We start from the raw sequence: 142,500 nt of genomic DNA, 5'->3' as shown, positions 1-142,500 counted from the left end.
TTGTTTGTGTATCTCTGATGTCTGTACAATGTTTTTTTTTATCATGTAGGTGATTGTTGTTAATACGATTTGAAATGTTCACCTATATACTATATTAGTCATGTACATGTCTGTTCTCAATTAGACTTGACGATTGGTATTAAAGTAATGATTTCATAACCAAATGGTTCAAATTTCACCAGCTCACAATTTAAACTGCATCATTTTGGTGAGGACCAGTTGGTGCTTTATTCTGTTAATAAGGTGATACTCAACTTGACTTTAGACACACAAATAGTAACTAATGGTACGATAATCATGAAGTAGCGATGCATACCATGAACAACTCTAGTGGTTATTTGTCAGTTAGGACGTGATGTCCCCCTGCTTGCTGGTGGTTGGGGTCGTTATGGTGATGAGTGCACCTGGGTGTACTCCTTGTCTTTAAGACTCAGACATTCAGCAGTGTCTCTCCCTCCTCACCCCCCATATGTTACAACCCATCCTACCCCATGATTTAGCCCAGAGCCGTATCTCTCTAGAGGACACTAATTTAGTCTATTAAATAGAAATATAGGCCTATTATTATAATGGCTGCATGCCCTTTTAAAAGGACAGATCTACAGTAGTAACTTAAACATTGTCCGCATGCATGAAGGGAGCTTTAACTTCCACCTAAATAAACCTAGTTTATACCGTCTATGAAATAAATAAATTGCATTAAAAGAGAGGTACCGCACATGATGCCAGATAGTCGCAGTGTTGTGCGTCTTTTCACAGATAAACTTGTAAACAGCTTTGATTGGCCGCTGGCGCACACGTGAAAGGAATTCCATGTTAACGATGCGGGAGCTGAGTAGGACCAAAGATTGGGGGCGGAGTGACCATGGGAGTGACGGACGGACCTATGGCGGACCGGACCGGACTCAGCGTCGGACAAGATGGCGGCCAGCTAATAATACCGATTCCCGATTCATCACGCTATTGTTTACAACTGTAATTGACCAACAACAGAAGACGCTGTATGTATGAATGATATTACCACGAATATATCAACAGGAGACGAGGCTCCGTTTAGCACTGAGAGAGGAAGAAGAAGCTCGTCTCTCTTGGACTCAGATGAACGGGTTGGTTAGCTGTGAAGCTAATGGAGCTAACGTTTATTTGAGCTTTGAAGAACAACTTTTGCCAGTAAAACGTTCAGGAGGAAAAGTTCCCGTGTCACTGTATGCCTGTATGGAAATGTCTAATGTCCAAAACCGGACAGGTTTGGTGAATTATCTTAGCGACTAACTGTGGCTGTTTAAGAGATATTTGAGCTGTTTGAAAGAAGATAGCAGTACAAGGAGGAAGCTTCTCTGTCTGAGTCCAGATCTTCAGATCTTCCCACTCCACTGACTTGACTGCTTCTGAAGAAGAAATGGAGTGTATCAAGTTAACAATTCAGTCTGATATCAGGCTAGAATCTTCTTCCAAAAAGAACAAGCAACAACGAAAGCTGTTGGACCCTGTTTTAAACCCTGTAGTGCGGTTACATAGAATAGCCGTACCTCCAGATTTCCAGCAGTGGTTGGAAGAAGTTCGTCCTGAACTGCAGGAGTGGAGCCCCATTCTGGACCAGGAGGGCCCAGAACCCCCACACATTAAAGAGGAACAGGAGGAACTCTGGAGCAGTCAGGAGGGAGAGCAGCTTCTGGAGGACCCTGTTTTAAATCCTGTAGTGCGGTTACATAGAATAGCCGTACCTCCAGATTTCCAGCAGCGGTTGGAAGAAGTTCCTCCTGAACTGCAGGAGTGGAGCCCTAGTCTGGACCAGGAGGGCCCAGAACCCCCACACATTAAAGAGGAACAGGAGGAACTCTGGAGCAGTCAGGAGGGAGAGCAGCTTCTGGAGGACCCTGTTTTAAATCCTGTAGTGCGGTTACATAGAATAGCCGTACCTCCAGATTTCCAGCAGCGGTTGGAAGAAGTTCCTCCTGAACTGCAGGAGTGGAGCCCCAGTCTGGACCAGGAAGGCCCAGAACCCCCTTACATTAAAGAGAAACAGGAGGAACTCTGGACCAGTCGGGAGGGAGAGCAGCTTCTGGACGACCCTGTTTTAAATCCTGTAGTGCGGTTACATAGAGTAGCCGTACCTCCAGACTTCCAGCAGCGTTCGGAAGAAGTTCCTCCTGAACTGCAGGAGTGGAGCCCCAGTCTGGACCAGGAGGGCCCAGAACCCCCACACATTAAAGAGGAACAGGAGGAACTCTGGACCAGTCGGGAGGGAGAACAGCTTCTGGAGGACCCCGTTTTAAATCCTGTAGTGCGGTTACATAGAGTAGCCGTACCTCCAGACTTCCAGCAGCGGTTGGAAGAAGTTCCTCCTGAACTGCAGGAGTGGAGCCCCAGTCTGGACCAGGAGGACCCAGAACCCCCACACATTAAAGAGGAACAGGAGGAACTCTGGAGCAGTCAGGAGGGAGAGCAGCTTCAAGAGGACCCAGAGACCGCACACACTAGAGGAACGGAGAACAGCAGAACATATGGGGCTAAGTAAGTGGTTGTGTTCACACACACACACACACACACACACACGCGCACACAGAACCAGCATGGACATTGCATGCGGCAGCGCATCCAGAGCACATGTTGTTAATTGGCTGTGCAGTGTGAAGTGGACTTACACTTTGTGTGCCTTCATGAAACCATGCAAGTCCTTTCATAGTTCCAGCAATAGTTTTATGAAGAAACACTTTCCCCACCGCCCTTCTACTGCAGGCTGCCTGCAATCCGCTTTTCTCTATAGAGGGGCAGGACATTGACATTACCTGTTGTCACAAAATCCTACTGCTTTATGCCAGCAGGTTGTTATGACATCTATTTTCAAGTCATTCCAAGTTAATGTTTGGCTATTGACTTGTTATTCTTCTCAGATCACATCACTATTTTAAAATTGTAATTACATTACTTCATGCTCAATGAAATTGCTGCGTCGGTGACACATTTAGGTGAAACCTGTTTTCCTTTGCATGTGTCTCCCTTCTACAATGTACTCACTAGTCACTAAACATAATTTTGGTTGTTTATAGCACAATGACATGAAAAATATAATGGCCCAATTCCACCGCAGGTAGTAGTGCGGTCCCGCTCCGCTCGACTCGATAAATGGTCTCATTCCACCGGTAAAAACCGGCCCAGCCCGGTTTGATTTGGGGCTGAGTCGTGCTACTTTTCGTCCCTGCCTCGTCGGGGTTCTATTCTGCGAACCCGGGTTCATACGGTGACGTGAAAACATTGTAGACGACTGATTGGCCAGGCAGAATCGTGTTTACTCTGTCTATCCTACTGACTGTCAATGCAGCGCTGCATACCAGTTTAGTGGGGGCTTGCCTTCTCTTCTGTTATGCTTTTCCATCAGTCTTTTGTGTTGCTGCCTTCGCCTCTGGTGAAATAAAATTGTGGCGGTGGTTTCAATTGTCCAAAAGTCCGCTGCTCTCAGGAAGCGCTTGTGTAGTTCAGTGCTGCGTCGGCTCCGCTAAGGTGAAGCTGCGGTCTTGCCTGGTGAGAGGCCGCCGGGGTAGAGGCTTCACTCTAGCGCAACCCCCGTCCCTCGCGCCCGTCCCTCGCGCAGCGCATGTGAGTTTTGACTAACAACAAAGTGATATCCATTCTCCTGGCCGATTGTCACATTTGCCCATGTACACTGTAGGTCATTTAGAGGCACCAGTATTTCATAAACAGTTTAAAAGTTCTGTGTGTGGATTTAATTGTAACGTTATATGTTATAGCCTACTTCGGAACATGGGCTGAGGGCAGATATGCGGTCGCTATGACGACCAGGTGTGAGCGGGGGCAGATGAACGGCGGTCGAAGCAGAACGTCCATCGGGTTGAAACAAGTAGAGCCGAGTGGTGACGGGCTGTGCAGGGCTGTAAAATGTGGTGGAAATGAGCCATTAGTAAGATCTAGGAATGTGTATTAATATAGTTAAGCAGTACAAGGAGTAAAAAAAAAAGTGTTTTTTTGGTCGTTAAATGGATCACAAAAAGAAGAAAAAGTAATGTATTTTTCCCACGGTCAGCGTAGCTGCAGCGTGAGCTACACTTGGCAATGTGAGGTGAGTCGGTCTGGGGGGAACGGATACTGAGGGACGGTTATTGGTGATGTGCTCATTAGGGCTGCTCGATTATGGCAAAAATCATAATCACGATTATTTAATGTGACTTTGGCAACATCATGCGTTTGCAAAATGTGTCTTTTTAATACTGGATGTCTTTGAACTTTAAATATTATTTAAGGGAAAAACGAGGAAATAAATTAAAATAAGTTATTTCTAGATAAATAAATAGGCTAACTAAAATATTAATATATAAAAAAATAACAGTTTTATCTCGATTATCTTGTTTTCATGTGCAAATGCACAGTCTCAAGATGAACAGCATGAAAGCAGTTTTTACCTCCGCCAACGGCGTTTGCTGGGAGGGCTGGTGTCTGTTTGAGAGTCAGGAGAAAAGAGAAACCGGACGGACAAACCCTGTCTTTTATTTTGTCACAGTCAACACACCACACATGAATGGCAGCCACTACACACACACACACATGCACTTGCAGGCCTGGTTTGACCCATCCTGGCTCGTCCTCCTCCATGGTCAAGCCAGGACCGGTGGGCAGCTGCAGTGAAGCGCCTGAAGACCAACTTCTTCCACCCGCCGCTGGTCAGATGAGGATCTTCTGCATGTTTTTAGTGTGGGCCCATAATGATGTTATATGGAGGAAATCCCAAAGGAGCATGGGGAGAACATGCAAACACCAACACCTCATTTCCTGTTTTTCTAACCATCCACACCACTGGGCCAATTCCTGAAATTTGGCCCAATGACAGATAAGCCTCTTCAGGGGCAATAGGCTTGAACCCCTGGTATTGCCGCTTGCGGCTATATTTCTTATTAGTATTGTTGTTTTTGGGGGTGTTCCCTGTCTTACCTTCTGTCTCTGTTTGATGATGTCAGAGCTGTCTTACCTTCTGTCTCTGTTTGATGATGTCAGAGCTGTCTTACCTTCTGTCTCTGTTTGATGATGTCAGAGCTGAACTGTCTTACCTTCTGTCTCTGTTTGATGATGTCAGAGCTGAACGGCGGGAGGAGAGACATCTGGCAGAGGAGGAGATCAACGCTGTCAAGATGACTTCTTCAGAGAAGGTGAAAAAATATCACTGTTGTTGTTGTCGCACTGATGTTGCAACACACACACACACACACACACACAGTCTCTCTGTCCTGATTCTTTCTTTATATCTTTCTCCATGGTAACAGGGAGACACCAGCGTACCCAGACATCACCGCTGTGATCAGTGTGACAAAACATTCACAAGACTTCAGCACTTAAAGGGACATCAGGGTGTTCACTCAGGGGAGAAGCGTTACTCCTGTCAGGAGTGTGGAAGCTGTTTCAACCGGTCAAGTACCCTAAAATCACATCAACGCATTCACACTGGAGAGAAGCCCTACAGCTGTAAGGAATGTGGGAGCAGGTTCAGTAGGTTAGGTAGCCTAAAAAGACATGAAAACATCCACACTGGAGCTAAACCCTACAGCTGTGACCAGAGCAGGTTCAGTCGGTTATCTTTCCTAAAAAAACACATCCACACTGGAGCTAAACCCTACAGCTGTGAGGAATGTGGGAGCAGGTTCAGTCGGTTCACTACCCTAAAAAGACATAAACGCATTCACACTGGAGATAAACCCTACAGCTGTGACCAATGTGAGAGCAGGTTCAGTCGGTTATTTACCCTAAAAACACACAAACGCATTCACACTGGAGCTAAACCCTACAGCTGTGACCAATGTGGGAACAGTTTCAGAGACTTAAGTAACCTAACATCACATAAACGCATTCACACTGGAGTTAAACCCTACAGCTGTGACCAATGTGGGAGCAGTTTCAGTGACTTAAGGAGCCTAACAACACATAAACACATTCACACTGGAGTTAAACCCTACAGCTGTGACCAATGTGGGAGCAGGTTCAGTTGCTTAGGTAGCCTAAAAACACATGAACGCATCCACACTGGAGTTAAACCCTACAGTTGTGACCAATGTGGGAGCAGGTTCAGTTGCTTAAGTAGCCTAACAACACATAAACACATCCACACTGGAGTTAAACCCTACAGTTGTGACCAATGTGGGAGCAGGTTCAGTCACTTAAATGCCCTAAAAAGACATAAACACATTCACACTGGAGCTAAACCCTACAGCTGTGACCAATGTGGGAGCAGGTTCAGTCGCTTAGGTCACCTAAAAAGACATAAACGCATCCACACTGGAGTTAAACCCTACAGCTGTGGCCGCTGTAACAAAGTGTTCAGTCGCTCAAATACTCTGAAGAAACACCGCTGCATCTAACTTGCTGAAGAGCGCCTCCACTGTCCGCAGCGCGAACAAGCTCCTCTGTCAAATAGGACATGCAGTACTATACACCAAGGTTATATAAGGTTTTTATTAGTTTAGACTTGTTTTCCATTTCAGTTAAGTTTTAATTAATTTTTAAAGCCTGTTTGCTAGTTTATTTTTTATTTTTTGAAAATGCATAGTTTCTATGAGTTTTAGTGTTTTCGCTTTTGTTTTTTCGTTCTTGTAATGTGGTATTTGTCAGGGGTGAGAATTCAAAAATGTCAAAAAAGTATTGTGTAATACATTCAACAAAACATACAGTACTATAAAAATGTCTTCACTTATCTTTACAGAACACTGACTGGGAGTAGACCAGGGTAAACCAGACTTTTCTTTGGCTATTACAGAGAGTGTGTGTAGCTACATTGCCACTAGGTGGCTTTATTATGCTTTGCGTCCAGACCTGAGTTTTATGAGTTGTATGTGTGTGTAGTCATGTTTCTTATATGGTCATGATGTCGGGGGACTCAATATAGATAATAAATTGATTTATTCTATTATGCAAACCCAATGAGTCCTCTATACGTTTTTAGCTCTTTTTGCAACTGCTGCACCTGTTGCTTAATGCCCTTTTCATACTCTTTTTTTTTAGGCCGGTGCTTGCACTGGCCTATAGGAGCACGTGTGTCCCAATCGCTGCAGTCACGATTCCTGGCACCCTTTCATCAAGATGGGCTTTTACTTTGAAATTTGTTTTATTTGACAAATGTCCGGTTTCAGACTTCCTGTCTGCCCTGATCTGATCTTGTTCAGCTTGACAGTCGCTCACGGCCGCAGATCCTGGTCCGCAGATCATGGTCCGCGAAGAAAAATAGAAATTGAGGCTATCCTGGTTTTCCGGCCAATTGGCCTCGAAATATCGATTCTGTAAAAATATCTAAATTTGTTTACTGTGTACTGTATAAACAGTTCGGTATTGGAAGTTCCAAAAGTTCGGTACCATCACTAACTGGTCGTTGTTGTGCTTTTGAAATGAAGTTGCGGGATTCCTTGTCTAATTAACGTTACACGCGATGCAACAAATAAACAAACACACATTTCCCAGTGTCTCTGCCATCACACTGGACATCAACAGTAGCTGGAGACGTCTCCCCTTCCTATGGTCATGATGTCAGGGGACTCAATATAGATAAATTGATTTATTCTATTATGCAAAACCAATGAGTCCTCTATAAGTTTTTTGCTCTTTTTGCAACTGCTGCACCTGTTGTTTAATCCACTTTTTATACTCTTTTTTTAAAGTTTTGTTGTGATGCTTTTAAAATGTCCATTTTATTCTCTTCTTTTATTTTCCTGTCAACCATTTTATGTGAAGCACTTTGAATTGCCTCTGTGTATGAAATGTGCTATACAAATAAACTTGACATGACTTGACTTGACTAGAGTGGGACAAATTGTGATGCTTTTGGAAGCTATAGAGAACCAAAGTGGAACGTCACTTCCTGCTTCAGCACTGTACCAGAAATTTTCGCCCGCCATTTATTTTCCCATAGACATTTTGTAAAATGCTTATAAAAATAGTTGTACTTGTTCAAACCAAACAGTTAAGATATATTTAGAAACAGGAGAGATCGCATAACATTTAACTCGTTTAACTAAAATGTAAAAAAAAATATGGGTTTAATTTTTTATTTTATTTTAATTTTTGGTCTGAGTGAAATGTTCTATGGTCTCCCCCGATTCTAAATAAGCATTTTACGCAATGTCTATGGGGAAATGAATGGTGGAAGAAAATCTCTGGTACAGTGCTGAAGCAGGAAGTATTGTATTCAGAAGCCCTAACAAAGGTCATTCTAGAAAGGAAACCAATGAAAGATGCATTTTATTTGAAACTCTGGTCAACAGGCAGGAAGCCAATACAATTCATCAATGCCTTTGCAGTGTGCCCCCCCCCCCCCCCCCCCCTTTCACACACACACACGCACAAGACATGGCGATTTCTCGACAATATTCCTATGATATAATATTCCTATATTATAGGCTAGATACTGAAATCTTTATTTAACTTCCAGGCAGAGATGGGGACTTGGACTACTTAAGTCCTCAAAGACTTGAGTCTTGACTTGGATTTGAGACTTTGAACACTCTTTATTTTTGTATGTATTCACATTAAGGAAAGGTCTAATCAAAATAATGTGAACTAATCAATGCTGATACTGTATTCTAATAGGTATGGAGCAGTGTTGGGCAAGTTACTTTCAAAATGTAATATACTACATATTACTAGTTACTTTAATTTGAAAGTAATCAGGTACTTTACAATATTACTGTCTGGGTCGAGTACTAAAGTACAATACTTTTGCATTACTTTCACCAAAATAACTGCAGTAGCAGAATGACATGGCTGTCCCAGAACCATCCTGAAATATAATTTAAACCATCAGTGTAAACCGTCCAAAATTCTAAATGTCATCCTTTTTCTTTATTGTCATCTATGGTGGTTAATTGCATAAAAACACAATTTCATTAGGAAATGATTGTATCTTCATTTAAATAGTGCTTTGAAAATGTAACTCAATTTGTAACTTGTTTTACTTGACAAAGTAACTGGTATAATATTACTGAAGTCCTATTGGTAATAAGTTATATTACTCAGTTACTGCTAAAAGTAATATATTACATGTAATATATTACTTTTGTAATGAGTTACCTCCAACACTGATAAGGAGTGAGGATAATACAGTACATGCTTTGAATTCCTTAGTTTTAGCTATGCAGTGTTCTAAGCAGATCGGATAGCATGCAGCAGATGATAAAACCTAGTTAAATTTCATATGAAAAGTCATGTTTTGTTTGGCATACCTGACTGTTTCCACTTCCTGTAGTCTTCCTCATGTACTGTGACATGTCCTATGGCTATGTTTGTGTTTAAAAAGGCTAAGACTCAATACACTTTGTTAGTTTGTTTTTGTATCTCTGATGTCTGTAAAATGTTTTTTTTTTTATCATGTACCTGATTGTTGTTAATACGACGACTTGTATTACATTTTGATATTACATTGCATAAAATGTTCACCTATATACTATATTCGTCATGTACATGTCTGTTCTCAGTTAGACTTGACAGGTATTAAAGTAATGATTTCATAACCAAATGGTCCAAATTTCACCAGCTCACAATTTAAACTGCATAATTTTGGTGAGGACCAGTTGGTGCTTTATTCTGTTAATAAGGTGATACTCAACTTGACTTTAGACACACAAAAGGTAACTAATGGTAAGATAATCATGAAGTAGCGATGCATACCATGAACAACTCTAGTGGTTATTTGTCAGTTAGGACGTGATGTCCCTCTGCTTGCTGGTGGTTGGGGTCGTTATGGTGATGAGTGCACCTGGGTGTACTCCTTGTCTTTAAAGGCTTTCAGACATTCAGCAGTGTCTCTCTCCCTCCTCACCCCCCATATGTTACAACCCAGCTCAAGGAAGTAACAAAAAAATCACGTTTAAATAAAAGTTCAAACAATCATTTATGAACTAAAACTAAGGGAAAATAACTATACAACAAAAAACGACAAACAAAAGAACAGATCAAAAGGTGCATCGGTGAGGAGGGAGAGAGACTGAATGGTATGAAGTTCTTCTGGGCCCAGGTGCACCCAATCAGCCTAACAACTCACAGGGTCATCACAAGGGTGATGCTTACTTGAGGGGGACACAAAGATGGTAACTGATGGTAACAGAATCACAAAATAAGGATACATTCTTAGTAGCACCTCAGTATGATGCACTACTTCAGGCTACTCAGTATGATGCACTACTTCAGGCTACTCAGTATGATGCACTACTTCAGGCTACTCAGTATGATGCACTACTTCAGGCTACTCAGTATGATGCACTACTTCAGGCTACTCAGTATGATGCACTACTTCAGGCTACTCAGTATGATGCACTACTTCAGGCTACTTGAGACAAAAATAGTAACTAATATGGGCTCAACAAGGAAGTAATGATTACATGCTACTTACTATCTTATTCAGAGCTCATCATGAATGATACATTGAGTAAGTGGCCATTATAGCATTCAGATATCCAGGAAGTAATCGTTAGATACTGGTATCAATACTGCTATGTAATAGTCTGTTCATAATGTCAGTACGTATAATGTCATTACGTAGCCAACTATCATAGATCTACTTGATTTCAGTCATTCAGGAAATCCCTGTTAACTATTCATTACAGTTCGTTCCTGATTTGTTGCTTACTCGTTCCTTGGTAACTAAGCACATTTTTGTGGAACCTTATTGTAAAGTGTTAGCACACTTTGTTATGACTTTTGATCGTCGTGGAGATTATAATTATCCTTTGTGTGTTTACATAAATACAACACAGGAAAGGAAAGATGGGCTTGTGATCCTTTAAGAAAAGCTCCCCCTCACCCACATATCCAACATCTATGAACAACGTTCTCCTGTGTCCTGTGCATCTCCTGAATGAACCTTATGTGTTATCAATGGCCTACATCACCCTGTCTCCTCTCCATCTCTGCAGAGCTGCAGCCAGCTGCTTGCTTAGCTGGCTGGCTGGATGACTGGCTGAGGTAGGACAGCAGCAGCAGATGATGATGATGTGTGTATTATCTGTATGATCCATCCACACTCATTAGATCACAGGATCTCTCCCCAGGTGATAGGCTGTCTGTATGATAGATCACAGGATCTCTCCCCAGGTGATAGGCTGTCTGTATGAGAAGGACATGGAGGATCAAATGGTCTGTTCCTGCTCCGTGCCAACACATGTTATCCAGGCACGAGTCTGAAAGGTGGATTAGCTGATCAGGTGTGTGTGTGGGGGGGGTCATCCTCTCTGCTCACAGCTGATATAATACAAACACATAGAGGCTACATTCAATACATTTCCACACAGGTAATTTGTTAGCTTCACTCTCATCTTTCAGCTAATAAAGGTTTTGAAACCCAGGTGGAATCTCTGGTAATTTATCTTAATTTATCCCAAATCAGGGGTGTTGGGGGGCGGGGGGGACTCTTTTCAACACTTTTTTATGCATGTTTTTGATATTTTACATTCCACCAGTGGCCTGCACAGCTGGACCTTTCTCCACTCTTGCTCTCAATGCCCCACCTTGTGGCCAAATTCTGATGCTGCATATCTTATTTTGACTCCGAGACAGAGAAGACTGGCTTGCAATCACTGGTGGGCAGATGAGTGCGATACTACATCACATGAACAGCTCCAGAGACCAATTCAGACTGTTCCTTCCACTCACTTTATTGATATGAGCTCCATGGGCATTTCATATTTTCAATAGCCTATCTAACATTTTTGAGCACCCATTGTGTGAAAAGCATAATTGCATGCATGAATTCAAACTTCTGTAGCTAGAGTGATCACTTTTACCCACCACCACCACCGAAGAAAAAACAATCCACACTTACCAGAGCATCCGTGACAAAGACAAAGGAACTGGTTGTGGACCTGAGGAGCCAGGAGGGCCAAGTCACCACGGTGACCTGGTTGTGGACCTGAGGAGCCAGGAGGGCCAAGTCACCACGGTGAACTGGTTGTGGACCTGAGGAGCCAGGAGGGCCAAGTCACCACGGTGACCCCTGTCTCCATCCATCATGGGGTGGACATTGTGGAGGACTACATTACCGGTACCTGGAAGTGTACATTGATAATAAACTGGAATGAGCAAGACCGATTCCACAGATGCACACAGAGCACCACAGGAATCAAACTCTTTAACTCCTCCCTCAGAGCGTCAGACTCTCTTCAGTCAGCCAATAATATAGCCTGGGACTCTCTCCACCCGTCCACAAATCAAAAACCGACTTTTGATCATCTGATTGTGAAATACAACTCAATGTGCAATAAGTGCTAAATACTGCAATTTGGGCAATAATCAAATTATCCAGACGGTTATTGTTCATGTCACTGCTCATTTTACTGATCGACCTAATCCACCTTACTCTTTATTATTATTATTATTAATTACTATCACTCACACTGCTGTATTTAAGAAAATATTATGCACCTGTATAAGAAGATATTACATAGGCCTACCTCATATTTCACCTTTTGCTAAATGGTAGGCTACTTGATAAGGATTGTAGGAGAAGGCACATAGCCTATTTGTGACACTTTATATACAGTATAGCTACATAACTTCTATTTTATTGTTTTATGGTATATGTGTAGGCCTCTATATGCCTCTGATAATGTTTCAATGTTTATATTTCCCTAGTACCAAGTTTGAGTAGCCTGGTAGCCTATTACTGTAGCATGACTCAATTTTCCCTCTGGGATCAATAAAGTTTTTAAAAAATGGGGGAGAGTTTTCCATCAGTGTTCAAGATGCAAAATTCTAACCCATTTATCCTATTAAATATAAATATAAGTCTATTGTTATAATGGGTGGTGCATGCCCTTTTAAAAGGACAGATCTACACGTAGTAACTTAACTTCCACCCAAATAAACCTACTTTATACCGTCTATGAAATAAATAAATTGCATTAAAAGAGAGGTACCGCACATGATGCCAGATAGTCGCAGTGTTGTGCGTCTTTTCACAGATAAACTTGTAAACAGCTTGTTTGATTGGCCGCTGGCGCACACGTGAAAGGAATTCCATGTTAACGATGCGGGAGCTGAGTAGGACCAAAGATTGGGGGCGGAGTGACCATGGGAGTGACGGACGGACCTATGGACGGACCGGACCGGACTCAGCGTCGGACAAGATGGCGGCCAGCTAATAATACCGATTCCCTCCCTTTCATCACGCTATTGTTTACAACTGTAATTGACCAACAACAGAAGACGCTGTATGTATGAATGATATTACCACGAATATATCAACAGGAGACGAGGCTCCGTTTAGCACTGAGAGAGGAAGAAGAAGCTCGTCTCTCTTGGACTCAGATGAACGGGTTGGTTAGCTGTGAAGCTAATGGAGCTAACGTTTATTTGAGCTTTGAAGAACAACTTTTGCCAGTAAAACGTTCAGGAGGAAAAGTTCCCGTGTCACTGTATGCCTGTATGGAAATGTCTAATGTCCAAAACCGGACAGGTTTGGTGAATTATCTTAGCGACTAACTGTGGCTGTTGAAGAGATATTTGAGCTGTTTGAAAGAAGATAGCAGTACAAGGAGGAAGCTTCTCTGTCTGAGTCCAGATCTTCAGATCTTCCCACTCCACTGACTTGACTGCTTCTGAAGAAGAAATGGAGTGTATCAAGTTAACAATTCAGTCTGATATCAGGCTAGAATCTTCTTCCAAAAAGAACAAGCAACAACGAAAGCTGTTGGACCCTGTTTTAAACCCTGTAGTGCGGTTACATAGAATAGCCGTACCTCCAGATTTCCAGCAGTGGTTGGAAGAAGTTCCTCCTGAACTGCAGGAGTGGAGCCCCATTCTGGACCAGGAGGGCCCAGAACCCCCACACATTAAAGAGGAACAGGAGGAACTCTGGAGCAGTCAGGAGGGAGAGCAGCTTCTGGAGGACCCTGTTTTAAATCCTGTAGTGCGGTTACATAGAATAGCCGTACCTCCAGATTTCCAGCAGCGGTTGGAAGAAGTTCCTCCTGAACTGCAGGAGTGGAGCCCCAGTCTGGACCAGGAAGGCCCAGAACCCCCACACATTAAAGAGGAACAGGAGGAACTCTGGACCAGTCGGGAGGGAGAACAGCTTCTGGAGGACCCAGTTTTAAATCCTGTAGTGCAGTTACATAGAGTAGCCGTACCTCCAGACTTCCAGCAGCGGTTGGAAGAAGTTCATCCTGAACTGCAGGAGTGGAGCCCCAGTCTGGACCAGGAGGGCCCAGAACCCCCACACATTAAAGAGGAACAGGAGGAACTCTGGAGCAGTCAGGAGGGAGAGCAGCTTCTGGAGGACCCTGTTTTAAATCCTGTAGTGCGGTTACATAGAATAGCCGTACCTCCAGATTTCCAGCAGCGGTTGGAAGAAGTTCCTCCTGAACTGCAGGAGTGGAGCCCCAGTCTGGACCAGGAAGGCCCAGAACCCCCACACATTAAAGAGGAACAGGAGGAACTCTGGACCAGTCGGGAGGGAGAACAGCTTCTGGAGGACCCAGTTTTAAATCCTGTAGTGCGGTTACATAGAATAGCCGTACCTCCAGATTTCCAGCAGCGGTTGGAAGAAGTTCCTCCTGAACTGCAGGAGTGGAGCCCCAGTCTGGACCAGGAGGACCCAGAACCCCCACACATTAAAGAGGAACAGGAGGAACTCTGGAGCAGTCAGGAGGGAGAGCAGCTTCAAGAGGACCCAGAGACCGCACACACTAGAGGAACGGAGAACAGCAGAACATATGGGGCTAAGTAAGTGGTTGTGTTCACACACACACACACACACACACACACACACACACACACACACACGCACACAGAACCAGCATGGACATTGCATGCGGCAGCGCATCCGGAGCACATGTCGTTAATTGGCTGTGCAGTGTGAAGTGGACTTACACTTTGTGTGCCTTCATGAAACCATGCAAGTCCTTTCATAGTTCCAGCAATAGTTTTATGAAGAAACACTTTCCCCACCGCCCTTCTACTGCAGGCTGCCTGCAATCCGCTTTTCTCTATAGAGGGGCAGGACATTGACATTACCTGTTGTCACAAAATCCTACTGCTTCATGCCAGCAGGTTGTTATGACATCTATTTTCAAGTCATTCCAAGTTAATGTTTAGCTATTGACTTGTTATTCTTCTCAGATCACATCACTATTTTAAAATTGTAATTACATTACTTCATGCTCAATGAAATTGCTGCGTCGGTGACACATTTAGGTGAAACCTGTTTTCCTTCGCATGTGTCTCCCTTCTACAATGTACTCACTAGTCACTAAACATAATTTTGGTTGTTTATAGCACAATGACATGAAAAATATTAGTAAGATCTAGGAATGTGTATTAATATAGTTAAGCAGTACAAGGAGTAAAAAAAACTGTTTTTTTGGTCGTTAAATGGATCACAAAAAGAAGAAAAAGTAATGTATTTTTCCCACGGTCAGCGTAGCTGCAGCGTGAGCTACACTTGGCAATGTGAGGTGAGTCGGTCTGGGGGGAACGGATACTGAGGGACGGTTATTGGTGATGTGCTCATTAGGGCTGCTCGATTATGGCAAAAATCATAATCACGATTATTTAACGTGATTACTCATTGACTTTTTGCATTTGCAAAATGTGTCTTTTTAATGCTGGATGTCTTTGAACTTTAAATATTATTTAAGGGAAAAACAAGGAAATAAATTAAAATAAAATAAGTTATTTCTAGATAAATAAATAGGCTAACTAAAATATTAATATATAAAAAATACGTTTTATCTCGGTTATCTTGTTTTCATGTGCAAATGCACATTCTCAAGAGGAGAGCATGAAAGCAGTTTTTACCTCCGCCAACGGCTGGCGTCTGTTTGAGAGTCAGGAGAAAAGAGAAACCGGACGGACAAACCCTGTCTTTATTTTGTCACAGTCAACACACCACACATGCATGGCAGCCACTACACACACACACACATGCACTTGCAGGCCTGGTTTGACCCATCCTGGCTCGTCCTCCTCCATGGTCAAGCCAGGACCGGTGGGCAGCTGCAGTGAAGCGCCTGAGGACCAACTTCTTCCACCCGCCGCTGGTCAGATGAGGATCTTCTGCATGTTTTTACTGTGGGCCCATAATGATGTTATATGGAGGAAATCCCAAAGGAGCATGGGGAGAACATGCAAACACCAACACCTCATTTCCTGTTTTTCTAACCATCCACACCACTGGGCCAATTGCTGAAATTTGGCCCAATGACAAATAACCCTCTTCAGGGGCAATAGGCTTGAATCTCTGGTATTGCCGCTTGCAGCTATATTTCTCATTAGTATTGTTGTTTTTGTGGGTGTTCCCTGTCTTACCTTCTGTCTCTGTTTGATGATGTCAGAGCTGAACTGTCTTACCTTCTGTCTCTGTTTGATGATGTCAGAGCTGAACGGCGGGAGGAGAGACATCTGGCAGAGGAGGAGAGGAACGCTGTCAAGATGACTTCTTCAGAGGAGGTGAAGAAATGTCACTGTTGTTGTTGTCGCACTGATGTTGCAACACAAACAAACACACACACACACACACACACACACACACACACACACACACACACACACACACAGTCTCTCTGTCCTGATTCCTTCTTTATATCTTTCTCCATGGTAACAGGGAGACACCAGCGTACCCAGACATCACCGCTGTGATCAGTGTGACAAAACATTCACAAGACTTAAGTACTTAAAGCGACATCAGAGTGTTCACTCAGGGGAGAAGCCTTACTCCTGTCAGGAGTGTGGAAGCTGTTTCAAACGGTCAGATTGCCTAAGAAACCACCAACGCATTCACAGTGGAGAGAAGCCCCACTGCTGTGAGGAATGTGGGAGCAGGTTCAGTAGGTTAGGTAGCCTAAAAAGACATGAAAACATCCACACTGGAGCTAAAGGCTACAGCTGTGACCAATGTGGGAGCAGGTTCAGTCAGTTCGGTACCCTAACTAGACATAAACGCATCCACACTGGAGCTAAACCCTACAGCTGTGACCAATGTGGGAGCAGGTTCAGTGAGTTATCTTCCCTAAAAATACATAAACGCATCCACACTGGAGCTAAACCCTACAGCTGTGACCAATGTGGGAGCAGGTTCAGTCAGTCAGCTCACCTAAAAAGACATGAACACATCCACACTGGAGCTAAACCCTACAGCTGTGACCAATGTGGGAGCAGGTTCAGTCTGTTAGGTACCCTAACTAGACATAAACGCATCCACACTGGAGCTAAACCCTACAGCTGTGACCAATGTGGGAGCAGGTTCAGTCTGTTAACTTACCTAAAAATACATGAACGCATCCACACTGGAGCTAAACGCTACAGCTGTGACCAATGTGGGAGCAGGTTCAGTAGGTTAGGTAGCCTAAAAAGACATGAAAACATCCACACTGGAGCTAAACCCTACAGCTGTGACCAATGTGGGAGCAGGTTCAGTCTGTTAACTTACCTAAAAATACATGAACGCATCCACACTGGAGCTAAACCCTACAGCTGTGACCAATGTGGGAGCAGGTTCAGTAGGTTAGGTAGCCTAAAAAGACATGAAAACATCCACACTGGAGCTAAACCCTACAGCTGTGACCAATGTGGGAGCAGGTTCAGTGGGTTAGGTGCCCTAACAACACATCAACACATCCACACTGGAGCTAAACCCTACAGCTGTGACCAATGTGGGAGCAGGTTCAGTAGTTTAGGTAGCCTAAAAAGACATGAAAACATCCACACTGGAGCTAAACCCTACAGCTGTGTCCGCTGTAACAAAGTGTTCAGACACTCAAATACTCTGAAGAAACACCGCTGCATCTAACTTGCTTAAGAGCGCCTCCACTGTCCACAGCGGGAACAAGCTCCTCTCTGTCCAATAGGACTTGCAGTATACTATACCCCCTAGTTCCTCATTGCGCGGCTCGTGAGACGCTGGCGGCTCCCGAACCTTTAGTTGGCGGCTCTAAGAAATTGCAATTTTTTTTTATTTCTTTTTTTAAGATTCCCCCCCCCCTGCTCTCCCCAAAATTTCAATAAACCTTTATGGCATATTATTACAATACAACAATACTGGTGTTGACAGTAATAGAAGGTGCCAAATCATTCAAAACAATAAGCATTTTGCTTTTTTGTGCCAGCGTGCAGCGCTGTTCCAAAACATGTCAACGTGTGTCGTTGCCTGGGAAACGCACATCCCATAATACAACTGTTTGCATCGCATCCCATAATAGTATGATGATACTTGGGATGCCATTGCGAACATAGATGCGAACAGGTTAGCTAAAACTTTAGCGTCGCCAGCGACGGCCCCAACCGTTGCGGTCGGGTACGTTTCGAAATCCCTCCAGGCCTGAAAGCATATATATATATATATATATATATATATATATATATATATATATATATATATATATATATATATATATATATACTGTGTGTGTGTAAAACAATAAAACACAAAAAAATGGTAGGCAGATGTGCATGGTTGGGGTGGCTTTTGGTGTTTTGCGGTAAAAGTGGATCTCCTATTGACTTGTCCTGCCAGTGCGGCTCTCATCGAAGAAATAGTGAGGATCACTGCTATACAGCAAGGTTATATAAGGTTTTCATTAGTTTTTATTTTTATTAGTTTAGACTTGTTTTCCATTTCAGTTAAGTTTTAATTCATTTTTAAAGCCGGTTTGCTAGTTTAGTTTATTTTTTATTTTTTGAAAATGCATAGTTTCTATGAGTTTTAGTGTTTTCGCTTTTGTTTTTTCTTTCTTGTAATGTTGTATTTGTCAGGGGTGAGAATTCAAAAATGTCAAAAAAGTATTGTGTAATACAAATTCAACAAAACATACAGACGGTACTATAAAAATGTCTTCACTTATCTTTACAGAACAATGACTGGGAGTAGACCAGGGTAAACCAGACTTTTCTTTGGCTATTACAGAGAGTGTGTGTAGCTACATTGCCACTAGGTGGCTTTAGAGTGGCACAAATTGTGATGCTTTTGGAAGCTATAGTATTCAGAAGCCTTAACAAAGGTCATTCTAGAAAGGAAACCAATCAAAAAAGATGCATTTTATTTGAAACTGTGTTCAACAGGCAGGAAGCCCCTCACCCCACACACACACACACACACACACACACACACACACACACACACACACACACACACACACACACACACACACACACACACACACACACCACACACACGAGACATGACAATTTCTCGACAATATTCCTATGATATAATATTCCTATATTATAGGCTAGATACTGAAAGCTTTTTTTAACTTCCAGGCAGAGATGGGGACTTGGACTACTTAAGTCCTCAAAGACTTGAGTCTTGACTTGGATTTGAGACTTGTGAACACTCTTTATTTTTGTATGTATTAACATCTAAGGAAAGGTCTAATCAAAATAATGTCAACTAATCAATGCTGATACTGTATTCTAATAGGTAAGGATTTTGTGACACTTTATTGTAGGCTCTAGCTAGGCTATGTCATTTCTATTTTATTGTTTTAGGGTATACGTACATATGCCTCTGATAATGTTTCAATGTTTATATTTCACTACCAAGTTTGACTATCATTGAGTGCGTTTACATGCACACCAATAAACTGATAACTGGGAATAATCAGTTTATGGCAATAATCAGATTTCTGCGTTTACATGCACTTTAATAATCCGACAATAGGAAAAACCCGGGTTTACATGATTCAGTCAATTAGTCAGATTTCTCTCCAGAAGGCGGCGGTAATTCAACTTTTTACATGCAACTTGTACATGCGGAGATGTATAAACCCACAAAAAACCTGATACGCTGTATACATGCACTCAAAAGACGGGTTATTGGCCAAAAACCTAGGTATGTTTATCGGTTTATTCATAACCCGATAACGGCCATAAACGGATAAAGCTTATCGGTTTATGCTGTTTACATGACCATTTGAATAATCAGGTAACTCCAGAAATCCGCTAATAAACTGTTTATTGTCTGCATGTAAACGCACTCACTGTAGCATGACTCTATTTCAGTTAGCGGTTTCCAGCAGTGTTCAAGATGCAAAATCCTAGCCCATTTAGCCTATTAAATAGAAATATAGGCCTATTATTATAATGGGTGCATGCCCTTTTAAAAGGACAAATCTACACCTAGTAACTTAAACATTTTCTGCATGCATGAGTATAAAGAATGGAGTTTTAGGCTAGTTTATACGGTCTATGAAATAAATTAATTGCATTAAAAGCACAAGTGGATAATAGGTAGCTATAACAACACACTCACACTGGACCTAAACCCTACAGCTGTGACCAATGTCGGAGCAGGTTCAGTGAGTTAGGTAGCCTAGAAAAACACCAACGCATTCACACTGGAGTTAAACCCTACAGCTGTGGCCAATGTGGGAGCAGGTTCAGTGAGTTAGGTAGCCTAGAAAAACACCAACGCATTCACACTGGAGTTAAACCCTACAGTTGTGACCAATGTGGGAGCAGGTTCCGTCAGGTACCCTAAAAACACACAAACGCATTCACACTGGAGTTAAACCCTAGAGCTGTGGCCGCTGTAACAAAGTGTTCAGACACTCAAGTACTCTGAAGAAACACAGCTGCAGCTAACTTGCTGAATAGCGCCTCCACTGTCCGCACCGGGAACAAGCTCCTCTCTGTCCAATAGGACATGCAGTATACTATACACACCAAGGTTATAATGGTTTGGGATTTTCTTTTCCATTAGTTTTTATTTTTATTAGTTTGGAGTGGACTTGTTTTCCATTTCAGTTAAGTTTTAATTCATTTAACTTAATAATACAATAATGCATAGTTTCTATGAATGTTAGTGTTTTTGTTTTCGCCACCTACATTGCCACTAGGTGGCTTTTTGTGATGTTTTTGAAAGCTATAGTATTCAGAAGCCCTAACAAAGGTAATTCTAGAACGGAAACCAATAAAAAAAAAAAAGCATTTTATATGAAACTGTGTTCAACAGGCAGGAAGCCAATAAAACTCATCAATGCCTTTGCACAAACACACACACACACACACACACACACACAAGAGACATGATCATTTCTCGACAATATTCCTATAGGCTAGATACTGAAAGCTTTTTTTTAACTTCGAGGCAGAGATGGGGACTTGGACTACTTAAGTCCTCAAAGACTTGAGTCTTGACTTGGATTTGAGACTTGTGAACACTCTTTATTTTTGTATGTATTAACATTAAAGGAAAGGTCTAATAAAAATAATGTCAACTAATCAATGCTGATACTGTATTCTAATAGGTAAGGAGCAGTGTTGGGCAAGTTACTTTCAAAATGTAATATACTACATATTACTAGTTACTTTCACCAAAATAACTGCAGTAGCAGAATGACATCGCTGTCCCAGAACCATCCTGAAATATAATTTAAACCATCAGTGTAAACCGTCCAAAATTCTAAATGTCATCCTTTTTCTTTATTGTCATCTATAGTGGTTAATTGCATAAAAACACAATTTCATTAGGAAATGATTGTATCTTCATTTAAATAGTGCTTTGAAAATGTAACTCAGTTTGTAACTTGTGTTACTTGACAAAGTAACTGGTATAATATTACTGAAGTCCTATTGGTAATAAGTTATATTACTCAGTTACTGCTAAAAGTAATACATTACATGTAATATATTACTTTTGTAATGAGTTACCTCCAACACTGATAAGGAGTGAGGATAATACAGTACATGCTTTGAATTCCTTAGTTTTAGCTATGCAGTGTTCTAAGCAGATCGGATAGCATGCAGCAGATGATAAAATCTAGTTAAATTTCATATGAAAAGTCATGTTTTGTTTGGCATACCTGACTGTTTCCACTTCCTGTAGTCTTCCTCATGTACTGTGACATGTCCTATGGCTATGTTTGTGTTTAAAAAGGCTAAGACTCAATACACTTTGTTAGTTTGTTTTTGTATCTCTGATGTCTGTAAAATGTTTTTTTTTATCATGTAGGTGATTGTTGTTAATACGACTTGTATTACATTTTGATATTACATTGCATAAAATGTTCACCTATATACTATATTCGTCATGTACATGTCTGTTCTCAGTTAGACTTGACAGGTATTAAAGTAATGATTTCATAACCAAATGGTCCAAATTTCACCAGCTCACAATTTAAACTGCATCATTTTGGTGAGGACCAGTTGGTGCTTTATTCTGTTAATAAGGTGATACTCAACTTGACTTTAGACACACAAATGGTAACTAATGGCAAGATAATCATGAAGGAGCGATGCATACCATGAACAACTCTAGTGGTTATTTGTCAGTTAGGACGTGATGTCCCTCTGCTTGCTGGTGGTTGGGGTCGTTATGGTGATGAGTGCACCTGGGTGTACTCCTTGTCTTTAAAGGCTTTCAGACATTCAGCAGTGTGTCTCTCCCTCCTCATCCCCCATATGTTACAACCCAGCTCAAGGAAGTAACAAAAAAATCACGTTTAAATAAAAGTTCAAACAATCATTTATGAACTAAAACTAAGGGAAAATAACTATACAACAAAAAACGACAAACAAAAGAACAGATCAAAAGGTGCATCGGTGAGGATCAGAATCAGAATCAGAATCAGAAAGACTTTAATAATCCCCGGGGGGAAATTGGGACAAGTCACAGTTGCTCGTTCACAAAACACACATAGCCTAAAATAAATACACAGTAGTAGTGCAGTAGTAAAATAAGCAGAATAAAACACAACATAGCATGGAATAAACAGTATAAACAGTATAAACAGTATAAACGTTAACCAGTATTAATGCGATAGGAGCAAAATAGTGGAGTACGTCTAAGTAAGCAAATACGTAGAGTAACTATACCTTACGTGTCAATTGACTTTATTGCACACTGAACTTATATTATTCGGCTTGCCCCATACGTTACACGTGGCTCAGCCAGGCACATTTTCCAGTTAGCCTATCTTTATTGCACACTGAACCTGTATTATTATTCGGCTTCCCCTATACGTTAAACGTGGCTCAGCCAGACACTTTTCCAGTTAGCCTATCGGCTGGCTCAATCTCAGGGAGACTGGGAGATGCTCCGAGGGGAGGAGGGAGAGAGACTGAATGGTATGAAGTTCTTCTGGGCCCAGGTGCACCCAATCAGCCTAACAACTCACAGGGTCATCACAAGGGTGATGCTTACTTGAGGGGGACACAAAGATAGTAACTGATGGTAAGAGAATGACAAAATAAGGATACATTCTTAGTAGCAACTCAGTATGATGCACTACTTCAGGCTACTCAGTATGATGCACTACTTCAGGCTAGGGATGTTCATCAATTATCGAAAATCGATAATTGATCGTTAAGGATTGGAATCGATCCTGTGGCATTTGGATCGATTTTTTAATTATTATTATTATTATTATTATTATTTTTTGGACTAGGTTTGGGTGGAATTCGTTCCTCCTCGCCCCACTCCATTGCACAGCCGACTAACGTGAGGTGGAGCTTCATATAGTCTCTAGTTTTCTGGCTGGGCACGGGCCTTTGTGCCAACAAAACTGTTTTAAAATTCACACCGGCATGCGCCGGGGACAGCAGTGTTGGAGAGGAGACACATTGAAATAAAGAGTTAATTGAGGAGAACACGTTGTCTTTCGTATTTTCTGCCATAGGCTTTCATTTTGTAAAAAAAAAAGAAAAAAAAAATGAAAATTTTCTAAGTATTAATATGATCGATAATCGATAATTGATTGTTAATTTTCACCGATTATCGATTTTGGAAAATTTTCAAAATGAACATCCCTACTTCAGGCTACTCAGTATGATGCACTACTTCAGGCTACTCGAGACAAAAATAGTAACTAATATGGGCTCAACAAGGAAGTAATGATTACATGCTACTTAGTATCTTATTCAGAGCTAATCATGAATGATACATTGAGTAAGTGGCCATTATAGCATTCAGATATCCAGGAAGTAATCGTTAGATACTGGTATCAATACTGCTATGTAATAGTCTGTTCATAATGTCAGTACGTATAATGTCATTACGTAGCCAACTATCATAGATCTACTTGATTTCAGTCATTCAGGAAATCCCTGTTAACTATTCATTAGCCTACAGTTCATTCCTGATTTGTTGCTTACTCGTTCCTTGGTAACTAAGCACATTTTTGTGGAACCTTATTGTAAAGTGTTAGCACACTTTGTTATGACTTTTGATCGTCGTGGAGATTATAATTATCCTTTGTGTGTTTACATAAATACAACACAGGAAAGGAAAGATGGGCTTGTGATCCTTTAAGAAAAGCTCCCCCACACCCACATATCCAACATCTATGAACAACGTTCTCCTGTGTCCTGTGCATCTCCTGAATGAACCTTATGTGTTATCAATGGCCTACTTCACCCTGTCTCCTCTCCATCTCTGCAGAGCTGCAGCCAGCTGCTTGCTTAGCTGGCTGGCTGGATGACTGGCTGAGGTAGGACAGCAGCAGATGATGATGATGTGTGTATTATCTGTATTATCCATCCACACTCATTAGATCACAGGATCTCTCCCCAGGTGATAGGCTGTCTGTATGAGAAGGACATGGAGGATCAAATGGTCTGTTCCTGCTCCGTGCCAACACATGTTATCATCCACAGCTGATATAATACAAACACATAGAGGCTACATTCAATGTGTTAGCTTCACTCTCATCTTTCAGCTAATAAAGGATTTGAAACCCAGGTGGAATCTCTGGCAATTTATCTTAATTTATCCCAAATCAGGGGTGTTGGGGGGCAGGGGGGAGTCTTTTCAACACTTTTTTATGCATGTTTTTGATATTTTACATTCCACCAGTGGCCTGCACAGCTGGACCTTTCTCCACTCTTGCTCTCAATGCCCCACCTTGTGGCCAAATTCTGATGCTGCATATCTTATTTTGACTCAGAGACAGAGAAGACTGGCTTGCAATCACTGGTGGGCAGATGAGTGCCATAATACATCATCACATGAACAGCTCCAGAAACCAATTCAGACTGTTCCTTCCACTCACTGTATTGATATGAGCTCCATGGGCATTTCATATTTTCAATAGCCTATCTAACATTTTTGAGCACCCATTGTGTGAAAAGCATAATTGCATGCATGAATTCAAACTTCTGTAGCTAGAATGATCACTTTTACCCACCACCACCACCACCGAAGAAAAAACAATCCACACTTACCAGAGCATCCGTGACAAAGACAAAGGAACTGGTTGTGGACCTGAGGAGCCAGGAGGGCCAAGTCACCACGGTGACCCCTGTCTCCATCCATCATGGGGTGGACATTGTGGAGGACTACATTACCTGGAAGTGTACATTGATAATAAACTGGACTGAGCAAAGAACACTGAAGCCCCGCCTCTAGAAGAAGGGACGAAGCTACTTTCTACTTTCTGAGAAGGCTGAGATCCTTCAACATCTGCCGGACACAATGAGGATGTTTTATGAGTCTGTGCTGATCAGTGCTTTCCTGTTTGCTGTTGTTGTTTGCTGGGGCAGCAGGAGGAGGGCAGTGGATCCCAACAGACTCAAACTGATCCACAAGGCCAGGGACGTTGTGGGGCTGGAGCTGGGCTCTCTGATCATTGTTGACATTGTCCATCATGGACAACGTCTCCCACCCACTCCATGATGAGCTGGTCGAACACAGCTAGGAGCACTTTCAGGGCAAGACTGATTCCACAGATGCACACAGAGCACCACAGGAAGGCCTGTGGCCATCAAACTCTTTAACTCCTCCCTCAGAGCGTCAGACTCTCTTCAGTCAGCCAATAATATAGCCTGGGACTCTCTCCACCCGTCCACAAATCAAAAACCGACTTTTGATCATCTGATTGTGAAATACAACTCAATGTGCAATAACTGCTAAATACTACAATTTGGGCAATAATCAAATTATCCAGACTGTTATTGTTCATGTCACTGCTCATTTTACTGATCGACCTAATCCACCTTACTCTTTATTATTATTATTATTAATTACTATCACTCACACTGCTGTATTTAAGAAAATATTATGCACCTGTATAAGAAGATATTACATAGGCCTACCTCATATTTCACCTTTTGCTAAATGGTAGGCTACTTGATAAGGATTGTAGGAGAAGGCACATAGCCTATTTGTGACACTTTATATACAGTAGCTACATAACTTCTATTTTATTGTTTTATGGTATATGTGTAGGCCTCTATATGCCTCTGATAATGTTTCAATGTTTAGATTTCCCTAGTACCAAGTTTGAGTAGCCTGGTAGCCTATCACTGTAGACTCAATTTTCCCTCTGGGATCAATAAAGTTTTAAAAAAATGGGGGAGAGTTTTCCATCAGTGTTCAAGATGCAAAATTCTAACCCACTTATCCTATTAAATATAAATATAAGTCTATTGTTATCATGGGTGGTGCATGCCCTTTTAAAAGGACATATCTACACGTAGTAACACCTAAATAAACCTAGTTTATACCGTCTATGAAATAAATAAATTGCATTAAAAGAGAGGTACCGCACATGATGGCAGATAGTCGCAGTGTTGTGCGTCTTTTCACAGATAAACTTGTAAACAGCTTGTTTGATTGGCCGCTGGCGCACACGTGAAAGGAATTCCATGTTAACAATGCGGGAGCTGAGTAGGACCAAAGATTGGGGGCGAAGTGACCATGGGAGTGACGGACGGACATATGGACGGACCGGACCCGGACCGGATTCAGCGTCGGACAAGATGGCGGCCAGCTAATAATACCAATTCCCGATTCATCACGCTATTGTTTACAACTGTAATTGACCAACAACAGAAGAAGACGCTGTATGTATGAATGATATTACCACGAATATATCAACAGGAGACGAGGCTCCGTTTAGCACTGAGAGAGGAAGAAGAAGCTCGTCTCTCTTGGACTCAGATGAACGGGTTGGTTAGCTGTGAAGCTAATGGAGCTAACGTTTATTTGAGCTTTGAAGAACAACTTTCGCCAGTAAAACGTTCAGGAGGAAAAGTTCCCGTGTCACTGTATGCCTGTATGGAAATGTCTAATGTCCAAAACCGGACAGGTTTGGCGGTGAATTATCTTAGCGACTAACTGTGGCTGTTGAAGAGATATTTGAGCTGTTTGAAAGAAGATAGCAGTACAAGGAGGAAGCTTCTCTGCCTGAGTCCAGATCTTCAGATCTTCCCACTCCACTGATTTGACTGCTTCTGAAGAAGAAATGGAGTGTAACAAGTTAACAATTCAGTCTGATATCAGGCTAGAATCTTCTTCCAAAAATAACAAGCAACAACGAAAGCTGTTTGACACGGTTTTAAATCCTGTAGTGCGGTTACATAGAATAGACGTACGTCCAGACTTCCAGCAGCGTTTGGAAGAAGTTCCTCCTGAACTGCAGGAGTGGAGCCCCAGTCTGGACCAGGAGGGCCCAGAGCCCCCACACATTAAAGAGGAACAGGAGGAACTCTGTACGAGTCGGGAGGGAGAGCAGCTTCAGGAGGACCCAGAGCACGCACACATTAAAGAGGAACAGGAGGAACTCCGTACGAGCCGGGAGGGAGAGCAGCTTCAGGAGGACCCAGAGCACGCACACATTAAAGAAGAACTCTGGACCAGTCGGGAGGGAGAGCAGCTTCAGGAGGACCCAGAGCCCCCACACATTAAAGAGGAACAGGAGGAACTCTGTACGAGTCGGGAGGGAGAGCAGCTTCAGGAGGACCCAGAGCACGCACACATTAAAGAAGAACTCTGGACCAGTCGGGAGGGGGAGCAGTTTCAGGAGGACCCAGATCCCCCACACATTAAAGAGGAACAGGAGGAACTCTGTACGAGTCGGGAGGGGGAGCAGCTTCAGGAGGACCCAGAGGACGCACACATTAAAGAGGAACAGGAGGAACTCTGGAGCAGTCAGGAGGGAGAGCAGCTTCTGGAGGACCCCGTTTTAAATCCTGTAGTGCGGTTACATAGAATAGCCGTACCTCCAGATTTCCAGCAGCGGTTGGAAGAAGTTCCCCCTGAACTGCAGGAGTGGAGCCCCAGTCTGGACCAGGAGGGCCCAGAACCCCCTTACATTAAAGAGAAACAGGAAGAACTCTGGAGCAGTCAGGAGGGAGAGCAGCTTCAGGAGGACCCAGAGACCGCACACACTAGAGGAACGGAGAACAGCAGAACATATGGGGCTAAGTAAGTGGTTGTGTTCTCACACACACACACACACACACACACACACACACACACACACACACACACACAGGTGAAAGTGGACCACCACAACAACACTTACTGTAATGCAGCCTTTAGAACCAGGAAAAGACAACATTTGTGCCGTATCGCCATATTACCATATCCAAAATCTAAGACCATTTATCAGGCATGTCCAAAGTCCAGCCACATGCGGGCCATGGCCCATCTCTCAAAATATACTACAGTACTGTTTCAGGAAGCAAGAGGAGGAACGAAGCCACATTGTAGCCTATGTACTGTATGTGGTTTTCAGAGGGCAGGAGAACTGCTGTGAGCTCATCCTCCCGTCTCAAATCAAAACGAGCCTTGATTGGCTGTGGCTGCCCCTGTAAAATAAATAAATAGCCTATATCATATGGAAATCAGGGGTTATCAATTCAACACTGGATCAATGTTACACAAAAATCCGCCATTGTTACAAGGCCACACCCCGCCCCCCCCTTCGGACCAAACGCCTCGGACCACGCCTCCATCCTGCTCATACCCAGGTATCAACAAAAACTCAAAAAACAGCCCCCAGCATTCCGAATCGCCCACTGCTGGTCAGACCAATCAGATGACATTACGATTACGATTATGAAAACTTTATTGTCCACAAGTGGAAATTCGTCTTTGGTTCTACCGCAGACATGTCTCAAAAGATAAAACACAACAATACACATGACAAACACATGAAAACACACATGAAACACATGAAACAATGTAATTATGACAAAGAACCTGGCTAGACATCCACAAATAACCACACATCCACAAAACAGTCAACACACATTCATCCACACCGATGCGCAAAAGTAGGCTACACCTCCCAATGCAGGTCAAAATTACAAATCATAGGTCTACGACCTGTCCAATTCAAAAACAATTTAAAAAACATTCAGGAGAAGACCTGCTGTACAAAAAACCTCAGCAAAATAAGAAATTAAAACACCACCCTAAGCAGAATCTACCGCATCCTAGTTTTATTTATTGCCATGACAGCATCTGGGACAAAGGACTTCTTATAGATGTTCCTCTTTGCCATCGGTAGTCTGTAATGCTTCCCTGAGGGTCAAAGTTCAAATTCACTGAACAGTGGATGAGAGGGGTCCTTAATGATCCTCTCAGCTTTACTTCTAATTATTTCATACAGACTACTTAGCTGCTTCTGTGGCTTCCCTAGGATCTTGGAGGCCATATTCACTATTCTCTGCACCTTGTTTCTCCATTTAATGTTCAGATTGCCATACCACATAATCATATTAAAAGATAAAATACTTTCCACTAGGCTCTTATATACAGTTTCTAGAATGTTTTTTCAAAGGGGTGAAACAGCAGAACCCCAGCACGTCACCCACCCTGCCGGGCGAACTCAACGCGTTCTACGCTAGGTTCGACCCCTCTGCCAGAGCGCCCACCACCCCACCTCCCCTCACCCCCCACTGCCCCACAACCCCCCCTCCTCTCCTCCCCCTCACCCCCACCACCCCACAACCCCCACCCACAACCCCTCCTCCTCTCCCCTCCCGCTCTCCCCCCCACCACCCCTCCTCCCCTCACCCCCCACTGCCCCACAACCCCCCCTCCTCTCCTCCCCCTCACCCCCACCACCCCACAACCCCCACCCACCCCTCAGTGCCCCCCCACCACCCCCCCCCCCCACCCTCCACCTACCCTCCACTCCTATCTAACCCAGTGCCCTCCTCCCTATCCTCCCCCACCTCCCCTCCACTCCCACCAATCGGCGTCTTCCAGCTTAGCTGACAGCACAAGAGTCAAATCAACAGGCCTGAGCCTCACTGAGGTCCGCAGACCGCTGGGTGCGTTTGTTTGTGTCCCTGACGCATGCCGGTGTGAATTCCCCATGTTTAAAACAGTTTTGTTGGCACAAAGGCTCGTGCCCAGCCAGAAAACTAGAGACTATAAGAAGCTCCACCTCACGTTAGTCGGCTGTGCAATGGAGTGGGGCGAGGAGGAACGAATTCCACCCAAACCTAGTCCGCAATTTTTTTTTTTTTTAAATAATAACAATAATCTATCCAAATTCCACATGATCGATTCAATTCCTTAACGATCAATTATCGATTTCGATAATTGATGAACATCCCTACTACTGACTACTGTCAATGCTGGATACCAGTTTAGTGGTGCTTACCTTCTCTTCTGTTATTTCCATCAGTTTTTTGTGTTGCTGCCTTCGGCTCTGGTGAAATAAAATCGATCTCCTTGCTCAGCTTTTGGTGGTTTTCAATTGTTTTGAGAGAGAAAAAGTCCGCTCCTCGGGAAGCCCTTTGGAGTTGTGTGCTATGTCGGCTCCGCTAGGCCAGAGGCAGGGGTTTAGCGAAGGCCTAGTCTTGCCTCACCAGGTCTTGCCTGGTGAGTTGCCGCCGGGGTAGAGGATTCCCTTCTCCCTGTAGCGCAACTCCCGTCCCCCGTGCAGCGCATGCATGTGAGTTTGAGTAACAACAAAGTGATATCCATTCTCCTGAGCCCTGTACCACGAAGCTCGATTAGTGGTTTAGTGAGGTAACTTCGGCTTTAACCCTGGTTTGGCCATGCTACAAAGCTAGTTAACTTCTTACCGACATATATTTCCATAGCAACTTATGCTTCACACTTAACCTGGTCCGCAGCAGGTTAAGTTGCAAGGAAAGAGATTAGACCTTAAATACACCGCCCACGAACCAATCGAATCAGCAGCTTGGAAAAATGGCCAACCCCTTTCCCATCGAGGAAGGAGCACGAATTGTAATGTTGAATTAATCGAGGACTAAAGCCTTGCAATTGTTGCAGGCTACATTTTAATTAAGCCCTACTTACCACTTTGGAATATGTTTTTATATATTCATTTTTGTGCTCTCAACTAGCCTAGATACGTTGTTTGACCCCGCTGATCGATTGCAGCTGAATAGTGAGTGGAGAAATATCACTAAACCGGCATAAAAAGGTTACATAAACGTCTCCAAAGCGCACGGTGCCGTGCCGTGTGCGCAACGGAGCTGAGACTGGCGTTGGGTTGGAATTGAAATGGTGATACATGCTAGAATAGCCTACTACATCTAAGCAATTTAATATGGGATCACCTGCACACAGGCGATCCCATATTAACTCATTGAGTGCCAGCCACTTTTGGAGAACGGACGCTCCCAGTGCCAGAGTTTCAGAGCTTTTTTCAGTGATTTCTCGAGGCCCACAGAATATTGTGTGATATTACTATGTAAACAATGAACACGCAAAAAGAACGATGAGACTCTTTTCTATCATCAGCAAAAACAGGTTTATTGATATCATTTTCCGTTCTTTAGTTATCAGCCGGAGAAGATAGCTTGATTTAACAAAAAAGAGCCTTTTTTTTCCAGAAGCTGAGATAATGGCCCTTTTGTGAAATTAAACATTTCAAACACATCACTGACTCTGGCTTGCGTTTGCCAACCCTGTCCTGCTGCCTGGGTCTGTCTGGGTGTTGTGTGTGTGCTGCTCTGCGTGCCCCCCCCCCCCCCCTCTCAACTGCACACTCCTCCTTATGGGAGGTGGCTCTCTGCTGAGTTTGCTCTGCACTGTGAAGGGTGCGCGTCGCGACATCCAGCTTTTTTACAGCTTCCGCGTGTGTTTGTCACCGGCTCCTATGCTTCCAGTTGAGAATAAAAACAACTCCACGGCTGATCATGCGAATAGGCTGTTGCAGCGGACATGGAGGAGCTCAATTGTGGGAGCAGATTGGCTGCTGCTGCTGCAGGCACATCTAACGTTAAAACGCTTCATGCATATCGATGCATACGGATGCGATGCGATTTCCGTTTCCCCAACGACTTATTCTCTGTTTTTCTCTGCCTTTCTGTTAACCTGGAGAGCACTGTCGCCACCTAAGGGTTCTGTAAAATAGGTTATAGACCTCCAATAGCTATAATAGTTGTACAGGAGATGCGGAAGGCTTTGATCGACGTCCCACCGTCAAAAAACGCATTGGACGTCGAAAGACGTCCGTGGCACTCTACGTCACTATTTAATTGGACGTCGAAAGACGTCCATGGCACTCAATGAGTTAAGATGATTCATATCTAGGCTACTCCTGCATTTTGCAGCTGCAACTGTGTTGCTTTTGGCCTGTATGATGTGATTGAACTTCATATTTCCAGCATCATTATATGAAATATGGAGATATGCGACTCTGCTGACAATAGCCTATATGTGACTACAAAATAGGCAATTTTTTATATATGAAATCTATGCCCGCACGTACCGTGTCAATTCAGTTCAGAAGCATTTTTTTATTTTATGATCATTCTTTGTTTTATTGATTAGCCTATAGGAATTATTCAATCAGTGCGACTAAACACATCATGAGATTATTATTATTCATTGAGCCTAAATGGTCTATACATACGGATTTTGGACTGAGATAGATTACACATTGCTTCCACAAAAGACATGCCGGTTTTGAGTTTATTGAGAGGGTGAATTGAGCTGCTGTAGATAGCCTACGTGGAGGTAGAAACCGCTCTTCAAAGAAATTACTGGTGTGGATAAAAGTGGTCACTTTAGACAGTCATTCGGGAACAGACTAATAATATCCAACGCGGATTTTTATTTGCGGTTTCATTCAATGAGGAAATAGGCGTGTCTGGCGCTGTCGGAGTTGGAGCAGTCCATATTGCACTGTGATTGGCAGTTGTTAAAAACCACGCCTCTTTTACGGGCACAAGCTCCAGTGCACGGGCATTTTCATGTGCACGAGCTCTCAGCTTGATTAGAAAAACCTGGTTCGAGTTAACGGGTGGCAACCGAGGTTCGTAGTACAAGTTAACTACAATCGAGCTGATCTGGTTTAGACAAACCAGATCAAGGGACAGATCCTGGATCTTCTTATAGAACATTCGTGGTATAGGGTTCTGGCCGATTGGCACATTTGCCCATGTACACTGTAGGTCATTTAGAGGCACCAGTATTCCAGTTTAAAAGTTCTGTGTATGGATTTAATTTTAACGTTATACGTTATAGGCTACTTCGGTTATATGGGCGGAGGGCAGATATGCGGTCGCTATGACGACCAGGTGTGGGCGGAGGTGAGTAAACTTGCTATGGAAACAGAGTCCATATCAAGTAGAGATGAGTAAGAGACCAGGTAGAGTAGAGCTGTACTGTGCTGTTATATGTGGTGGAAATTAGCCATTGGAGCACTCGGCGCAGACCCCCACACGGACACACTGTCACATGATGCATGTAAGGTTACATTATTATACTTTTAAAAGCATGCAAATTATTTTTAATTCAGCGTAAATGAACGTCATAAAAACATATCTACCGTATTCACATCGAAAAAAAAGAACACATTTAAAGCAGTGGTCCCCAACCACCGGGCCGTGGACCGGTACCGTACCGCGCCGCAACGCATTTGGTACCGGGCCGCGAGCCCGGTCCAAAAAAAATATCAATATTTTTTTTGTTTTTTACAAACTACAAACATAAATAAATGTCAACTTGAAACTATGTTTCAACTACCACACAGCCTATAATATTATAGCCTATGTTTTGTTTTGTTTTTTAATTAAAATTGACAACCGGTCCGCAACTTTTTTTTCATCTATCTAGTATCTACCGGTCCGCGGCACAAAAAAGGTTGGGAACCCCTGATTTAAAGGGTCTTGAATTTGAAATCGACCTAAGACTTTTTAATACTTTTCAAGGGTCTTTATTTTCCCTAAATTGATTTCCCAACTTTTAATACTTTTCAAGACCCCGCGGATACCCTGTCAGAAACCAAAAAATATACTAATCTACCAACGTTTGGCAATATTACCAACACCTCATTTCCTGTTTTATATAACAGATATTCAAGCTCCAGGGTCAATAGGCTCGAACCCCTTTTGTTTTTAGGCCTTTACAGGCCATTTTAGGGCCAGGTGGTTACCTGGAGGTCAGCAGTTGATACCAATCTACCAAATTCCAGCAATACAACCAACCCCTCATTTCCTGTTTTTCTAACCATCCACACCACTGGGCCAATCCCTGAAATCTGGCCCAATGACAGATGAGCCTCTTCAGGGGCAATAGGCTTGAACCCCTGGTATTGCCACTTGCGGCTATATTTCTTATTAGTATTGTTGTTTTTGTGGGTGTTCCCTGTCTTATCTTCTGTCTCTGTTTGATGATGTCAGAGCTGAACTGTCTTACCTTCTGTCTCTGTTTGATGATGTCAGAGCTGAACTGTCTTACCTTCTGTCTCTGTTTGATGATGTCAGAGCTGAACGGCTGTCTTACCTTCTGTCTCTGTTTGATTATGTCAGAGCTGAACGGCGGGAGGAGAGACATCTGGCAGAGGAGGAGAGGAACGCTGTCAAGATGACTTCTTCAGAGGAGGTGAAGAAATATCACTGTTGTTGTTGTCGCACTGATGTTGCAACACAAACACACACACACACACACACACACACACACACACACACACACACAGTCTCTCTGTCCTGATTCTTTCTTTATATCTTTCTCCATGGTAACAGGGAGACACCAGCGTACCCAGACATCACCGCTGTGATCAGTGTGACAAAACATTCAAAAGACTTGAGTACTTAAAGCGACATGAGAGTGTTCACTCAGGGGAGAAGCCTTACTCCTGTCAGGAGTGTGGAAGCTGTTTCAGACGGTCAGATCAGCTAAGAAACCACCAACGCATTCACAGTGGAGAGAAGCCCCACTGCTGTGAGGAATGTGGGAGCAGGTTCAGTCAGTTATCTTCCCTAAAAAGACATAAACACATTCACACTGGAGCTAAACCCTACAGCTGTGACCAATGTGGGAACAGGTTCAGTGAGTTATCTTCCCTAAAAAAACATAAACGCATTCACAATGGAGCTAAACCCTACAGCTGTGAGGAATGTGGGAACAGGTTCAGTGAGTTATTTAACCTAAAAATACATAAACGCATCCACACTGGAGCTAAACCCTACAGCTGTGAGGAATGTGGGAGCAGGTTCAGTCAGTTAAGTAACCTAACAACACATAAACGCATTCACAGTGGAGAGAAGCCCTACAGCTGTGACCAATGTGGGAGCAGGTTCAGTCAGTTATTTTCCCTAAAACTACATAAACGCATCCACACTGGAGCTAAACCCTACAGCTGTGACCAATGTGGGAACAGGTTCAGTGCGTTATCTAACCTAAAAAAACATAAACGCATCCACACTGGAGCTAAACCCTACAGCTGTGAGGAATGTGGGAGCAGGTTCAGTCAGTTAAGTAACCTAACAACACATAAACGCATTCACACTGGAGTTAAACCCTACAGCTGTGACCAATGTGGGAGCAGGTTCAGTCATTTAGGTGCCCTAACAACACATAAACGCATTCACACTGGAGTTAAACCCTACAGCTGTGACCAATGTGGGAGCAGGTTCAGTCATTTAGGTGCCCTAACAACACATAAACGCATTCACACTGGAGTTAAACCCTACAGCTGTGACCAATGTGGGAGCAGGTTCAGTCATTTAGGTGCCCTAACAACACATAAACACATTCACACTGGAGTTAAACCCTACAGCTGTGACCAATGTGGGAGCAGGTTCAGTCTGTTAACTTCCCTAAAAATACATAAACGAATCCACACTGGAGCTAAACCCTACAGCTGTGACCAATGTGGGAGCAGGTTCAGTCAGTTAAGTAACCTAACAACACATAAACGCATTCACACTGGAGTTAAACCCTACAGCTGTGACCAATGTGGGAGCAGGTTCAGTCATTTAGGTGCCCTAACAACACATAAACACATTCACACTGGAGTTAAACCCTACAGCTGTGACCAATGTGGGAGCAGGTTCAGTCTGTTAACTTCCCTAAAAATACATAAACGAATCCACACTGGAGCTAAACCCTACAGCTGTGGCCGCTGTAACAAAGTGTTCAGACACTCAAATACTCTGAAGAAACACCGCTGCATCTAACCTGCTGAAGAGCGCCTTCACTGTCTGCAGCGGGAACAAGCTCCTCTCTGTCAAATAGGACATGCAGTATATACTATACACCAAGGTTATATGAGGTTTTCATTCGTTTTTATTTTTATTAGTTTAGACTTGTTTTCCATTTCAGTTAAGTTTTAATTAATTTTTAAAGCCTGTTTGCTAGTTTAGTTTAGTTTTTATTTTTTGAAAATGCATAGTTTCATAGTTTTCTCTTTTGTTTTTTCTTTCTTATAATGTGGTATTTGTCAGGGGTGAAAATTCAAAAATGTAAAAAAAAGTATTGTGTAATACAAATTCAACAAAACATACAGTACTATAAAAATGTCTTCACTTATCTTTACAGAACACTGACTTGGAGTAGACCAGGGTAAACCAGGCTTTTCTTTGGCTATTACAGAGAGTGTGTGTAGCTACATTGCCACTAGGTGGCTTTAGAGTGGCACAAATTGTGATGCTTTTGGAAGCTATAGTATTCAGAAGCCTTAACAAAGGTCATTCTAGAACGGAAACCAATTAAAAAAAGATGCATTTTATTTGAAACTGTGTTCAACAGGCAGGAAGCCCCCCCCCCCCCCCCCCTACACACACACACCCCCCACACACGCACACACACACACACACACACACACACGAGACATGACAATTTTCCTATGATATAATATTCCTATATTATAGGCTAGATACTGAAAGCTTTTTTTAACTTCCAGTCAGAGATGGGGACTTGGACTCAAAGACTTGAGTCTTGACTTGGATTTGAGACTTGTGAACACTCTTTATTTTTGTATGTATTAACATCTAAGGAAAGGTCTAATAAAAATAATGTCAACTAATCAATGCTGATACTGTATTCTAATAGGTAAGGATTTTGTGACACTTTATTGTAGGCGCTAGCTAGGCTATGTAATTTCTATTTTATTGTTGCATGGTATACGTACATATGACTCTGATAATGTTTCAATGTTTATATTTCCCTACCAAGTTTGATTATCACTGTAGCATGACTCAATTTCCCCTCAGGGATCAATAATAAAGAAAAAACATTGCATGGATGCATAACTGGGACGTATCCTCAGTGATGTACCCTGGGGTCATAGGATGTTTCGGGTCTCGCAACATCATACACCCTCGCCCAGGTGACCCAGCCGGGGCTGGCCAAGCCCCAACTTACGTCCCAGTAGCTATCCACGGTCAGCCCTCCAGGAAGGGTCGAAGGTGGTCACGCGGTCAGGGCCACTCAATCCGCTGCTCCGGAACTACTCTGCCGGGACCGGGGGGGAGAAGGGCTCTGGTACGTAGAGGGACCGGGCTCTGTGGGTTGCCACCCGGCCGGGCTCCTCCCTCGTCTCACCAGGTCTAGGACCTGTGCGCTGCACCAGACTCCCCCGCTCCAAACATCTCATTCCGAGGTGATGGTATCTTGGTGGATACCATGCAGTACCAGTACTTGGTGGCACTGGTTCTGATTCTGATTCAGCAATGGTAAAATAAATAAAAAAAATAGGGAGAGAGAAAGATTAACATGAATCTCAATTAATGAGAGGAGATGCGTTGCCCCAGAGTTAGCGGTTTCCAGCAGTGTTCAAGATGCAAAATCCTACCCATTTAGCCTATCAAATAATATAGGCCTAAATGGGTTCAGGGTTTGAATCTCACCTGGAGGGAGTGTTTATTTGATAAGGATATCTTTCACTTTATGTTAGGGTGCGAAAAGAGTAACAAATGGACAGGTAATGATTCAGTACTCATAAACTACAGAGTATGATGCACCACTTTACAATAGGGTACACGAAAAGAGTAACTAATGGACAGGTAATAATTAAGTAATGATTCAGTATTCATAAACTACTGAGTATGATGCACCACTTTACAATAGGGTACCCAAAAATACTAACTAATAGACAGATAATAATTAAGTAATGATTCAGTATTCATAAACTACTGAGTATGATGCACCACTTTACAATAGGGTACACAAAAAGAGTAACTAATGGACAGGTAATAATTAAGTACTTAAGTAATGAATAACTAACAATTAACTATATACTCCCAAACTGACCATTGACTAACCATTAACTAATGAGTAATTACTCTACTAAGGAACTAACAACTAATCATGAACTAATGATTAACTACTATACTCACAATGTATGATTAACTAATGATTAACTAATACATTCACGCACTGACATTTTGGAATCATTAAGTAATGATTAACTACTCTATTCACGAGCTGAAATTTAGTAATCATTAGGTAATGATTAACTACTCTACTCAGAAAATTAGATACTAATCATTAACTAATGACTACCTACTCATTAACTATGATTAACTAGTGATTGACTAATGCCAATTTTTTCATTAGCTACTCATTAACTGGCTATTAGTTAATGGTTAGTTTACTAGTAACTACTATAGTATTTGTGTACGTTATTGTAAAGTGTTACCCAAAATGCACATGTCAATGATGCTATACAATGCATGAGTACACAACGCACCAACAAGAAAGCTGTTTAGTGATTTTGCGGTTGTGTTTTGGTGAGAACTCAAGACTCCTGACTGCTCTATGTACCAAAAGGCTATTTCACATCTATCTTATAACATCCTGCATTTCTGAAAAGAAGTCTCTTCAGAAAAATAATACATGGAAATGTTTAGGAAAATGTTCTCAAAAAATGATTGCACTGGTATATCCTAGGGGTGTCACGATACACTCAGTTCACAATACGATACGATACACGATATTGGGTTCACGATAACGATATGATACAATATTTTAACAATATTTTTTTGCGATCGATTTGTAAGTTGAGTGGGCATCCTCCACGCTAATTTGAGTAATTTCACCATTTTCATCCTCCGTGTCTGTAACGTCCCTCGTCTGTTCAAACAAAGCAATGAAAAGGAGAGCGAGCATGCAATCAGATGCAGATCAGTGCCACCATGTTCAGCTTCTTTTTCTCACGATATGAGATTTCATCTCAACGATACGTATTGTCACGTTTGATATCGCAATATATTGTGGGACGATATATTGTGACATCCCTAGTATATCCCCATTTATTCGCAGAACTTCCGAGACCAAATTACATCATAACGATGTTATTATGTTATATGAAGGTCGAGCAATAATGATAGTGATAGTAATAGTGATGATAGTGACAGCTGATAGTGACACCATGGCAAAACTGGTCCAAATTACATCACTATGACATCATTTGGATCAGGAAGTTCTGTGAATGAGCGGGGAGCTCTCGTCCCGGGGAAGATGGAGGGAAGCTTATTTGCATATACTACCGATTTTGTAATGGTACAGCTGGTTGAAAATCAGCCAAGTGGCCCTTTAAGCAAACAATGCAGATCTATGAGCTCTCAGTTATGGCGATTAAGACACTCTTCTCTGTTGCAGCCCCACTTTTAGGCCGATGAAACAGATGTATTTTTACATAAATATCGTACCTTGTGTGCTTTAAGGTATAAGATACAAATATACCACATCTATTTATGCATCACATCTTTAAAAGGAATAGACACTATTTCAGGGTGAATGACCAGTGGAGAAATCAGGACTGGCAGTCCATTTGTCACAAAAAGAAAATGGAGCACCTCTCTAATGAGGGACCAGATGTCCTTGGCCATGAATGCTGTGGCCAAATCAAGAGAAAAAAACACAGTGATGAAAGAACAGCTATCTGCTCTGCTGGGAAACAGCTGGGCCACAGCTGGCAAAAGGCATCTAAAGATCTCATGTGAAACTAGGCTCTTAACTCCTAACTTTGTTGTGATGTTAGCAACTGTCCATAAGGAAAGAGCTATAGCCTATTGGTAGAAGTTGTAGCAGCCTATTTACACAAATTTAAAGGTACTGTGGTTTGTATAAACTTGAAGGTGTAAAGTAACAGCTGTCAAAGTATGAAATTACTAAATCACTTTAATTCATGACCTTATTTTAAAGAGCCTCTGACAAATGTTTAAAACAGCCGAAAACAGCACAATGTGGGACCTTTAAGTTGATCCAGAGCCATAAAGTTATTGAAGAAAGGTTTCAAATGATGATCGGAAATGACACAGTCGTGAAATAGTGACTACCAGTGGGACAGTGGTAGCCTAAAGGTTAGAGAAGCGAGCTTGTGACTGGAAGGTTGTCAGTTCAATCCCTGGGACCGGCAGAATAAACCTGGGTGGGGAAAATGAAAAAGCAGCACTTTTCCCTCCCTCATTACCACCACTGAGATGCCCTTGAGCAAGGACCTTAACCCCAACCGCTCCAGTGGAGCTGATCAGTGGCCAGCAGATCAGACTATGGTTGAAACTGGTCAGCTAGTATAAAGGTTAAAGAAAGGAGTATTTTGGCTTGTACCGTCTGTAGCAGAACCCTTATTAGTATAACTGTACTCAAATGGCTCTTCATGAAACATTTATCGCGGTTTATAAAATTGATAGTGTCAGTCAGTTCTGATTGTCACTTTTTGAAAACCACCACTCACTACTGTTCAAAAATTATAATCCTTGGCTGAAGAGTGAATTTAAATATCATTATCCAATTTGATGTCAACAAAATAAAACAACAATTTTGAACCTGGCTTTATCCAATGTTCAGATTACTGTTCTGAAATGTACGCAGATTAGCACATATTAGGCTAATGTCTCATTTGCACAATTAAACATACAATTTCATAAAACTTGTAATACAAAAAATAATTGTCTCAATGTAAGTAATCAACTGGGGAAGTTTCATGGTGATATCTATTAATTAAAGTTTTTACTATTCACCTGTAGTGTTTTGGTAGGATCATATTTCGGTGATTTTAAAAACTTTTCCCTCATAGGATTTAAGACATTGAGTTTTGTTTTGTTAATAGTTAGAGGTTGACATAAATTTTGTGGTACACAGCAGAGGAGATTTTGAGTGTGCGACTTATTTTCTTTATGGTTACTTTGAATTTTCGTTAGTCTGCACCTCTTCAAACTTTTTGAGTGTGCTCCAATCTATATAATGGACCATCAGTACTACCATACTATTGCCTGTCAGTGTCAATTACGACACATTCGTTTATGGAGGATGCAGGCAGCGTAGCCAAAACGGCTACCAAAGTGACATCCGCCATCAGATTTGATGTGTTGCATTCTGAGATGCTTTTCCACAGTTGTTGTTTTTCACACCATTCTGTGTAAACTCTTTAGAGACGGTTGTGTGTGAAAATCTCAGGAAACCAGCGGTTTCAGAAATAGGTACTCTATTTGGCTGCCTGTCTGGCACCAGCAGTCACGCTGCAGTCAAAGAAGCTGATGACATCACATTCCCCCCCCCCATTCTGATGTTTGGTGTGAACATGAACTGACGCTGTTGACCTGTATCTGCATTATCATGCATTGCACTGTTGCCACTGATTGTCTCAATGTATAATTACACAAATATTAATTAGGTGTAGGTGTTCCTAGTAAAGTGCTCAGTGAGTGTTCATTACACAGCATTGCTGTCACAACATCATTTTGGTTGTTTACAGCACAATAACAACTGATTTAATGTGCTGAAGAAGTGAAATATTCTTTTTTAGTGTGTGTGTGTGTGTGTGTGTGTGTGTGTGTGTGTGTGTGTGTGTGTGTGTGTGTGTGTGTGTGTGTGTGTGTGTGTGTGTATATATATATATATATACCGTATATATTATATATATATATATTCTTTTTATGACAAAATTCATAACCTTGTTTCAAAGACCCATGAGACATGTTTTAAACTGCTAAAATAGCCTAAAAATAGAACCAAATGGTCTTATTTTCAACAGCCATTTTTGGCCTACATACATTGTTTTGATATATTGACTAAATATCAAAGGCCTTTAGTCATTAATGACTGAGTTGCTCAGCGGGCAGATAGTGCTTCACCATCAAAGTGAAGTGTGTGGGAGGTGGCTACTGTCAGATTAGGTGTTGGTTGAAAAAAAATTAAAAGACCCTGAGAGGTTTGTGTGCTCCAATGTAGCTGTATATGTATCTGTATATGTGCTGTTCAGACTGGGTAGCAAACCTGTTAGAAGAAAGGAGTGTCATTGGGTTTGTCAGTGGGCTCCTCCCATCACAGATGTTTAGTTGAACTAAACAACTCATGACACCTGCAGAAGGCTCGACAGGAAGCTCCGGCGCCGCAGAGGCACTTTGCACTTCCCTCCACAGCTGCGACTCCTAAACTTGCAGTTGGGCATGTTGTTTCGGGGTGTTATGAAGTATGTCTTCAATATAGACTGATGCCTGGCAGTACCAGAACCTCTCGACACAGGGACAGCTTCTGCCCAACTGCCATCTGCCTCTTCAATTAGACCAGAAAGCACCACAAATCAGGACTTTGTCACCCCCCCCCCCCCTTCCCCCCACCCCCCCCATGTCCTCTGAGCACAACCGGCTCTCCAACGGGCTGGCATCCCCCCATGGTCATTATCCCCCCCCCCCCCCCCCCCCCCCCCCCCAATTATATGTAATTTTAGGACTTTTACTTTTATAATTTGAGATTGTTTTCTGTTTTGCTCCATCTTCTGCTGTGGATGTGATCGCTGCACTGCATACTTGAACTAAGTCAAAATGTACATTTGTAATCTGATTACTCACTATGGCTTTTAAGAAGTACATTTTGAGTGATCTCTGCTTCATTAAAGCATCTGATAAGGATGGATTTGATCATAGCCTGTACACCCCCACTAGTCACTATCTTGCATAAGCTTACCCTAAATGACCCCTTGTGTCTACGTGCTCGGCAGTGCATGTTGCAGTAGATACTTTGACTATTGTTTTAGATGACACCTACATGCCCAGCTGAGACAGTTATGCCAATGACAATGAGTAAGGTATTATACTTGTGTTCTGATTCTCAATGTTAGGATTTGGAATTGTTGTGCCCCCTGGCAAATAGCGGATCCCAAGGCAGCACTGAGCTGTGACAATCCTATTACCCGCTCTTGTCTCGCCTTTGCGGTGTCTGACAATACAGACTTTGTATTATGTAGTATCCGAGTATGTGTAAGGCTTACTTTCTGATCAAAGGTGGATCAAGTTGACTAATCTCTTAAAGGCTCTATGCCAATATTATTTCTATGTACTTGTGTTATGTATGGATTTGGAGTTTGTTTTGTTTGACCTGCTTGAGTACACAGACAGGTGAGCTACAGCGTGGTGAAAGTGAGACTGAGGAGTCCACCCGCCTGACTCGTGATCCTAAGGGATTACGGTAGATTACAGAGCATGTTCTGCAGGGTAAATAGGTGACTTCAGGACCATTGCCCCCTTGGATGTTGTCCTCGTTTAGCGGGGGATTAGCTCAAGTGGCAAACTGTTTGAGGAACGCCGCCGGTGTGCAAAACTCGACTTGCATCTGTTTCCACAAATCAAATAGCTGGTGGATCATTTCTTCTGGCATTATGTGTATGACCTGTCACTTTGATTATGCTGTGTGGGGATGTGTGATGAAGTGATGCTACCATCTGCACACAGTGCTTATGAAGAGCTGAAATTGACTATTCAATCAATGCTATTGTCTTCATAAAACCTGCTCTAAGGGCTGATTCTTTGGGATGAAGCATCACTTATCACCACCAATAGGCTACACTTTTTGGTGTAGACTGGCTTTCAAGCTCCATATCTGATGATAGCTGCGACAGAATGTGTAACTTATGTTATCCCCCCCCCCCCCACACACATTGATAACAGTAGTACGTACAAGTAATACCACAAAAGCACAAGGCCTAATTAGAAGATCTCTGCAGCAGGTCTAATCAGTCTACTCCCATTGGGGATATGGAGGCCATTAAACCAGTGTAATTGTCTTTTATTTTTAGTGAGGTAGAACTCTACCTTCTAGGGCGCAAAACGACGCCTGCTATCAAGGCAGCTGGACTTGAGATGAGACTCCTTCTCTTTAGACTTTGACCTATAAGGGAGGATCAGCAACTGATGTTAGTAATATATATATATATATATATATATATATATATATATATATATATATATATATATATATATATATATAATGAAAATAAATGAACAAAATACACAACACGCTGTCATCTCGTGTATGATGCTTCAGCTTCAGCTGTGTGTACTCCCATCTCACCTCTTGCTCATTGGGCGATTCTTTCGGCACCCTGGTTTCATGCTAGCTTTCCAGGGAGGGGCATACAACTAACAGTGGTAATGTAAGCCCACCTGTCGGAGTCCTGTGTGAGATCTCAGGAGATCTTTGACTGTGAGACTGACACTCTACAGGGAGATGATGTCATTTACAGTCAGCGTACACACAGCTACGTCATATAGGTACAAAAGGTGGGCAGATACAGAGAGAAAGAGAACGATTATTGACTGTTGTTTGTGTACAGTATGCCCTCCCAGTCTCTGGTCTAGTCTTGAGTGGTTTTGCACTAATATACACACGCATCACATACTGAGGTGGAGAAGAAGCCTTGATTTATTCTGCCAGTACAGAGCTCCATTCATCGGTCTTAATTGAGGCAAACGAGGCACGAATTGAACATAAAATAAGATTAGGGAAGAGAGTGCTGAAGTTGAAAGGAGTTAACATCTATTGGTATTCTACATTTAGCTTGACTCAGATCACTCAGCGTCTCCAGTTCTCGTCCCCAGCGGCATCATGTCTTCAGTGGTTCACTGTCCCAGATCCAGAACAGCAGTGAGAGGCCACCACATTGTTTATGGAGCCCTTCATCATATCCATTTGACTCTGTTCAACAAGAGAGACACGGAGGAAAACTCAGGAAACTCTGGATTGTGAACGCTAATCTCTGTCAATCAATATGCAATATATCCTTCATCAGAGAGATAATGATTATTTTCTCTGGATTGAAGTAATAGCGAATTAAAAACTCGAGACTCTTTTTTTGCTGCATTTTGCTATTATATTTAACCCCGCTCTCTCACATTTCCGATGAATGTGACGATTAGATTTGAGACATGGCCCACACAGAGAACTATCTGAGTCTCAGATGAGAAAACTAGCAACTATTGTGCCCACACATCACTGGGAAGGGCTGAATATGTACAGTACATGAGAGTGCGCGCACACACACACACACACACACACACACACACGCACACACACACGCACACACACACGCACGCACGCACGCAAGCACACACACACACACACACACACACACACACACACACACACACACACACACACACACACACACACAATGATGAATCTCACAACTGCGCACCCACACAGATGGTTGCCGCATTTTGTCATCCCACAGTTTGTTGTACAGTAAATTCCGAGCATGTAGATGCTGTGCTCTTTAATTTGTTTGTTATCATGAATTAATCCCATATCCCAATCTCACAGGTCCAAATAGCCTAACAGTCATCGAAGAGTCAGGCTAACAATGAGTCACATCTCCCTCACACCAAAGATATGCTGCTGCTAATTGTTTTGGTGCTGTCATGCAGTGTGGAGGGAAAGGCCTTCTCCATGGCAGCAGATACAATGGACTAATTCACTCTTCAGTTCAGGTACTCCTGAAGCACTCCTGTGCAGGTCCACAGCGCCTATACCAAATTTGGTGATGAGAACTGTTCAATCGTAAAGCAGCTATGCAGACATGGAGACATGATCATTGATTATATATGAACATCTTCACAAAGTTTCATGATGAATAGATAATCAGTCATGAGGTTACGATAATTTAGCTGACAGGCCACACCATCTCACAAATGTAAAAATGCATATCTTCAAAATGACAGTAGATATCAACCACCTATTAAGAATTGTTTACGAGATAGGTCTGTCGATGCTACTTTAAAAACTTTATGGTGATCAGTCAAACGGTGTAGGAGGAGATGTTAAAAATTTGTTTTTCAAGAACTTTCAATATATCTCAGCAACTTTCCAGGTGGACTTTGAGGGTCCTTGAGGGACATTTGGCTAAATAATGCTCTAAATTTAGGCTAGATTTGGAATGAGAATGGGTTGTCAGGGTACCCACGAGTCTCCCCTTTACAGTCATGCCCACTTTATACTAATCCTATGCAGTTTTGCAAAAAACATGATTTTTTTTGCATGCAGTATAAATGTGTTATTTGCACCGCCACCTATTATATTTGAATATTTTTTGCATACTGGGGTCCCTAAACAGTTTTGGAATTGCCTAAATTGGGTATGAGTGGAAAGTTGATACTCTTGTTATTAGAATATAGGAGACATGATGTGATGATGCTGCCATGCTACTGTAGCATTACTTATGTCAGCATGCATTTTGAGCTGAGCTAAGTGCTGTTTGAATCCTCTACCCACAAGGCTTGGTCAGTGTCAAAAGTGGGGTTTTGCTAGGTGTCAAAAGGGCATAAGTATAGTTACACCCTTTTGACAGCAAACAAAAATGACTTTGCAGTACGAAAAGAAATGATGTTATCATGCTGCAATGCTAGCATTACTTATGTCAGCATGCACTTTGAGCTTAGCTAAGTGCTGTTAGGATCCTCAAGTCTACCCACAACGCTTGGTCAGTGTCAAAAGTGGGGTTTTGCTAGGTGTCAAAATGGCATACATGCACTTACACCCTTTAGACAGCAAACAAACCCTACTTTTACTGTCTTTGTAGTGAGCTATACAATGATTTGTACATACTGTAGCAATACAATTATTTATTTATTTTACTCCTGCTTATATAGGCTACATAGTCATAGCGGTCACTACATCACACTTATTGTATATAATGCAAATAGCAGTTAACTTGCTTTACATACCTTTGATCGCAGTCCTTGTTTGTTTGTTTTAGCTTGTATGCATCCCTTTTCTTTTCCTTTGAAAGCACATTAAGAGCAACGTATACCGGAGTCAAATTCCCTCTATGTCTACATAGTTGGCCAATAAAGTTGATTCTGATTCAGATAATGTCAATTACGTCAATAGTGTGGCCCACCCACTTTTATTCAGGCCCACCTGCAATTTCATTTCTGGCTATGCGGCTCCACTTTTGTAGTGGAGTCAGACTTGGCACTAGTCAGAGTCTTGCATTCATTTTCAGGACTTGTGACTCGACTTGGACTTGAGCACTGATGACTCGCACTTGGACTTGAGCATTCATGCACTCGGACTTCGGAAGTTGGAGACGAGGATTCGGACTTGTTAATAGACTGTTTTTTGTTTTTGTGGAAAAAAAAGTACATGTAATAGGGCCTAATAATTTGGCATAAGATATTGATAGCTATATTAATACAGTGACATTATTCAATTTCGTGAAAGGGCAGGACGTGTGTTCCACCTAAATGTAGTCTCTTAAAACAGACTGTCTCATCTACATCCGGCGAATGCAGCTAAACAGTCTGTACGTTACACCCCCAGAACATGCACAAGGAAGTTGGGGAAAAAACCTTCAGACTGGAAGGAAGTTCGACAAAATCCGACCAATCACAACACGTGTGTCCACGAAAAAAAATTCTGATTGGACTATTGAGCGGAAGACCCGCCTTAAAAAAATTCTGATTGGACTAATGAGCAGAAGACCCGCCTTAAAAAAATTCTGATTGGACTAATGAGCGGAAGACCCGCCTTTCTGCTTCCCATTCCGGTTGGTGCATGATTCTCCCCCACGAAGTACAGACGGTATGGCGGAAGCATTTGAAAATTGCGGACGCCAACTCGTCTGTTCTAAGAGACTAACCTAAATGCGGATTCACATTCAGCAACTCCGGATTCAGACTCTGACTCTGACTCAGCTAATGGGGACTCGACTCTGACTCTTCTTTGGTGACTCGCACTTGGACTCGAACGCCGGGGACTCGAGAGATAGAGACTTGATAGAAAATGCAAGCTTCACTGTCATCAGAATTCCTGTGATTCACACACACACACAGCAGTTACAGTTTTATATATAACCCATTTTTGCTCTGTGGCATAACGGTAGTCAGGCCTCTGTACACTGTATCCATGACAACTGACGATGACGTGTATTCCACTTCACTTACGTTTAATTGAACTGAAGACTGAAAATACTTTCAGTGGGAAAGATTCATCTTTCAGATACGTGCTTATCAGATATCGACGTTCTGACTAAACACTTATCTTTCATCCCCTCTTTCACATTGATTAAGCAACACAAAGCGGGCACAGGCTATTTTTAACTTTAAATGGTGTTCTTACGATAATGAAGAAGACAGTTTGATTATGTGGAGTGGACTTTATAACCCACTAAGAGGGGGAGAGAGAGATTGAAACTGGCGCTGTATGGGTAACAAGTGTCCCTCTCAGCAGAGCAGAGCAGGGTTTTTACCACACTCCTAAATGTACAGCATTGAGACATGAATCACCGAGCGAAGACACGCTGCTTCACCACAAGGCTTTTTTCTCTGTGTTCTTGGCACCGCTGCCATCTGTAAAACGGAGCAATCTGCAACTATTTACATCTCCAAGGCCTCAGTGGAGCAGGACGGAGCCAAGTGTAAGATTAGACGTGGAATGTAGCAAGGGAAAGGAAAGGCACTCACTCGTATGCAGTGTTGGGGGTAACTCATTACAAAAGTAACATATTACATGTAATATATTACTTTTAGCAGTAACTCGGTAATATAACTTATTACTTATAGGATTTCAGTAATATTATACCAGTTACTTTGTCAAGTAACTCAAGTTACAAATTGAGTTACATTTGATTAAATTAAAGCACATATTTAAAAAAGATACAATCGTTTCCTAATCAAACTATGTGTTTTTATGCAAATAACCACTATAGATGACATTAACAAAGGAAAAGAATGACATTTAGAATTTTGGATTGTTTACACTGACTTCAAGGCGGTTGAAATTATTTTTCGGGATGGTTCCGGGGCGGGGATGTCATTCTGCTGCTGCTGTTGTTTTGGTAAAAGTAATGCAAAAGTAGTGAAATAAGTAACGAGTTACTTTACACAGAAAGTAATATTGTAAAGTAACATATTACTTTCAAATGAAAGTAACTAGTAATATGTAGTTGATAGAGAATGGAATTTCACCATTCCTCATCCGCATTATAATGATTCAAACAGCTTATATCAGGGGTGTCAGACTCATATTAGGTAGAGGGCCGGATTTGTTCAACTGAGACCTCATGGGGGCCGGATTTTTTTTTAAACTAAAATCAATTCGACTCATTTACCCATTTACTTCACAAAAGAAATACTGCTCTTTCCATTTCTCTTGAAACTGCCTGCATTCCGTGTCAACCTTTCTCTTTTTCGACAGCATCTTGTTGATTCCTTTGTTTTTTGGTAGGTAGCCGAATGCGCGATTCAATTCCAGCGCGGCATTATGGCGGCTTTGTTTAGACCTGTTGACCTACTGACATACTTCCTTGTAGTGCAGGTTAATTAACTTATGAATGAACTCTTAGCTTGCTTATTAGCCACACGTAGTTCATGATAATGGGGTGCGAATTTAATAATAATAATATATATATATATTTTTTTAATATTCCAAAACATCTCGCGGGCCGGATTAAACCTGCCCGCGGGCCGGATTCGGCCCGCAGGCCGTATCTCTGACATCCCTGGCTTATATAAACCAAATGAATGAAACCAAGATATTACATTTTGAAAGTAACTTGCCCAACACTGCTCGTATGGCACAATAATGGACACTCATGTTCCACTCTCGTTATCCCTTTAAAACCTGTAGCTCACTAATCAAATTAGCAGTTAATAAACAGGATTAGTTACTGAGCCCATGTTGGGGCTGGAAGATCCCTCCATCCTACCCCCCCCCCCCCCCCATCTCTCTCTCTCTCATTCATGTTTCGATTAGGAATGATCAGCCACAATCAAGTTGCCCAACAGTAATGAACATTGATAAGAATTTAAGTAAGATTAAATTTAAGTATTTAATCATCTATATGGGATCGACATTGTGATTGCTGGTTCACTACACTTTATTCTATTCATGTGGCAAGTTTTTTGGGGTGACTTTAATATTGCATGATGATGTTTTAATATTTTAGCATAGAGGGGCCTGTTCCAATTACAGTCGCTGAAAAAGACGAGGTGATTTTAATGGGGCGACTGCAAATGAACTAGATCACTCCAACTTGCGGGACTGAGCTATTCAAAACGCACCATCAAAACCTTGCCAAGAATATTGCGATCCATGTTGCTCTGGTGGCAGAAACAAAAAGATGTGTTCTAGCAGCAAGCACATAGGTCACCGTAAATCTGAATAGTCAGAATGATGCATAGACCTACAGTAGTTGAGTCATACCACTTTCAGAACAACGACCAGGGTCGGGCCAGGGTTACTTGACCCATGTTCAACCCTTCTTTTGCCCAATTCACACCAAGTCAGTCAACACGGGTTCAGACGGATCCCAGGTCACAACCCGGGGAATATGCATAACAATGAACTCAGACTGGAAATGGGCGGGGCGGACAACGCGTCCCATGTCACGTTCGACATTCGACATTGTAGCCTACTTGAACTGATCGGCTGAGTACTGCAACGTCAAACAAACTACCATGAAGCCACTGTTTCTTTGTTTGTTGGCAGGACTACGGAAAAACTACCTTGGCCGATTTTCATGAACCTTGGTGGAAGGGTGTAGCATGGGCCAACAAAGAACTCGGATCCGATCCGATTTGGCTCAAGAGAGGGGGCGGGGCTATGGAAAAGGGGCGTAGCTAGCGATAGGAAGGTCGTAGAGAGTCGGGGTTCGAGAGGTGGGGTAGGGGGAGTGGCTAGGTGTATGTGGGTGGTGGGAGGAGGCGTGGTCAGGAAAGGGGCGGGGCTATGGTAAAGGGGCCATAGCTTGGGACAGGAAGGTCGTAGAGCATCGGGGTTCAAGGGGTGGGTAGGGGGAGTGGCTAGGGGTGTGTGGGTGGTTCAGGGTTAGGATCCGACTCACAACATTTGCATATCATAGCAGACTTGAGTATTGACCTTCATTGGTGTATTGGTCTGCACTCTCCAAGCGCACTTCTAGTTTTAACACTTTTTCGTAACCAATGAGATTCGTTTGTCCTGCCCCAGTCAGTACACAGGACTGATTATGTACTGTATGCCAACAAAAGCATGGAGTTAATTGAACTTGCTCTAGTTTCCAGAATTTAAACGCGTCTTCTCAGGATGAGTCCAGTTACGTGACTGCCAGTTGCAGTGTTTCATGACAGCTGTCTTTATCTCATATCATGTCAGCCTTTAACATGCACAGCAGGAGCTCCCTTTGAAAGGCAGTATGTGTGCTTCTGCTTTTGACTTTGGAAAACATTCAACTCACATGAATTTAATCACCAGTGACATGTTGATTATGGTTGACGCCATGTGACAAAGGAGCGTTATTTCTACTTATGAGTAGACAAGCTGCACGTGATCCAACAGAGTTTTGATGTACAGCTCAAGTCAACTACCTGGGATACGCCAACCAATGCAAAATGACCCTATCCTATAGGGTTTCACTGGAATTCTGTTGCTCAGTTTGGACCCAAACCTGTCAGCTGTTAGCAAACACTTCAACAGGAAATAAACGTTGGTCCATTTAGAATATTTATATTGTAAAGTTGAAACTGTCTATATAAGGCATATTAAATTTGATTTTTGATTCTATTCTATTCTATTCTATTCTATTCTACTCTATTCTATTCTGTTCTATTTTATTCTATGTTTGCCCATAGGTTTGAGGATTTTGCCCGAGAAAGACCGAGCAGACACCAGGTTTTTAGAACAGCAAATATAGGAACTTTGATGAACTGGATATACAGTATGCTGAATCACTGTTGTGTTATATCTCATATATATTATTGTATTACTTTTAGTCAAGACACTTTACCCAAAAATGTGGCTCAACCTCACACAAAGTGCAACAAAAACAAACTCAATGGAGTTTGTGACCTGACTCCCTCCCTGCCTGCCTGCCTGCCTGCCTTCCTGCCTCCCTGCCTGCCTGTCTACCTGCCTTCCTGCCTGCCTGCCTGCCTGCCTGCCTGCCTTCCTGCCTCCCTGCCTGCCTGTCTACCTGCCTTCCTGCCTCCCTGCCTGCCTGCCTGCCTCCCCGTCTCCCTGCCTGCCTACCTGTCTCCCTGCCTGCTTGCCTGTCTGCCTGTCTGTCTGCCTCCCTGCCTGCCTGCCTACCTGTCTCCCTGCCTGCCTGCCTGCCTGCCTGCCTGCCTGTCTGTCTGCCTGTCTGTCTGCCTGCCTACCTGTCTCCCTGCCTGCCTGCCTGCCTGCCTGCCTGCCTGCCTGCCTCCCTGCCTGCCTGCCTGCCCGTCTGCCTGCCTGCCTGGCTTTAGGAAGGTTATTTTGTAAGAGGTGATGGGTCCAAGAAGTATGAAGAGTAAATATACAAGTATAAATAAAGAACAAAACAGAAAGCAAGAAAGTGACATGTAATAATGGTATAGGAAGAGTAAGGTAAACAAAATGTTATAAGGCTTATGTGAAAAGATGGAAGGAATGAAGAAGGCACTGACTGAAGTACTAATATTGAAAATGTACTAAAATGTAATAACCCTGTAGCTACTAAGTAAAAAGGTATGACAATATGTAAAATACATGTTGAAATGGACAAGAGTGAAATAAAGGAGCAGCAGAAAGTGCTGTATAATAGAGTGGAACACGAGTGAGTGAGCTGCCTGTGAGTGAAAACAGAAGTAGCTGAAGGGTTTGATGTATAAGGTGTATAAGTTGTGTTAAGTTGTGTCTGTCAGTTTTAAAATGTGTGTACAGCCTGTACAGTCTGCTAGTGTGAGAGTTGTGACATCACGCACCGATAGGCTGGCTCCACAGGATTCCATTATAATAAAAACTTAAACTGCAATAAAGTACAAAGGATATCACACAGCTGAATAAGAGTAAATGTGGTGACCCATTTAAAGTTTGAATGGAGTGTCTATCAAAGTATGAAAGATAGGGCATAGTTTGACTTTGAACAGTCCTTCCATAGAATAAAGCTTTGTTAAAAAAATAGGGGAGGGGGGGGGTGTTTTATAGGATCATAGTAGGTGATTTTCAAAACTTTCCCTTAATACAATTCCCTGGGGACTTTTTTTCTCTTGCTCATTCAGAAATTGGGGTCACAAAATCCATTGAGTTAGTTTTTGTTTACATTTGTGGGAGGTCAAGTTACATAATTAATGGAATCTTTAAGATCTAAGATTTCTCAATCCATAGAGGGCCAGGTAATCTTTTAATTTAGAGTGAAACATGAATATGACCAAAGCTGAAGGTAGAGGTTTCACATAGCCACAATCCAAAATAACCCAATACTATATACCTACTGCCTACTGTATTTATAGTTTTTGCTAGTAATAGTATTCTATTCTATTCTATTCTATTCTATTCTATTCTATTCTATTCTATTCTATTCTATTCTATTCAAGACAAGAGCACTGCCTGCATGTCTTTCACCAAAACAAAAACTACATCTCCCAGAGTGCTTCGCTGCAGTATAAGTACTAATGAAAGGGGCGTTCCCTCAGTGAGCATGTGGAGGAGGAGGTGAGAAGACAAGCGGACTAGCCGAGGAGGACACATCGCCGCGCGCTCAGCCTGCTGTTACCTGGAGTTTCTCTGCCATGGACTTAACCGAGGATAGCACTGTGGAAATGTACCTCTGCTGACCCACTCCCGTCGCGCGTTTCTTCTCTCCGTTTACCGCCTTCGTCCTCCTCTTTTGCCAGGTAAACTCCTTTTCTCCGCCGTGGACTTTTCCAGCTAGGGTCTTTTTCATTTGTCATTGAGCAGCAGCAGCATCATCCCTCCCTGTCAAGGAAGTAGCAGCCCACAGCCCACGCGCTGTTTGTTGTCGGCTGTTTTGAAGATGAACATAGAAATATAGTGGCACTTGCTATTTTAGCAGAAATGTATTTTTTATTTTATTTGTATTTTTTTTTTAATATCAGGATTAACCTAATTAGTCATTACAGGAAATAGGTTTAACATCAAGTTCAAAACAGCATGCTACAAAACAACCACTTTATGGTGTAAGTTGGCATTCATTTAAAGTCCACCTTCTTCATTTAACTTTACATCAGTTTTGTTACATAATACACGAACGTTTAGACTCCGTCGCTATTCGCTATGCTGCATACTATGAATTTCAGGCTAGTTTAGATGGGTTGCCCTATCGTACATAAACATCCTTGTCTACAGCCATACGCTACCATGTGTCCCTCTTTAAATACCGTAGTACCGTTATGAGATTCAATTATAGGTTATTATTCTCTCAATCTTGAGTCTGTCTGACCAAATTACATGGACTAAAGGAGAGTGAACTAAGTTACATTTTAAGCATTCTTCTTCTTCTTCTTCTTCTTCTTCTTCTTCTTCTTCTTCTTCTTCTTCTTCTTCTGTTTCTTTTCTTGTATCACCTATCCAGTCATTATGGTAATTGCTGTGTATGTTATGAGCAGCTGACAATTACCTAGTATGCTATAAGAACAGGAGAGTAATGGTTGGTGCAAACAGCATGTATTTATGTCTAATCAAATAAATGTACAGTAGATGGATGCAGCCACATTAAATGAACTGCTACACTACTCGTCATGATCTGACAGTATGTGGTGCTCTGGATGGTCTAGAAAATAAATGATGCTCTTTGCACTTCAATTAAAGCTGCTTATCTGATATAAGTTTACTGTCGACAGTCAGATTTCAGTTACGGTAATTGACAAAATCACCTATTGACAGTCAGTGTCGTCTGATGTATCGCATCAAATCCAATTTTTCATTTGTTTAGCATATTCCACGCAATAATGTAACTCCAAGAGCTTTACGAAGTACACGGATAAAAATCATGAAGGGGGCATGAAAAAGACAGCCAGCCAATACAGAACCAAGATAGATAACCAAGACCATAAAGAGACACAAAAGAAGTAACATTTAAGTATAATATAGCCTGGTATGGTGGAAAACAAACAAACAAAACAAAGCTAAGATCCAGTCAATCTGCTGTTGGCCTTGTCATTCAAGTATTCCCATGCTGCATCCTCCTTTGATTACACCTTAGCCCTTTTCCCACATGCATACCGGAAAATTACCTGTAAGTCAATATCGGACATTTCCCTGAATTTCCTTTCACACCTCAGCGTTCGCAAGTGAGAATCTAGTCGTCAAATAGCCGGTATGTTGGGGGGTGGGGTGGGGTGCGGCGGAGCGGGCGGGGGGCGGGGGGCGGGGGGCGGAGGAGAGTGGCCTGGGTCTGTGCTGCAGGCCACTGAGGCCAGTCAGAAAAAAACAAAAAAAACACACATGGAGCCGCGGCGTCCACTCTTTTGATAATATTGCTGACGCGCTTTTTCCTCAAACGTAGACAGCGACGCAGACAAATTAAGGCGAAAATGGAAAGGGATATACGTGCGAACAGAAACAGATTCATGTTCGCAGTCTTCTCCGCTCAACATCGTGCAGAATATGAAGATAGACTAAACCGGGGACAGATCATGACAGTGTTATGTACCTCTGCGCTGCTGCGTGAGACTAGAGCCGTCTGGAAGCGAGAGAGACCAGGAGGGAATTTATTTTGGGAAGATGCTCTGAACAATTTTGACGACGTGGAATGGAAGCGTCATTTTCGCATGTCCCGGTGTGTTCGACTACGTGCTGAGTCTGGTCCGACCCGCACGCAAGATCACCCGGTGGCGAAAACCACTGGAAGCGCGTTTGCGACTGGCAATAGTCCTTTGGTGGTACGCAACACCAGGGGAATATCGAACAATCAGCTGTGTATTTGGTGTTGGACTGTCTACTGTGTGCAACTGTGGTCCGCGAAGTCACAGCCCACTGATAGCGGGAAATGACTGGACCGCCCCTTTCTCACCTGTCTGTCTATCGCGGCATACCGCTCTTCTGACTAGCTCAAAACTGGTGAAATGGCCGCGACGACGGGGTCGCGCTTATACCGGCACGGCGCCTTTCCCACATGCAGGCATTTGACCACGTTCCGGTCATTTTGCGGTACAAAGTGCATGTGGGAAAAGGGCTATAGGTTGAGATGTCAGGATGCATTCATGTCATTTTGCTGAGTGAAAATAAGCAATTCTGAATGGCTCAATGTTTATGATTTGATTCAGCTCAGTTCTATTCATCAAAGCTTTACAGACCTCTGGTGTCAAATCATTTCCAGGTGCAGTCAAGGGTGAGGAACCATGTCGGACAAGATGTCCATTTTCCTCCATATCGGGGACATTTGTTCCCTGTATGCTGAGGGCACCACAAGTGGATTTATCAGCACTTTAGGGTAAGTTACCACTGCCTCCACAGTTCCCTCACAGTTTTCCCAGAGAGGACAGACCGTTTATTTTTTTTATGTGTATTATGAAAGAGCCTCAACAAAGCTACTGTAAATAAACACGGTAGCCTGACTGTGTAAAGGCTCAAGTATGCTTAGAAGTGCATCTGATAACAGAACAAAGTAGGACGCCTGAATTGACTCTGCCTATTATAGTTCTCTAGCCTGGTATCCAGCCCCAACACTCTTCATATGGGCACCACGGCCATCCACTGCGTTTATTCAGGACAGATACAGTACTGTCCAGGACACCTGAATGGCTGGTCGATGTAGGCGGCAGGACCTTATTAATAATTAATATAACATTACCGATAACGCATTACAGAACGCTGCAACAACACACCTGTATAGACAATGCGGAGCGCGTCATCATTCAGAAACCACACCCAAAACGGGGGAAAACAAAAACTCCCCCCCCCCAATCCTGGCGTTCTCCTATGTCGCGTGCATGGTCGCGTGTTGCACACAAAGATCATATATACGGAACATGAACACTCCAACTTACTTCACTGACAGCTAGATCCACATTTTTCTTCTCGCCAATTCTCAATGGCTTCCTTGTTTTGCTCTGGAGTACAAAAAAACTTTAATTGGCGATTGTTTTTTACATTTGTTGTCTACGCAGCCCACCACACAACAACTTTTAGCTATGTTTAATTCAAGGAAAATTATGCTGGTGTGTGGAAGTGAAAGGAGAGCTTTCCCCCGTGATGGGCGTGGCCTATTTCATGCAGTGTCTCTGTTAATAGCTAGGCTAGCTAGCTGTTAGCATGTTAGTTATGTGGCAGTAAAACACCACTGAATGACCAGTTTGATATAACTAACTGATATAACTCAACCAGTTCGAGTCATGCTCTTTCCATAAAGCATGATATTTCTAACAATATTGTGGCTCTAAAAAATAAAAGTCTTATCGATGCGGTGAGACTGGCATGGCAGCTGTTTCCGATAACTGTTTCCGGTATTCCAGCTCTGGACCAGACAAAGAGTTTAATAAAGTGAGAACAGACAAATGGAGAGAACAGTGCTGCTCTCATTGGGCTGCAGTGGAACAAGGTATTACCTTCAGTTCTTATCAATTTAAGTTCTTTACCACAGAATCGTCAAACTAGTCCGATGATTGACACAGACAGTAGCCAATCAGTTGGGGCTGAAAAATACATCACCGAATCAGTGGTGGATAGGCTGGCGTCTAGACCCTAATGAACTCGTTACCACGCTAATAGTTCCCCAGAACTGGTCGATATGGGAGGTACTAGGTTATTGGAGGCTGTCCCTCAACATAAAAACAAACAAACAAACAAAAACCTATACTGTAGAATAGGTTAACTCAAAATATCACTGACTAGCCTGTTATTCTCATAAGGTACGTAACGCAACGTTAGCAGCTCAGGAGAAAAACTGCAATAGCAGACGTTCTTCTAGAATCTAGCTGATGATGGCTGTGTGCTGAAATGCGTCCATTGTTTGTTGTGCTTGATAGCTAAGCTGACCCATTTAATTGTTACTTTCGGTGCTCCGCTGCTTGCTCTCCATTCAGCCTGGATGGGATAGCATCATGCATGCTAAATGCGGTAGCCTAGTAATAAGCACGTCACTTCTGCTCCTATGTGCGCTCCCAGAAAAGGTCCCTGTTGATCCAAAAAGGTTCATAGTGTCTATACCTTACTTAGATCGTTAGATTTTCTTCTATATCAGACACAGGTTTGCATTCCTACCTGACATGTTTCGACGGCAATACTTCCGTCTTCATCAGAGGTGTCACTAGATGGTGTGTGACATTAGTCTTAAACAGCTGATGTTGTTTAGAGAGGCGTGGTCGTCCTGTCAGATTTGACAGGACGACCACGCCCCCTGCTGTCATTTAAGACACGTCACACACCATCTAGTGACACCTCTGATGAAGACGGAAGTATTGCCGTCGAAACATGTCAGGTACTAGGAATGCAAACCTGTGTCTGATATAGAAGAAAATCTAACGATCTAGGGTCCGTGTTGCTTCCGCAGCGCGTCACTTTCGGTTCCCGTCAGTCCAGAGCACTTTTCTTCTTATGAAATAGATTTTTCTCTTGTTATGAAATTAACACCAGCGATTGTCCGATCAATGAGAATTTGGTCGGATCGGACTGAGCGTATTGACCAACCCACCGACCAGAAGTTGTCAGCCTTAATTATTTGGCCTCCGTAACGGTTTATGGTCGGATGTGGAACGTGAACATCCTGTCTCCTCCAGCCGGCGGCCATTGATTAGACCCTGCACACAGCATTATGTTAGACAGCATCTCTGGTGTTGTTAGGTTTGGACTCTTCTTCTTTGATTCGCTACTCTTGCGTCAGAGAAGCCGGTGCCCCCCCCTTCCCCCGCGTCCTTTCTGTTTTCTACTCTGGGGTGTTTTGTTTTTCTTCTGCCACGGTGAGAATGAGCGTAGCATCTGTGTTGCCCTCTGCTCCCTCTCTCCTTGTTGTTTAGCGCTGCAATCTTTCCCTTTTAATATTGCCGCGTCACTAGCTGCCACTCAGCAGAGGCCATGGTGTTGTGCGTCACCCCCACCATGGCAACACATGTGTGTGCCGCTTTGAAGATTGCCACCATGATGACAGAGCTAATTTATCAAGTTGCTGTTATGCCTAATAATCAACCCCCCCCCCTCCCTTGTTGATGTCAGAGCTCACGGTTAAGAGATGAGCTAAGAGGATCTAGCTATAAATAGCGTTATTGTATAGCGTTGCGTATGTGACTCTTGAGGGACAGCTGTATAATTTACCACCTGGACCACAGCTGGTTCAGAGAGGACAGCAGCCAAGGTCTTCACAGTCTTGATGCTCTATCCCGGAACATAATGCAACTCGGCTGTTCCCTGATGAATGCAATGCTTCATCCCCCCTTGACTTTGAGTGCAGATGAACCTGGCAACTTAAAGGAACACTCTGCCCATTTTCAACCAGCTTTGTATCATTAGAACATCAGTAGTATATCAGAAAACTGTAAACTGTTTTGAAGTCTGTCATTTAATTTGACAGTTATTGAGTGTTAAAGTGTGGACCAGTGACATCACTGGTCCACACTAACTCAAATTAATAACTCATTACCTCAAATCAACTCTCAATAACTGTCAAACTAGATGAATGACTTCAAAACCGTTTACAGTTTGAGAGTTGATTTGAGTTAATGAGTTATTAATTTGAGTTAAAGTGTGGACCAGTGATGTCACTGGTCCACACTTTAACACTCAATAACTGTCAAATTAAATGACAGACTTCAAAACCGTTTACAGTTTTCTGATATACTACTGATGTTCTAATGATACAAAGCTGGTTGAAAATGGGCGGAGTGTTCCTTTAAGTTCTGTTCTTTATGGAGAATAAAGCTGCTTGTGACCTTTCCCCAGCAGTGCTTTACTGTGATCGGGTATATGGCCAGTCGTTCCTTAGAAGCAGAGTCTCACACACAGCACGTGCTTTATTTACTTAAAACAGGGCTTCTCAAACTTTGGTTTCCAACACGTTGTGTGGTTGAACGTGCATTTACTTGTGTGTGACACACATTTCAGAACGCAAGTCACCATCAGATTTTTACTTTCACGGAGCCTCTTGTGTGTGTTTGTGTGTGCCGCGTGCCCGTCAGCAGTTTGGAACAAATATGGCTGCTATGGACTGCATTCACACTGTGGGCTGGTATCTGCTCAAAACCACCAATATTTCCTATGAAAGGTCACAGATAATGCGTTGCAGATAATGGATTTTTCTGGAGCGGTTGGTTCTTGGTTGCACAAAAGACTTGAAAATATTTACTAGAGAGGATAAAATCTGAGCGTCATACGTCACTTCTCAAGAGAACGACTCAGCGCTACTTTGGTTGCCTGGCAACAAACAACACATAACCTCTACGCTTCGTTTCTGCTACTTGGCATGTTGCAGATGGCGTTACTGCAGCATATATATGTTCCTCACCTTCAGAAGGCGGCCACTGGCCAGTTATGTGCTCACCATGTTTGATTCCACATATCAATGTGAATCTTGGTTTTCCACAATGAACTTTTTTTTTCTTTCTGATTTGCCCCCCCCCATTTTCTCCCCAATTGTACTTGGCCAATTTCCCCCTGCTGCCCCGGTCACTGCTCCACCCCCTCTGCCAATCTGCAGAGAGCCGTAGACTAGGTCCATGCTTCCTCCGATGCATGCGCAGTTTCCAGCAGTAGTTCAGCAGTTTTCACCTGACAGTGGGGAGCTTCACCGGCAGGACATAGCACGTGGGAGGATCACGCTATTCCCACCAGTTCCCTTCCGCCCTGAACAGGCGGCCTGACTGCCCAGAGGAGGCGCTAGCGCAGCGACCAGGGCACATACCCTCAATCCGGCTTCTGTAGAGGGAAAATGTCTTTGGCCTCCAGGAGAAATGGTCTTGAAAGGCAGGCAAGGCTGGCTGGAGCCTCCTGCAATATCCCTTTTTTTTGTGCATATCACAACCTATATACAGATGCATAGAATCTGTATATTCTATGCAGAGGGGGCGGAGGGCGGAGGGGGCGGACAGGTCTGTTCCCTCCCCCGCCTCCTCCTCCCGCGTTCCCCCTGCTCTCCCTCCCCTGCACCCTCCCACCTCTCCTTCTCTGTTCTCTCCTCCTCTCTGTCCTCTCCCCTCTCTCGCATTCCCCCTGCACTCCCTCCCCTGCACCCTCCCACCTCTCCTTCTCTGTTCTCTCCTCCTCTCTGTCCTCTCTGGGGGGGGGGGGGGGGGGGGGGGTGGAGGAGGAGGGAGCAGAGAGGTCTGTTCCCTCCCCCGCCTCCTCCCTCTCGCGTTCCCCCTGCTCTCCCTCCCCTGCACCCTCCCATCTCTCCTTCTCTGTTCTCTCCTCCTCCACATTTCCCATTCTCTCCCCACCTCCTTCTCCCTCCCTCTGCTCCTCCTCCTTCTCCTCTTCTCCCCTATTTTCCCGAATCCCTGCCACTTCCTGCTCTCCCCTCTCTCACATTCCCCCTGCTCTCCTTCCCCTGCACCCTCCCGCCTCTCCTTATCTGTTCTCTCCTTCTCCACATTTCCCATTTTCTCCCCACCCTCGCCCTAATCCGGGCCCGTATCCCACTCCCTCCCCCCCCCCCAACCCTAGACCCTACCTCTACCCTGGCTCTCCCTCCCCTGCACCCTCCCGTCTCTCCTTCTCTGTTCTCTCCTCCTCCGCATTTCCCCCTGCGTCTCTCCTTCTCTGTTCCCTCCTCCTCCGCGTTTCCCGTTTTCTCCCCGCCTCCTCCCTCCCTCACACTCCCCCTGCTTCTCTACCCTGGCTCTCCCTCCCCTGCACCCTCATCTCTCCTTCTCTGTTCTCTCCTCCTCCACATTTCCTATTTTCTCCCCACCTCCGCCCTCTCCTCCGTCTATATTGCTCATTCTCTCCCCACCTCCTCCCTCCCCCTGCTCTCTTCTCCCCCACACCTCTCCTCCCTTCCCCTCTCCTGCTCTCTCCTCTTGCTCTTTCCCCACCTCCTATACCCTCCAACATCTCCCATTCCCTCCCCACCCCATCACTCTCTCACATTCCCCCTGCTCTTCTCCCTTCTCCTGCGCTCTCCTCTGCTCTCCCCTCATTCCTATATTTTCTATATTATCAATTGTTCAAATGTTATCTTTATTCTGTATATTCTTGTTACTGTTGTGTCAGCTAGAATTAGCTAGACATACTTTCTGTGAAGCCCTCTGAGACATGCTTGTGAATTAGGGCTATATAAATAAACTTGACTTGACTTGACTTGACATGCATCGTTTTCATAGAAGATAAAAGTCGTCAAAGTGTCGTCCAAGTTTCTCAGCGTGTGGTTTATTTCTAAGTTGCATGAAGTTACAGCGAGGATAGAGAAAAGTGGCAACCTCCCCGTTCAGTGATGTTGACTATATAGTGTTGTCAGAGGCAAAACAACCTGCCCCATCATCCTGTTTCCCAACCTCCTCCTCCAAGGTCACCTTAATAACCCCACGACCAGCTTGAGAACATTGCCTGTCTCACTCTTGCCCATAATTAGCCAATATCAAAAATCATACTTCAATATCTAGAACAACATCCTCTCATGAGGTTAATGCACCCAGTGTTTTTGGCCCTCATTATCCCATGTTTAACATCCGGCGCGTCCGAGAAACGGCCACCAGTGTGTTCAAAAGTTCAAATCCCTCTACACTTCCCACCCGCAGACACAGCCAATCGTACCTGTATATGGAGGCGCGACCAAGCCGGAGGTAACACGGGGGCGTCACAATGAACATTGTTATAAACTCCTACAGCAGTACTTTGACCAGTGAACTATTGGGTCAGTGCCCAGGTGCCAGGGATTGGTCACAAGCTGATTCAAGCCACCATACTAGTTTTGAATATGTGTGTGTGTACCCAAGTTTATTATTTTCATTTCAAGAAACTGATCTACTGTTGATTTTTTTTTTTTACAAAAAATCTCACATTTCTGCCCCCCCCTGTTTTCATCCTCTCTTCTTCCTTTGATAGCATTCATTTTGACAGAGCTTCTCCTCCTATAGTGAATGATTCGTTTTACAATATACTCCTGGACAATATATCCAGGCAGGAATGCAGGGGGAAAATTAGGCAAAGCTGTTCTTGCCCCGCTTATTTTTAGCTTCAGAAACTTAAGTCTGAGCAGTCTGGCTGTTAGCACTCTTCTAGAGAGAGTCTGGCAAGCGAGACTAGCGCTCTTCCAACAGGTAGAGGAAATTTAGACTGCTGATAACGGGCCACTGGTCTGGACCATTAAGCTCTTGGACATCAGCTCATTTCTTCGAAGCGTTTTTTGAGCGTTTAACACATTGACTGCCAGCCGTTTTTTTCTTGCTGTAGGTAGCTTCTGCCAGGGGGGTTTTTGAGGATTCTAGGCTCATTTTACAAGAGCCGAGGTTTCTCTTCTGTTACGACTTCGTGAACACCAATCATCTAAAAAGAACTAATAGAATGTGTGCTTTCTCTGTCTAAAAGAGTTAGTTTGTAGAGTTAGTAGTTATGTAAGCATTAGCACTTGAATACAGCATGGTTTCAGCATCAGAAAAAATATTTAGAGATAAACGGCTTTTTGTGAAATTCGATAGAACAGTCACTTTAACCATTCATTTTTGGCATCAGTAAGACCTACACAATAGTTTTGAACAGTAATTTCCTCCATAACAGCAGTAAACTTCCCTCTGCTCAACTCCTCCCTCCTGTGGGCGTTCTTTTTGGGTGCAGCGCCATGTCACAAGCACTTTCCTACCTTTGCAAATGCACTTTCTCATACTCTCGACCTCTCAAATAAATTTCTGAATAGAAATTAAATTACTCTAAATTATAGCGAAAAAGAAACAAAAAAGAATGGGTTGAAAATCCCATTCTAAAAGCCTTTTAGAATGGGATTTGTTTCCAATTTGGTGTCGGACTAGGGGGCAGTCCCCGCTTGTCACCAGTCTCATTGCTTTGCTGCGGGTGTGAGCCTGTCTGTGCGGCCGCTCTTTGAGGAAGTCTGGTTAGACTCGCTCGCATCTTGGAGTTTTGGTTGAGGGCTTTGATGAAGCTTTTGCGATTCTGGTCATATGTATGCTGCGTGTTTCAAAGTGTGTCCCACCCGCAATCCACTATGCAAATCTGCAATGCCGCACCGCCAGCAATCAACGCGAAAACGAAAGCGCCTTCGCCAATCCACCTTCATGAGAATGGCTTCAGTCACACTGCTTTTTGCTTGCCTTCCTCCTTCCTTGTCACCACTTAGTGGGTCGGTGGAATGGGTTGTACACGTTGTACACGTCCAATACCTATATAAGAGATGTAAAAGGGTTCGATGCACATCCCACCGTCAAAAAAAAAAAATCGATTTTTTTTGACGAGTACACTCGTCGCTGGCAGTTAACAGCTGGATTGTGTTTGACGAGTACACTCGTCGCTGGCAGTCAAGGTGTTAATATTGTGGCCAGTGTTTACAGAAGCTTCCTTGTCTTTCTAACATGTGTGTTGCCAATACATTGAAGATTTCTAATTTGGTTTCCATGCTATTGATTTCTCTCAAATCAAATGAGCACGCATTTTGGGTGAAATCATTGTGTGTGTGTGTGTGTGTGTGTGTGTGTGTGTGTGTGTGTGTGTGTGTGTGTGTGTGTGTGTGTGTGTGTGCGCGCGCGTGTGCATGTGCGTGTGTGTGTGTGTGTGTACACATTCTTGTGTACACAATATCTGAAGAACACATGATAGAAACTTCATACCACATCAGTAGATTAGTGGTTCTCAAACTTTTTTGAACCACTGGAGTAGATGATCTAATTAGATTTCGGAGCACCTTGCTGCATTCATTTATTGCATATTAAATAATGAGGAAAACGTTTTTCTTTGGATTTTTTTTTATTTTTCTTTCTCCTCCTCTGTACAGCTGATCTGATCACTGCCATTTTTAACAGGCTCACTGCATACAGTGTTTGGTTTCTGATTAATTTCTGATGTCTCTGTCCCCAGGCTTGTGGATGACCGGTGTGTGGTACAACCAGACACAGGCGACCTCAGCAATCCCCCCAAGAAATTCAGAGGTCAGTCCTCAAAAGCACCTTGCTTCCCACTACTTGACACATTAATGACATTAATGACTAAAATGTATAGGACAATTGGTGGATTGAGTTTTTAGAAATGATTGGACTAGTAAGATTGTAGTAACTTTGCTGTTTAGTAATCTGGGGCCATATTAGAGAAACTTCCTAACTTGCAAAACCTATCTTAACTGTTTGGTAACCATGGTAATTAGAGTTAGCACCTGATTTATGGAAATACCGGTAGTCATTACAGATTAACAGTTCCAAAGTCAATGTTATTATCCTAATTTAAGATAGGAAAAGTGCATTACAGAAGCATCCTAACTTCCCAAAATCTCAAAAATACTCTCCTAACATTATGATACATGTTAGGCCATCCTAACTTTTCAACTTCCATTCTAAACACAAACTGTCTTATTTAGTTTAGCTATATCATGTAGCCTACTTTGATTCTGAGTTTCTTATAGCTTCACACCTCCGCCTCATTTTCAGCCAGGAAAAACCCTACCACTGTCAGTCCATCACACCAGTGCAGATGATTTGTGATGATTGCAAGCAGAGAGGGAGAGTCATACAGGTGCAGGTGATTTTGGTTATTACAGGCAGATGGAGAGTATGCTGCGTTTACTGTACATGGACATGAGTATCCCGGTTATTATCGGGGTTTTGGAGTATCCCGGTTTTGTGTTTGCGCATGTAAACATCATATCCTGATTTCAGAAACCTGGATATTAAGCCCTTTGAGAATCTCGATTATGCTAGCTGGAGTACTCAGAAAGAAACGGGAATAAACAGGGATACTGGTGCATGTATACATTAGGGCTGCACAATTCATCGCATTTTCGCAATATGAACATGCGCAATAAACACATCGCAAAGACTGCCTGAAACGCAATGAATAACGAAAGTGGTTTTATTTACATGCATCATGCATTCCCACTCAGCATCTGATCATTTTGTCTTGTGTTGTAAATCCAGCGTACACCTTTCTCTTGCAACAGTGCACTCCGCCCCTCTGCCAAAGCCCAAACACGCTGTGCCTGTGTGTAGTTTCAGCTAGAGTCAGTGTGTATTTAGTTTCTTTATTCAGTGGGCATAGGCTATGTTTGGGGACTTTGTTAGCATTATTAAAGCAGAAAAGACATAGGAACTGTATAGCTAATATGCATACTTTAATATTTGTTAATTTATCACAAGTCGTATCATCATCGCTATATTGAACAATGTTATCGCACATCGCAGATTTCCTCATATCGTGCAGGCCTATTATACATCTTATCCTGGCTTCTGACTGCAGCAGACTACCTGTGCAGGCACAGCTTCAGCCAAGTCTCACTTCTGGAGCCATGAGGAAACGTAGTTTTGTCTTTCGGTGATGAAAGAAGTGAGGTTTCCAGACCAAATTTCAAGCAGAAGGCCACACGTGCATAACCTGATCACCCCACGACGTCAGTCAAGTTCAAGTACGACGTCAGCTATGTTGTTGTCAGTCAAGTCCAAGTATGACGCCTGCCATGACGTCAGATATGACGTCAGTTCATTCTAGTATATATAGCAAGGGTTCTACGTCACCTCTCTCTCTCTGGCCGATCATAGCAGCAGCTGGCTTCACGGCAGTCCATCTCCCCTGAAGCCGTCCTCTGAAGCGTCGTTTTGCCCCACCCACCTCCCCAGTCCGCCACCAACGAGTCTTGACTCCTGTAGGATCCCCCACGGGGGGGGGGGGGGTCCCCTATCCTAGCCTATGCAGCTATCCTAGCCTATGCAGATGCCCTCCTCTCGCCTCAAGAGGAGCGCCACCGTCCAATGGAGTCATGCGCCAAAGTATTTGCCATGCATGCCGATTGCTAAATAAAGTTTGTTAAATCCTACCAACTGGCCTCTCATGATTGAATTAAAAATACTTGGCAGAGTCAAGTACTACAGAGTCTGTAGTATGCAGACTACTGGACGAAGATGTTGTGACTAAAATGAAAGAATGAAAACCGCATGCAAATGGGGACAGACCACTGCGAAGAGGGGATCCGGGGGAATCCCACACAGTCTTGCCCCAAAAAAGGTGGATGATGTCATACACCCAATACAAACGAAAACAATCATGATGCCGGTTTGTGTTGTAAAGATAACAGGCGCCTGCGCAAATAGCATGCAGTAATCAGTAACCGTCCGGGATACATTTTTGATTTGGGATTAACCGGGTCAATTTTTGATATTCAGTACCACAGTAGAGGTTTTAAAATGGCACTAGGTTAGTAATGTTGATTTGATGCTTAGAACATATTGGCCCTTTCCAGATGCAGGCTTCAGTTATTGATGCGATTCGTCTGGTATTGTGCCCAGCTTTATTGTGGTGTAGATGAGACCTAAGGTCATATTCTAAATGCAACACAGTATGTCAGTTTATACGGTTTGTGGAACAGTGATACTATATTTACCTACATGTACTGTATGCACTGGATTTGCTCTGCAAGAGGGGAAAAGTAGGTTTGTGTAATTAACCCATTTTGGCCTTCTCTTCCAGTCTTGACACAATTCAGGTCTGTCCTGGTTTTAAAATAAATAAAGAAATTGAAGACAGACAGGTCATATTTGTTCAGTAAGCAGAGCCTATGGGTGATGTTATTTAGAGGGGCCTGTTGTGCACTAGGGCTGTGAATCTTCACTGGCCTCACGATTCGATTCGATTACGATTCAGAGGGCTACGATTCGATTCGATAACGATTATCGATGCAATTGATGCATCACTTTTTTTCCCGAATACATGATGGTTTTTCTCACCTTCTTTTTTCTCACTGTGTGGCTACTTTTAAAATAAAAGTGCATTTAGAATTGCATTGCATTATGATCCATAATTAAAATAAACAACTGCATGTATTTCCATTATATTTTATTTGATTAATTTTATTTTTATTTATTTTTATTTTTTATAATCGATTTTTGACATTTGTGAATCGATGCAGAATCGTACAGGTCCGCATCGCGATGCATCTTATAATCGATTATTTTTGACACCCCTATTGTGCACTTATTCTCCCTATTCAAAGTTATGCTGGTTTTATGGCGACAGCAGAGAGAACATTTTCAGAGTGGCTGTCACTCGGTAGTAAATTGGCTTCTGGATGCTTTCTGCACTGCCCTGTGCTGCCATAGTGGATCCCTCTCTAAGTGAGCTTGGTAGGCTTGCCAAGGCCAAGCAGGTCTTCGTCAATTAATTCTTGAGTGAAATGACGCAATTGCCAGTGTCACTTCCATCTACTTGGAACACGTCGTGGAAATTAAATTGACCTTCTTCTTTTATCCATGGGATTATAAAAGCCTGGCAGGACTTTATTTAGAAGAACCTCCTTCTGTCATTGTCACAATTGGCGCTCTCTCTCTTTCATGTCACCCTGGAGTGACAATGACCAGGAACTGGAGATACGCTCACAGGCTCAGCAACGCAACCGTAATCTGCGGAGAACCGTCCTCTATGATCCATGTACCACAACACAGACACATTTGCATATTGATTGCAGTTATTTGACATTTCTCAGTCTGCAGGTCTGTCTGTGTCCTGGAAGCGATACACTTGTATTCTACCAGGTGTAGTAGTGTAGTGTTTTTCTGTTGGTGATCCTTGATCTCAGAATGAATGGTTTCCTGTCAGGCAGAATGCCAGGGAGAGTTAAGCATCAGGCCCTCGACAGCTACCTTCCATCACGTCTTACCCTCTACTAACTATGTGACCCAAAACTGTCAGTGTAAACCATGGACAGTTTTAGACGGAGAATGGCCAGCAGCTATTCACCTTATGTAGCCACGCCCATTTGACCCGGTTCTGTGGCCGTCCTACGACTTCCGACTAAAAATAATAATAAAATAAAATAAAAAATGGCTGCGCTGCTCCAATATCATCTAACTCTGAATTAACTAATAATTTAGCCAATTGTATGTAACATACCAAATAAAAGCAAACGGCAATGTCTAAGAATGCAACGCCATGTAACTGGCTCGTTAAGTCTCGCATTCCAGGGAATTACGTTAATGTCTGCGGGTCTTTATTAACGTTAATGGCTCGCGCTGGCTCGGAGGAGAGAAAACCATCCGAAACTTTCTTTGTTGGAGTCCAGGTATGTTTTACAAGAAAGTGCTCGTCAATGTCGACGATAACGTTATCTGACCTGGCTAACAGTAGATACTCCGCTTGCTTGCTGTGTACCGAGCTCAAAGTAGTAGGCTACGTTCTTTGTTTTACACCCTGCGCTGTCCACTACAAAAACGACTCTCTTCTTCATGACGTTCTTTCATATTTGGCGCCGTGACCGCCGGAAGTGTTAGACGGACCCGGAAGAATTTGGCCCACTGTAAGGTCTGAACATAAGGTGAATAAGGCCAATAATACCTTTTGGTTGATTATCTTCAGTACTCGGTGCACTTCTCTTTCTCTCTTTTTGAGGCCGTCAAGTACAGAGAAGTCATAGCAACAACAATGGCCCGAAAACAGTCAAAAGAAAAGCTAAGCTAAACATGCAGCAGACAAGACCCGTTCAGAAACATGGGTGGATAGATTCTCTGCATTGCTTTTTATTACCGATTGAATGCATTTGATGTTTTGCTTCTTCAGCAGCACCTGTGGTGGCTGGCTGGATGCTGGATGCTGGATAGCTCAGCCTCAGGCTAGGTGCTGTTTCAAAGTTGACAGCTTATCAAGATGAGTGACAAGGGAGGAGGGAGGCAGTCTGACCATACACTTCCTGTCTCAAGGTGAAAGATTACATATTGAAGCATTGGGTAAATGCCATACAGAGTTTTTTTTTTTAAGATCATACAAAATGTGATCTAGTTCATTGTCATTGTGTGCTCCCTATTTATACAGTTTCATCCAGTTGTTTGTGGGATTGCATCATAGTATCTCAGTATGGCTCACATCAAGTGTAGTTCCTCTGAAGTATGAATATTGTAAATAGATTTTTCCTGGAACTCTTACCGAGATACTTGCTTGTTGATTGAGCACCACTGTGTGCTCAACTGGAGCTTGATCAATACACTCCAACATGCTGTGTACATTATTATTTTCAGTATTTTCTTTTCTCTGCAAAGTAAGTTTTTTTTCCCCCCCAAGCAAATGTATAGTCAAATTTATTTATTTATAATGCACATTTGGGCAAACGGGCTAATCACAAACTGCTTTAAAGTACATTGGCAACTGATAAAACCAAGATAAAATTGAGGATATGCATGCATCCTAGTGCTGGAGTGCATGTGTGTTATGAAGGAATTGGTACAACACTATGGCAGCTGTCCACAGGACAAATGAGTCAATGAAAGATTAGCAAGTGAAGGTCAAAGGGTGTGCGGTGCCGGTGGTTATAGGGGCCGTTCAGACCTGGCAACATACCTGCCAATATTGGGCTGTGAAAAAGAGGGAGATTTTCTGCGGTATCGGTGAATGGCTTATCCTCAATCCTCTAATCAACCATTAGATAGACATCTGCCAGTCCTTAATACCGCTTATATTATGTCTGTGTAAGTTCATTTTCAAACATGCAGGTGATAGAAAGTTTAAAGCAGCTACGAGCAACTTTTTCGATTGTTATTAAACAGTATAATTACAATATTGATGCATCACATCTTACCTATAATAGTAGCTGATACCAAAGCCGTGTGAATCGGAGATTGCTCCCTTAGATGATTATTAAGTCTGTGTCTGTCTAAACTCGCGTCAACAGGGGGCTCTCTCTCTCTCTCTCCTACGGCCGGCCCGGCTACACCCGGAAGTGAAACGCGGAAGTGAAACCCGGAAGTGAAACGCAGCTGCCTGCCTTTGCCGTTTGCGCTGCCTAGCAACATAACATAAACAATGTGAACGCCACGGATACTCTCGGGAACATCTCTCGTTATATTCTAACAGGTTTTTTGGAAGTTATTTTGTGGTTATGGCTGAAGTGGCTGCTGCAAACCGTTTCATTTCACTTCCTGATCTGCCCTGGCCACAGACAGACTACACTGGCCGATTCACTCGGGGTTCAAGCGAGACTACTCTGCCTTGGTCTCGTCGACTATTAGAGGTAAGATGTGATGCATTGATATTAAATTTATACTGTTTAATAACAATCGAAAAAGTTGCTCGTAGCTGCTTTAAAAATGATTTATTTAAAAAAACAATGGACTGAAAGGTAGAAACAAGATGTGATCATCCAAACACTATCATCAGTTGTAATGAGTGCAACAGGAAGTAAGTAACTCTGTCAAATAAAAGTCCAAGATTCCCAAACGTCAAAAGAGCAACCTGGTATATGCGGTCAAATGCAGTGAGGAGGAGTGCAAAGATCTGTATATCGGGGAAACCAAACGGCCGCTCAGTAGACGCATGTCCCAACACACAGGCGAGCAAACTCAGAGCGGTCTCTACACCCACTTCCAACAAAAGTAATGCAGTTTCCAAGACCATGATGTCCACATCTTGGACAGAGAAGATTGGTGGTTGGAAAGAGGTGTCAAGGAGGCCATCTATGTTAAAGTGGAACGACCCTCACTAAATAGAGGAGGGAGTTTGAGACATCACTTGTCTTCAGCCTACAATGCTGTGTTAAAAACTGTTCCTTGGTGTTTTATGGATAAACCAACTTGCACCACCTCACAAGCGGGGGGGAGGCACACCACTGCTGTAAGCTGCTGGAAACGCCATCTTCTCTGGCAAACACACACTAAGGACTACATCCCAACAAGTCATGTGACTTCATGCCATGTGCTGTCATGTGACTTCATGCCATGTGCTGTCATGTGACTTTTCTTGTGTCTATTTATTTGCCAGAGTTACTTCCTGTTGCACTCATTACAACTGATGACGGTGTTTGCTTTGGATGAACACCGTAAATGTCTTGTTTCTACCTTTTTTTTAGTCCAGTGTTTTTAAAAATACAGCATTTTTAAACCCCTCATAGTAAGTGCTCTAGACCAGATGATGTAAACTACAGTTAGGTAATGGTGTTTTGTGGATTTGAACAAGGTGCACTGCATTTCCATTTGAGGATTCAAAGGAAGGGTGTGATCTTGTCACGTCCTAACTGATCTATTCAAATCGTATGCAAAGCTGTGGTGTAGCCCCATACAGCTAGCTGCAGAATGACACTGACTAACTAAAAGTGCAACTGCTACCACACGTCTGCCCACACTTACATAGCACAAAATGACCATAATTCACATATCTGTGGGGTATTGTTGGGTGTCAACACCACAAACTCTGCAATGAACCTGCACCCCCTGGCCTCCCCTACTCACATATTTCAACTGCTGAATGATGGAGGATGGTACAGTGAGCGAGTATTCTTGCTTACCAGAGACTCTCTCCGTTTCACGCTGTACCCGCGCAGGAGAGAGTCTGGCTGGTGTTACTCTCACTCTGGGCTAGCGGGGGGAAAAAGGCCCCGTTTCCTTTACAACCATCCCCCGAAAGTGCACAATGTTTCACCCCTGATGCACTCCCGTGGATTCCAGTCTGGACATCATTCCTGGTCTCTCCTGGTCTCACCTCCTCTCCTGGTCTCACCTCCTCTCCTGGTCTCACCTCCTCTCCTGGTCTCACCTCCTCTCCTGGTCTCACCTCCTCCAGGTTTCTGAAGCCAGAACGACGGCACATCAGCAGAGACAAAGTGAGCCAGTGTTAAGTCCTAAGATCCCTGTCGTCTATTAATAGCCCACTTAAGCTGTTTAAAAGGCCTCACGATTTTGCACATTTTAAACCTTCCCTTTTACTTTCTGATCTCTGTGTGGCTGATACCATGACATGAAATGGTTATTGCCTGCGTTGTGTGCGTGCACGTGTGTGTGTGTGTGTGTGTGTGTGTGTGTGTGCACGCCTATTTGCTAGCAGAGATCAGTAATCAAGTGTGACACCTGTTGGTACAGTGTTCATTTAGTGTGTTCATTCAGTTAACAATGACGATGATGAAAAATGTTCGTCAACAATTTTTTTCTATGACTAAGGTGAGGCGTTGATGTGCTAAAAATAGCTCTATAATAATAAAAATATGACAAGATGTTTTGTTTTCGTTGACGAGATGGGACTAAAATGTTGGTCAAAGTCAGAGACGCCTAGGTTTTTAGGTGCTCGGTACGGAGCACCTCAATAACCGCTGGGCTGTGTGTGTTGTTGAGTGCGGACGCCGGACAGTCTGTTGATGCGTCTGTGAGGATTCACCATAGGACTAGCCTCAATGAGAGCCTACTGTACATGGCATTGAGATTGGATGTGCAAAATATGTAGTAACTCTAACCCCATTTACTGATCTCTATCACATAGCTGCATCCCTGGCCCTGCTCTCCTCCACTGCCCCATTTTCGAGGTTGTTTCCCTGCCTGGCCTCCTCCCTCCCTTCCTTTCCTCCTCTCCTCCTCCTATGCCGCTTATACATCCCTCTCTTCCACCCACCCAGCGCCCTATGACGGCTAATCCCTGGACACGGCAGAGTTGGCCGCATTTCCAACAGAGCGTGCCAGGGTGGCTATTTATACCACAGTTGGGGCTTACCAGGTCCACTGTAGTATCTAGTATGTTTACATGACGGCATGGAATAGTATGAGGAAACACCTTTCTTGTACCAGATTCATCTAAGAGCCAGATTAAATTAAAAGATCTTGTTGCATGGATGATCTTTACTCTCTTTAGAGTCACAATTTCAATTCATCACTTTTTCTCCTTGACTACTTTTATGAAGGGCTGGGAACATTGCTGGGGACAGACGGCAGATATTTCGGGGTTTCCGCTCTAGAGCGGACGGCGGACGCCCCGCCCCTTCCGTCATTGTTTACAATCCAACGACCTCTCATATGAAGCCATTTATTATTATGATTATGATTATTATTATTATGATTATGATTATGATTATTATTATTATTATTATTATTATTATTAGCCGAAATGTCGTCTGGACCTAAAACACCTTCAATCGATCAGCTCTAACTCCATTCTCGTGTCAATTGGACTGTAAATAACCGCGGCGCGTGGAAGGGGAAGTCTAGTTGGCACGGATGTCCCCTCTACAGCGAGAAACCCCCGAAATATCGACTGCCTGTCCCAGAGTCTTACTAGTCGTCAGACTGATAGACTCTGGGTCCCCAGATTGGGAACCCATGATGCGTCTATATTTCATTATTTCTAACGGGCAAGTAGTAATTAGAAATCCCCCCCTGATCCAAAGTAGTAAGAAGGCTGACCTTTTAGTATAACAAATGTGTTAGGCTGGGAAGGAACTAGACGATTAGGCAACGATGAGGTATGATGCACTAACTGAGAAGATGATCCTGCCGACTCCTGAAACATCTGTGACATCAGGCCCTCTAACCTCATGGGAAATTACATGGAACAACATGAACTAGCATTTATCAATTACACATTAATGCAACATGGATTAATATCACTGTAAAAATAAACAAACATTTTGTTTGAGTGACGCCGTGGCTGCAGAGACCCGGTCAGTGTGAGCTGTACAGGTTTACTATTACCTTAACATAGTGGATGCTAAAGAATTAGCATGGAGTGCTGAAGTGAATGATCTACCAAAGACACACAGATGATTTGGTGACCTCTATATGGCGCAGGTCAGATAGCTGGTGCAGCCAGCCAGGTATCTGGGGAGGCAAGCACTGTGGAGGAAAAAACACTATTACTGAATGCTGAGGTTTGGCCCCTGAGCTTTCTCTGTCCTTCTTTTTGTTTTCCGCAGACTGCCTTTTCAAACTGTGTCCTATGAACAGATACTCAGCACAGAAACAGTTCTGGAAGGCGGCGAAACCGGGAGGCAACAGCACCACTGACGCAGTCCTCCTCACCAAACTCCATGTCAGTGACTTTGGCTTTTGTTGTGGTCAAACCAAGATTAGTGTATTGGTTGCACAGAGCTACAATATTGTATCCATGTGAAATGTGTGTGCAGCAGTTCAACGTATCATTCCAGAAATATGAATCAGTGTTGTGTAGAAAATAGGAAATCTGTTCAAATTGCAAAACCAGTATTTTATGAAAATGACGATACTCTTAATGATTGAGTGTATTCTTGAGCATTTCTGTTTCCTGCTCCGTCTTTCAGCATGCTGCTGATTTGGAGAAGAATGGTTTGCACACAGACATGAGATGATACGGCTTCTGAAACGACCAAGAAGGGTCATGCGGGCCACTCTGTGATGGTCACAAGGGGGTACTACATATAGGATGTCTCAGTGGAATCATTGCATAGTCATTTCAGTATTAATTTAATCACTAATGGGATCCTGGTTCGCCATAGGAAATGCATGACAGATTTCGGGGAAGGTTTTTAATGGTCACCTTTTAAGCATGGTCTATCTTTGCCACATCATTCTTGAAATATTCAGAGATATTACAGACAGAAAACAACGTGGATTAAATACAAGTGTGTTATTTTGTCGGAAAACAAGACCTTGGGCCATATCATACGCCTAGGGCAAGGGCAAGCATTATCTTTGTTAGTTTCTAGCATTAAAAATCTATTTTTTTTCCTTTTAATAACGACTGGGTCACTGAAACACATCCTTTGATGTACTGACCCAGAGGTAATAAAAAAAAATGTAGATTTTGAGTGCTAGAAACTAGCAAAGATAACGCTTGCCCTTGCCCTTGCACTTGCACTGGGCATAAGGTATGGCCCCATATTAGCCCAAAATATGTGAATAATCCAGCCCACACTAGAAGGCTGTAAATGGGCGTCACCAACTCATAAATGCGTCACCAACTGATAAAGAGAAGCGAACTCCGTTTCATCAGGTCCACTCTGCTGTGCATTGGGCATTCACTCATTCTAAGACCATATACAGTATTACTTGGTAGGATTTAAGTGCCAGCTGTGTGTCTCAGAACTATGTGGAGCTTCCACTGTGTAATGCAGGTCTTAAGGTGTTAGTATACAGTATATGGGTGAAACTGAGCTGCAACAAGTGGTCATGAGATGCATTTATTGACAAGAGATTTAGTACTCCCTTGAGTTGTGTTGTGCCAGTCTTTGATTGGCTGGGTCCAGACCTTTGAATCAGCCCACACCACTGAGTGGGCTTATTTGTTTGTTTATTAAAAAAGGGTGCCCATTAGCTGCCGCCTGGACGACAGCTAGTCTTCCTGGGGTCCAAGACAAAAACACATTACATGATAGACAATAATTAAAATACAAAAACACAAGGTAAAAGAACAGAAGAGAGAATAAAAAACAACTCTAAGCTAAGACGGAACAATAGCGTGGTCAGCTAGCCCTCTAGCTGGCCAAACACAAATATTAATATATTGTACGTATTACTCTATACAGTAGAAAACAGACATAGAAGAAAAAGTGAAGTTACAAACATCATTGTGAGTGAAGATGGGATCTGAGCCTCCTTTTAAAACCAGCTCTCCCTTTGATTGAACAAATATATTGTTGAGTTGACTTTTGGCTGCTTCTGGTCTGGCATTGTGACATGCAACAGTGATTTCCTCAGTTGAAAAAACGACTGGTCCAATGAGCACGAGGGGTACTAAGGATTAGCCAATCAGCGTCAATAAACAGCACAACGGGCGAGACTAATGTTGGTCTCGACCTAGTTTCGAGATGAGAACGAGTCATGTTACCTCATATCACAATAGGCATCAGAGCTCAACATAAATCAAGTGTAATCCAAGTGTGACGTCCGTTATGACGTGTGTCTCCTCATCAGCCCATCCTCAATAGCCAATCAGCCCCCTGTCAATATGGCGTTGGTAATGACGTCACTACCGAGGCCATGACGTGGCAGTACATATAGCCATGGTCAGTGTGTCATTATCCTCTTTCCCCGATTCTTCACCTCATGGTCGCTGTACCTGGGCTGATCGTATCCCATCCTCTGAAGCTGCGTTTCGCCCCACCCACCTCCCCAGTCCACCACCAACGTCTTGACTCCCGAAGAATTCTCTATCCTAGTCCGAGCAGATGCCCTCCTCTTTCACCACAAGAAGAGAGGCATCTTACCACGGAGTCATTACGCCAATGAATCAGTTGCCATGCTGCCATGCCATATAATTAGTTGCCATGCCATTTGTGAATAAAGCACGCTCGTTAAATTTTACCCACTGGTCTCTCATGATTGAAACGCCATTGTCAAGCTGTTTCCCGTTGTCAAGTGCGCCAAGGAGAAATAACAACAATGGCGGCCGCTATAGACACTGCTATCAAGGCTGTTTTAAATCAGTTAAAAGTACCACTTTGAAATCCAAACAGCACTCTGCTTTGAAGGCATTTATCCAAAAGGGATTTTTTTGTGTGCATTCTCCTGACGGCCAATACGTTGGTCTCTAGTTAGGGAAAATGCGAATTCCCTAGGTGGATTTCCGTCATGGAAATCATTTAGAGTGGAGGAAATGTCAGACTTCTGTCAGAAGTCTTTGACTTATTTACAGACGTATGTGCCTTCTAACTAATGTAGTATTTTCCTCCATTATATTGCAATAAAACACAATTTTTTGCATATCTTTACATAGAGTATAAAGATATAGCTTTACTACATATACAAACAAATAAATATATAAAACATTCTATGCAGACATTTCAGCAATTATTGAATATACTATCCAGTAGCTTATGCTGTCAGTTGGCTGCATTATGTCATTGTTTGTAACTATGTTTCTTGTAACCATTATGTACGTATGTTTCTGGTTCTGCCAACAGTTGTTGCACTTGAAAAGCAATAAATACCTGACGGTGAACAAGCGTCTACCTGCACTGTTGGAGAAGAATGCCATGAGGGTGACTCTGGACTCAGCGGGCAACGAGGGGTCTTGGTTCTACATCCAGCCCTTCTACAAGCTGCGGTCCCTGGGAGACAGTGTGGGTAGAGGGGCCCTAAGCTCGTTGTGGGGTCAAAGTCAATTGCAGTTAATTGAAGATGCTATGGGTGCGATCACACCTACAGTTTGTTTGGAAAAGTGTACTTGTTGCATTTTCATTAGGTAGTTCAAAGTAGAGAGACACACAAAGGACTGGGAGAGAAAATCTGGTGACATGCGATAAAGGTCCAGGGGCTCGATCCTATGACCCAGAACTTCACATTTACATGGTACTGTATGAGTCACCCGGATGCCCCACTTTGTTGCCTTTTTTGCATTGTTTTTTTTTTTAGGTTCACACTGCTCAATTAAGGGACTAGGACTAGTAAACAAGGACTAGGACTAGTAAACAAAAGTCACATGGACATGGACACATGAACGGGGTGTAAACAAAACAAAAAAACAGATTCCAGTCCCTTCTGCGCTCTTTGCCGCAATTGCCTTCTGATCCTCATACCAGTTGAAAACATGTGAAGAAAGCGCGGTTTGCTTTATTTTATTATGCTATGAGGAACTGCTGCCATCGTATGTCACCATCTGTCTCATTATTTACAAGTGCACATTTTGGGACTGTTTCCTGTAGTGGGTTCAGATTACATTCTCACTTCTCACTTCTTACAAAATACACTGCAACACACACACATCTTTCTCATTGGCCCAAACGAACCAAACTAAAGGGTTCCAATAAACCACTCCAAACACGTTTGGTGCACCCTAAAGCGTACAGTACCTTGACATTTAGAATCTTAGTTAGGGTCAAACTTCCTCTCCTTGGTTCAGTGAGGAATGCTAACAAGCCATTTATGCAAATTACAATCAATTTCCTTAATCAATGTAATGTTCATGTTAACGATCAATTAATCGATAAATCATTAAATAAAACATCTTTAGACCTACTCAACAAGTTAATCAATCAACCAAACTTCCTGAACTACCGTAGCTGTCATTGTGCTTGTAGACGTGCTGTATTTCAACATTGTATTACAATGTTTACAATGAATACTGTTGTCGTTTTGCGTGTCATTCTCCCACACTGGACTTTTTGAATGAGAAAACAGCACATAGCCTACATTGTCAATTAATCTGTTAAGTTTGATAGATCAAATTCTTAAAGGGATTGTTCGGTTTGTTTGAAGTTGGGTCCTATCAGCTAGTCACATACACTAACGTAATTAGGTACAGTGTTCTGGACGCTGAGCGCAGTGTCTAACGAGATCCGGCACCCAGAGGAGCAGCCTCGCGCAGCCTCACCAGCTTTTTCTCTCTCAGTACTGGGGGTCAACAACTAAAACGTAATTTAGCCACCTAAAACACCTAAAACAACGCCCACCTAAACAAATCGATATCTGTGTACATGCACGCTCTATTTTGACAATTTTCAGCGCTTTACTTTTCCGCAAAACAGCAGTTTCATTCGGCACTGCTTTTTCTCCCAGCCGTACAACCACCGTATTCCTCCGCTAAAGCCAGCACAGAGCACAGAGCCGCGGTTTACAAAACAGGAAGAAGAGAGATAAAACACTGACTTACTTTAGAGACAACAAGTCACCTGGCCTCTCTGGTCTGGGTCGTTTTCCACAATTTATCCTGGGAATGGTGAATAAGGTTTGCAGCCAGGGCACCCAGGCATTTAGACAGCAGGCGCATCTCTCTGCCTGTTCACTCTCTGCAAAAGTTCCTCTTCTGTATTCTCTCTGGTTCATAATTGTATCCTCTTGTCACCAAGGTGAATGGCATATCATCCTCGCTATCAAAATCACTCATATTTTCGTCCGTGTATTCTATTTGTTGTGTCTTCAAACCGGGAGAAATAAAATAGCCTACCCCCAAATAACTGCGGAGTAATCCAGTGCTGCGGCTCGGACCTGGCTTTTAGCGGAGGAACACGGTAGTTGTACGGTTTGGAGAAAAAGCAGTGCCGAATGAAACTGCTGTTTTGCGGAAAAGTAAAGCGCTGAAAATTGTCAAAATAGAGCGTGCATGTACACGGATATCGATTTGTTTAGGTGGGCGTTGTTTTAGGTGGCTAAATTACAGTTATAGTTTTAGTTGTTGACCCCCAGTACTGAGAGAGAAAAAGCTGGTGAGGCTGCGCGAGGCTGCTCCTCTGGGTGCCGGATCTCGTTAGACACTGCGCTCAGCGTCCAGAACACTGTACCTAATTACGTTAGTGTATGTGACTAGCTGATAGGACCCAACTTCAAACAAACCGAACTATCCCTTTAAGGACAGGGCTGTCAACTTTGACTTCAGCTGGGAGACAACACCTGTTCACATTATGAAATATGAAAATGAGCATTATTCATGGTAAATTGCCCCACTCCACCTTTCTCAGGCATTATGAACCAACGTCTTTTTCCACAAGACCTTTTCTTTTTGTTAATTTTTGTTTATATTGGGTAGCATTTTTTGATACTCCAGATATTACACATTTTTCTTCAGAACACAGGATAAGAAAGATCTATGCTCCTCATCAAGTCCTTCCCATCATCTGACACTCCCCACTTTAGTTCCTCAGGTCTACCCAAATAGAAATAATACCTGAATAAATGATCATCTTAATACAGATACCTGACTACCGGTATGTTTTAAAATGAGCGAGCAAACTTGGAAAGATACATGATTGGTGGGGGGGGGTCTGGGAGTCCTCCCCCAGAAAATAAATAATTAAAATAACTAATGTAAAACCAATTTCCTGCATTTCTATAGGCTACCACCTAACGTCACGAAACAGCAACCCTGTTTCAAGAGAGTTCCTTTTTCATCTTAGGACCCAGAAGAGAAATTTGGAGTGAGAAATAGGAGGTTTGTGAGTGAGAAGAGGGTCAGTTGAGTGAGTCTCACTCTTAAAGAGTGAACGTTAGTAGCTATGGTTAAGGGTAATAAGATAATACAAGCATTACATTCATGTCTTTTTTGGGTGTGTCTCTCCCCTCCACAGCCATCCTTGGGAGACGGTGACCCAGGCTGCTATGCAGAAGTACCCTAACCCCATGAACCCCAGTGTGTTTGGAGTGGATGTTTTGGACAGAGCCATAGACAAACAGGGATGTCTCCACAGCAAAAGACTACTCAGCACAGAGTGGGGCCTTCCATCTATAGTGAAATCAGTGAGTGTCAAAGCTTGGTTGCAATTTAGTTACCTAGTATTTGTCTACCGTCCAACATGATAGTTCAACACTTGTATCAGCATTGTTGGGCTTGTAGTTAAATGTCAATATGTTAGGACAGGGGTGCCCAACCTTTTTTGACCGAAGATCTACTTTTCAAGTAGCCAGCCTCCCGAGATCTCCCAGTCCAGTTTCAACATCGCAAACGCACACACATCGTTTCCAGCGTGCAGTAACTAACCTCACAACACTTTCTCGTTGTCCCACAACCACTTGACATTAGGGCTGTGAATCTTCACTGGCCTCACGATTCGATTCGATTACGATTCAGAGGGCTACGATTCGATTCGATTACGATTATCGATGCATCTCGATGCATCTTAAATCGATGCATCACTTTTTTTCCCCAATACATGATTTATTTTTTCTCACTTTCTTTTTTCTCACTGTGTGGCTACTTTTAAAATAAAAGTGCATTTGGAATTGCATTGTATTATGATCCATAATTAAAATAAACAACTGCATGTACTTCTATTATATTTTATTTGATTATATATATATATATATATTTTTTTTTTTTTTATAATCGATTTTTGACGCAATCGACCTGGGGTGAGTCCGCGGTCGACCAGTAGACCGCGATCGACTGGTTGGCCACCACTGTGTTAGGACATGCAGGTGGGAAAAACAAGTGTGCTTATCCACAAACTAGTCGGCAGTAAGTGCCCTCGTTAGAGAAACACAAGATCTGTATCTGTGAAGAGGCACAAAAGAGACTTGCTGCTGCCTCTTTTTATTGTCCAATCAAAACAGTATAACTTTATATCAGTCTGATAAACATGAGATAATAAAAGGAAACCTGATAAGGTCACATCATCCAAAGCAACACGCAGGAACGCAGTCGTAGCCGCCACCGAGAGTCAGTTGAGTAAAAGGAAGGTCGGCTAACGCTCTCCAGCCATTGAGGATGACCTTAACTCTCAAGGCTATTTCTGTCCAGCAGCACTGCAGGCCTGGTTGTTGTTGGCCCAGGCGAGTCGATGCCTGTCTGCCTTGTCACATATTGTACAAGAAGATTCAGTGCTGCCATTTGTGTCATCGCAAGGCTCTCTAACCTTTGACGACGTGTGATGTAACTTTCCATCACAGTGTTAGCTAAGCTACCAAGGGCTCACTTTGTTTGGACCGCCGCCAAATGGGACGGGCAGTATTGGTACTACGCTTGGCTGCACATCGAGTACACTGACCTCAGTTAAACTGTGGTTCCACTTTTATTATTAGTGTGTGAAGATCATTTTACGGTCAATCTTAAAGCAATAAATTCATCTGGAATGCGCGCGACATCTCTGATCAAACATGTTGTTTTGCGGTATTTTCCGTTGCTTTTCTGAACTCACGATGGTGGCAAATGCAACCAGAGTTGAAGAATCTGCTACTACCACTAACTGTCATGTTCCAACCTGTGCAAACATAAGTCAATCAGTTGGTGTTCTTTAATCTTTCGCACTGACCTTTGGCTTAGATCTCTGGGTGAAAGTTGGCCGATGTGGTCAGATGCCCACTGATTGATAGCATATTAGCTAAGCCCTTGATCAGATTGTCTCAAGTCACTAAGCCTTAGCCCTAGTGGTTCACAAACTGGGGTACGCCTACCCCTAGGGGTACGTGGAGGTACTAAAGGGGGTACTTGGGGAAAATGGAAAATGGAAACATTTAAGAATAAAAATCATGAAAATGAATGAAACATTAAAATAAATCTGCTCCGGTGGCACTAATTGCAATTTGCAACTCTTTCACGCCATTTCTTATTTTGTAGTGTTATATTCTTCAATAGGTGGGTTATCATTCATTAATTGCATCGTATGCTATAGTTTTCTCTTGCCGTTTTCTAAGCAAAATGTTGTAATCTGGTAAAGGGGGAACTTGGATTCAGAAATCAGGGGAAGGGGGTACTGAAGCCAAAAAAGTTTGAGAACCACTGCCTTAGTGTATGTGTAGAAGCTGGAGCGGAGGACCTGTGTCTGTCTTAAGTAGAGTCTAAAGTGCTTATCTGAGGTTAGGTTTAAGTAAAATACTTAGTTAATCTATCACCTGATAATTGTGACCCCAAATCAGTGTTTTTTTATTTGTTATGTAAGTTTGAGACGCAACAACAGATGATGACATGAATCATTCATTGCTCATTTACATCTAACATGAAATCAGCGCTATGCCCTTCGTGTGAGATTATATTCCATGTTCATTCACTTGCAGTCTGTATTGAAGCACACTTGGCCTCACACTTGGAGATAAATACGTCGCCACTTGCCAGCCAAATGGAAAGACATTAATGCAAGCAGAGGTTGCATTTGAATTATTTTATTTATTTATTTATTTGAATTTGCCGTGCTCCTATTGAACAAATGTATATTAAAATAGGCTTTGTTGACTAAATGAGGAAGGCAGTCGCCTGCGCCAAGGCTGCCAACAGTGAACCCGCCCTACTCTTCACTTTTTTCAAGAAAAAAAAAATCACTTTATTCTTGCATCCAGCTGCCCAGCATTTAGATATCCATTAGCCACTATAGCCAGCAGCTAGCAGCTCAGTAGTCCACAATGTTCACAACTTCACACTTTTAGACAACAGTCAATCTTAGTTTGATTTGTCAAATTCCGATGTTCACTAAACAACTTTCATCAAGTAGGTAGAATAAGATCACTGCCTGTAGAGGTGATGAACCACAGTGGCAAATTGTGATCGGCTATGTGAAGTGTTGTTGGCCCACTGTTAGCAGCGTGTGGCTGCTACCTTCCAGTCAACACTCAAGGCAAGTCCCTTGTGTCTCAGGAAGCTAAATCTGAAGTAAGAAACGGAATGTGAATTGGGATTTTTTTTTAATGTAGCTAAAAGTTAAATTCCATAATATCACGTTCAATTTGACGTCATTGTGTTCAATTTAAAATTGTGCCTTACAATTTTTTTTTTATTAATTTATTCTGCAAATTTGTTTCTCTAAATTCAAGGGTCCAATATGAATGGGTGAGATTAAAATATATACAATTAAAAATAAAATTTCTGCTAGCGGCCTGGCACTATCCTCATTCCATAACAGCTATTATTTCAGTTGAAGTAACTTGCGTCTCTGTCTTTGACTCTTTAGATCATTGGTAACTCGAGAACATGCACATACATCCAGGAGCAGTCTGTTGTGGATCCTAAGAAGAAGACTTTTGAACTTCAATCCTCAAATGTGAGTACTTTGATGATGGTGTCTGCTCACCTGTGGTTGAACGTGGATGTAGGGTGTCTCGTGGTTTACAGACTTAAAGTTTCAGCCATTGTGTCAATGATCCCGGGATCAGACTACACAAATTCAGCCAGATATTAATTATTGCCTATTATTTGGTCGTTCCCGACACATTTCTAGCTTCGGGCCCAAATATGAAAAACTCTCCTAACGGGACAAGCCCCGTCTTTTATTGTCACACGAACACCACAACACATGCATGCGGCCACAACACACTCATGCTGACGGTGGCTGGTGAAAAGTGTCCTCTGCATTTAACCCATCCAGGCATGTCCTTTCCTCCGGGGGGCAGGCCAGGAGCAGTGGTCGCTTTCTCGTACAGCGCCCGGGGACCAACTTCGGATGTTGTTGTCACTGGTCGGATGACGATGACGATCTGATCTTCTGCATGATTTTAGTGGGGGGGTTATATACGGAGGAGCCCCCTGGGGGAGCACGGGGAGAACATGCAAACTCCACACAGAGAGAAAGGCCCTTACGACGAGATACCCCACCTGGGCAGTAGGCACTGAAGATATGGGGGGGACTTACGACGAGATACCCCACCTGGGCAGTAGGCACTGAAGATATGGGGGGGAACACAACCACAGCGCCCACAGTGTCCCAGGCGAGAATCGAACTCAGGACCTTCTGACTGTGAGGCGACAGCGCTACCACTGAGCCACCGTGCCCGTCGGGAATGACGAACGGGCGTCTGTAGTACCTCTTGTAGTGTGACATAAGTAAAGATGATTTCAGCACGAGCATCCCCGTAACCATAGTAACTCACTCACTTCTGACCTGCCTGCATAAGAGGAGAGATGCTGTACTGCTGCAAAGAGCCGCTGACTGAGCATGGACAAAATTACCCTACAATATAATATATTTTGTAGCTAGCCTATACATTACATTACATTACATCATTTGGCAGACGCTTTTATCCAAAGCGACTTAGAATAACACATTTTTGTCAGCAATAGAGCGATCAACTATGCAACACAGTCTGACAACTACAACATCTGAAGGAATAGTGGTAAAGTTAAGTTCATTTTTTTTTTTTTTTTTTTTAAAGAGAGAGAAAGAAGTTCGTTCAAGAAGGGCCCAGATGGAGCCTATATTTCTCTCTTTCTGCAGCTACAAAGTGCTGCTGTTGCGCTGTGCTGTGTCTCGTCAGTCCATGCACTGTCTGTCCTCTTTTCGCTATGTAAGGTTATCAATTATGAATTTGTATTTCACTGCATGAGAAAATTGACTTGTGGCATCATGCATGTCATTCCCAACTTGTTTGCGTGGTCGAGGTCAGACTTGTAGTGTCGCCACTCTCCCGGCCAAGACATGGCAAGAATGTACAGTATGGCAGTATGACTGCCTAGTCTGACGTGGTGACCATCGTGAAAGACAAACATAGGAGTGCTCTGATCCTGGCATTAGCAGCGTTGCGTAAGAATGTGGGCAGAGTGTCTCTTGCATGTAACTGTAACCCAGTATCTTATACCACAGGTGTTCTTTAACATTTTTTTTGATTGATTGATTGAGTTCTTTATTGATAATGAACAAACAGTATATACATATATACATACACAGTCCCACCATTATCAAAAGGATAAAAAACGCAATAAAGGTAACAGCTTATTTCCATTGCGGTCCTTAAGATGACTGTGATAAGATGTGCACTGTTGTGTGTATGCCTGGATGTGTGTAAGTGTATAACAGTATGAGTGCGTCAAGCACTTGTCAGAGTCTGCGGGTAACGCGTGGGTGTGCCTGCCACGCAGGGGGGAGGATAATATGGGGAAGTAGGGCACAGTGAATAATCAATAAAAATAAGCATAAAATAAAAGACAATTACGGTAGTACAATTAAAAATATACCCAACAAATCCTAATAAAATACCGTACAATAAAATATAATCAAGTAAAATAAATAAAATAAAATAAAATCTAATAAAATACAGGATCTAATAAAATACAGGATCGACTGACATTGACAACATTTTCAACCTAAGAGTTGATCTTTGAGTTTTTTAGTCTCACCTTGGGACTCAGTTGGGGCCACACACAAAAAACAATGTTTGCAAGAGTTACAATCCCCCCCAAAAAGTCCCTTTACTCCCTTTATTTTATTTTTATTCATTTATTTAATTATAGGACTAAAAAGAGCCACAACTACCCATAAATGAGCCGCGGGGTTGAGTATCACTGATATACACTACTTTTGTGTGTAAGGTACACGTTCTTATCACAGCATTACAACCGTTTCCAAAGCATGTTCTGTTCAGGATGTGCTGGCCACAAACATCCATACGCTGTCTGCCTCCACTTTAGCCTTTTGTCCCAGAGAGGGACAAAAGGCTACAGTACAGTACAGTACAGTACAGTACAGTGCAGTGCAGTACAGTACAGTACAGTACAGTGCAGTACAGTACAGTACAGTGCAGTGCAGTACAGTGCAGTACAGTGCAGTGCAGTGCAGTACAGTACAGTACAGTGCAGTACAGTACAGTACAGTGCAGTACAGTACAGTACAGTACAGTACAGTACAGTGCAGTACAGTACAGTACAGTACAGTACAGTGCAGTGTGGGAACCTGTCAAACATTTCTGGAATGACACCTTGCTTGTTCCACAAGTAGTCTTGTTTTCATAATCAGTGGACATTCATAACACGCTACGCTAAGTCACACAACTGCAACATTTGTAATGTTATTGTCTCTCTATAATTTGTCTCCTTTAGATCACCTTCACAAACATGGTGTCTGTGGATGAGAAGTTAGTAGAGAGAAGCGTCTGCACATCCACTATGCAAACCAGGTGCTAGACTAACAAAGCTATACGTTGAAAAGAAAAAAGTCTGCACTCTGGAGCATACTTAAAGACTTGGAGTTTATTAACGTTTCGGTTCAACAACCTTCATCAACCTTCTTCTCTGATGAAGGTTGTTGAACCGAAACGTTAATAAACTCTAAGTCTTTAAGTATGCTCCAGAGTGCAGACTTTTTTCTTTTCAACGTGTGGATGAGAAGTTAACATACAAACCACACCCCGAGGACCCAGAGAAGTACGTCTTTACGTTGCAAGCGTTTAGAAAATGACACAGATGGATCATAATGTCCTTTCCCATTTGACTTGTCAAATACAGTTCAACACCCAGTGCATTTCTAAGGAGCAATCAGGCCTGACAGGGTGTTTAAGGCAGCTTGTGACTCTGGATTCCTTGCTCCTTTCTAGAACAATTCTGACTCAGGAGGCCATCATCTCTGTAAAAGGCATCAGTCTCAGCAGTTACCTGGAGGGAGTCATGGCCAACACCATCTCTACTAATGCTGGGAAGGTGAGAGATCCCTTATGGTTGTGTTTCTTTAAAACTACGGCTCGGGACCCACAAATATGTGTGGGCCTGTTTCTGATAGTTCCCCATTATGGCAAAGCATGAAACTACATTTGATCATGTACATTTGATCATCAGAAACGAGTATTCACCCAGACCATGGTATAATGCGCTATACATTGCACAGTATAAGATGAATAAATATGATAGAATATATCCCTGAGATAACATAGTAGCAAAGTAGCGAGCAGCGAGTGGTGAGTGATTGCAATAGTAATACTATAATAGAGACCCCAACAACAGAGCTACATTATTTTGTGCTATTGGGTGTTAACTAGTATAGCATATAGCCTGAAGTAGCGTTCCTTATTACACCGTGGGTGTATCAGGCTGTCACAGTGAGGCCATTTACACCTGGCGTTAACATGTGGTTTCTGCAATCAGATTGTATTTTATCACTTCAGCCTGATTCCATTTACACCTGGCATTAATGTAGCCTAGTGGGATGCATTGCATGCATTTTCTGCAATCTGATTGCAATCTGATTGCAATCTGATTGCAGAAATGGTTGTCCTCTCAATCCGCATAAAGTTGGTGTATCCAGATTGAGAGGACACATTGCATTTACACTTGTGTTCAATGTGTACACAATGCATCCCTGACCACCTCCGGAGGTGGTTTGGCCGATCAGATTGCAATCCTTCTTCAATGCGTTTTGGGGGTGTTTACACCTGGCATTTCAAGTGATAAAACACAATCTGATTGCAATCTGATCACAGAAAACGCATGTTAGCGCCAGGTGTAAATGGCCTCTGAAAGAGCTGCTTAAGGCCCCCACAAGTCTCACGCAGGGGGTGAGAGGCATTGCTCATTGACGTCAGCTTGGCTAACATCCTCCTCTCACCCACCTCCTTTGTGGAATCCAGAGGGCAGCCCAGGACAGAGCTAGCCTTCTTCACCATTCAACTGATTGAATTCTATTTATATAGACTAATGCTTTGTATTTGCTCTTCGTCAGGGGCGTGAAGCTATGGAGTGGGTGATCAGGCGACTGAATGCGGAAATAGAGGAACTGGCAGCTACAGCCTGCGGGACCATGCGCACACCCATCATGGCTGCTGCGGTCACCGAGAAATGACATCTCCCTCTCTGCTCATCCCTTAGCAGAGTCTGGAAACCCCGCCCGCGCCAGTACAACCAGCCTCCCTTTGTGATGCTCTTGTGCCGTTTTTCTTTTTTACTGCTTGAGGGTACAGATTTATCCATCTGGTATAAGCTATTGTCTACATTAGATATATCTCTTGCAGCAGACTGCAACATAAAGGAATTCTGGGGAGAGGTTTCAGGGGAGGCTGCCTGGCAGGACTGCACTGAGAGACTTGGGGAGAGGTGGGTGGTGGTACGCTCGGGGGGGCCTGTGCCACTGAGGTCTGTGTATTTGGAAACTTGCAGGAGAGGCCAGCAGAGGCCATCAGGTGAATTACATGGAAAAGGTGCCAAAGTAGACATGACTCTCTCTATAGTCTTGTAAAAATACCTTTGCCAGCGATGTTTCCATCTGGTGCAATACCTTCAACTGCCAGTAGGCCTCTTCTGGCATAAACCCTGTGGGTTGACAGTGACGAGGTTACAAGGAATAACCTGGTTGAGCTTTGACGGCAGGAAACACTCTACCTCACTGAGGCAGGGTCAAGTGCACTACACGTGCAGAGTACACAGAAGTGTTCTCGGCTTTCAGAATAAAAGGTAGGGTTAACACAACCCGTGGACAGTATATGTTCATGAAATGTTTGTGTAAGAACCGTCTTCTTAAAAAATGTTTTCCTTCACAACCTTCAGTAATAACAAACACTGTACCAGGCATCATATCCAAGCCTGAATATAACTACTGTATTTTGTTATGATGTAATTTAGTAAGTGATATTGTCGTTTATCTGTAAGGGATCAAGGTACATGCCATGTTTTTGTTTTGAAGAAGTAATTTAGGGGACCGTCTCAAATGCAGTGTTGGTATAACTCGCATGTTCTTCAATTTGGTTTAGAGGCAAACTTCAAGAACTAACCCACTAACTAAGGTTTAACAGTACACAAGAATACTGATTGAACATTGGAATCAGCTTGCATCAAATATTTTTAATTGAAAAAATTGAAAACAAGAAGATGCTGAACACGCTGGGGGAGCTGATCATTTGTAAATCTACAGGTATTACTGTTTGATGGATCAAATGGAGTTACGACATGCATTTAAGACCGTTTTCCCTTTGAAAAAGAAAAAAAGGACATTACAGCAGCAGCATAGTGATGCTGGAAGTTTATTTTCATAATATACTATTACCTGCAACGGGAGTATTTATTAAGCGAAATGAATGGTTTCAAGGGAGTGAAATACGTCTTGGATTAACCCTTGAGAAAGGGGCTGTCACATGCTTTGTTACAAGTTTTGGTTGCCTCTAGAAGGAGACCATCTCACCAGCCTGAGAATGCATGTGGCAGTCAAAGATGATTTGAAGACATGCTCCTGATTCCCCAAAGTTGTACCTCAGAATGTAACAACAACTCTTGTTGTTGAAATGGAAAACGGTTTGATCTGTTTTGGAATTCAATGTGCCGTTCTGTTTAGCTTGTTATAGAAATACTTGTGCAATATTTATCAGGCAATATTTATTTAATAATTTAATTGTGGTATACTATTCTGAAGTGGCAAAACGGTGGGCTACCTCTAGTGGCACGTAAAGCCTTGACATGTCCGACACTTGTTTTGTTTATATATATATATATAGATATATAAAATATATTATATATATTATAATAATTCTGCCAAAAATATTATGTTGAAGGTCTGTGGAAAGATGGAAGCTTGTAGAGTGAGGGATGGACAGCTGAGATGGCACTGAAACTGAAATGTACACATTCCAGTACCCAAATGTTTTTGCTTTTTGATCCCGGGAGGATTTTCTGAGTGTAGCAGCATCATCTTTTTCAGCACAGCCCTGATACACACACCTAGGCTACCTGTAGAGCCCAGAAACAAACACCTAGGCTACCTGTAGAGCCCAGAAACAAACACATTCTTCTACTATTGGCCCTGAACAGGCTCCACCAGGGTGTCTGAGCAGATGCAATGCAGAAAGCCACATACTGCCACACTGTGGCCAAATGATGTCTTCCCATTTTTATATTAAAATGGAATAATAAAAACAGTTCAAGGGTTCAGATTTTATGTTGTCCTGTCATTTGGGAGAAGAAGAAAAATGAATCGCAACAGACCATCACACTGACTTACAGACAGACAACAGATCATCACACTGACCTACAGACAACAGACCATCACACTATCAAAGCAAGGCCAAATGATCTGAGTTTATGTGGTTTAATAAATAGCCAGTCAAAAGTTTTGACAACACATTTTTCTTTATTTTTAACATTTTAGAATAATACTAAAGATATAAAAAAGAAATAACACAAATTGACAAAAAAAAATCAAAACTGTCTTAGATTTTAACTTTAGATTCTTTAAAGTGGCCACGTCTTGCCTTGATGCAAAGGCTTTGGAAAGTAATTCATACACATGCATCAACTTCACTTTTTATATCTGTCTAAGCCTGGAGGAGGGTCTCAGCCGGGGGTGTGGGACCCGGGCAGGGTGAGGGCCAGGGCGGGTGGTGGCAGCCTGGTGGTGGGAGTGGCTGCCCTGGGTGTCTGTGCCCAGCGGGGTGGTGCCGCTGGCGGCGCTCTCCTCCCCCTCTCTCCCTCTCCTCTCCCCTCCTCTCTCCCTCTCTCCTCTCCTCTGGTTCCCCTCTGTCCCTCTCCTTTCCCCTCCTCTCCCCTCCCCTCCTCTCCCCCTCTCCCCTCCTCTCCTCTCTCCTCTGGTTCCCCTCTCCCCTCCCCTCCTCTCTCCTCCCCCTCCCCTCCTCCTCTCTCCTCCCCCTCTCTCCCTCTCTCCTCCTCTCCTCTGGTTCCCCTCTGTCCCTCTCCTCTCCTCTTTTATACACTGTCCCAAACTGCGCAGGACAACGTGATTGGCTGGCTCAGATTTGAACAGATCTGAGCCAGCCAATCGCGTTAATCCTGTGATGACGTAATGTCCTGTGCCCCATGACCGGATGGACTGTCTCTCCCCATCTGTCTGTCTGTCAGTCTCTCCTCGTCTGTAATGTCTGTCTGTCTCTCCCCATCTGTCTGTCTGTCAGTCTCTCCTCATCTGTATGTCTGTCTGTCTGTCTCTCCCCATCTGTCTGTCTGTCAGTCTGTCTCTCCTCGTCTGTAAGTGTCAGTCTGTCTCTCCCCATCTGTCTGTCAGTCTGTCTCTCCCCATCTGTCTGTCTGTCTCTCCTCGTCTGTAAGTCTGTCTGTCTCTCCCCATCTGTCTGTCTGTCTGTCTCTCCTCATCTGTAATGTCAGTCTGTCTCTCCCCATCTGTCTGTCAGTCTCTCCTCGTCTGTAATGTCTGTCTGTCTGTCTCTCCCCATCTGTCTGTCTGTCAGTCTCTCCTCATCTGTATGTCTGTCTGTCTCTCCCCATCTGTCTGTCTGTCAGTCTGTCTCTACTCGTCTGTAAGTCTATCAGTCTGTCTCTCCCCATCTGTCTGTCTGTCAGTCTGTCTCTCCCCATCTGTCTGTCTGTCAGTCTGTCTGTCGCTCCTCGTCTGTAAGTCTGTCTGTCTCTCCCCATCTGTCTGTGTCAGTCTCTCCTCATCTGTAATGTCAGTCTGTCTCTCCCCATCTGTCTGTCTGTCAGTCTGTCTCTCCTCGTCTGTAAGTCTGTCTGTCTGTCTCTCACCACGATGGTCCCCTCTCTGCCGTGGCTCTGGTGGAACTGCAGCATGTGTGTGAAGGGGAAGTCACAGATGACGTCGGAGTTCAGGACGAAGAACGGCTCGTTGTCCACGGTCAGCAGCTCTCTGGCCAGCGCCAGGGGACCGGCTACACACACACACACACACACACACACACACACACACACACACACACACACACACACACACACACACACACACACACACACACACACACACACACACACACACACACACACACACACACACACGATGTGTTCCCCAAACTTTTGAAAATGATCAACATGGTTTGATTGTCTGAGGAAGTTCCCGCACAAAACTTGCAGGTTCCTCTAATGAGAACAAGCAACTCTACAGAAGCTCACAGACAACTATTAAAGAGAGAGAGGCTTCAGGCTTGAATGTGTGAGTATAGTATAGTATAGTATATATACTATAGTTTAGTAAAATGAATATCAAAATAACTTTTCTATTCTTGCACAAAATAGATAAATTCAAGCACTTTCAATGACCCATATCTATTCATGTCTATTTTCAAAAAGTTGCAAGGCCTTGAGCGCTCACCTGTTCCCAGAGGCTCCTTCTCATGAGACAGAGAGATACGGATCCCAAGCTGAGGAGAAAACAGCTCATCTGATCAGTCTGGACATGACCTCCACTACTAATACTACCTATTATAATCATCAGCACTACTAATACTACATATTATAATCATCAGCACTACTAATACTACCTATTATAATCATCAGCACTACTGATTCTACATATAATAATAATCACCTTATTTTTCTTTCAAATAAAAGCAAATGTCATCCACATAAAAGCAGGTCCGCCTGCAACTAACGATTATTTTCATTGTGGATTATTTCCTCACAGTGTTTCCCACAGGATTTGGAGAGATTGTGGTGGGTGGACCTCACACACACTAGGGGGGAAAACAAACAAATTTAAACTTGGAAATATTCTAGTCTTTAAGTAAGTAGATAATTTTATTTCTGTGTCATGCACCATATTCATGGTGCCCAGCCCGTATGGGCTTACAAGACACAAATCAGTCAAGTTCAACAATACAAACAAATTAACAAGCAAGTTACAAAAAGTTCAGCCAAACATAAACAAGACAAGACAGAGTCATATATATATCTGGGAAAGTGGTACAGAATTAAAACACAACTCCAGTCAATCCATTCATCTACATATTTTATGATCTTATTACAGAACGGCCAATTCAATACATAGTAAAAGACGCTTTGGCTGCTTTTGCCGTGTCCATTGGCCCAATATCAGGACTGTATTGCAGAACTGCACCCAGGCAAGCAACATGTATAGTAAGGAGCTCTAGTGACGCAGATAATTTGTTAGATTTGTTAGAATTCCCTTAAAGGAACACTCTGCCCATTTTCAACCAGCTTTGTATCATTAGAACATCAGTAGTATATCAGAAAACTGTAAACTGTTTTGAAGTCTGTCATTTAATTTGACAGTTATTGAGTGTTAAAGTGTGGACCAGTGACATCACTGGTCCACACTAACTCAAATTAATAACTCATTAACTCAAATCAACTCTCAATAACTGTCAAACTAGATGAATGATGAATAGTTTGACAGTTATTGAGAGTTGATTTGAGTTAATGAGTTATTAATTTGAGTTAGTGTGGACCAGTGATGTCACTGGTCCACACTTTAACACTCAATAACTGTCAAATTAAATGACAGACTTCAAAACCGTTTACAGTTTTCTGATATACTACTGATGTTCTAATGATACAAAGCTGGTTGAAAATGGGCGGAGTGTTCCTTTAATAACTTCCCTCATTCTGTCTGTTTCCCACTTTGTGGAAATGATAGGAGACCTTACTTATACTGAGTTCTGTTGCACTTCATTCTGATAGACGTCATACTTAATGTAACTTCAATCAAAGTCAGGTGACGATGTAGATGGCTGGTGTGTGTGTGTGTGTGTGTGTGTTAGTGGCAGAAAGACAGAGAAAGAGAGAAAGTACGTTTCATATACCGCATTCATGACAACTCTGACCACCGTAAGTTTCAACACGGAACCTCCGGCCCGGACAGATTTGCGTTCACGCTGCACCTCCCGCTCGGGGGGGAAACCAAGTGGTTGCTATAGCAACCCGCATCAGCATGTTAGCTACCTACTAGCGAACAATGCTAACCGAACATGCTGAATGCAGAATTTCACACAGAGCGAAACACAGATGACACAAACACATGACACGTTAACATTACATAATTAAGACCTCAAATTGTGTGTTAAAACGTCAACAAACGTCTTTATAATAATTCTGTGATTATCATTAACGATGGAAGTTGCCATTTTGATGTGGCTGTGACGCCAACTCAGAGAAACCGGAGCTCTGGATGATACCCGAATTTCCGAGCTGAACCTGAACGACCGTTCAATTCACTTTTTACAGGTCGGAACCAATTTTTTCCGGCGGTCCGAGTTGTCTTGAACGGGGTATTATATCTGATGAAACTAATGATCATCGTGGGGAAATTAAGTGTTTATAGCAGCAGAAAATACAAGGAAACGACATAGATCTGAATAACACAGTACTTCACATAATACAAGTAGAACAAGCAAACTTCTTCTGACCTCTCCCACTGAGTTGAGGTCGATGCCGTCTCCTTGAATGATGCGTAGGTAAGAAGGCAGCACCTTGTAGCCCACAGAGTTCACTGAACACTCGAAACACTCCTCTAAGATCTTGATGACCTAAGAAACCAAACACAAGGCATTAATACATACAACTCCCACAATATTGCTCTGTAGACCAGGAGTCATTTGAGTCATGAGCATCAGATGTGTCTGGCAAGGTGTGCTCTGTCTCCAACAGACTACGTCCAGAGGTTTAGGGATATTTCTGAAAATACTTTTTTTTTTCTCCTCTGTTTTCAAAAAGATTCCCATTCACACCAGCCAACAATTTAACGGTCATTATTTCCTATAGAGACACTGCATGAAATAGGCCACGCCCATCACGGGGGAAAGCGCTCCATTCACTTCCATACACCAGCGTCATTTCCGCTTAGATTAAACATAGCTAAAAGCTGTTGTGTGGTGGGCTGCACAGACAACAAATGTGAAAAAAATCGGCAATTAAAGTTTTTTTGTACTCCTGAGCAAAACAAGGAAGCCATTGAGAATTGTCGAGAAGAAAAATGTGGATCTAGCTGTCAAGGAAGTAAGTTGGAGTGTTCATCTTCCGTATATATGATCTTTGTGTGCAACGTGGCCATGCACGCGACATAGGAGAACGCCAGGATTGGGGGGGAGTTTTTGTTTTCCCCCGTCTTGGGCGTGGTTTCTGAATGATGACGCGGTCCGCAGTGTCTCTATGGTAGGGTTAGGGTACAGATTCCACACTCACCCCCGTGGTTGGTCGCGCAAAGAGTGGAAAATAGTTCAACTTGCAAAAGCTCTGTTTTCATGTGCACGGGAGGCCAAAATGCAGAGAAAATAATACATTTTCGAAAATTATATCCGTATATGTGTGGGCGGGGCCTCAGTGAGCCCAAATTTGATAGGGCATAGAGTCAGGTGTGTCCAAACCTCAATAAGGGTCTCGTCGGGGTCTCCGGAGTCTGGCCGGATGACCAGATAGGAATCCTGGCTGCGCTCCATGACTCGCTCCTTCAGCTTGTCTCCCCAGATGTGTTTACAGGCCTTGAAGATGTCGTAGCTGTCGCTGACCACTGACACCGGACCACTGGAGAACTGGTCCAGGAGCTGCTCAAACGCCTCCTTCTCCCTGCTCCTTCCCCACGAGATGATGGTACTGGAGGACAGCAAAGACAGGACACAGTGTCACAGTGCTGGATATACTAATTACACGTTACACCGCCACCTAGCGGCCTGGCATGCGCACTACAGTGTTTTCAGTCACTTTTACGGCACCGTCTGCACGTGATTCATTATCATACAACACTGTGTGTAAACGCAGAACCAAAGTCCAGAACACACCAGCAGTTTGCCATCTTATGCAGGGAGCGACGCCGTGTAAACATGGCCTAAGTTTACATGCACGCAGGTGTGTGTGTGTGTGTGTGTGTGTGTGTGTGTGCCCCTTAAGTTCACATCCATCAGTCTTATGACATCACTGATGAGATCATCACTGTCTTACACGACTGCTTTTGTACACAAGGGCTGCTAAAATCAACACAAAATGAAAGTTCCCCATAGCTGCTTTAAGAATGATAAGAATGATACTTTATTACTGTCACATTGCTACTGTAATATCCAACAAATAAATTCTACATTGCATATTTGCTCCGTATTGTACGAGTAAGGTTGTGAGAAAAACACACATCTAGAAAACATGTAGCATTTTAGCCTAAATATTGCATTGCTGGGCCGTGTGTGTGTGTGTGTGTGTGTGTGTGTGTGTGTGTCTCTCTGTGTGTGTGTGTGTGTGTGTGTGTGTGTGTGTGCGTGCGTGCGTGCGTGCGTGTGTGTGTGTGTGTGCATGCGTGCGTGTTACCTGTGTCCTGTTGTCTTCTAAACATCTGGTTGGTTGCTAAAATAGTAAGAGGCGCTGGTATTTCTTTGTCCTTTGGACCTGTGTCGACCTAGCGTCTTTTCATCAGCTCCAGCGTCTTTTTTCAGTTGTTTCCAATGAGGAGCGAGCATATGCAGGTGCACACGGACGTCTAGAGAAAGTGCGCAGCGCCCAGCGTCTATTTTCACAGCGCTCCGGCGTTTTTGTGCGCCCGACTCCCAGCGCTTCCAGCTGAAAATATTTTAACTTTTCAGAAAGACGCTGGTGTCGGGTGCTCCTTTTCTGGCAACTAATCATATGGAGAAACTATCGCAACAGAGACAGAAAGGCTTAATTGTGGGAGCAGATTGGCTAGACACTTAATATTTCTGGTGAGTGTTGAGCTAGATCACTGTATGTGTGTTGTTAGCTAATGTTAGCTGTCAGCTATCAAGCTAGCTACCGCACTGAAATAACGTTACTTTCAGACTGCTTCCTTGCATCTTGTGCGCCAAGATCAGCGTTTCCCAGCGTACTTCCAGCGTTTAACGGTCGGAAAAAGACGCTAGATGGACACACGGCCTTACTTGTGACTTAAACTGAGCTACCTACTACTGTCACTTCAATTCATTTAATCTGGTCATTGTATTTCTTCCTGACTTTCAGCACTCTAGTTCAGTAGGACTTTGACTTGCAGCACTCTGGTTCAGTAGGACTTTGGCAGTATTGTGGTACTCTGTCCAGATCTGTACTCACCCACTGGCCCACAGAGGAGCTCCATCCCACGATGCAGCTCTCTAGCCAGGAGTGGGATCGAACCCGCGCTCCCTTCAGCACCGTACATCGCTTTATCCTCACCCCGTCCTCCAGAATCACACCGGCACCAATCGTTACGTTAGGCCCGATGGTACAGTTCTTTTCGATCTGTGCTGTCGGGTCCTGAGGACGGAGGGAGGAACAGGGAGAGAACACAAAGACATCACCTTCATTGTCCAAGCTTAGATAGTGTCTAGTCTACAGTCGTTCTAGCAAACATTCACAATCAATGATCAATCTATCCTCGACTAAACTACCAGGCAAAAGGTTCATACACACAAGACATTTTACTTAATAATTTCTTAGAAATAGTCTGATAGACATTAAAATTATGAAGTACCACAATGGAATTATCCAGTGACCAACAGTGTTAAACAAATCAAAACTAGATTGGTGATACAATTTAACTAACAAGTAGCACTAAATAACTAGCTTGCTAGCTGTACTCACCACCAGAACGTTGCCTAGGAAACCGGGCCCCGTGCGGAGTCTCTCAGGAGCGTGTTGCCGTACTGACTGAAGGTACATACACATCCCTGTCAGGAAGTCTTTAGGCTGACCATGTCCATCCAGAAGCCTGCAGACAGACAGACACACAGACAGACAGGCAGGCAGGCAGACAGACACAGACAGACAGACAGACAGGCAGGCAGACAGACAGACAGGCAGGCAGACAGGCAGACATACAAGCAGACAGCCAGACAGACAGACAGACAGGCAGGCAGGCAGACAGACAGGCAGACATACAAGCAGACAGACAGACAGACAGACAGGCAGACATACAGGCAGACAGACAGACAGACAGACAGACAGACAGACAGGCAGACAGACAGACAGACAGACAGACAGACAATTTAGTCCTGTTGTTGGTCTTGTAAGACAGACAGGAGGAGACTCAGAAGCTCAGCGAGGAAACAAAATGAAACCAACAGAGTTTCATTGTGATGTCAGACAGCTAAAACACTTCACAGACTGCAGCGGAGCAGAAACACAGGAGCAAAACTGACAACTCAGTTCCAGGATTTAAATGTGACTTTAAAAATAGAATTGGATTTGTTACTTTGCAGCTGCATGGTGTTTAGGTATAGTGTACTGAAGCTAGCAGGCTGTGAAGCTAGCAGGCTGTGAGGCTAGCAGGCTGTGAAGCTAGCAGGCTGTGAAGCTATGAGGCTAGCAGGCTGCGAAGCTAGCAGGCTGTGAGGCTAGCAGGCTGTGAAGCTAGCAGGCTATGAGGCTAGCAGGCTGTGAGGCTAGCAGGCTGTGAAGCTAGCAGGCTGTGAAGCTAGCAGGCTGTGAGGCTAGCATGCTGTGAAGCTAGCAGGCTGTGAGGCTAGCAGACTGTGAAGCTAGCAGGCTGTGAGGCTAGCAGGCTGTGAAGCTAGCAGGCTGTGAAGCTAGCAGACTGTGAGGCTAGCAGGCTGTGAGGCTAGCAGGCTGTGAGGCTAGCAGGCTGTGAAGCTATGAGGCTAGCAGGCTGTGAGGCTAGCAGGCTGTGAAGCTATGAGGCTAGCGGGCTGTGAAGCTAGCAGGCTGTGAGGCTAGCAGGCTGTGAAGCTAGCAGGCTGTGAGGCTAGCAGGCTGTGAAGCTAGCAGGCTGTGAAGCTAGCAGGCTGTGAAGCTAGCAGGCTGTGAGGCTAGCAGGCTGTGAAGCTAGCAGGCTGTGAGGCGTCACCTTGCAGCTCCATGGCGTACAGCTGACCCTCTTCAGCCATGACCGGGAAGATCTCTTTCTCGATGGACGTCGGCCTGAGCTACACACACACACACACACACACACGCGCACTGGATCCTCCCGGCGCGAGGCTCGTACACCACCACACCGTACTTAGAGGGCTCCTCCACCCGCGTCACCTGCACACACACACACACACACACACACACACACACACACACACACACACACACACACACACACAGAGTGACAGACTATTGTGAATAAAAGTGAAATGATAACAAAAATACAATCAAAATATTAATTTCACTTACTTCACTCACACTTATAGACACTATACATACATACATACATACATACATACATACAGGTACAAGTCACCCCACCGGCACACAGTTTAATCACTTTTTTATATCACTGGATGATAAATATTAGGAAAATTGTCTGTATGTCTGTCTGTCTCTCCCCATCTGTATGTCTGTCAGTCTGTCTCTCCCCATCTGTCTGTCTGTCAGTCTGTCTCTCCCCATCTGTATGTCTGTCTCTCCCCATCTGTCAGTCTCTCCTCGTCTGTCAGTCTCTCCTCGTCTGTCTGTCTCTCCTCGTCTGTAAGTCTGTCTGTCAGTCTGTCTCTCCTCGTCTGTAAGTCTGTCTCTCCCCATCTGTCTGTCTGTCAGTCTGTCTCTCCTCGTCTGTAAGTCTGTCTCTCCCCATCTGTCTGTAAGTCTGTCAGTCTCTCCTCGTCTGTATGTCTGTCTCTCCCCATCTGTCTGTCTGTCAGTCTGTCTCTCCTCGTCTGTAAGTCTGTCTGTCTGTCTCTCCTCATCTGTAAGTCTGTCAGTCTGTCTCTCCTCGTCTGTAAGTCTGTCTGTCTGTCTCTCACCACGATGGTCCCCTCTCTGCCGTGGCTCTAGTGGAACTGCAGCATGTGTGTGAAGGGGAAGTCACAGATGACGTCAGAGTTCAGGACGAAGAACGGCTCGTTGTCCACGGTCAGCAGCTCTCTGGCCAGCGCCAGGGGACCGGCTACACACACACACACACACACACACACACACACACACACACACACACACACACACACACACACACACACACACACAAAATAACTTGATTGTTTTCCCATAACTTCTGAAAACGACCAGCATGGTGTGATTGTTTGAGGAGGGGGGAGACAAGTCCAAGTCACAGGGTTCTAGGGATGCCACGGTGTGGACATTTTACCACTGGGTAATAAACATGTGACAACACCGGTGTTACCGGTGACACCGTAAAAAAAAAGAGGAAACAATCCACCTTATTTTTGAATGCCCCACTGTAAAAAATAATTGTGCGTACAAGGTCCGGTTTAACGTGACTTATTGTTGCAGCTTGCCGTTTCCTAAATGGTATTCTACTTGATTTGAAAAGATGGCCGCCTACACTCAGTCCCTTGTACCCTGGCTGAATTGAACATAACTTGGCCAATAAGTATGTAACATACAAAATAAAACAACCCGTAATATCTTAATTTTATGTAGAATGCAGAGGACATGTAACTGTTTAGTTAAACTTGCATTCCAGGAATATTGTGCTCTTAAGATGACGTTAGTGGCTCGAGTCTGTTTCATCCTGAAACCCACATAGGTTGCGCCAGGCGTAACCTATGTGCGATTCGAAATAACGCATCCGAGATAGAAAACGTTATGAATATAGCCACGTTATAAACAACAAACTAACGCTGGTGATGCGTATGGAAACAGTGTTACTCGAAATGGTTAAAAGTTATATCAATTTGGTCATTCAGTGGCGTTTTACTGCCATGTAACATAACTAACTAGCGGCTAATATTAGCCACAGCAGGCGATTACCCATGAATGCACTGCGCTCTTAAAGGGATATTTATCGACGAGATTTTTGCCAAGCTGGACCTGATTAGTGATTTGCTCCGTTCGCCCAGACGGGTGTCAAGCTGTCAGCAACAAGGCTGGGAGGATCACACCGGAAGAAGCACCCATCATGCAGATCAGGCAAAAATGCCCACCAAAAATAAGGTGGATAGGATTGTTAGTTCCTACTAGTGCATGTTGTTCCCTGGAACAATAACAGTGACTAATAAACTAACATTTGTAGACATAAACAACAGTCAAATAAAATAAAGGGAATTTCCTAACTTTGATTGGAATAATGTGTTCAGCCAAGACAATACTTATACAGCCCAAGCCCTAAAGCAGGAGTCACTTTTCATTGCTTTGACACAAAATGCACTCAGTGGTCAGGCCTGTCCAGGCAGCCATGTGTGTGACTCACTCTCTGCTCCTGGACTCTCATCTCCCTCTCCAGCAGGGCTGACATGTAGCTGACCGCCAGGACCATGTGATCCACACCGGCCTGCACGCACGCACACACGCACACACACACACACACACACACACACACACACACACACAGAGTGACAGACTATTGTGAATAAAAGTGAAATGATAACAAAAATACAATCAAAATATTAATTTCACTTACTTCACTCACACTTATAGACACTATACATACATACATACATACATACATACAGGTATATGCATGATTATATATAAACGTATAAACGATTGAATCTGCGTCCCACAGTTACAGATGCTAACGTACGTTGTACGTTCCGATCAGCCTTTATTTTACTGCTTCTGCTTGTACTCTCTAGTCTCTATTTGCTTACCTTTATGCAGTGTTTATAACTGGTTTGCTGGGGGGAGGGGTGCTCCGAATATCCCCAAATGTTCTTGTCTCGACTTGTTTCAGTGAGAGAAAATCAAGCTAGCAAGCTAAACATGTTTAACTTCCTATACGTACTTCACAATAAAATTGTACCGTTTGTCAGTGGAAAACTTTTAATTTGAAGGAGCTATAAGGAGAAAATTGTGTTAAAAGTTCCTTGACACTGTCAAGCCGAGCCGGGATGCAGCCACCAAAAATCCATAGTGCAGGAACAGGCCTTCGGAGGGCGCTGTGGGAATGCCAGAGCCGCCATTCTCCCTATTAGAAGTCACTGTACCATCAAACTGATTTCCTCTCACACCTTCACAGCCAAAAAGAATCCATCCAGATGTTGTTTATAGATTGTCTTTGTGATGTTGTGAATTGCGATGAGCTCACCGTGACCAGCGCCTCCACCTGGTGCAGCAGGATGGGCTTGTTGCAGAACTCCACCAGCGGTTTGGGCACGCTCAGTGTGAGGGGGCGGAGCCTCGTGCCATACCCGCCGACCAGGATCAGAGCCTTCATGCTGCTGCCGTTAGCGACCGGGGATGGGATGACCAACCGTTACTGGGATGACCAACCGCGGGTCATCAATACAGGAGCCCAACCTGGAGCTGACCAGGACAGAGGAGAGTCAGTGAGACACACAGTCTGTCTGTCTGTCTGTCTGTCTGTCTGTCTGTAAGAATGTCGACTCATTATGTCTGTTTTTTAAGATAGCTTATCTACAAGACGCCTAGACTATCCTAAGAGCCTAAAAAGTGCTACTAATATGCCGTATTTAGGAGAGGAGAAGCTTCCTAGTGCCAACAGGAACCTTGGGAGTTTGAGTATTTCATGACGTTTTGCTTCCCAGGTGCGCTGGATTTGATCACTGACTGAGCCGCCGTCTCCATGTGACTGCATGTGTTTGCTCGCTGCGTGCAAGCGGCGCACCATGATAGTGAGATCAAACACACCCTGCTGTAAATTCAGCACAGGCTGTGGAAAGACTGCTTTTAAACGGTTGTTTCACACAGACAGCAGTATCATTTTAACTGCCCCGGCTAAATTACTGGCTTCCGTAGGAGGACTACCATATCTTCGGATCTGCAATCGGACATCGGAGACGGGTGGGAGAGCGTTTTGAACAGCCGTTCACAGCCCCTATTGCCTTATGGAAGTGGGTGTGATGCTAGGACTGTACGAGTGTATATGGAGTACAGTAGTAGCATCACTTATGGGGCTAGGGGGTGAGTAGATAACGACTGCATTTTGATTTTTGGGTGAACTTATCCTTTAAGGCAGCAGTTGCTGGTAAAAGCTGGAGACTTCTGAAGTCTACTCTGAAATCTACTAGTTATTTCCACTTAACACATGTCTTTGTGTGTGTGTGTGTGTGTGTGTGTGTGTGTGTGTGTGTGTGTGTGTGTGTGTGTGTGTGTGTATCTAACCTATTTAATCAATGTTTACACTGATGGAATAAATACTATTCTATATTGCACGTATTATTATTATATACATATCAATTTATTAGTGGTACTTTTTAGGGTCTTAGGATAGTCTACTACAGTCTTGTAGGTTACTAACAGTATCTGCTGTTACTGTCTGACGGAGGAATGGGAGCAGGTGTTTTTAGCATGCAGCTAGCCAGTGGTTTACTTGTCTCTCCCACAGACACACAGATTGATGGTAAGAGTAACGTGAAGTCTTTGAGCTCCGACCCAAATAAACATAACCTACAGTGATTCCAGCTAGGCTAGCTAAGCTAAGCTAAGCTAAGGCTGACTTGCAGCAAAGTTCCCCACAGTGCTCTGGCTGAATGAGGAAGAAGAGGCGGAAACTCACAGACAGTTGACAGACAGACTCTCTGGCTGCACCTGGACGACGTGAAACTATCATAAAGACATATAAATAGAACTCTGGAGCAGCTGAGTGAACTGAAATCAACTGTACTGAACTGAATGACACGTCGCTTCTGACACTCGACCCAGATCCGTGTTCCGTTTCCTGCACGAGTGACACAGCCACTTCCTGTCAAGAGTTCCAAAATAAGTAAAAGGGACTTCTACCAGTTAAATTATCCGTCTCTACTTCTACGTGACTTCTACACACACAAGACACAACGTTATAATTTTAGTCTACTTTAACTCTAATTATTTCACTGAATATTTTAATGGTTTGTAAAAAAAAAAAAAAAAACTCTCGGGGTCTGTCCTCACTGAGCTGAGGCGCGTGTGGCGTGTGCGCGATTTCGCTACGAGATGTGAGTTGATGGTCCAATCATAAATATTGGCATTTTTCAAATCTGAGCACTATAAAAGACACGATCGATCTGCCGTTTCGGCACTCGACGGTTTTCTCTTATGAACTCAGACGGGTATTTTCACACGGAGCATCACTTCTTTCTTCACTTGAAGAACAGCACTGCATCGACTTTCACTCTCATCATGAAGAAGCAGGTAAGCAGAAACACATTTCACGGCAATTTGAGGGTGACATAAAACAAGTATTGTTTTGAAATGAACGACACACAAACGGGGTTTGATGAACAGTTGCTGATGTCTTTACATTTGCTAACGGTTATCCTGAATGGGATAAAAGTTAGCTCACGAACACTGCTAGCCAGTTTCTAAAACATTGTCATAGTTCATGAGCTAACTTGTCGTGTCCAGTTACAGTACAGTGATGTCAGTCAGGTAACGTTATAGCGTTAGCATTCTAACGTTAGAGGGGTACTTGTTAACTTTGCCAGTTCTAGTTAGTTAATGTAACGCTAGAGAACCAGACACAAACCTGCCGAGGTTTGAATAGGCTGATGTATTTAACGAAAATGGCTAAGTTTGTTACCACAATATCCCCGCCCGGGGGACGCGAAGCGGTCGGAGCGCACTGATGACAGTCTGCCGACACATCAGCCATCTTTGCTCGTACTGTAGGCTACATCAGTCGTTGCCGTTACGGAGCCTCGTTTGAAACTAATGGCAGTTAGCGTGTTGAACTCACTTAGCTAGCTAAACTCATCTAGCTTGCTAAACTGTTGACGTTATTTTGCACAACAAGTCCGTATTTTTCGCACATAACGGAGAGAGAGCAGCCGCCGCGCTGTTTTGTACCCCCGCCGCCAAATGGTTGCATCCCCACCTCACTGGAGCGTATATTGTAATGATTTATACGGAAACTTAAACTGTTAAATGATATAATTGTCTGGGTAGACATGATCTCCAGGCCAGTGGGTGTGTCCTGGCTCATGGGGACCGACCTTGATGCATCAAATCCACATCGAGGTGACTTCCATGCTGGGGGGTCTCTTCTGACTCATGCAGGCCGATTTTGGTGCTTAAAATCCGGCTACAGGTGACCGGTCCTTGAACCAGGCCGAACAGGCAGCCGCCTGGAGCCTAGTCCACTAGAGGGCCTCGCAGACCAGCATTTATTTTTTAGTATCTCCCGAGAAACTGCATCTGTGACGAAGGACTAGTCCAGACATGCCCACCCCCCTCCCCCCCCCCCCCCCCTTCCTCTGATGCCGCAGGAGACCAGCAGCCAGCAGAGCAGAGACGAAACTTAACTGCATGAAAGTAGAAAGTGTGCTGCTGGTTAGAGAGTAGAAAGTGCACTGCTGGTCGAATAGTCCAGTAAAAATGTCACTTGACCTCACACTAATTGCAACAAAACCAAACTCAGCTGATTTTGTATCCTCAATATGTCCTCAATGAAGGAAAAAAAGTGTTAAGGAAATGTATGAAGGGAAATTTTTGAAAATGACCCATATGATGCTACCAAAAACGTTTATTTATTTATTTTTTAACATTTTATTTTATTTTTTATTTTTTTTATTTTCTCCTTGAAGCAAAAAACACATAAGTGATGAGATGTATGGCACATAAAAAAAAAAAAAAGGCTTCCATAGGCTTCCATAGGCTACCATCATATTTAGGTCATTTTCAAAACTTTCCCTTCATACATTTCCTTAACACTTTTTTTCCTTCATTGAGGACATATTGAGGATACAAAATCAGTTGAGTTTGGTTTTGTTGCAATTAGTGTGAGGTTGACCCACATATTTGCGTAAAATGCCTGGACTAGAAGAGCTTTGCTAATGTTTAGAGAGTGGACTCTATTGGTAGTTTTGCTGATCCAGTTGCTGTTTTTTGTTGTTGTTATATGTTGCTGTGGGTCCAAGGAACAAGTGAGTGTTATTATTTGTTGTTGTCTGTGTGGAATGACGTTTATACTGTGTTCTACATGCGGTGGATTCGTCCGCCATGTGGCTGCTTGTTCATGCTAAATTGCAGTGCCCGTTCGCTGTCCACTGATAGTGCCTTCATTTGAGTTATTGATGTTTCTTTGTATTGTGCAAGTGCCTTATTGTTTACTTATTATTTACACATTGATGTTTATTTGTAGATTGATGTTGAGTTGAATGAGTGATCCTACTTTTCAGATAGGTTTAACGTTGAAGGATACGTTCATATCAAATTACATAGCGCCCTGGCTATGTAATCTGTATGGCTGGAAGTCAGTGGCAATCATTTTAGCAAGCTCTTCATCTATCTTCCCCTGTCTCAACTAGGGATGGGGCCGATCCGATCCAATATCGGTATCGGGTGCCGATATGGCACTAATTCACGGATCGGATCGGATCGGAATTGGGGGGGGGGGGGGGGGGGGGGGGGTTTGCAATTCCAGCACACAGCTGGCCGTAATTTGTGTAATAATGTATAATAGTATCCTTCTTTGCCTTGTATATTTTCTTAATTTTGTCTGCTTTTTGCAAGGTATATAACAAAAAAAAACTTTAATTGGCCAAATCTTTGCCTATACTGTATATTCAAGAAAAATATTGGTATCGGCATAATATCGGTATCGGCAGATATCCAAATTCAGGTATCGAATCGGATCGGAAGTGAAAAAAGTGGATCGGTGCATCCCTAGTCTCAACAGGTGCTGCATAATCATGGAGAGATGTCTGTCTTGTTTTTGGTATTGTGCCACTCCCACATCATTGTCCCATGATGTGGGAGTGGTTTCAGCAGTAGTATTGATGATGTGGGAGTGGTCTCAGCAGTAGTATTGTGATGATGTGGGAGTGGTTTCAGCAGTAGTATTGATGATGTGGGAGTGGTCTCAGCCGTAGTATTGTGATGATGTGGGAGTGGTTTCAGCAGTAGTATTGTGATGATGTGGGAGTGGTCTCAGCAGTAGTATTGTGATGATGTGGGAGTGGTTTCAGCAGTAGTATTGTGATGATGTGGGAGTGGTTTCAGCAGTAGTATTGTGATGATGTGGGAGTGGTTTCAGCAGTAGTATTGTAGTACTACCTGATGATGTGGGAGTGGTTTCAGCAGTAGTATTGTGATGATGTGGGAGTGGTTTCAGCAGTAGTATTGTGATGATGTGGGAGTGGTTTCAGCAGTAGTATTGTAGTACTACCTGATGATGTGGGAGTGGTTTCAGCAGTAGTATTGTGATGATGTGGGAGTGGAAGGAATCTAGCAGGAATCTCTCGGATGTGGTGTTGCGTCACGGAACACTTTGTTTATATTGGCGCGTTCCGGTGTATGACATCACGTCATTGGTGATGTCACAACGTTCGAGGGAACTATGACATCATCGGTGTTATGTCTGACATCGCCGATGACCTCACAGGTGAACTCTATGCTATGACATCATTGTCATCGTTGATGATGTCATCATCATTACGTCGTTGGCGCGCCGGCTGGTAGGCATCGACTGCCCCAAGAGCAGGCCTGACGGTGGGCCATTATGGACCGTTTCTACATTGTGTGTTGATCCTGCTTTGAAAGATATATTTTCTGTGCATCCAGATGCTGCTGCGTTTGCGAGTTTGGCTCATTTTCATCCCATGTCGTCTACCTCTCCTGGCTGGTTCTTCTTGTCACGCTGCCAAATGACCGACTGACTGGCTCTGTCTCTGACTTTGCAAGTAAACTTCTCAGAAAGTTGACGTCAAAGTTGACGTCATCCTTTTTGCATATCAAATGAGGATGCACTTGTCATGCTCACTGCGGTGTAGTCTGTTATTTTAAGTGCTGACACCGCCCGCTTGAGCCAGTAAACGGGGTGCGCTTTTTAACATGACAAGCAAGCCTCCTGCTCCCCAGTGAGCCCGCTTGTGTTTACTTAGCAGGGGGAGGTGTGTGTGTGTGTGTGTGTGTGTGTGTGTGTGTGTGTGTGCGCGTGCGTGCGTGCGTGCGTGCGTGTGTGTGTGTGTGTGTGTGTTGTGTCTGTGTGTGTGTGTGTGTGTGTGTGTGTGTGTGTGTGTGTGTGTGTGTATGTGTGCTCGTTTTATTGGCTCGACATAGCTCGACATGCACACACACTGACACACACAAAACACCCCTCGGAGAAGCGTTTTACGGGCACTACACCTATGATTGTAACCTGTGCGTTACGACTGCGTTGTGTTCGTGTGTGTGTGTGGTGACACTCAGGAGGCAAGAGGCAGTACTGGGTCTCAGGTTGTTTACTGTGTGACACATAGAGCAGGGTTTGGTGTACATTATGCGCGGTCTCACTCCCCTCGTTGACATTCCAGGAGGCGAGATTTTTTTCCCATGATGGCGAAGGCTAGGCGAAGGCATGACCCGCCCCTCTCTGCCTCGGATTGACTGACTGCACTCGGCTGCTCTCGCCTGCTTCCCAGGCGAGCCAGAAGTCATCTCAAACGAGCCTAATATAGCCTATACTTTCATTCAATGTCACAATGCTGCGGAGGGAAGTAGGCTACTTACAAGCATTATTAATATAACTAGATAGGCGATTAGTGGAGTGTTTGCTGGACAGCTAACTAACATTCATACTTTATTCAAATGACTCTGCAGTCAGTTAGTTTCTGCTGAGGATGTAAGGGTCATCTAAGCATTCATTTGTTCATAACGTGAGCAGCAGGTGCAAAACAATCATTACATCAACAAGCATGAGATGGCAGATGGCAGCATATAGAATCAAAAGGTTATGTGTGAGATCTTACTTTATTATATTAAACGTTACAATTGCAAACCGTATAACAGTTATTTAGGCCTACTTAGCCTATTGCACAGGCATATGAAGAACGTGTATTTTTTCTTGTCATTCTAAATTTCATCACCTTGTTTCCTCTGATTAATATTTAAATTACAATAATACATAAAATACATGTCATTCTTGTGTTACAATGAGCTGAATTAGTTCCCTGTAAATAACCCTGTTTTATATCACCCTTGATCAATTCTCTGTCTATAGGCTACGTACGTGCACTGCCAAGAGTAGCGGCAGCGTTATAAACCATAGATGACTATATTAAAAACATAAACACACTGGCGTCTTTCATGCAGGCTAGCAAGCGTAACTGCTGTATGTCTGAGTCTGACTGTCTGACCACAGACTGTAGAAAGAGATGTAATGCAGGATAGCCAAGCGAATGTGTTTGGATGGAAGTTTGACGCTAGGCCAATCAGAGGCAGAGAGGGGCGGGTTATGCCTTCCCATAGCCATCGCTATCATCCGAAAAAAAATATCGCTTCCAGGAGACTGTGACCGGAGCTGCGTGCATGCGCACATAATGACGTTGCTGCGGTGGGTGCGTTTGGAAACACTAAACTCTAGAGCACACAAGTAGGAGATTCACAGAGGAAATGGGGTGTTTTGGTGAAATTCATAAGCGGGACCATATTAACCTGTTACATCATCATGGATTAATTCCTCATCAACACCTAGCATTAATTAATACCGTAATTCATGTGTTAATTAGCACCATCGACATCCAGCTATCCAGCTAAAATTGCCCCCAATATTTTGATAATTTCATTTTCATCCAATTCATTTAATTTCCATCTCTAACACACACTCAGCACCTGCAAGCTCGTTGCCAGAAGACAACGATGAAGAACACACTCACACAAACATCTCTGTTTACACTACGCTTTAGCAACTTTATGCACTAATTATTATTATTTTTAATGCCCCCAAAATGTTGTAAATGCCCCGAGTTTTTAGACGGTGGGGCAAAAGTTGCCCCCAAAATATTTTTTAAATTTCCTACACTGCCCTCATGATACGTCAACACCTGCCTTCAGAGGAAGGAATAAGAATCACATTTTTATTCATTTCTTTCAGAGCAAAGGAATGCAACTTCAGTAGCTTGATAACAATTGTAGACATCTATCGCTACATTACAAGTTTCACATGTGCTCCTACGTGGTTTTCTAGCTAGACCACACCTTTTATTCCTAGCCGGTAAACTCTAGTGTGCCAGTCTTTGGCAGGTGAGCCTAAATTAATTTCTGCTCTTAAATGTACAAGTATGCCCCTCAAGACTACAAATGTTGTCTCCTTCAGGTACACATGGCAGTCGCCCAAGTGGCCCCCGTGCAATATGACATGGAGTTTCTCCTGGGCTTCCAGTTCATCGCTGCCAGCCTGAGCAAGCCTCAGGGTCTGCCAGCCATCTGGGGAGTCGTATTAGACAAGGTAAAGACACGTTACAGCCATTCAGACACGAGACATATGCCCTTTTATGAATGAAGACCTGTTTAAACCTGTACACATAGTTAGGGGTAAAGAACTAGAATGGTTCTACTGTATTGGCAATGTGGGTAGTATACTGTACATTTCTTTCTTTTCATATTTGTTGCTTAAATCTCTATATGTAGATCTTAAACTTTTTTAAGAGTATAGTTATTCTGATTGTATACTTGTGTATTAGCTAGCTCTCTTTCTCTTGCTGCACTTGTCTTTAGAGATAAGATGTTATTTGAATCCTGTATATTTGCACCATGTTACTTTATCCCTATCAGGACACAAGGCCTGTACCTTCTGGCAGGGGGACTAACAATGTCAATCAGTCTTGTGACTGCAATTGTCGTGCATTTACATTTTTCTAAACGACAGTGACATCACTGGTCCACACTAACTCAAATTAATAACTCATTAACTCAAATCAACTCTCAATAACTGTCAAACTAGATGAATGACTTCAAAACCGTTTACAGTTTGAGAGTTGATTTGAGTTAATGAGTTATTCATTTGAGTTAGTGTGGACCAGTGATGTCACTGGTCCACATTTTAACACTCAATAACTGTCAAATTAAATGACAGACTTCAAAACAGTTTACAGTTTTCTGATATGCTACCTCTGCTCTGTGTTTCTCTCTATTCAGGCGAATAAGACCCCTCTACTGGACCCCAGTCGTCTACCAGGGATGAACTGCGGCCCTGACTTCACACCCTCCTACGCCAATCTGGGCAGACCTGGAGCAGCCAGAGGACCAGTAAGTGACCCTCAGCAAATGTTAAGTGGATAGAAGCCTGCACTTGAAGGTTGTAGTTGGGTAATTCAATGTTTTTGGCTGAAATCTCTCATCGTCTCACTCCTTCTTCCATCTCCTTGTCCTTCCCTTCCCTTCCCATCCCTCCTTCTAGCCTCGAGGCATGGGCATGATGGGCGTCGGCGGGCCACGCCATTCCCAACAGGGCCAGAGGAAAGAGCCTCACCCGAGGAGGATCATCACCCTTATGTCGCTTACCGACGACGTGCAGCTCAACAAGGCCCAGAAGGCTTGGAAGCCCTCGGCCAAAAAGCCGGCCCGCAGTCGCGGAGCAGAGGAGCCCGAGGAGAGCGAGGTTGCCAAGACCCAGGACCTGTTTAAGCGTGTGCGCAGCATACTTAACAAGCTGACCCCGCAGATGTTCGAACAGCTGATGAAGCAGGTCCAACAGCTGACCATAGACACAGAGGAGAGGTTAAACGGAGTCATAGACCTCATCTTTGAGAAGGCCATCTCCGAGCCAAACTTCTCGGGGGTCTATGCAAACATGTGCTGCTGCCTTATGACGGTAGGTGCCTACAGTATATGCATGCTCCTGCCTGCCATGCTCCAGTCTTTAAAGGAACACTCCGCCCATTTTCAACCAGCTTTGTATCATTAGAACATCAGTAGTATATCAGAAAACTGTAAACTGTTTTGAAGTCTGTCATGCCATTTGACAGTTATTGAGTGTTAAAGTGTGGACCAGTGACATCACTGGTCCACACTAACTCAAATTAATAACTCATTAACTCAAATCAACTCTCAATAACTGTCAAACTATTCATCATTCATCTAGTTTGACAGTTATTGAGATTTGATTTGAGTTAATGAGTTATTAATTTGAGTTAGTGTGGACCAGTGATGTCACTGGTCCACACTTTAACACTCAATAACTGTCAAATTAAATGACAGACTTCAAAACAGTTTACAGTTTTCTGATATACTACTGATGTTCTAATGATACAAAGCTGGTTGAAAATGGGCAGTGTTCCTTTAACTTGTGCCACGTCTCTGAGCCACTGACTTATTAAGTGATGAGATGAAGGAACTGAGAGCCACCCCTTCTCCCTTATACGTCCTCAACCAAGTTAACCAACTGTGTACCCTAACTGTCCCTTTACTCTGCTCTCCTCAGCTAAAAGTCCCCACCACAGATGAGCCGGGAGTCACTGTGGATTTCCGCAAGCTGCTACTCAAGCGCTGCCAGAAGGAGTTTGAGAAGGACGCTGCCTCAGGGGTATGTGCCTGCCTCAGAATATATTGAAGGGGGAGGGTCGAGTCGAGTTGATGGTCAAACCTTGAAGTGTGGTGGGAGGGATTTGAAGGTGACCGTGTGTTGGGAGGAAGAATTTGCACCATTACATTAAGATCCAATTTGGTCAAATTTTCTGATGTTTAGTGTTAAATTATCTGTGCGCATAAATTCACCAGAAATGTAACGTGCCTTAAACCCTGTCCCGCTCCCTTCCCTGACCTCTGACCTCTCTGTTTCTGCAGGACGAGACCAAGCAGCTCAGAGAGGAGCTGGAGGAGTCTAAGGCCAAGGCGAGAAGACTTTCCCTCGGGAACATCAAGCTCATCGGTGAGCTTTACAAAATCAAAATGCTGAGCGAGGCCATCATGCACAAGTGTATTGGAAAGCTGCTCAAGAACCACGACGAGGAGTCCCTGGAGTGCCTCTGCAGACTGCTGACCACCATCGGCAAGGACCTGGACTTCGAGGAGGCCAAGGTACAACAACGCACACATAGAGGAGATCTTGAGAAAGAGTTAGGTCTAGTGTAGTGGTGGAATGGGCAAGTTCGGTATGGTTTACATTGTTTCGGCTTGCAAATTGAACACAATGAAACGTACGCTCACCAAAGCGTCTTGGTTTGTCTTTATAGCCTCAGATGGACCAGTACTTCAACCAGATGGAGAAGATCATCAAGGAAAGGAAAATCTCCTCCAGGATCCGCTTTATGCTGCAGGACATGGTGGACCTGCGACGGGTGAGTTCAACCCTAGCTTACTCTAGCAGTCTTCTGAAAAGAAGTCCATGTCTTTGCTAACTTACCAGTGAGGCCTAGTGACTTAAGAATGAATTGGGTCTCTTGGTCTCTTGTGCTGCTTCATTGCGTCTCCTCACAGCGATGTTGGCTGGCCAGCAACAGTTGTTTGCAGTTAAAGGACATGTGGTTGTATTAAAATGGCCGTAGCCAATTGAGCACAGCCATTAGTGTTGAGGGCAATGAGCACAGCCATTAGTGTTGAGGGCAATGCACCATATTTGTAACAAATGCGACCCCCAAAAAACTTTAGGCTGGAGTTCACGACCCCCTCCTGCCGCAACCCAAGCCAACACTGATTTCACTCACTCACTGAAATGGTTCTTATAGTTTATATAGCTTCATAATACATTAAACCATTGGTATGGGAGATTTTATCATCATTTCTCTTTTGACAATCATCCCGCGACCCCGTGGGGGGTCCCGACCCCCAGGTTGAGAACCACTGCTGTAGCGGACTACAAAGCCACTGGACTGTTTTACCCCTCACCCTCTTATTTCAGTGCTGCTCTATAAAGCCCGTTCAGTGTAGTGGCATTAGAATGAATGTGGCTTCCTGGCTAAATTCTGTTCCCTGAAAGAATGCAGCAGTTTTTACAAGGCAAGATGAGCTGGTCCGAGTCAGCACATTGGCCAATGAGGTTTACACTGAAGCACACACACTTTTATTCTTTCCTTTCTGCGCAAAAGCTGTACTCACCATCTCTCTCCAACCCCAGTGCAACTGGGTGCCCAGGCGAGGCGAGGCGGGCCCCAAGACCATCGACCAGATCCACAAAGACGCCAAGCTGGAGGAGAACAGGGAGCAGATGAAGGTCCAGCAGGTTCTCCTCTCCAAGATGGGCGGAGGGGGTCCCGGGGGCCGCGGAGGCCCTCACACCCCGGGCCCACGCAGCGCTCCCCAGGACGAGGGCTGGAACACGGCGCCCATCTCCACCAAGAGCCGACCCATTGACACCAGCCGCCTCAGCAAGATCGCCCAGGCAGTGCCCATCAGCCAGGCAGCAGCGCCCGCCCAAGCAGCGCCCGCCCAGGCTGCGCCCGGGGGCGCAGTGCCGCCACCTGTCACTGAGGCAGAAACATCTCCTCCCACAGAGACAGTTGCAGCAATTGCCGCTGCCCCGGAAACTGTGCCCTCCCCCGCCCCTCCCACAGGAGAAGAGGAGAGGGAGGAGCCATCCCCTCCCCCCACAGCCACCCCCGCCCCTGAAGAAACGACTATGCAAGGTCAGTGGATCTGTCTCATAAATAAGAATAAGCTTATTTTATAACATGCTTTCCAAGACATATCCAAGAGCAATGAATGAATCAGTCATGGAGTTTTGTGGTGCTATTGCTCAGACTCTGCATTCATCTAAGGCTGATTGTAATTGTATTCCTTCCTGTAGCTGCTGTGTCCGTGCCAGAGAAGAAGAGGAAGATGAAGGAACTGAACAAGGAGGAGGCTGTTGGAGACCTCCTGGATGCCTATGCAGAGGTGTGTGTGATTTTGTTTGTTTTCCACTCTCAACCTGCCTGTTTACCAGTCACTTGGTGGGCCGTTTCTACTGGGGACCCTGCACTAATCTTCCTCCCCCATCGCTCTCTGCCCTCCCTGCTTCCTTCCAGGATCAGGTGGTGGAGGCCCCACCGGAGCCCGAGCCGACCGCCGCCCCGGCACCAGAAGCCCAGGCCCCCGCCACTGCCTCTCCTGCCCCCGAGGATCCTGACCTCACCTGGGAGGACAAGGAGGACAAACTGGTGGATGCCGAGAACATTAAGCCGGAGCCTCCCAAGTCGGAAAATTGGAAGCCCATCATCCTAGAGGAGGAGATACAAGCTGCCAGGGAGTTCCTCCGCCCGTTCCGCCTCCCGCTCATGGCTGCCAGCATGAAGAACCTTAAACAACATGAAGAAACGACTCTGCCAGGTCAGTGGATCTGTCTCATAAATAAGAATACGCTTATTTTATAACATGCTTTCCAAGACACATCCAAATGTGAGCAATGAATGAATCAGTCATGGGGTTTTGTGGTGCGATTGCTATTCCATTCATCTAAGGCTGATTGATTACTTTGCAGACTCACTTTGCAATCTCTTGGGCTTGAGTGAGGATTTTTAAAAGGGAAAGCCCCCCCCCCCCCCACCAAGAAAAAGACCAAATTTAATAGGCTTTGTTTCTTTCTGTCGTTTTGCACCACAGACAAACAGGCAAACTGAACTCACACACGTTTATCTCCCTCTCCTGTTTCAGAAAACATCTGGGCGGCCCGCCAGGCTCAGATGTTGGCTCGGCGGATGTTTGCCACCGACCAGAGGCGCCCCTGCGGCCGTGAGCGTGACATCTACAGCCTCCTGCATTGGCCGCCAGTCAGTGTGGATGTCAAGGCGGACAGCCCTGTCACTGAGGTATGCTTTTGCTTAATCGGTACTGGCTTTGACTTGGTGACTGGAGGTCACTGGAAGAACATGGTTCTCTATCTGTTATGAATATTTTCTTATATATGGCCTGAGACCCACATCTTATATAGCCTCAGACCAACATAACATTGTCACTGATGACATCACCGATCAATGCACTCCTCCTCGTACCTCTTCTCCTCCCAGGGGGATCTTCAACCTCCGCTGCTGCAGCCAGAATTGGCATTAATCTGGCTTTCATGTTTACAGTCAACAACATCAAACAGACGAAACCAGCTGGCTACCGTCCGTGTGATCGTTGCGTACTGAACTGTACTGCACGCGACTGCAGGGGAAATCAAAACAAAGCACACAAAAAAACGCTCCATGCGCTGTGTTTTGTGTGCAATGGAAGCACTCTCGACATGATTTCCAAAGTGTTCACACACGTTTGGTGTGCACGCCGCCTAAGAAAGTCCGGCTCCATCATCACTGATGACATCATCACTGAACTATAGCATCAGCCTTCGGGCATTCAGCATTAGGGCAATTAATCTGCCCTAATTATAAAATCCGGCTCCGTCAGGTCACCTGCACGGGTGCTCTTTACACACCCTGAAGGTTTCAGGTCTAGTGACATAAGAATGAATAGAGGTCTCTTTGTCTCTTGTGCTGCTTCATTGCGTCTCCTCACAGCGATGTTGGCTGGCCAGCAACAGTTGTTTGCAGTTAAAGGACATGTGGTTGTATTAAAATGGCCGTAGTCAATTGACCACAGCCATTAGTGTCGAGGGCAACGCACCATATTTGTAACGAATGCATGTGAGAATACTATGAATCCATTTCACACTTTGTCACTCACCAAACACTCTCCTGTTTACCAACGCTTGTTGGTAATTGGAATCTCTCTGGTCGCCCTCATACTCACCACACCATAGTGGGGGTTATTAGCCGATGTTGCCCTTTTATTCCAACTTTTCACAAAACAATATTTTCTCATAAATCATGGCATACTATAGGCAGTTTAGGTCAGCTCTAGAACCTGACAATAATTATTTGGAACATTAAGCCCGACCAGACTATTTTGAGATATTTTCATGATTCACAATATGCATTTTTCATTCTTCTAATTTAAAAAAACATCCTAATGCATTCTAAGGTGAAGCTACAAGTTACTGTCATTTAAAACCCAAATAACATTACAGTACTCAATTTACAGCCTTCAAAGAAAGTGTATTGAAACAACAACAACACATTAGATGCAAGTGAAAGAAAGACGTGAGGAAAAGCATCAGGATCGGGGAAAGTAGCTTTTCAGATTTGTTTTAGGTAAACGAGTACTGCCAAGCTCTCATGAATACCTACCCTGTACTCACCATCTCTCTCCAACCCCAGTGCACGACATAATGATATCTTCACAAATCAAATGTACAAGTGTGCCCCTCAAGAGATCCAAATCTTGTCTCCTTCAGGCAACGCCCGTCGCCCAGGCAGTCACTCTGGACGCTGCCCCGGAAACAGTGCCCTCCCCCGCCCCTCCCACAGGAGAAAAGGAGAGGGAGGAGCCATCCCCTCCCCCCACAGCCACCCCCGCCGCTGAAGAAACGACTCTGCCAGGTCAGTGGATCTGTCTCATAAATAAGAATACGCTTATTTTATAACATGCTTTCCAAGACACATCCAAATGTGAGCAATGAATGAATCAGTCATGGGGTTTTGTGGTGCTATTGCTATTCCATTCATCTAAGGCTGATTGATTACTTTGCAGACTCACTTTGCAATCTCTTGGGCTTGAGTGAGGATTTTTAAAAGGGAAAGCCCCCCCCCCACCAAGAAAAAGACCAAATTTAATAGGCTTTGTTTCTTTCTGTCGTTTTGCACCACAGACAAACAGGCAAACTGAACTCACACACGTTTATCTCCCTCTCCTGTTTCAGAAAACATCTGGGCGGACCGCCAGGCTCAGATGTTGGCTCGGCGGATGTTTGCCACCTACCAGAGGCGCCCCTGCGGCCGTGAGCGCGACATCTACAGCCTCCTGCATTGGCCGCCAGTCAGCGTGGATGTCAAGGCGGACAGCCCAGTGCCACCTGTCACTGAGGTATGCTTTTGCTTAATCGGTACTGGCTTTGACCTGGTGACTGGAGGTCCACTGGAAGAACATGGTTCTCTATCTGTTATGAATTCTTTCTTATATATGGCCTGAGACCCACATCTTATATAGCCTCAGACCAACATAACATTGTCACTGATGACATCACCGATCAATGAACCACCTCCGTACTGAAGTGACCCCGTATATCTTGAGGCATTTGGTTTGTAACAACAGTCAGTCACCAGTTATTCTATACTCTGTCAAAGTACTCATCCAGCCCCTTTCAAATGCATTGTCAATGTCATGCAATAGGAGGTATTATCTGTTCCACAGTGTTTTAAAGAAACATATAAAGAATCTCAGGTAACATTTTTTTTTTTGTTCAAAGTTTTTTTATTTGTTTTCTGTATATTATACAAAATACAAAATACAGATTTAAATACATTGACACTTTTAAACAAAAACCCATCCCACAAGAACCCCTGGCCTATTATACCACATACATCATGTCATACATCACAGTATATCAATACACAAATACACACAGAAGAAAAGAAAAAACACACAACAACAACAACAAAAACAGATTAATGAAAATAAATATGAGAAAGGGGGGGGGGGGGGGGGGGGTAAATCTATATATTTGAAATGCTTTTAGCGTCCATTTTCTCTACCTGGTCCAGGACTGGCTGCCAGATGGTATAAAAGTCGAGGGCACAACCCCTTGTAGCATATCGGATTTTTTTCTAGGGTTAGATGATACATAAGATCTCTGACCCAGTGATTGAAAGTTGGAGGAAACTTGTCTTTTCATTTAAGGAGTACAAGTCTTCTGGCCAGAAGTGTACCAAACGCTATCATCTTTTTGCTGCATTGGTTGAGGGAGAGATCATGCGGGACCGCACCAAAGATTGCAATTATGGCAAGAGGTTCAATGGATATTTCCAGTATATCAGAAAAGAATTTAAATATGGAATGCCAAAAATCTACTAATTTTGGGCAAAGCCAAAACATATGTGATAAAGTGGCTGGGGTTGTTTGACAGCGATCACAATTAGGATCCATGTCTGGTGTAAATTTGGCCAATCTCGCCCTGGACCAATGCAGTCTATGTACAATCTTGAATTGTATGACTTTATGTTTTAAACAAATTGAAGAGGAGAATATTTTTTCTAATATGGACTCCCATACATCCTCAGAAAGATCTGTATCTAATTCTTCCTCCCCTCAGGTAACATTTACTTGTACTGTATATGCTCTGGTCTCTCCATTACATTTCCCACCGCTGTTCATGTTTGTATGGGGTCCATTTGAGATTTTCTAAACTACACAACATTTGGATTGTGGAGAATGCGAGCCATTGCTACAGCGCCACGAGCACCACCCATGGAGGGAGGCCTTACCAGAAACATCACACCAAAGTTGGAATAAATGTTTTGCAATTTGAATAATGAATCCTGGACATAGTAAGCTTTTAAAATAAATGTTTACTGACAATTGCAGATTTTTCCAGAGACACCCCTCGTACTGTGGAATCAGGACATGGTGATGTCGTTTCTCTTTTGAGCAGTTCATCGCATGAAGGCTTTATTCCTGGTTTGACTTTCATCTAAATTGGGATGCCACTGTTTGTGCTTGTCTTGCAGGTGCCAGCCAACAAGTCAACAGGCAGCAGCCATAGCTGGAGGTCTACCTGCTTTTCCTGGCCCCATCCTGCTGTCTCCTACATCCCCTTTCATCACCCCAGGATTTGACCCCATGAAGTTGCCACCAGGTAAGACATGTATGAAATGTGGGATGAAATTGTGGAATTGTGGGCAGTGGTGGCCTAAAAGTTATAGAAGCGAGCTTGTGACCAGAAGGTCGTCGGTTCAATCCCCGGGCCCGGCAGGAAAAATTTAGGTGGGGAAAGATGGCCCCTCGCTCATTACCACCACCGAGGTGCCCTTGAGCAAGGCCCTTAACCCCAACCGCTCTCAGTGGAGCTGATCAGTGGCCAGCAGATCAGACTGTGGTTGTACTGGTCAGCTTCCAGGTGTGAATGTTGGGGGAATGTGAATAGGGCGCTCCCTCCCCCTGTATAAATAAAGGTTTTTTTTTTTTTTTTCAAGTATCACCTAAAGGTAAAATGTGGGAGCTTATAACCAGGTTTGGTTTAAATGTTTACTCTTTGGACTTGAGGTATTGTATATGAAACAATGTATATTTCAGTATTTATATGAAAAGATCCATATTTCAATATTTTCACCATGATTGTAATTGGTTTGATGTTTTGACACTTGTGCTTTCCTTTACCAGGTTTAGCTGGAAAACCCACAGAGGAATCCAGCCAAGACCAGCTGGGATCTCCAGGAGCGCCCATGATGAGCCTGCCTGGCCCGGTGGGTCCCAGACTGGGTATGTCGCCCCTGCAGCACCCCCCGGGCATGCCAAACCCGGCCATGCCAAATCCTCATCTACCTCCATTCCTCCCACCTCCAAACATGTCACACATGCCCCCTCAAATGATGCCCAGAGGGCCGATGTTTCCACCGGATCGGTTCAGGATGCCCATGCCCTTCGGCCCCCGCGGCCCTCCTTTCCCACCACGGCACCCTATGGGACCAGCGGGCATGGACGACAGGGGACGGGGGCATTTCCGAAACGGGAGGCCGGGCTTCGTGTGCCCACCCTTCCACAGAGGGAGATGGTAGAGCTTGGGTGATCCAGTATGTCCAGAACTCAGCTGCCAGGGTTCTCACTCACACCAAGCCCTGGCAGCACATCACCCCCACCCTCATTCACCTCCACTGGCTCCCCATCAAGTCCCGCATCATATATAAGATCATCCTCCTCACCTACAAGTCCCTCCATGCCCGTGCCCCCCAGTATCTCTCCGACCTCCTCCACTTCCATGCCCCCCCCCCCCCCCCCGGAACCTGAGGTCCTCTGACTCCGGGTTGCTTGTCACCCCCCGGACCAGGCTGCGGACCTTCGGGGACAGGGCCTTCAGCGCCTCAGCCCCCCCCCCTCTGGAACTCACTCCCCACTGATATCAGGAACATTCCCACCCTGGACGCCTTCAAAACGCCACTCAAATCTCATCTGTTCACCAAGGCCTTTGGCCCTAATTAACTGTTCTTGCCTGTCTACAGTATTTGTCCCTCTCTGTGCTCTTGTGCCTTTTGCTTTGTTTTATTTTTGTCCCTGTGCGCTCGTCTTTTGTGTGTCTACCGTTCCTTGTTTTGTTCTCTCCTGTGAAGCGTCCTTGGGTTCGAGAAAGGCGCTATATAAGTCCAAGTTATTATTATTATTATTATGGACCTGAGGGGAGGGAGGGTGATGAACCACTATGACACATACTAACTGTTCCAGAAACATTCTGTTTTTTTTTTTTTTTATACTTTATTTTTGTACATTTTCATGAAACAAAGCACAAGTAGAACATACTGGAAAACAAAACAAAACAGACAGTTGGTCACCTTTACATACATAGACTTACTAGTGGGGGATTCAACTCAGTTCGTACATGTAAACACAATCCATTTCTCCCAGTACCAGAATACTTGTCAAGCTGTAAGTTCAAAGAGAAGGTAATTCTCTCCATGCTCTGTATGTTGGTCACTATTTCTGTCCAGTCAATCTTTGTTGGAGGATCGGACTGCAGCCACTTTCTTGTTAAAGCTTTTTTGCTGGCTGCCAGCAGTATTTTTAAGAGATATCTGTCCTGTGATATCAAATCGGTTGCAATGTTACCCAAGTAGATTGTAGGGAAAGAGCAATCAGTTTCTTTACCAAATATATCCTTTATTGCTTGTGATACCTCCTGCCAGTATGTCTGGATGGAGGGGCAACTCCAGAATATATGGAAGTGGTCTGCCAGTTGTTCTCCGCACTTCCTCCAACATAGACTCCTTCCCAGGTCACCCATCTGTAAACCTTTTAACTTAGGAGTTATAAAATACCTCATCAAATTCCGCCAACAAAATCCTCTCCAAAAACCCGAGCTGGTGGAGGTAGATTGTACGTTGCACATATTCATCCAGTCCTCCTCTGAGATTACAATTCCAGCCTCTTTTTCCCATTTTAGTCTAACCTTATTTGTTGTGTGTTTCTTCATGGATTGAATACTTGAGTGCAGTATTGAGACAAGTTTCCTGTTACTCTTAACTGTATACATGTTGGTAAATACGTCAACTATATTAGTGTCATCTTTCTTTGTATGTTTTATCTTATCATTAAAATAAGCCCTGGTTTGTAAATACCTAAAGAAGTCTATCTTTTCTAACCCATATGTATCAGAAATTTCCTGAAAGCTGACCAGTTCACAGTTTGATGAAATTGAGCAGTATGAAGTGATGCCTTGTCTAAACCACTGCTTAAACCTTCCGTCAATCCCTGCTGGTTTAAAGTCTGGATCAAAAGCAACCCATCTCAGCTGTCTAGACTGTCTCTCAAGTGATGGTGGTTTGCATTCCTTAAACCAGATTCTAAAGGGGGTTTTGGACCATTGATTTAACCTATTACGAGTGTTTCTCGTACAGTGTTTTACTACCCAGCATAGCTTGTATAGGTATATCTAGCTGTGATGTTTCCAACTCTTTCCACTTTGCAGTGTATTCTGGGTTGCAGCAGCATGCAAGTGGTCTTAATTGTGCCGCTTTGTAATAGTCTAGTAGGCATGGTAGTGATCTACCCCCTTTCTCTTTAGGCAATTGCAGAAACATTCTGTTTTATACCCACGGAAACACTTTTTTTTAAAGTATCAAACTATGAGAAACAAGCATTGTTTTGAATGTGGTCCCTGGTAATAACTCTTCCGACTTGGAAGTCCACGCCAGAGCTGAGATTGTAAATACTGTATATGCTTGTAGCTGTTTGATATCTTTTTGTATATTTGAAGTTGTGTAGTTCATGCTTATGTCTGTAAACTTGGTAGTTGGAGGAGAAAAGAAAAGGCAAAGTCTGTATTTTTGTGGCTTTTTCCCACCACACTTGTTTTGCGTATGGAAAAAAATATTGAAACATATTACTTAATACCTTTTGGTATTTCAATATTTGTTTTTAGTAAAAATGCCTTTGGACTAAACCGATTTTCCATACATCCCTGTTTTAATCAGATCATTTGCATTTGGTTTATATCAGCTTTTGACACAATGAGAAGTGATGTCATATCCTACCAGTAGAGGGTTGAGTAAACCTTGTTACCACCACAAACCTCTGTTGCATGTTAATGTCACACCTTGTAAGCCTCATGTGCTATGAATTAAAATGAAGGACATCAAAATGAGATCCAGCCTTGCCTTCCCTGTTCTTTGTGTGTTTAAACAAGTAATCTATTGGGTAGCCTATATTGCTTACTTTGATTAATAATGGATTATTGACATTATTATCCCATGCCTTATATCAGAGAATATTATGCGTGTGTAGCCTACACAGTAGCCTACGATTAATGGCCAATACCAGTGCTTACCTGTAACCATGATTACAGTATAGTGAAATATAATAGTATAATCCTGTTATGGCCTCCACAATACATAAATCCCAAGCCGGCGCTTCTGACAGCTGATCGCCTGATGGCTGGCTGGGTGACGCGCCGTTTCATACTTGTGGAATCCTATCAGGCATCAAACTCACCTTATTTCTGCATTCTGAAGGTTTCAGTAGGGTCAGATGGCATCGGGTGTCAGGTCCCAGACAACTAGTCCTCGTCAAACTTTGTCTTATAAAAATAATAACCGCTCACTTTTTGAAGCAACTATTCCGATATGTTAAAGTTGTTCCATCTGACCCTACCGAAACCTTCAGAATGCAGAAATAAAGGTGAGTTTAATGCCCGATACAGGATTCCACAAGTTTGAAGACAGTAAGGTAAGAAAGGGGCTTCACCCAGCAAGCCATCAGGCGAGCTGTCAGAAGCGCCTGCGGGTACAGAAACACAGTCACAGACTATAACACACTGTACATACTGTAACACACAGTAACAGACTATAACACATACTGTAACACAGAATAAGACAGACCTGGGAATCCTGTGTCAATACGATGATGTGAATGGACAATGTAATGATTTCTACTGCGTGTGGTTGCCTTGACAAGAGGCTGCTATGAATCTGATCAGAAGTAATATATAAATGTATAATATATAAATAATATAATATATAATGCAAACAAAACCAAAATCAGCATTGAAAGACATTTTGAATAATTTAGCAGCCAGAACCAGTTTGTCTATAATGTTTCATTCATTGTGCTAACAGCAACATTAGACCATCTACTATAGCCTATCTACTTTCAGAAAATATTCAATCCCTTTGACCTTTTCTGCATTTTGTGATGTTATAGCTTGAATTAAAAATGGGTTAAATGAAGGATTTGTTGGGGGTCACAGATAGATGTAGGCTACTGACAACTTAATAATAGCCTACAAGCAGCCATGTCAACGTTTTTTTTAACCGTTTAAATGTTTTGAATCAGTATGCATTTATCTCATCTCTAAAGGCAGAACCAAATTCCTCTCTATGCTCTTGAGATGTCTCTACTAGTGTGCTAGTCATGTCATTACCTCTCCACTAGAGGGCAGAGTTCACCAACAAACGAGAAGTGAAATCATGTCACTGGATTGTAAACTTGTGTCACACCAAATTTTGTCACGCCCATCCAGAATAAAAACACTAATCACATCTGGCAGATATTACTTTTTAATTCGGCCCAGTCATAGTCAATTAAGTGTCTAAATATAAACCTTAAATAACCTTTTCTCTCAAACGGGTGGCCTAGTTTACTTGTTAAATAAAGCGTCAAATTGGTCGGGTGACTTTATCAGATTAATCATTTCTTACTTTTTTTTTATCCATTGACTAGTTGAGTATTTTGCTGTATTTTTGTGTATTATTATTTTTATTTTACAGGAATGTCTGGTTACATCTAGGGACTGGCATTGCAAACTAGCCCTGGGCTATACATGCTTTGGTACAACACATCATAGGTTTATTGACATTTTATGTTGTGAACACTATATGTACGTGTACCTGTCCCTATTCAAATAAACAAATAAATGAAAATAAATGAAAATAAATGAAAATGAGTTTACGGTTGACCTCCGCTTGTTTGTTTCCACCATGGTTTCCACCTGCTTCGCTGTCTTCCGGGTACTGTTCAAGGAACCTATTAGAAGGAAGATGCATCACTCACTTCACAGCATTCGAATTTTGCATTTGTTTTCTTTAATCTGGTGACGTGGTTGTGACGTGATTGGGTGACGTGATTGATGTCTCTTCCTTTTTATACGTTCCTTGGTCCACTTAAGATTAGAGGCAGTAAACACTAACCTGGAGTAGCCTACATTAACCTGGAGTAGCCTACATTTAAGGATTATAAATAATATGTAGGTCATCATGTCTAAACTCCTGCTCGTCTGTGCATGCATGATGCACAGGAACAGTAAGTGCTGCAAAAACGTTTTTAACAAATCTCTATCAACTAATAATTGTTGTAAAATTATACATTCATGAATAGCCTACTGTCTAAAGCATTAGGCAATTTATTAAATATCAACTAGCCTACTTATGACCTAAATAATAAATAAATAAAAACATCACGCACAAGAGAGAGAAACAATACAGGTCTTAAAGAATTGTAGGTAGGCCTAGGCCTAATGCTACAAATGATGTAGACTACTAGCCTACAATATACAATACAGGCTATTCTTCACAATCAGATAATAGGCTACTAATGGTGCATATTTAAGTTGCAAATATTTATAATATAGCCTAATATAATATAAGCACCTAATTTTATTTATTTTTCATCATTCTGAAGTTAGGCCTATGATTTCATAATTTAAAAAGCTGAGAAAGTCTGCAGACAGCACCATCCCACTGTGAGAGGATGACCTATTAGACCTCTGTGACATAAGTCTCTTACAGGCCTGAGAGAGTCGTCTACGCGCCCATAAGCCCCAAATCTCTTTAATACAACCCCCATTAGAAAGTGCTGAGCTCTCTAAGATGGTTCACCTGCAGCAACCCCGCCGTCCACCTCAATATGCAGTGCTGCGCAAAAAGTCACCCTATATAATAAGCTACTATATCTTTCTGTCTGCAATTTCAGAATAATTTCCTAGAAATTAACTGCTTATGTCTTACTGTAGGAAGTTTCCTGTATAAACAACCTTTACTAATCGAGAAAGAGTTAAATGGTATTTGGAAAGTATACCTCCACGTTCTTTTGAGGTTTCAGATTCATGAAATTATGCAGAACATTTGAGATTAGAGGAAGGAATTCACCACATAACTATTATGAATAATGACTTGTTACCAAATTGGCCTCCGTCTATTATCTCCCCCCCCCCCCAATATCCTAGTTTACAGTTTTGCAGTTCTTGCCAGGAAACCTTTAGAAATTGACTTGACTCCACAAATTGACTGCTTATTTAAATGTAGCCTATATTACTACATCATTTCATGGTTATTTCAAGAAAACGTCCAAATAAATGAACAGTTCCTGTAACGCCTGGGACCCGTTAAACAAATTAATTTATAATCCAAACCTTGTTTGGTGACGACCTGGATAAGGTGTAAAAAGACGGGAGACAGGACAAACGGTGACTTTCTTTCTCCAAAGCGTGTGGATTAGGATTTATTTCTCATTACTTTCTTTTGTCTTTTTTCTCTGTTATGTTTTCAAAAGTGTACTGGTCGCACCCAGCTATTCTTCTCTTCAAGAAAACGTGTTTTTAGTATACATTATAAAACGGCTCTCTCAAATCAAGCAATCTGATTGGTTCACAGCCATTGTATAAATCCAGTAACCCACTCCAATAACCCATGACCATGGGTTATTGAGTTGCCATGGCAACTCTCTTACTAAAAGGCTTTGGTTACCTCAAATGACAGTGTAGAAAAAACAAATGGCGGAGACAGCTGTCAGATCCTTGTGAATCGATCTTCGCTTATAACTTTACTAATACTTGGCAGAAAATTATGTTTTGTACAAGAATAGACGCGGGCTAATGTCTTCTTTGCAAAAAAAAAGGCTGTTAACCCCGCATTTAACCCCGTAACGTTAGTTGGTGTCTGGCTTTCCAGAAAGCTCTCAGCTTCTCAGCAAGCGCTGAGAATGCAGCGCTGCGCTCGAGCTGCGTGTCGGGCTTTCCAGAAAGCTCTCAGCTTCTCAGCAAGCGCCAGGATTGGCCAATGTCAACTTCAGTCTCCAGAACGATCCAATCAAATCACCCGCACGTTCTTGCGGGCAATTGTGACATCACTGATGATGATGTCATAGACATTGTGACATCATTGTGATGTCTCAGTGAGTGATGTCATCAGTGATGCAAAGTTGAGCAAATGTGCGCTGCGCATGCCAATAGGCGAGGCCACGCAGCAGCCGAGCTGCGTATGCAAGCTGCAGGGCCAGCTCAGCGAGCTGCAGGCGGGTGAGCCCACGCAGCGGGTGAGCCTAGGAATCGAGTGCCTAGTAAACAAAATTGTCGTACTGATTAAAATATATTTTCGTTTTATCCACTCCTTGTACTACATGTATGCCTGATGCATTTTAAAATACTGTAGTTGAAAATAAATGTAGAAGGATTTTATTTAAGATCATTTTACTTCATGAATCAGTACAGGCGTTCGCTGTTAACACAAATATAGGCTATTGTCTTTTTTCTTTTTTTTAAGCAAATATTTGTCATGTGAAAAAAACGACCCAGAGGAACAGATCACAAGAGGATTGCCTGCCTTCAGTTCTATGTTTTTGGCTCAACTATTTCAGCACGTTGGGTCTGTGTAACTACAACAGCATACATACATTGGATATTGGATATTGGATACCCACGTGTCCATGTGTCCTTGATATGGTAAATATCCGCTTATTTACTGGACATTTTTGCAAATACTCAGATGAGAAAAGCTCGTTAGAATAGAGGTTGCAGTTTGGCTTAGGAATTGGTGTTTAGAGTTGGGGTTTGGGATTAGAAGTTCTGAAATGAAATGACATTGATTCATTTTCTCTACCTTATTCCTATAGGGGGGCCTAGAGCCTACACAGTATATCAGCATACACACGGCAGAAAGCAGGTACACAGTATATCAGCATACACACGGCAGAAAGCAGGTAACCACCGTCGACCAGTCCATCACAGGGCCAACACCCATAACCAGAAAATCACACACACACATTCATACTTATCATACTAATTCATACTAATCTCTCAAAGCATGTGTTTGGACTGTGGAAGGAAAGCCATGCAAACAAGGTTCAAGGTTCAAGGTTCAAGTTTATTTGTCTCCCTTGGGAGAAATTTGTCTTGGAGACAGAGATCCAGGCTGCGTACAGACATTTAACACAGATACATCAGACACAAAAAAACATAAGACATAATTGCATAATTGCAACGTGAAATTGCATACACCCTTGTGCATTTCAAGGAAGAACAGGAAGAACACACCAGAAATTCCTGCTGAGGGCCACCGTGCTACCCATTGAATTCATGTTATTAAAAGGTAATTGAAAGTATTTTAATATCAATTGATAAAGGATGAACAGAAGCGTTACACCCCCGCCCCCCCCACCCCCCCCCCCCCCACACACACACACACACACTTCAAAATATTTTGGAATTGTCTTTTAAATTCAGTATGAAAATTAATCAATTCATTGTGAGCCTCACCGAGTTATAATCATGCTCTAGGCAGGCTAAAGCAGTCGACGGATAGCTCCATAACCTCCGTAACCTTAATATCTTGATGAGTGGTCAGTTATAGTTTGCAGTGGCGGCTGGATTAGATATTAACTGTGGCCTAAATCACTTTATGCTGACGGATTTGGAAAGTGATAATCCAAGGTGTGCCTTTAAAAGCCAGAGTGTTGCCCCCTGGGTCCATTTGTTATCCATCACACTCCTGTACCGGGCCGAGAGAAACACCACAGAAGGATTTGGGCTGAGCGCAACCGCAAACCGCAACCATGAACGGCACAGCGGGACCCGATTTCTATGTTCCTATGTCGAATGCCACTGGCGTGGTCCGGAGTCCCTATGAGTACCCTCAGCACTACCTGGTCAGCCCGGCAGCGTACTCCGCTCTCGCTGCCTACATGTTCATGCTCATCCTGTTCGGCTTCCCCATCAACTTCCTCACCCTGTACGTCACCATCGAACACAAGAAGCTGCGAACCCCTCTAAACTACATCCTGCTCAACCTGGCGGTGGGCGACCTCTTCATGGTGTTTGGGGGCTTCACCACCACCATGTACACCTCCATGCACGGCTACTTTGTCCTGGGACGCCTCGCCTGCAACATTGAGGGATTCTTTGCCACCCTGGGCGGACAGATTGCACTGTGGTCACTGGTCGTGCTGTCCATCGAGAGGTGGCTGGTCGTCTGCAAGCCCATCGCCAGCTTCCGCTTCGGGGAGACTCACTCCATCATGGGCCTGGCCCTCACCTGGGTGATGGCGCTGGCCTGCGCCGCGCCCCCTCTCGTCGGCTGGTCTCGCTACATCCCCGAGGGCATGCAGTGCTCGTGCGGAGTCGACTACTACACGCGCGAACCCGGCGTCAACAACGAGTCCTTCGTCGTCTACATGTTCACCTGCCACTTTTTGGGCCCGTTGTTTATCATCACCTTCTGCTACGGCCGTCTGCTCTGCGCCGTCAAAGAGGCCGCCGCCGCCCAGCAGGAGTCTGAGACCACCCAGAGGGCCGAGAGGGAAGTCACCCGCATGGTCATCATGATGTTCGTCGCCTTCCTGGTATGCTGGATACCCTACGCCAGCGTGGCCTGGTACATCTTCACAAACCAGGGCAGTGAGTTCGGGCCGGTCTTCATGACCCTCCCCGCCTTCTTTGCCAAGTCTGCGTCCATCTACAACCCGGTCATCTACGTCTGCCTGAACAAGCAGTTCCGCCACTGCATGATCACCACGCTGTGCTGCGGGAAGAATCCCTTCGAGGCGGAGGATGAGGCCGCCTCCAAGACCGAGGCCTCCTCTGCGTCCTCTGTCTCCCCTGCATAAATGGGACCCTCGGCAGAAGCTCCACGATCCAAGAAGAAGACTTCTACTCTGAAACCACTGAAGGCTCAAGTCTACAGAAATAACTTCCTTTTTTGTATTTTTACAAACCACTTGGTTCAACCTAAAGACAGTTGCAGGAAATGGCAGTTGTTTGTGTATGTACAGAATATCCAACGTAACAATCTATGAGAGATGGGGGGGTTTTTGTGTTGAAAGGAAAATGGTTAATCTCTTACAGTTGGACCCTATATGTTACTGGCTTATTTTTGAATGTAGAGGCATGTAATCAAGGCAACGTAAAATAAAACGCACTTTGCAAATGAATCTCCCTGTTTACGGTATGTTTTACTTACAACCGGGGTTGAAAAGTACAAGTGACTGTAGGATACACTATTCACCTTATGTAGCCCCGCCCACTTGACCCAGTTGTGTTATGACTTCCTGTTCAAAACATGTCTGTTTGACCTGCTCACTAGTACTGTACTGTCACAGGAAGTGTCAACACAACAGGAAGTAACTGGCTGACTCCTGTGTTGGAACATAAGGTGAATATCAAATGAATAAATGTGAACGATCTATTCAGAATGCATTCACGTCTTGAGTCAATTAATAATAATAATAATAATAATAATTCATTTATTTTGTATAGCGCTTTTCAAAACCCAAAGACGCTTAACAGTAAAACAAAAAAGACAGGCAACAGAAACAGGCAACAGGCAACAGATACAGGCAACAGGTACAAATAACAGTGGCGGTTCAGGGCAAGGTTGTATGGAGAAGCAGAGGAGAGGAAGAGAACAGGAGGGAGGGGCAGGTGGGGGGGGGGCGGAGGGTGATGGTTTGGAGGAGGTGGTCAGGGGTAGGGGAGGTTGTAAGCTTGGGAGAACAGATAGGTTTTAAGTCGGGTTTTGAAAGTGGGGAGTGAGGGAGAGTCTCGGACGGTCTGGGGGAGGGAGTTCCAAAGTCGGGGTTTACTACTTACTTTTTTACTAATTACTACTCTAAACTATACTACTCTATAGCACTGCAGGACCTGAACTTCCACTAGTTAAGTTGAGCAGTTGAGATACAGTAGACTCCCTTGAGTTTCACTTGCAGTGCGCAGCTGTAATCTCTATTCGATCACAGGTCACCTTGGACTAAGAACTTGGTAGAGGGCTCAGGGATTATCACATGAATAACACACATGACACAGCACAGCTCATTCTGATGAGGCATAATAATAATAAGCACATTAAATAAAGGTTAACATGGACAAGGAGGACTTATTGGATAATGCATATCAATATTGTCCCAACAAGCCTACTTGATGCAAGGGGTTAGTGAGGGCAAACACACACAGACACACAGACACACACCCACAGACACACACACACACACACACACACACACACACACACACACACACACACACACACACACACACACACACACACACACACACACAGACACACACAGACACACACACACACACACACACACACACACACACACACATGAATGAAGATAATTTCTTGAGAAATACAATGCACCAATCCCATTCTTCTTTATGATGACCACTGCAGTCCCAATAGCCGTTATTGAAAATAAGAATTTGTTCTTAATTAACTTGCCTGTTTAAATAAAGGTTGATGATGATGATAGCGATCAGCTACTAATGGAGGAGATGGGGCAGTGCACTGACCCTGCAACTACAGGCCCATGCAGGAGGCCTATGTAAGTTTGCAGCTTCAGTATTCGACTACAACGGTAACTTGTTCAAGCCTGTACTTTTTTTTTTTACACTCTGTGGAAGATGTGCCATGAGCTGTGTGATAAATGACAGAAACTCAAAGAATGACACACGAGTCCTCCTACTCAGCGCTCGGCTGTGCAGCCTGCCAGACAGGAGCAAACACCTCAAGATCTCCCCATAATGACCTTCATGCGTAGCTATAGCAACCATACCAGTGGATCTTTCCTGGAATACAGATACGCTCTCAGGTTCTGCTCAAGTCAAGTTCTGCGGTACAGCGGGGGTGAGGAGAACCCACCATAAATCACTCAACTGCACTTATTTAGGACCCAGGAATGAAGAGCATCACCACCAGTGGATGCTTGATAACTGTAAATAGTATGAATTCCTGTTCTCACGGAAAAGATCACTGTGTAGTCTGCTCTGCTGTGCATAATTTACCAATGAGAATCTTCAGTAGGGGTCCTATAGATCTGGTAACCCCTAAAGTTTTACCCAGTTCTATTAAATTCAGTGTCAGACATCTTTGAATTGATAGATTGAGATGATATCATTATATCCTTAATATTTTGTCATTTAAATGATAGCATTTGACGCATTTCTTTCTGTCACCGCTTCTTGTTCCATTCTTTGTCTCCTACCGATTGTATCGCAACATCACCTTTTTTAACAGTCTCTGTTGTCTCCATTTACAGTAGGCTATTACATGGTAATACACTAGTGTGTGTTGTAGCTACGACTGAATAACAACCTGCTGAAAAGCCACCTCAGGTCAGGTCATCAGCTTAATTTGACAGGCACTGTCAACGTCGTCACCTTCACTGGACCTTCTACTTAAAATGTAATGTGTAATATTATTATGCTGTTTGTAAAAAAAAAAAAAGGGAGGGGGCGACCTGATTGTCAGCAAAAATGAAAAACTGTCTCCTCATCTCTTAAAACTGATACATGATATAAGTGGACAGATATACAGTAGACAGGCCCATGCTATTTTTTTTTTGCTTCTGTTTTATTTATTTTTGCTATTCCCCCTATTGTTCTACACAAACTTTTTGTGGATTTTAGAACGTTATGAGCCAGTATACAGATCTAGGCAAACAATCTCCCTCCAGCGTAGATCTAAGGAAGTCTCTAATGTTAACTTAAAAGTTATAAGAGTGTGTAACATGGCACTGGATGATTTGATCGTATATCCCTGAGGCATTACTGCAAAAATGACTGTGCAGAAATATGAAATCCTTTTGAATTTGTATGGAAAACTTTATTTGATAATAAAAATAGCATTCACAGACTTCTTTTGATAGCTACATATACATTGTGATCCATCTCAAGGAAAGAAGCTTTACTGGATAAGTCCACATCTACTTGTACTTAGACTAATGTTATGTATAGCTTCATGGGTCAAATAAAGCTATGAACAATGTAGTATTTATATATGCATAGTTTTATAAAAAAAAAAAAAAAAAAAGATTGGCCCATATACATGTACTTTTATCAACACAGAGACAGCATTATGTCTGGAGCACATTGCAAGAAATGATGCTTAAAGAACACAGACTGCATACAAGTGCTTTATAATACAAAGGCAGGCTAACCATCGAGAGAGAGACTCAAACCATCAAACAGCTTCTGATTGACCAAATACAGTCTTCCATTTTAAAATATCTTTACATACCTGATCCAGAGTCAATGAATCATCAGGTCCATTTCAGAAATATAAACACAATGTCACATTCCTCACTGTTGAGGTTTTTCATAAATTTCTCTTTTGTACAAGAAAAAGGCAACATTTTTATTCCTCGACAGGTTCCTATTAGTTACATAGTAAAATTCTTTACAGGTGATGATGGCCAACAGGTTAACTTCTTAAAATGTTTTTTCTTCTTTTTTCTTCTTCTTCTTCTTCTTTTTAAATACAGTACCATGGTGACAACAGTGATAAAACAATGCATTTGTTGTGGTTTCTCAAATATCTTTTTAGTCCTTTAGTGAAACATGAAACAGAAAATACACACAAAACACGTTATAAAGCAGCAGTCAGAGACTCCAGTGGCGTGACCGTGACAGCATGGCTCAGGACGGCAGATCGGTTGACTTCTGTACCCGGGACTCTCCCATCTGTTACCAGACACCAGACACTTCCTTAACCAATCACATCAGCTCACTGCGTCGGGCGGGGGGGACCAGACACTTCCTTGACCAATCACATCAGCTCACTGTGTCGGGCGGTGCCCAGATGTGGGTATGGATATGAGGACAGGGGAGAACAGTCACGATGTGATCAGAGTGCATGATGGGATCAGACTGCGTGTTCCTTGTTGTTGATTATTCTCACACTCAGATGTGCCAGATGCTCATCCACACATGTCTCTTGGACGGAGATGATTCACATGTTTGTCGTTTTAGATCAACTTGATTTAATATATATTTCTTTTTTGGCATATCTCTTAAATCATGTTATCTTATGGCAGCTTAAATCTGGCACGGCGTAGACTCGGGTAAAGTATTGATTCATTTCTCCGATTATGATGAGTAACTTTCTCATCTTCCCCCACAGGGAATCCTCCGAGAACAGCTTTGCATGCAGATGAAAGGGAGTTAGGCTCCTCCTTACCCTGCTACATCATCACACACTGAAGAACCAGGCCCAGAGTAGTAGAGCTGCCAGTGTGTGTGTGTGTGTGTGTTTGTAACCTGCGTTGTGTTGATAGTCCTCACAGCAACCCATGTTAAGGGTTTGCCCAGGGGTGGAGGCGGGATTCGATCCTACGATCTCCCGCTTTTAAAGCACACGCGCTAACCGCAATGCCAAGCCAAGAGAGCTAGAGCGCCCTTGGCGGAGCTGGTTAGCAGGCCTTCATACTGGCGAGTGAGTTTAACCAACAACTCGCTACCACTCGGGCACTCACGAGGAGTCGGACTCTGATTCGCTCGGTGACATGTGCGTGTGTGTTTTCGCTCCCCCTACTCCCGAGAGGAGAGTCAATAACCCCTTTGCCGGTTCGCACATCGGTTGTCCGATTTATTCTCTTAATCTTGATGCAGGATGAGACTGTGGGGGAGTTTAGACAAAGCAGGTGAGCTGCCGCACTTTGAAAAGACAGTTTCTGAGCAACTCAGGTAGAGGTACACCATGCTTTTCCAGGTAGTATGTGACTTACACCTTGGTCCTTAAAGGTTTAATGAAGCTTGCTCAAGATATGTGCCAATTAAAAAATAAATAGTGAGCAAATGCAAAAAATCATATATTATATATATATATATATATATATATTTATCACTCTAGTTTTACCATCAGATCTTAAATTTAGTTTTTGCCTTAAGTCCATTGCGATATTCACAATACTTGTGAACCATCAGTGTCTTGTGCTATAGTTTGTTCAGTAAAGCAATTCAGGAGTGGAAAAGACATCTCTAAGAACATGTTTAAAACAAGCCTAGTCGTTAGAAGAACAAGTTACCACAATTGGAAGCATGTTTCAAACCTCTGAGGGAACAAATATTTAGAATCAGAAATCGAAATGCCTACAAAAAGCAATATCACTGATTTTATATGCAGGCACGTACAATACCTTTGACTATAGTACAACAACCTCTGTTATGCTCAAAAGAACTCTAACGATAACAAAAACAACCATTATGAACTGAAAGAAGGATTGTACTCCTGCTGTTTTATGAATCTCTGGCTGGGATCACAAGAAGTGAAGTCAATCAAATCAATCAATCAATAAACCAATCGACCAAAATAAATCACAAGAGTTTAGTATCCTCAGAAGTTCAGTTCCAGTGTATTATGGGTACATGGTTTCCACAGATAGAGAGAGTGGCGAGGGGGGATCTCTGCTCTGCTCTAGATGCTGAGGTCTTTGGGGCTTTCTTTGTACAGCCTTCTCTTGGGCTCGGGGAGCGGGTGTGCGATACGCCCGACTGCGTTATTGTGGCCCGCATTGTTCTGGCCCGCGTTGTTCTGGCCCGCGTTGTTCTGGCCCGCGTTGTTACAGGCAGCGTTGTTCTTCATCATGCTGTAGTAGTCTTTGAGTCTGGGTGCCGCTGCATAGTTCAGCTCCTCCCGGCTGTAGTTGCTGTCGGGGGAAGAGTCCCGCTCCGTTCGGAATCGTCTCTCCGGTGTCCCGTTCATCCCGTATCTCTCCGAGGAAGAAGAGTCCGTCAGCAGGCTGCCGTTGTTCTTGGCTCTGTCGGGCGTTCGGCCCCGGGAGAGAGACGAGGAGGAATCCCCGTTGTTGTTTGCGGCGCGCTCGGGTGTCGTCGTGGGCGTGGCCTCCCTGGCGCGGCCGGGCGTCGGCGTCGTCGTCGTCTGCGAGTCCTTTAAGAGCCTCCGCTCGTAGAACTTCCGTTCGGGGGTGACCGCGAGGAACCCCCCGTCGTCGTTGTGCTCCCGCTCGGGCGTGCGGTCCCGGTGCGCGCGGTGCTCCGCCCTGCGGTCCATCGACTTGGCCCGCCGACGATCGGGGGAGGGGTTGCGCTTTCGGGTCGGCGAGCGGTCGAGGGAGCCGCGGCGCTGCCGGCCGAACCTCTGGTCCAAAGTGGAGCTGCTGCCGGAGAGCTCTCGGCCCCGCTGCTTCTCGGCCGCCGCCGCGGCCTTCTTCCCCGAGTCTTTCCTCAGAGTCTTGAGGAGCTTCGAGATGCCGCTCTCCGACTCCGACTTCTTGACTTTGCGGCCGCGGCTCTTCTTGTTGCCACTGCTGCTGCTGATACTGTTGTCTGGAGACTGTTGTCTGGGGGTACTTTGACTGTGATTGTTGTTCCAGGTGTGATGATGGTGGGGGTTAAATTGCCGGCCTTGGTAGTCCATCTGGTCTGTCCCAGCCCTGTCCCTGTCCCTGTCCCTGTCCCTGTCTCGGCCACGCGCAGCCTCCTCCTGGCGTGATGGTTTGTGAAGGTCTGGTGGATAACTGGACTCCGATGAGGTGTGATATCGGCTGTTGGGCGGCAGCGCTCTTACTTCCGGAGTGTTTTGTGCCCCGGGTGAGGGAGGGTGCCCGTCAGTGCTGCCGTCTGGAGGAGAGCAGAGAGCAGGACAAGTCAGCTGACCAGAAATAACTGACCGAAGCATGAGCCTGTGGAGTAGCATTGCGTAGCACATTAACAAACATATGGCATTTATTTTGTTCATAGCTGCTATTCACAGATATCAACAAACATGACTTCTTATGTCCATCCATATAAGTACTTGCATTGATACTGACAGAAAGTCAATGCAGGGATTGTATGGAGATCATGCATAAACGTGCACTTTCATAAATAAATCGGCAAAACAACATTTGGAACAACAAATCAAAATGATTGTAATCGAGGACACAGGACTGTCTCCTGATTCCAATAATCCTATACTGTATTCACCTTATTCTTTGCCCATACAAGGACGCTTCTGCATGACGTCATTTTGTAATGGTCTTTCCGGTTTTAGACACGGAAGTAGATTACGCCTACCGTAGTCATTTTTAGACTTGCCAAAAAGCAAAAAATAATAATAATGTTTTAAAGTTTTAATATTTTTCGGGTGAGAATGTATATGTGACCAGTTCATCAGAATAACGCCTATTTGGAAATATTTAACGAGCAGCGAGGACTGGGCTGTGCTGACCGGTTGGACTATCTGTCAAACCCTACTGTAGGCTACTGGCAGTGAGAAAACACTGTCGACGTGCTTTTGTAACTAACGTTAAATGCCGACCGGGTAACAGCCATCGGCTCCTCGCAGCAGTAACGCTATGAACATGTCACTGAAGTTGGCCGCAGTGTGTAGCTCAATTCTGAATGTTGCCAAACTTCATTCATAGTGACGTTTTGGTTTTGAAATTGGCCGCCAAAAAGTGGGGGCGTGGTGAATAAGGTGAATATAGTCCTCTATGTAACCAGTCCTAATATGTAACCCTTCTGTTATACAGCTCTACTGTATAAATAGCTAAATGATATTGAAGCGACAGGTCACTTCAATATGTTTTCTCTATGTGGGCTGTGGGTGGAAACACAAGTGGACATCGGCAACAACAACGACAGCAGGTGCAACACGTCGGCAGGTGTAGGGGCACGGGGGTTATCAATGACACGACAGGCACCTGGGAAATCACTGAAAAGAACATGGTGAAGAACAACTCAGTGTGAAGATCACTGGGAAGAGCAGAGCAAACCAACAAGCAAAACAAAACAAGTGCTTTTGGCTGCAAGTCTGCCAAATGAGAAACAGGTTGCCATGGCAGCAGCGTGTGATGAGCAGTGACATAAATCAAATCCCCAGCACAAGCTGCCGGTCTGAGGTGGGCAGAGGGGCGGGGCATCATAATGATGTGTATGGATTCACACGGGATTGATGGAAGTTTACAGTACAAGTCAGGCGTGACAAGACCGACACAAAGCATGTGTGTGCACTGCGTACACACACACACGCACACACACACACACGCGCGCACACACACACACACACACACACACACACACACACACGCAAAACACACACAGAGAGGGGATGCAGGGCGGGGCGAGCTGGAAACAAGGTGGATTAACCCATTGATACCTGATGCAGCATTTGTGTGTGTATCCCTTTAAGACCCGGTTCGCGGTCTTAAAGGGATACACACACAAATGAGGGATATAGACGCAAATGCTGCATCAGTTATCAATGGGTTAAATCAAAAGGTGAAAGCAGGGTTCCCACGGGTCCTTGAAATCCTTGAAAGTTTGTGAACTTGAGAGGGAAAAAAAAAATCGAAAATTGAATTTATATATTTTGTGAAAGAATAGAAACGTATATATATATATTTGACTTAACATTAGTAGGTGTAACAGCACAGTTGAGAAGTGTTCACACACTAAAGCCTCTCTCTTTTTAATCGTTGTCTGTGAGCTTCTGTAAAGCCTGCTAGTTCTCAGTGTTGTCACGGTAATTAACCTTGATCCGTGTCTCAAAACAACGCTGTGATTGGCTCCTTGAATTGGAGGGAATTGGGCCTGGGAAGGAAGAAGGTGTGGGAACCCTGGGAGAAAGGTGAAAGGAAAGTGGGGGGGGGGGGGGGAGAGTGGACTGGGACAGACTTTTGGCTACAAACCGTGGTCTGATTTTGGCCCATAAGGTAGAAACAGGGCTCTCCCATCTTGTCACTCCTCATTGTACCAACAGCGAGATGAGGAGCCATCATCGCTGGAGAGAGGAGGAGGAGGAGCCCAGCGAACAGAGACAATCAGAGAGAGAGGGAGAGGGAGAGGAGTAGAAAGGAGGAAACAAATCAAACAGACAAGAGACTGTTTACACTGCATCTTTCAAAGAGAGGAGGACGGCGTTTGTTGTGAAAGAGAAGAAAGTCATTAGTTTTGTACAGTATCAAACAGCCTTGGCGTGAGGGAGAAGATGAAAGCCCAGCTAAACTAGAGAATAAAGCTGTGAAATACAAAACCTAATGTGGCATCTCAGGACGCACACACAGCGTGCGGGAATGAGCCAGCGGCGGGGAATATTGTTTCAGCTATAAAACACATCTGTGCTTCAGATTCTAAAGAAATCACTGAAATCACTTTTTTTTTGGACTGATAACACGGTGAATTCAATGAATGCGTCACGAAGCGTCTTCCTGTGGAAATGTTTACAGTTTCATTTGTACTTTAAATTCATGAAAATCAAAGAAAGACAGAAAGAAAGACAGAAAGAAAGAAAGAAAGAAAGAAAGAAAGAAAGAAAGAAAGAAAGAAAGAAAGAAAGAAAGAAAGAAAGAAAATCTCTCTCAGGTGCATTACGCAGATAAGAGAGGCTTTATTCTGTGCTCCAGTGTCTAAGGGTGGAATAGTGATACGTTTTCAACAGTGGCATTGGCGGTTGTTATTCACAGTGAGGAGGGGGAATCAGCATGGTGACCTTTGACCTACCATATTCAGGTACGGATCCGTCTCCCCGCTTGAGCACGAGCCGCGCCCTGCGGCCTCCGTTCTTGATCAGCTCGATGGCACGTGAATGCTTCATGTTCTTTGTGCTCTCGCCGTTGATCTCCAGGATCTCGTCTCCCACCTAAAGCACAGCGGACGTGTTACTATGGCAACCAGGTAAACAACATGATGAGTGGCGTGCAAAGAGGGAATTCAAAGGTGTTCAGACATAGCCTGATATCAGACTGAACTGTCAACTCGTTATAGACGCTTTTAACGCGACAACATAAACGTTCTAAATTGCCCCTAGCTTACTTCCTGCTTGTTGCTTGTTGCTTGTTGCTTCCTGCTTCCTGCTTGTTGCTTGTTGCTTGTTGCTTGTTGCTTGTTGCTTGTTGCTAGCTTACTTCCTGCTTGTTGCTTCCTGCTTGTTGCTTGTTGCTTGTTGCTTGTTGCTTGTTCATGTTGCAGTGTTCTAGTATAATAACTGACAGGAAATAAGCAAGGTTTCAAACTAGCAACACAATTCTGTGAAAACCGTCTAGACACCATTTCCATCTTCTAGCCTGACATTGCCTCCACTCTAAAGTAAGGTGACCAGATTTCTGAAATGAAAATGGGGGACATTTTCAGTTCTGCAGTCAATATCTCGTTAAAATATCCAATGTTATTATCTTTGAAATAAAAAGGGGGACAGTTTTGGTTTCATGTATTGTATTATTATTGTATATGGCCATGGTAGGGATACTATAATAAACTATGGTGCCGGCCGACTGATATCCCTCCAAAATAGCACATTAAGACCTCGAGGAACATAGAAAAATTAATGCTCTGATTTCATATCAAAAACTTTTGACATTTGGAGATTGCACTAAATGAATTACATCTGTAGCATGACATGGTTGGGACCAATGGAGGCTGTAGGTCTCCTAGTTTCATATGATATCAGTTCTTTACTATACCTTTTAAAATTAGCCTGCTATAGCCTCTGAAAGGCAGTAATGTCGGCTGCGGACGAGGAGGAGTAGAAAATCTGGGACATTTTCGGGGACAGCTCCCAGCCGGGGACAGGGTCACCAAAAACGGGGACTGCCCCCGGAAATCGGGGACATCTGGTCACCTTACTCTAAAGGATTTCCATGAGGGAAGTCCCCCAGGCGAATTCCATTTTCCCTAACCAATCACTAGAGAGCAAAGTATCAGCCTGAATCTAACGTTAGTTCATCCAGTCGGGAGAATGCATAAAAGAAGATTTAAAACAAGCAGCTCGATTGCAGCGCCCATCTCGTCTATGGCGACCGCCATTGTTGTTATTACTCGCCGGCGCACTTGACAACCGCTTGACAACACCGTTAAGCTTAATTTATACTTATTAGAAAGTGTCGCTCAGCACATGGTCGCAGACGAAAAAGAAAGTGTCGCTCATGGTGTCGCATTTATACTTCAGTGAATGTTCGCCTCGGTGCAACGGTCACGTGACACTCGAACGCTATTAACCTAGTGCAGACAGCCAAGAGAAGAGAGGGAATGGAATGCACACAGTGAAACCACCTCGGAGGCAAGATGTAACGTACTTGACTGCAGCCGCATATAAACGACACACAACCACACAACTCACATCCTCTCTTTCTGGGAAATTGGTCACGATGTTCTTTGTGATTTTCACGAAGTCATACATCAAGGACAGGCTGATAAAAATAGTGGGGACACGTTCAGGAAGTGAAGCGCGTGCCGTCTATATAGCCAATCAGACTTGCGCGACACATCGTGACGTAGTCAGCGACACTAGACATTTCACCAGGTAGCAGACACTGCTGCTCGCCGACACTTTCAAGTGTCGACTCAAGTCCTCATTTCTGTGGGCGACCGTTTCAAAAGTGTCGGCAGACAAAGCAGAAATTGGGCTTTAGTCCCGCCTGCTGCGCTGTTTATTGTCGCTGATTGGCTAACGGTTAGTCCCCCTCTGCGCTCATTGGACAAGTCGGTCTTTTGACTGAGAGAATGGCTGTTGCATATCACGATGCCAGAGCAAGCAAGCCAAAACTCAACTCGGTGGAGTGGGCGGATTGGAAGGCCTGAACCCAGGCAACAGACTGACAAGACACACCGAGGAAATGAACTGAATATCTTTTTGGAAATAGGGATTTCAGCTATCATCGCTACCGTCGTACCCTTATCTTGCCATTTCTGACAGCGGAGCCGTCCTCCGCCAGTCTCAGCACATAGAGGTCCATGCTGTACTCCCTGCCTCCTCGCAGGCTGAAGCCAAAACCTTTGCTGTCGCGCTCCAGGTCCACCGAGTAGAACTCAGCATCCTAGAAGAGAGAGAGAGAGAGAGAGAGAGAGTCAGAGAGAGAGAGAGAGAGAGAGAGAGAGAGAGACAGAGAGAGAGAGAGAGAGAGAGAGAGAGAGAGTCAGAGAGAGAGAGAGAGAGAGAGAGAGAGAGAGAGAGAGAGAGAGAGAGAGACTACTGTGACCAGGGAACAGTAGAGACAGAGCGGCCACCAGTACCAAAGTCTTATAGAGACCAATATTTCACAGAAAATAATAATAAAATATTTGCAGAGTTCCTCTATTTAAGTGACTCAGAGAGACCTCCGGTCCTACTGGGCGGAGAGAGGGCGGACTGCTGAAGACAAGACTGGCAGCAAGATGATGTAGCATCAGGCTGTTATGAGCAGCACCCTGTCCCACATGGCTGTCATGCCAATAAAGACAATTGAATTGAATTGATACAAAGTTGCACCCGGTTTTACACAGGGGAAGTGACACATTGGAAATGGCTTCAGGACTAAATCAAAACTCCCAGACGAAAACTCACAAAGTGTCAATTGCACAGGACAATATCCTGGAAGCCATGTATGTATCAGTAATGCTACATCAGCCTGTGAGCAGCATGCAGATCGCTAAGCGAGGTCAGCGCAAGGTCACAGCAAGGTCACAGCAAGGACTGGACCCAAAAACTCACGACACTCTGCCCGCACCAACTGTCCCAATGCTGAACCTGTGTTATGTTAGACATCCCAGGTCAGATGTGGAGCTATGATTGGTGATTCTTGCCCGTATCACCTTCATGAAGACGTACTCTGTTTTGTTAAACTCTTTGTAGTACACAGGTACAATTACTTCCAATTACATT

The 142,500-nt window shown here is 43.7% G+C and overlaps 4 protein-coding genes, 1 long non-coding RNA gene and 1 pseudogene across 6 annotated transcripts in view; 4 read left to right on the top strand and 2 right to left on the bottom strand.

The window, feature by feature from the left end:
• The first annotated feature begins 16,358 nt into the window (after nt 1-16,358).
• LOC310781790 lies at nt 16,359-20,981 on the top strand. The gene is made up of 2 exons (XR_014552980.1): nt 16,359-16,431; nt 19,240-20,981. It is a non-coding gene; the product is annotated as an uncharacterized lncRNA (long non-coding RNA).
• Nucleotides 20,982-53,692: 32,711 nt separating this feature from the next.
• Nucleotides 53,693-80,686, top strand: LOC310780778 (inositol 1,4,5-trisphosphate-gated calcium channel ITPR1-like; the record flags this gene model as incomplete). The annotated part of the gene is made up of 6 exons (XM_083641282.1): nt 53,693-53,751; nt 56,196-56,309; nt 64,829-64,899; nt 74,604-74,719; nt 77,568-77,730; nt 80,667-80,686. Exons 2-6 carry the CDS (start codon nt 56,218-56,220, stop codon nt 80,684-80,686), a joined length of 462 nt encoding a protein of 153 aa, XP_083497408.1. The 5' UTR covers nt 53,693-53,751; nt 56,196-56,217.
• Nucleotides 80,674-88,565, top strand: LOC310780341 (PRELI domain containing protein 3B-like; the record flags this gene model as incomplete). The annotated part of the gene is made up of 6 exons (XM_083640917.1): nt 80,674-80,835; nt 83,976-84,065; nt 86,834-86,869; nt 87,123-87,157; nt 87,328-87,430; nt 88,446-88,565. The coding sequence occupies exons 1-6, from the start codon at nt 80,698-80,700 to the stop codon at nt 88,563-88,565; spliced, it is 522 nt and encodes a 173-aa protein (XP_083497043.1). The 5' UTR covers nt 80,674-80,697.
• Nucleotides 88,566-95,816: 7,251 nt separating this feature from the next.
• LOC310780394 (mannose-1-phosphate guanylyltransferase catalytic subunit beta-like) lies at nt 95,817-102,464 on the bottom strand (annotated as a pseudogene). Its single transcript has 7 exons — nt 102,336-102,464; nt 101,448-101,579; nt 100,093-100,235; nt 99,210-99,388; nt 97,988-98,114; nt 97,478-97,660; nt 95,817-96,022 (listed from the first exon to the last, which is right to left on the bottom strand). The product of its transcript is annotated as a mannose-1-phosphate guanylyltransferase catalytic subunit beta-like (transcript).
• Nucleotides 102,465-128,701: 26,237 nt separating this feature from the next.
• Nucleotides 128,702-129,751, top strand: LOC310781164 (rhodopsin; the record flags this gene model as incomplete). Its single annotated transcript, XM_083641710.1, has 1 exon — nt 128,702-129,751. One exon carries the CDS (start codon nt 128,702-128,704, stop codon nt 129,749-129,751), a length of 1,050 nt encoding a protein of 349 aa, XP_083497836.1.
• A 4,943-nt stretch (nt 129,752-134,694) lies between these two features.
• LOC310781245 (membrane-associated guanylate kinase, WW and PDZ domain-containing protein 1-like) overlaps nt 134,695-142,500 on the bottom strand; it is a gene marked incomplete at its 5' end in the record, with an annotated part of 202,682 nt that continues 194,876 nt past the window's right edge. Inside the window, 3 exons of the mRNA XM_083641815.1 lie at nt 134,695-136,502; nt 139,365-139,503; nt 141,533-141,676. Of these exons, the coding sequence (XP_083497941.1) occupies nt 135,337-136,502; nt 139,365-139,503; nt 141,533-141,676 (1,449 nt within the window). The 3' untranslated portion in view covers nt 134,695-135,336. The remainder of the gene's footprint in view (nt 136,503-139,364; nt 139,504-141,532; nt 141,677-142,500) is intronic.

The sequence above is a fragment of the Poromitra crassiceps genome (assembly GCF_964638095.1).
Source record: "Poromitra crassiceps genome assembly, chromosome: 8".
NCBI classification, from domain to species: domain Eukaryota; kingdom Metazoa; phylum Chordata; class Actinopteri; order Beryciformes; family Melamphaidae; genus Poromitra; species Poromitra crassiceps.
Note: the sequence above shows the minus strand (reverse complement) of the source record. Positions and strands in the feature narration are given on the sequence as shown.